The sequence below is a fragment of the Nerophis lumbriciformis genome, linkage group LG08, assembly GCF_033978685.3.
Source record: "Nerophis lumbriciformis linkage group LG08, RoL_Nlum_v2.1, whole genome shotgun sequence".
NCBI lineage: Eukaryota > Metazoa > Chordata > Actinopteri > Syngnathiformes > Syngnathidae > Nerophis > Nerophis lumbriciformis.
In genome coordinates, this window is record NC_084555.2 from 43948495 (window position 1) to 44092673 (window position 144179).

Sequence of the window (144179 nt, forward strand, 5' to 3'; positions counted from 1 at the left end):
GGGCCAGACTGGTAAAAAATAAAATAAATAAATAAATAAGTAAAGACAACTTCAGATTATTTTCTTTGTTTAAAAATAGAACAAGCACATTCTGGAAATGTACAAATCCTAATGTTGTTGGGTTTTTTTTTACACTTACATGTTGCGGTTAATAGTATTCTATCTTTATGTGTTGTTATTTATACTTTCTGAATAAATGATGTGATAATGTTCATCAGCCAACTCGTTGGTGTTAATTTTCAATTTATCAAGATGAAAAAATAATATCAAAAATAAAATTACAAGATTTTGTTTATGTACTTTGATCATTTTCCTCAACTGGTGCAGAAAAAGGATGGATGGATGGTGCACTAACATCATGTGTTTTTTGTTGTTGTTTTTTTTACATATAGCATCATCTACAAATCTTGATTTTGCGACATCTAGTGGACATATTTAGAACAGCAGTTTCTTTCATTCAAAAATTTCTGCTCATTTTTATACTTAGCAAACTCATCCCGCGGGCCGGATAAAACCTTACGTTTGACACCCCTGCATTAGATTAATCTTTTTTTAGATTAAAAAGTATAAATAAAAACATTCTTTAATTTTTCAGTATGTGGCACTCGCTGACTAGCAAACACAATTATTCATAAATAATTAACTATTTAATTTTATATTTATTTTAGTTATTTTGTCTTATCTTTAAGATTTATTTGAATATTTTAACACTTTTTTCTCCTCCCTTTACCTCCCTTCTTTACATAATCCATCTTTCTATTGTTACAAAAGCTATTAGTAGCACACAGAAGGAGAAGGATGAAATAAGCTGGGCTTCTTCCTACTTCTTTTCGCCTGACGTGTTGAAATGTTTGATAATTATGTCAGGAAGAAATCACATGATGACATGAAATAGACAACAATCACATGATAGTCACCATGACAACCAGACTCTCATATTGTTAGCTGCTCCTAGATTGACATCACATTCTAATTCCAAATTCCACACAATAAAATCCAGCTTTAGTCACACAGAGTGAAAAACAAGGACACATCTGGTACTTACAGCCGATGACCAGTTTGGTCCCTTCGCCGAAACTCCACCACAGTGATGCAAGGTTGTGAGGCGCTCGTACAAAACCTCCTTTGGTTTGAGGGAAGTGAAAGTGGAAGATGATGATGACTGGTCCACTGAACAAAGATCACCAAGCAGAACCAGCGTTTTGTTGTGATACAGTACATTTGAAAATGCATGGATAACAATAATATTCTATTTAAATTGAGCACAGTGTTTTCAAAGTCTGACACAGATATGATAGGAAAAGGGAAAAACTGGAGCACATTTTGGAGATTTTCCTGCTCCCCCCAAATCTCTTCATTTTCTTTACTTTCAGGCAACAAAGCTGTGAGAATAATTGTATCTAAGTTATCACAAAACTTTGTGTTGCCATGAGTTCCCGGCGAGCAGACAAAAGCTGTCTTTGATCTTACCAAGCAAAAGGCTTGTAAAACTCCACTGTGTAGGATGGGAAGCGACATGAAGGTGTCGGTTTCTTTGATCTATTGTAATCCACAGGAAGATCTTGTCTTGACCCGAGATCTACAAAGCCGAGAGGAAGCAGGACTTGACGCAAGCTCCAGGCATCTTTTCTTTGAACTGTTTTGTGACCAAGGGCGACGGCTGTTTACGACCCCCTCCCCTTAGAAACAGCTGTTGCCATTTAATCAGGGAAAGTCCAAATAAAAGAGGAGGCGTGCAAGCTTTTGTCAGAGCGTGGGACGACACTGTTCAAGGGTACAGGTCTACGCGTTTCTCCTCATTGAGCTAAATTGAATCATGTCTCTGTTTAATTCCTTGCTTCTTGACTCAGAGATAGAAATAGAAAACTTTTCGGTTATCAGAAAGGACAGGAATAAACATGGTGGGGGTGTTTGTATGTATATTCACCAGGATATAAAATACATAACTCACACTGATCTTAACCACAATGACCTTGAATCTGTGTGGGCGGAAATCAAATTTAAAAACGCTAAGCCGGTACTGATAGGGACTGTTTACAGACCCCCTAATCAGAGTGATTTCTATGGGGCTTTGGAGGAGTGCTTGGCTGGGGCAGACAACATGGAGAAAATTATAACTGGGGATCTGAACACAGATATTCAACGCAGAGAGGCGCCTGTCTTCAGATCCTCCAGCAAGTTTTGTAATCTACAAGGTCTTTCCCAGCTAATAACACTACCTACAAGGGTGTGTGATTCCACCCAATCAACCAGAGATCTCATTCTCACTTCAGACCGGCTTAAAATAAAAAATAGTGGGGTCATGATCTGTGGTCTTAGCGACCACTATCTAACCTTCTGCACCCACAAAATAGCTAAACCCAAAGCCAATGGCCACATAACAGCCCAATTCAGATCCCTTAAAAAATACTCCAGCGATAATTTCAATTTAAAATTAGATGAGTGGGACTGGTCCCCTGTGGTCGCGAGTAACCTGGTCGATGTTGCTTGGGATCGCTTCAAAACATCGTTCCTAAAGATACTAAATGACATGGCTCCCGTGAAAACAGTCAGGATCAAAGCCCGCTCTGAACCATGGACGAATCCGGACCTACTAGCTGCCATAAAAAACAGAGACAGAAAATACTCCGAATACCAAAAGTGTAAAACAGAAGTAGATAAACAACCCAATAATAACAACCTCAAATCACTCCTTTCAACTCTCAAAAAGCAATGCAATAAATTGAGAAATAAGTCAACTAACCTGACTAAATCCTTTAAAAAAAAATACATTAACGACAAAATAGAGGAAAACACAAATAAGCCACGTGAGCTCTGGAAAATTCTCAACAACCAGCTTCCCGGTTGCAGCCAAAAACTTAAAACCAGACTCACCAACATCAGCATCAAGGAGGGTGACTCCCTCATTACAGACAAAATGGAGGTAGCAAGCAGACTTAACGCCTTTTTCACCAGCATAGCCGCAACTCTTGTCAACAAGCTGTCCCACCACTCTGGTCGCTTTGGTGTAGAACACATTAAAGCCTGGGTGTCAAACTCTGGCCCGTCATTGTTTGTCATTCTTGTTTGGTGTGGATTCACAGTGTGGCGTATATTTCTAACAATGTTGAAGTGTAATTTCACTTGGCCCGTGGGCCGTTATCAAATTAAGACTAAAGCTAGCCCGCCGATCATATACAGCGGTGGTGCCGCAGTATATCGCTAATTTTCATATTTGCCGAACCTCTCGGGAGACTCCCAAATTTCAGTGCCCCTCCCGAGAATTGTAAGGTCCCCTTTTCGCCCATTCCAACGAGTGCTGGCCCAGTTACATAATATGTGCGGCTTTGGGCAAGCACACAGAAGTGAATGCAACGCATACTTGATCTTCAGCAATACAGGTTACACTGAGGGTGCCAGTATAAAAAAACGTTAACATTGTTTGAAATATACGCCACACTGTGAATCCACACCAAACAAGAATGACAAACACATTTCCGGAGAACATCCGCACAGTAACACAACATAAACACAACAGAACAAATACCCAGAACCCTTTGCAGCACTAACTCGTCCGGGATGCTACAAGGTGTGTGTGTGTGCGTGTGGTAGCGGGAAGTGGGTCTGGGGGGGGGTATATCGTAGCGTCCCGGAAGAGTTAGTGCTGCAAAGGGTTCTGGGTATTTGTTCTGTTGTGTTAAGGTGCGGATGTTCTCCCAAAATGTGTTTGTCATTCTTGTTTGGTGTGGATTCACAGTGTGGCGTATATTTCTAACAATGTTGAAGTTGCTTATACGGCCACTCTCAGTGTAAACTGTATCGCTAATGATGAAGTAAGCGTTGCATTTACGTGTGTGTGCGTACAGGAGCCGCTCATATCTTGTGACTGGGCGGGCACGTTGTTAGAAGGGATGAAAAGTGGACATGACGTCAGCTCGTAGAGGACGTAAAAAAGCAGTGCCTGTAAGGCACGCCCCCAAGACTGTGGAATACGAGAAATAATGACTGATGAACACCTTCGTTCGATAATGAATGTTGCCTCAGCTCAAAGCCTGAGCCCCGACATTAATGAACTAACATCCAAGAAAAGATGGCAGGTATCTGGCTTGGGCACATCAGATTAGATCAGTGTGTTGAAAACTGAGCCATTTAAAATCCTGATTGATTGTTTTATTCATTATTTTATTTTCAAATTTATTAGCCTGTGGAAAAAGTTAATGTTGATATTTACCTCAGAAGGCTGCAAATAGAAAAGAGGCATTCAATGTTTATTTAAATTGTATTTGATGTGCCATTGATATTTTTTAATTATTATTATTATTATTATTATTATTAGAAACTCGATTTTGCATGTCACTATAAAGTTATATAAGCCTTGCTTGTTCAATATTTAATGCAAAACTTGTTTGGGTCCCTATCAAAAAGGTTAATTTGTTCAACCTTGGCCCGCGGCTTTGTTCGGTTTTAAATTTTGTCCCACTCTGTATTTGAGTTTGACACCCCTGCATTAAAGCCTTCTACAGAAAGCTAGGAGTATCCAACAATGATTTCAAATTAGAAATTGGTCACAGCTGATGAGGTGCTTAAAAAATTGAGCGCGCTCCACCCAAACAAGGCCACCGGCCTTGACAATATCCCCTCCAGATTCCTCAGGGACTCTGCCTCCATCATTGCCCCAATCATCACGCACATAATAAACCTCTCAATTTCACAAGGCCAAGTACCAAAAGATTTTAAGATAGCAAGAGTAACTCCCCTCTTTAAAAAAGAAGGCAAATTGGAACCAAGCAACTACCGATCTGTTTCTATTCTCAGTTCCATTTCGAAAGTAATGGAAGAAATAGTTTATGAACAGGTCGATGGTTACCTTGCCACTAATAAAGTCATGTACAAATTCCAATCCGGCTTCAGAACTAACCACTCCACTGACGCATGCCTTCACTATCTGACCGACCACATCAAACATGAGGTGGACGCGGGCAAATACTGCGGCATGGTCATGCTGGATCTTCAGAAGGCCTTTGACACCGTTGACCACGCTATACTGTTGGATAAGCTCAGAGCAATCGGATTTGACAAAACCTCATCGAGCTGGATGCAATCTTACTTGGAGGGGAGGGAACAGGTGGTAGAAGTGAACGGCACCGTGTGTCACCCCCCCCCCCCCCCCCCTCTCTCTCTCTCAGTGAGCTGTGGAGTCCCCCAAGGCAGTATATTGGGGCCTTTACTGTTCTTAGTATACATAAACGACTTGTCATCGGCATGCGACTGTCAATTGTTCCTGTTTGCGGATGACTCGGCCCTGCTGGTATCAGACAAGGACAAGTCACAGGTGGAGAAAATCCTCAGGTTTGAACTCTGTAGTACTTGCACCTGGCTTGCTGACAACAAGCTATCCATACACTTGGGTAAAACAGAATCCATCCTGTTTGGGTCCCACATCAACCTTAAGAAAGTCAATGACTCCACTATAAAAGTGGGTGACATTGTTATCACCAGGAAAGATGAGGTCACCTACCTAGGTTCCATTCTAGAGGCTAATCTTTCCTGTGATAAAATGGCAACCAAGGTAATCAAAAAGGTCAACCAACGAACGAGATTTCTCTATAGAATCTCCTCTCTGGTCAACAAAAGCACCATGAGGATTCTGGCGGGAACTCTCGTTCAACCCTTTTTCGATTACGCATGCACCTCCTGGTACCCTGGCACCTCCAAAACCCTCAAATCTAGACTCCAAACATCCCAGAACAAGCTAGTCAGGTTACTTCTAGACCTCCACCTCAGATCACACCTCACTCCTACCCACTTCTCCAAAGTGGGCTGGCTCAGGGTGGAGGACAGACTAAAACAACTTGCACTGAGCCTAGTCTATAAAATCCGCTACACCTCCCTGATACCGAAGTACATGTCAAACTACTTCCTTAATGTAAATGACCGCCATAACCACAACACCAGGGGGAGCTCTACTAACCACGTTAAACCCAGATTCCGATCTAACAAAGGTCTTAACTCATTCTCTTTCTATGCCACATCAATGTGGAATGCGCTCCCAACAGGTGTAAAAGAAAGGGCATCTCTATCCTCCTTGAAAACCGCAATAAAAGTACACCTCCAGGCAACTTCAACCCTAAACTAACACCCTCCCCGGATTGTTGTTAATAATCAAATGTAAACAATCAAATGCAGATATTTTTCTTAAGCCTTCTGATCTCTCTCTCTCTCTCTCTCTCTCTCTCTCTCTCTCTCTCTCTCTCTCTCTCTCTCTCTCTCTCTCTCTCTTTCTCTTTCTCTCTCTCTCTCTCTCTCTCTCTCTATGTCCACTATACTTACTGTACATATCCTACCAAGTCAGACCTACACTGTTTCAATATCCATTTCTCTGTTCTCAATTGTTGATGACTGATGATAACAACCAAACCTAACCCCTCTCCACACCCCAAATTGTAAATAATGTAAATAATTCAATGTATACACCCCGATGATTATCTTGTGTGATGACTGTATTATGATGATAGTATATATGATAGTATATATCTGTATCATGAATCAATTTAAGTGGACCCCGACTTAAACAAGTTGAAAAACTTATTCGGGTGTTACCATTTAGTGGTCAATTGTACGGAATATGTACTTCACTGTGCAACCTACTAATAAAAGTCTCAATCAATTGTCTGTTTAATAGATGTCATCGGTGTGTGAACCTGACAAAAGCTATTGACAGTAAATGTCCATAAATGACAATATTGTTTAAATTCACTGATTTAAAGAGTTCAATTCAAACTAAAAGATCAATTAAAGGCTTAAATAAAGTTGTTCACTTCATTTGTTGAATAGAGCATGAACTAAGGAGGTTAATGTGTGTCTTTATTACGAAAGCATTTATTTGACACTAAATTTATGTAACTGAATTTTTTGAAACGTTAGCATGCTAACGTTTTGCTCATTTTGCAACCGTTTACCCCAGTGTCATATAATTTGGTGTATGACGCATGCTAAGTGTTAGAATGCTAACATTTTAGGGTAGTTTTATAGCTATTTTTATATGTTTTAACCTAAATATCATGATTTTTGATACTTGGCGCCATCTTGGAAGTATGCTAACCTATTTTATATTAGCATGCCAGTGTTAGTATGCTACCGTTATTGGCTCGCCTCCTTCGCTAATCTTGAGTGTTTGAACCTACAAATCATTATATTTGATACTCGGTGCCATCTTGGCGGTATGCTAACATCTCTTATATTAGCATGCTAACATTAGTCCGAAGTCCAGACACAGTCTCGGTGCAATGCTGTCAGAGGCCCGATATCAATGCATCACTTCTGTATCAGCATATTTATTTGGGCTGGCAGGCGCCCTCTGGTGGGTAGATGTCACAGTTGCAGCCAGATCACTGTTAGGACAACAAATACACACTCAGTATGTTAACATGCACTAGAAAGCTTATTCTTGTCTTCATTTGGTTGAAAATAGTTTGTTTTTAAAAAAACACGTAAATACCTTATTTAGGTCAATAATGATTTTCATCAAGCGGTCGAACCAATGGCATGATTAGAACTTTTAGGGGGGCTAAAGATTTCCTAAAATATCCCTAAAACCTCCTATATTGTTTGACATTGTTTTTTAAGTTATATTGTTGTTGTCTTCTTTACAAAAAAGTGCCAATAAAATCCAAATAAAGCATTAGTCACATTATCATTATTCATTTAATGACTTAACTTTAATGAATGACTTATTTACAAAACATGTTCATGTATGGTTCGTAGTACATGAAATATGGAGGAGTTGAAAGTGGAGCGTCAATGAGGGGTCTGAGGCAGATGTGCAACACAAACATGGACAGGAAGTGGTCCTGGCCACGCCTCCCTCTCACTTTCACAAAGACAGGTGCGCTCGGAGCTCATTTGCATGAGCGCTCCGCTTGGCCGCACCGCCACGTCTTGATAAATCTGGACTCTTTCCACGCACTGGGCTGGAAAAGTGCATCAAGATGTGGCCTGCACCAGTGCTTCTGCTCGTCCAGTCGGCTCTGCTGATTCAAGGTGAGACAAAGACTCTTTTGAGTCGTCCCTAAAGGGAAAGTGTTGATGTAATCATCGCCGTCTCCTTTCAGGATCTTCCGCCCAGGATTTGTTGACTCAGACGGACAAAATCAAGTATGTCAGTCTTGGTGGGACGGTGACCATCAGCGCCAAAGGGAGTTCAAATATTGGTGCTGATCTCAGTTGGTACCAAGTGAAACCTGGACAGGTTCCTAAACTTCTGATCTATGCTGCATCAAGTCACTTTACTGGAACACCACCTCGATTCAGTGGCACACAATCTGGCTCTGACTACACTCTGACTATCAGTGGTGTTCAGGCAGAAGATGTCGCTGATTACTACTGTTTTGCCTATTTTGGACCTGGAAGGTATACACGGTGATTGAGAGCTGTACAAAAACCTCCTTTGGTTTGAGGGAAGTGAAAGTGGAAGATGATGATGACTGGTCCACTGAACAAAGATCACCAATTAGAACCAGCGTCAATCTGAACAAGTTGATTGACTTGTAAGAAAAAGTTGAAATGAGGGAAGAAGAAGTCACACTAACACTCAGGGCCGGCCCGTCCCGTAAACACTTCATGCCAAAGTTTTCCAAGCCAAGGACCCCCAAACTGAAATAAAGATGGAGTGAGGACCCCCAACTAACACATCTTGTATAAAATTGGGTTTTATGTTAAATTGGTCATTAAAGTAGCTGTAGCTCTTACTCCTAAACTTTACATAAATTAACACCAGAACACAGAACACATGGATTAATTAATACATTAAACTGATTATTGGCTAGGATAGGCTCCAGTCCCCCGCAACCCCTAGAGGGACAAGGGGTAAAAAAGGATAGATGGATGATTATTGCTAATAAGTATTTAAATACATTCAAATTTGTGAAAATTATAAATGTATACTATTATTTATGAAAAGTATACATCTAAAAAATAGTCTATATTGCCAAAAATGTTACGACCCTCCCAGCCTCCGCGAACCCCTTGGTGAAGACCAATGCTCTTTGTGGTTGTTTAGGGCCACACACGATTGATAAAAAGGAATTATTAACTATAATTTAAACTATGGTTAGAAGTCCCAATCCAGAAATATGAATGTGCTTCAGCATTTGTCCTGTTTTGTTGTGATACAGTACATTTGAAAATGCATGGATAACAATAATATTCTATTTGAATTGAGCACAGTGTGTTCAAAGTCTGACACACATATGATAGGAAAAGGGAAAAACTGGAGCACATTTTGGAGATTTTCCTGCTCCCTCCAAAAAAAACTATTTACTTTCATTACTTTCAGGCAATAAAGATCAATTAAAGACTTAAATTAAGTATTTTGCACTCGATTTGTTGATTAGTGCATGAACTAAGTAGGTTTGTTTGTGACTTTATTATGAAACTTTCCTTTTGACACTAAATTTATGTAACTGAATTTTTTTGTTTGAATTTTGTGAACTTAATTTATTTTACCTGACAATTCAATTAAACTTTCATTTCGTTTAATTTCATTATTTATTTTCAATCAACCAATCAATCAATCAATCCATCTATGTTTATTTGTATAACACATTACAACAAGCAAGCGTCTTTTCGTGTCATCCTCGGCACTTTTGGGTCCTAAATGGCTGTCAGAGTGTACCAACTTGTAGGAATACCTCCTCAGACTTCTTCTGTCCAGGTGAGATGCATGATTTATGATCTACAATAAACTTCCAGGGAGCAAGAAGTGTTTTCAAACACTGAATTTTAACAAATTGCATTTTTAAATACACAGATTTGCTCACACATTTTTTTTAAATGAAATTCACATCATAATTTTATGGGGGAAAATCAGTCCACACTTGGTAATAAAGACACAAATGAACCTCCATAGTCAACCAGTCATTGAAATATTTAACCACATTTCACATTTTGTCAAGGACTGAATTTGTTTGTATGATCTTCAAAATGTAAATAAATGTCACTCTATGTGAAGTGAATCTATGGAATATTCTATTAGGAGTCAGCGTCCTCTGCAGTGGACATTTGCTTGCACTCTATTTCTTTTGTCACAGTTACACATTTTGGGGGAAAAACAAACGTCCACTGCAGAGGACGCTGGCTCTCATGAGGATATGAGTTTCACTTTAGGAATTGAATTACTGACATAAATGACATTTGTCAAAGAAATGATAGTAGATTTATTTTGTCTTTTAAACATTATGCTTTTTTTAAATTTATTTAGCATTAAGTTGAAATTACCTTAACCCCCTTTTGGCTTCTATGACTTTTATTTTTAATATTTTAAACATTTTCATAATTTGTAATACATTTTTATCACCATTTTATTTCATTAATTGCTTCATTTTTTTTCTCAATTTAATTTTCATGACCATTTGTTAATACAATTCTAAAAAATATATAATTCATTAAAATAGTTGTTAGTTTGTTTTTGCAAATTCAAAGTTTTTCTTTATATTTATTATTTTTAATGTACTCATATCTTAATTTCTTTATACATTTTTATGACCATTTTATTTCATTGATAGTTTTTTTTTCTCTATTTAATTTTCATGACCATTTGTTCAATCAATCAATCAATCAATCTTTATTTATATAGCCCTAAATCACAAGTGTCTCAAAGGGCTGCACAAGCCACAACGACATCCTCGGTACAAAGCCCACATACGGGCAAGGAAAAACTCACCCCAGTGGGACGTCGATGTGAATGACTATGAGAAACCTTGGAGAAGACCGCATATGTGGGTAACCCCCCCCCCCCTCTAAGGGAGACCGAAAGCAATGGATGTCGAGTGGGTCTGACATAATATTGTGAGAGTCCAGTCCATAGTGGATCCAACATAATAGTAAGAGTCCAGTCCATAGTGGGGCCAGCAGGACACCATCCCGAGCGGAGACGGGTCAGCAGCGCAGAGATGTTCCCAACCGATGCACAGGCGAGCGGTCCACCCCGGGTCCCGACTCTGGACAGCCAGCACTTCATCCATGGCCACCGGATCTGTGCCCCCTCCCCCTCAAGGAAAAGGGGAGCAGAGGAGAAAAGAAAAGAAACGGCAGATCAACTGGTCTAACAGGGGGGCTATTTAAAAGCTAGAGTATACAAATGAGTTTTAAGATGGGACTTAAATGCTTCTACTGAGGTAGCATCTCTAATTGTTACCGGGAGGGCATTCCATAGTACTGGAGCCCGAATAGAAAACGCTCTATAGCCCGCAGACTTTTTTTGGGCTCTGGGAATCACTAATAAGCCGGAGTTCTTTGAACGCAGATTTCTTGCCGGGACATATGGTACAATTGTTAATACAATTCTAAAAAAAATAGCTTATCGTTCATTAAAATTGCTGTTAATTTGTTTTTGCAAATCTAAAGTTGTTCTTTAAATGTATTATTTTTAATTTACTCTTTTTTTTTTTGTATACATTTTTATGAGCATTGTCACAGCACTTTGAGATGTGCTTCACAGGTCAAGTCAGTTCCAAATAAAAGCTAAGATGAAATATTATGAATGTAAAAACAAAGTGTAGTTGAATGCGCTTCTAATGGTCATAGTGAGGTGTGAGTGGGTCCATTTGAGGTCCTGAGAGAAAAAGGCGCTGACTCATCATGACTCATCATTTTATTGAACAATGCTTAAATGTTGAGGTTCTGCGCCAAGTTCTCCGGCATCAAGCAGTAAGAAACAGGAAGCAATAAAAACAAGAACGGGCGTCTCAGCTTCTACTCTGAGCAGCGGCCCGGGTCCATCAGGGTTTGGGTCACGGGGTTCTGACCCTGCATGGTGGCCTCGCAGCTCACCGAGCCGGCCGTTCTCCAGTCGTCGGCGGGGAAGCTCAGGGTGCTGGTCCAGCTGTAGCGGCCGTTGCCGGTGGCCTCGTCCGAGCTGTGTGACACCCCCGAGGTGCTGCTGCTGCCCCCCACCTTCCAGCCCAGGGTCCAGGCCTGAGGCGAGCCTCCGCTGGCCACGCACACCGCCGTGGCACTGCCAGTCTGCAGCTGCTCTTTGGAGGGGGGGAAGATGGTCAGCGTGGGGGGCCGCACCTCACCCGCTAGGAGGGGGGAGGGGGAGGAGAGAGTTAATATGTCACACTTTAAAGCTGTCAATCAACATGACAACACCTCCTGCTAGTGCAAAGATGAGTGAGGAGACTCCGACTGACACATTTATCTTCCAAATAAACTTGAAATAAAACTGTCAGAAAGTTTTGTGTAAATAAATGAGGTGCGCTTAAGTACAAAATGTCAAAAAAATATTCCTGTTTGACATTTTGACATTAAAACTGCATTTGTGTTGAAATTTTGGACTCTTTTTTTATAGTTCATTTTAACTACGCAAGGGAGTATTTTACTGTGATTAGTGGGCCGGACTGGTAATAAATAAATAAATAAATAAAGACAACTTCAGATTTTTTTCTTTGTTTAAAAATAGAACAAGCACATTCTGGAAATGTACAAATCCTAATGTTGTTGGGGTTTTTTTTAAATTTACATGTTGCGGTTAATAGTATTCTCTCTTTATTTGTTGTTATTTATACTTTCTGAATAGATGATGTGATAATGTTCATCAGTCAACTCGTTGGTGTTAATTTTCAATTTATCAAGATGAAAAAATAATATCAAAAATAAAATTACAAGATTTTGTTAATGTAGTTTGATCATTTTCCTCAACTGGTGCACTAACATCATGTGATCTTTTTTTTTTTTTTTTTTTTACATATGTAGCATCTTCTACAAATCTTGATTTTGCAACATCCAGTGGACACATTTAGAACAGCAGTTTCTTTCATTCAAAAATGTCTGCTCATTTTTATACTTAGCAAACTCATCCCGCGGGCCGGATAAAACTTTACGTTTGACACCCCTGCATTAGATTCATCTTTTTTTAGATTAAAAAGTATTAAAAATAAGCATCCTTTGATTTTTCAGTATGTGGCACTCGCTGACTTGCAAACACAAATATTTATAAATCATTAATTATTTAATTTTATATTTATTTTAGTTATTTTATCTTATCTTTAAAATTTATTTGAATATTTTAACACTTTTTTCCTCCTTCCTTTATCTCCCTTCTTTACATAATCCATCTTTTTATTGCTACAAAAGCTATTAGTAGCACACAGAAGGAGAAGGATGAAATAAGCTGGGCTTCTTCCTACTTCTTTTCGCCTGACGTGTTGAAATGTTTGATAATTATGTCAGGAAGAAATCACATGATGACATGAAATAGACAACAATCACATGATAGTCACCATGACAACCAGACTCTCATATTGTTAGCTGCTCCTAGATTGACATCACATTCTAATTCCAAATTCCACACAATAAAATCCAGCTTTTGTCACACAGAGTGAAAAACAAGGACACATCTGGTACTCACAGCCGATGACCAGTTTGGTCCCTTCGCCGAAACTCCATCACAGTGATGCAAGGTTGTGAGGCGCTCGTACAAAAACCTCCTTTGGTTTGAGGGAAGTGAAAGTGGAAGATGATGATGACTGGTCCACTGAACAAAGATCACCAAGCAGAACCAGCGTTTTGTTGTGATACAGTACATTTGAAAATGCATGGATAACAATAATATTCTATTTGAATTGAGCACAGTGTGTTCAAAGTCTGACACAGATATGATAGGAAAAGGGAACAATTGGAGCACATTTTGGGGATTTCCTGCTCCCCCCAAATCTCTTCATTTTCTTTACTTTCAGGCAACAAAGCTGTCAGAATAATTGTATCTAAGTTATCACAAACCTTTGTGTTGCCATGAGTTCCTGAGCTGTCTGTATTCTTACCAAGCAAAAGGCTTGTAAAACTCCACTGTGCAGGATGGGAAGCGACATGAAGGTGTCGGTTTATTTGATCTTTTGTAATCCACAGGAAGATCTTGTCTTGACCCGAGATCTACAAAGCGGAGAGGAAGCAGGACCTGACACAAGCTCCAGGCATCTTTTCTTTGAACTGTTTTGTGACCAAGGGGGACGGCTGTTTATGACCCCCTCCCCTTAGAAACAGCTGTTGCCATGTAATCAGAGAAAGTCCAAATAAAAGAGGAGGCGTGCAAGCTTTCGTCAGAGCGTGGGACGACACAGGACAAGGGTACAGGTCGACGCGTTTCTCCTTGTTGAGCTAAATTGAATCATGTCTCTGTTTAATTCCTTGCTTCTTTGTCTGTTTAATAGATGTCATCGGTGTTTGAACCTGACAAAAGCTATTGACAGTAAATGTCCATAAATGACAATATTGTGTAAATTCACTGATTTAAAGAGTTCAATTCAAACTAAAAGATCAATTAAAGGCTTAAATTAAGTTTTTGCACTTCATTTGTTGAATAGAGCATGAACTAAGGAGGTTAATTTGTGTCTTTATTACAAAATTATTTATTTGACACTGAATTTATGTAACTGAATTTTTTTGAAATGTTAGCATGCTAACGTTTTGCAACCGTTTACCCCAGTGTCATATAACTTGGTGTATGACACATGCTAAGTGTTAGCATACTTGGCACCATCTTGAAAGTTAGCATAGCATGCTAACAATAGCATGCAAACGTTTTAGGGTAGCTTTTTAGCTAATTTTATGTTTTAACCTAATATCATGTTTTTTTATACTTGGCGCCATCTTGGAAGTATGCTAACCTATTTTATATTAGCATGCCAGTGTTAGTATGCTCACGTTTTTGGCTCGCCTCCTTCGCTAATCTTGAGTGTTTGAACCTACAAATCATTATATTTGATACTCGGTGCCATCTTGGAGGTTAAAGTTAAAAGTTAAAGTACCAAAGATTGTCACACACACACTAGGTGTGGCGAGATTATTCTCTGCATTTGACCCATCACCCTTGATCACCCCCTGGGAGGTGAGGGGAGCAGTGGGCAGCAGCGCCCGGGAATCATTTTGGTGATTTAACCCCCAATTCCAACCCTTGATGCTGAGTGCCAAGCAGGGAGGTAATGGGTCCCATTTTTATAGTCTTTGGTATGACTCGGCCGGGGTTTGAACTCACAACCTACCGATCTCAGGGCGGACACTCTAACCACTAGGCCACTGAGTAGTGGTATGCTAACATCTCTTATATTAGCATGCTAACATTAGTCCGAAGTCCAGACACAGTCTCGGTGCAAGGCCCGATATCAATGCATCACTTCTGTATCAGCATATTTATTTTGGCTGGCAGGCGCCCTCTGGTGGGTGGATGTCACAGTTGCAGCCGGATCACTGTTAGGACAACAAATACACACTCAGTATGTTAACATGCACTAAAAAGCTCATTCTTGTCTTCATTTGGTTGAAAATAGTTTGTTTTAAAAAAAAAACATGTGAATACCTTATTTAGGTCAATAATGATTTTCATCAAGCGGTCGAACCAATGGCATGATTAGATCTTTTAGGGGGGCTAAAGATTTCCTAAAATATCCTTAAAACCCCCTATATTGTTTGATATTGTTTTTTAAGTTATATTGTTGTTGTCTTCTTTACAAAAAAGTGCCAATAAAATCAAAATAAATCATTAGTCACATTATCATTATTCATTTAATGACTTAACTTTAATGAATGACTTATTTACAAAACATGTTCATGTATGGTTCGTAGTACATGAAATATGGAGGAGTTGTGGTGAAAGTGGAGCGTCAGTGAAGGGGTCTGAGGCAGATGTGCAACACAAACATGGACAGGAAGTGGTCCTGGCCCCGCCTCCCTCTCACTTTCACAAAGACAGGTGCGCTCGGAGCTCATTTGCATGAGCGCTCCGCTTGGCCGCACCGCCACGTCTTGATAAATCTGGACTCTTTCCACGCACTGGGCTGGAAAAGTGCATCAAGATGTGGCCTGCACCAGTGCTTCTGCTCGTCCAGTCGGCTCTGCTGATTCAAGGTGAGACAAAGACTCTTTTGAGTCGTCCCTAAAGGGAAAGTGTTGATGTAATCATCGCCGTCTCCTTTCAGGATCTTCCGCCCAGGATTCTCAGATCCAGACGGACAAAATCAAGTATGTCAGTCTTGGTGGGACGGTGACCATCAGCGCCAAAGGGAACTCAAACACTGGTGCTGCTCTCAGTTGGTACCAAGTGAAACCAGGACAGGTTCCTAAACTTCTGATCTATGCTGCAACAAGTCGCTTTACTGGAACACCACCTCGATTCAGTGGCACACAATCTGGCTCTGACTACACTCTGACTATCAGTAGTGTTCAGGCAGAAGATGTCGCTGATTACTACTGTTTGGCCTATGTTGGAGGTGGAAGGGATACACGGTGATTGAGAGCTGTACAAAAACCTCCTTTGGTTTGAGGGAAGTGAAAGTGGAAGATGATGATGACTGGTCCACTGAACAAAGATCACCAAGCAGAACCAGCGTCAATCTGAACAAGTTGATTGACTTGTAAGAAAAAGTTCAAATGAGGAAAGCAGAAGTCACACTAACACTCAGGGCCGGCCCGTCCCGTAAACATTCTATATCAGGGGTCTTTAAACTTTTCCAGGCCAAAGACAATAAAGATGGCGTGAGGACGGCCTAGCTTGTATAAAATTCTATAATTATTCAAATGAAATTGTATTAAATAATATTATTATTATAAATTAAAATTATACTGGCCCTAAAGGTACTTTTAAGTCTTATACCTAAAATATACATTAACTAACTCCTAAATCACTCACATTAAACTGAATATTGCGTAAATACTTGCTGAAGGCCACTAAGGGCCACACAAAGACTAGACCAGACCTGGGCAAATTAAGGCCGGGGGCCACATGCGGCCCGTTGAGCTTTTCAATCTGGCCCGCCGGACATTCCCAAATAATTTTTTTAGATCTTTAAGATGGAAAGTGTAGCTGCCATTATGATGTGCAGTCATGTTTTCTAATGACCGTAAGTCTTCAACTATACAAACAAAGTATTTCAATGGTTGGAATCTGCGCTTTGGAATGATATACCAGTTACTATGGTAATCTAATTAGTTACAATGGTAATCTAATTAGTTACTATGGTCATCTAATTTGTTTCTATGTTGATCTACGTCACAGCAGCTCAGACGAGGCACCAAGCAGTGTGGGCGGGAAGCGTTTCCACAGACAAAGTTCTAAAGCTTAGTGATGTATCAGATATATCAGATTGTCGGTGGGTTTATTTTGTACCCTTCGCGTTTATATTTCACTGTTGGTTGCATTTTTGTTGCGTTTCACTTGATTGTAAAATATGTCGATCGAAAGGGGGTGCGACGTTCATATTTTGTCAATATTCAGTGTTTTATCGTTCATAGACATTTTTAAAATTCCATTACGTTTTTTTAAGGCGGTCTGTCGTAACGTTTTTAGCATTCAATCAGACATTATTGTGAGGTTTTGTATTAGTGTTCCTAAAAATAGATATACCGGCTAATAATCTAAATTTAAATAAAAATATATTTTTATCTTTTTTAGATACAGTCAATAAATAATGTGAACATGTATCATAACATGGAAATCTAAGAGAACGTGTTGTGGATGATTGTGGACTGGGAATTTTTTTAATTTTATTTTTTTACACATTTCTATTAAAAAAAAAAGTTTTTCCGATGTATTACATTTTAGACGATTTCTCTTAGTTATTATTTCTCCGGCTGTAGATTAGACCCGCTCACTGGGCACAATGGAGGCGTCAGTGCGACACAGTTCGCGTATCGGTCACGTGACCAAAACAGCTCATGATCGGTCACGTGACTTTCTAAAAGACACAGGGTTTTGCTCGATGAGCTCGACACATGCGCCGATGCATCGGTGTTGCCGGACCCATCACTACTTTCTAGCCTTCCTGAGGTGAAGAGGATGTTGTTGGACCTTTTGTTGAGCTCAGTGCTCCCTGGCCTTTTCCCCCTGCCGACCACTGAGGGACCTGCTTTTGTTTGCTTATTCATGGTGTGCACTTCTGCCCCATCGCTTTTTGTTACACTTTTTGGACTCATTACCTTTTTTAACATTTTGTAAATCAGCCTCGCCTCCCGTCTCTGCATCCTGGGGTCACCTCCTTGATCAAACTCTAACATTAAGTTGAAATTACCTTAACCCGCTTTTGGCTTCTATGACTTTTAATATATTTTAAAAATTTCCATAGTTTTTAATACATTTTTATCACCATTTTATTTCATTAATTGCTTCATTCTTTTTTCTCAATTTAATTTTCATGACCATTTGTTAATACAATTCTAAAAAAAATAGCTTATTGTTCATTGAAATTGTTGTTAATTTGTTTTTGCAAATCTAAAGTTCTTTAAATGTATTTTTAATTTACTCATTTATTTTTGTATACATTTTTATGAGCATTGTCACAGCACTTTGAGATGTGCTTCACAGGTCAAGTCAGTTCCAAATAAAAGCTAAGATGAAATATTATGAATGTAAAAACAAAGTGTAGTTGAATGTGCTTCTAATGGTCATAGTGAGGTGTGAGTGGGTCCATTTGAGGTCCTGAGAGAAAAAGGCGCTGACTCATCATGACCGTGGACATTTTATTGAACAATGCTTAAATGTTGAGGTTCTGCGCCAAGTTCTCCGGCATCAAGCAGTAAGAAACAGGAAGCAATAAAAACAAGAACGGGCGTCTCAGCTTCTACTCTGAGCAGCGGCCCGGGTCCATCAGGGTTTGGGTCACGGGGTTCTGACCCTGCATGGTGGCCTCGCAGCTCACCGAGCCGGCCGTGCTCCAGCGGTCGGCCTTGAGGCTCAGGGTGCTGGTCCAGCTGTAGCGACCGTCGCCGGTGGCCTCGTCCGAGCTGTGTGACACCCCCGAGGTGCTGCTGCTGCCCCCCACCTTCCAGCCCAGGGTCCAGGCCTGAGGCGAGCCTCCGCTGGCCACGCACACCGCCGTGGCACTGCCAGTCTGCAGCTGCTCTTTGGAGGGGGGGAAGATGGTCAGCGTGGGGGGCCGCACGTCACTCACTAGGAGGGGGGAGGGGGAGGAGAGAGTTAATATGTCACACTTTAAAGCTGTCAATCAACATGACAACACCTCCTGCTAGTGCAAAGATGAGTGAGGAGACTCCGACTGACACATTTATCTTCCAAATAAACTTGAAATAAAACTGTCAGAAAGTTTTGTGTAAATAAATGAGGTGCGTTTAAGTCAAAAATGTCAAAAAAATGTTCCTGTTTGACATTCTGACATTAAAACTGCATTTATGTTGAAATTTTGGACTCTTTTTTTAATAGTTTATTTTAACTACGCAAAGGAGTATTTTACTGTGATTAATCACGTATAATCCAACTTTAAAAGTGAGAATAATCTTATTTAAATAATAATCATTTTGACAGCAATAATACAAATACAATTTATTAGTATATTGGATTAGAGCAGGGGTGTCAAACTCATTTTAGTCCGGGGGCCACATGGAGAAAAATCTACTCCCAAGTGGGCCGGACTGGTAAAAAAAAAAAAAATAAATAAATAAATAAGTAAAGACAACTTCAGATTATTTTCTTTGTTTAAAAATAGAACAAGCACATTCTGGAAATGTAAAAATCCTAATGTTGTTGGGGGTTTTTTTACACTTACATGTTGCGGTTAATTGTATTCTATCTTTATTTGTTGTTATTTATACTTTCTGAATAAATGATGTGATAATGTTCATCAGTCAACTCGTTGGTGTTAATTTTCAATTTATCAAGATGAAAAAATAATATCAAAAATAAAAATACAATTTAGTTTATGTAGTTTGATCATTTTCCTCAACTGGTGCACTAACATCATGTGATCTTTTTTTTTTTTTTTTTACATATGTAGCATCTTCTACAAATCTTGATTTTGCGACATCTAGTGGACACATTTAGAACAGCAGTTTCTTTCATTAAAAAATTTCTGCTCATTTTTATACTTAGCAAACTCATCCCGCGGGCCGGATAAAACCTTACGTTTGACACCCCTGCATTAGATTCATCTTTTTTTAGATTAAAAAGTATTAAAAATAAGCATCCTTTGATTTTTCAGTATGTGGCACTCGCTGACTTGCAAACACAAATATTTATAAATCATTAATTATTTAATTTTATATTTATTTTAGTTATTTTATCTTATCTTTAAAATTTATTTGAATATTTTAACACTTTTTTCCTCCTTCCTTTATCTCCCTTCTTTACATAATCCATCTTTTTATTGCTACAAAAGCTATTAGTAGCACACAGAAGGAGAAGGATGAAATAAGCTGGGCTTCTTCCTACTTCTTTTCGCCTGACGTGTTGAAATGTTTGATAATTATGTCAGGAAGAAATCACATGATGACATGAAATAGACAACAATCACATGATAGTCACCATGACAACCAGACTCTCATATTGTTAGCTGCTCCTAGATTGACATCACATTCTAATTCCAAATTCCACACAATAAAATCCAGCTTTTGTCACACAGAGTGAAAAACAAGGACACATCTGGTACTCACAGCCGATGACCAGTTTGGTCCCTTCGCCGAAACTCCACCACAGTGATGCAAGGTTGTGAGGCGCTCGTACAAAAACCTCCTTTGGTTTGAGGGAAGTGAAAGTGGAAGATGATGATGACTGGTCCACTGAACAAAGATCACCAAGCAGAACCAGCGTTTTGTTGTGATACAGTACATTTGAAAATGCATGGATAACAATAATATTCTATTTGAATTGAGCACAGTGTGTTCAAAGTCTGACACAGATATGATAGGAAAAGGGAACAATTGGAGCACATTTTGGGGATTTCCTGCTCCCCCCAAATCTCTTCATTTTCTTTACTTTCAGGCAACAAAGCTGTCAGAATAATTGTATCTAAGTTATCACAAAACTTTGTGTTGCCATGAGTTCCTGAGCTGTCTGTATTCTTACCAAGCAAAAGGCTTGTAAAACTCCACTGTGTAGGATAGGAAGCGATATGAAGGTGTCGGTTTCTTTGATCTATTGTAATCCACAGGAAGATCTTGTCTTGACCCGAGATCTACAAAGCGGAGAGGAAGCAGGACCTGACACAAGCTCCAGGCGTCTTTTCTTTGAACTGTTTTGTGACCAAGGGCGGCGGCTGTTTACGACCCCCTCCCCTTAGAAACAGCTGTTGCCATTTAATCAGGGAAAGTCCAAATAAAAGAGGAGGCGTGCAAGCTTTTGTCAGAGCGTGGGACGACACTGTTCAAGGGTACAGGTCTACGCGTTTCTCCTCATTGAGCTAAATTGAATCCTGTCTCTGTTTAATTCCTTGCTTCTTGACTCAGAGATAGAAATAGAAAACTTTTCGGTTATCAGAAAGGACAGGAATAAACATGGTGGGGGTGTTTGTATGTATATTCACCAGGATATAAAATACATAACTCGCACTGATCTTAACCACAACTGTGTGGGCGGAAATCAAATTTAAAAACGCTAAGCCGGTACTGATAGGGACTGTTTACAGACCCCCTAATCAGAGTGATTTCTATGGGGCTTTGGAGGAGTGCTTGGCTGGGGCAGACAACATGGAGAAAATTATAACTGGGGATCTGAACACAGATATTCAACGCAGAGAGGCGCCTGTCTTCAGATCCTCCAGCAAGTTTTGTAATCTACACGGTCTTTCCCAGCTAATAACACTACCTACAAGGGTGTGTGATTCCACCCAATCAACCAGAGATCTCATTCTCACTTCAGACCGGCTTAAAATAAAAAATAGTGGGGTCATGATCTGTGGTCTTAGCGACCACTATCTAACCTTCTGCACCCACAAAATAGCTAAACCCAAAGCCAATGGCCACATAACAGCCCAATCCAGATCCCTTAAAAAATACTCCAGCGATAATTTCAATTTAAAATTAGATGAGTGGGACTGGTCCCCTGTGGTCGCGAGCAACCTGGTCGATGTTGCTTGGGATCGCTTCAAAACATCGTTCCTAAAAATACTAAATGACATGGCTCCCGTGAAAACAGTCAGGATCAAAGCCCGCTCTGAACCATGGACGAATCCGGACCTACTAGCTGCCATAAAAAACAGAGACAGAAAATACTCCGAATACCAAAAGTGTAAAACAGAAGTAGATAAACAACCCAATAATAACAACCTCAAATCACTCCTTTCAACTCTCAAAAAGCAATGCAATAAATTGAGAAATAAGTCAACTAACCTGACTAAATCCTTTAAAAAAAATTACATTAACGACAAAATAGAGGAAAACACAAATAAGCCACGTGAGCTCTGGAAAATTCTCAACAACCAGCTTCCCGGTTGCAGCCAAAAACTTAAAACCAGGCTCACCAACATCAGCATCAAGGAGGGTGACTCCCTCATTACAGACAAAATGGAGGTAGCAAGCAGACTTAACGCCTTTTTCACCAGCATAGCCGCAACTCTTGTCAACAAGCTGTCCCACCACTCTGGTTGCTTTGGTGTAGAACACATTAAAGCCTTCTACAGAAAGCTAGGAGTATCCAACAATGATTTCAAATTAGAAATTGGTCACAGCTGATGAGGTGCTTAAAAAATTGAGCGCGCTCCACCCAAACAAGGCCACCGGCCTTGACAATATCCCCTCCAGATTCCTCAGGGACTCTGCCTCCATCATTGCCCCAATCATCAAGCACATAATAAACCTCTCAATTTCACAAGGCCAAGTACCAAAAGATTTTAAGATAGCAAGAGTAACTCCCCTCTTTAAAAAAGGAAGCAAATTGGAACCTGGCAACTACCGACCTGTTTCTATTCTCAGTTCCATTTCGAAAGTAATGGAAGAAATAGTTTATGAACAGGTCAATGGTTACCTTGCCACCAATAAACTCATGTACAAATTCCAATCCGACTTCAGAACTAACCACTCCACTGACACATGCCTTCTCTATCTGACCGACCACATCAAACATGAGGTGGACGCGGGCAAATACTGTGGCATGGTCATGCTGGATCTTCAGAAGGCCTTTGACACCGTTGACCACGCTATACTGTTGGATAAGCTCAGAGCAATCGGATTTGACAAAACCTCATCGATCTGGATGCAATCTTACTTGGAGGGGAGGGAACAGGTGGTAGAGGTGAACGGCACCGTGTCCCCCCCCCTCTCGGTGAGCTGTGGAGTCCCCCAAGGCAGTATATTGGGGCCTTTACTGTTCCTAGTATACATAAACGACTTGTCATCGGCATGCGACTGTCAATTGTTCTTGTTTGCGGATGACTCGGCCCTGCTGGTATCAGACAAGGACAAGTCACAGGTGGAGAAAATCCTCAGTGCTGAACTCTGTAGAACTTGCACCTGGCTCGCTGACAACAAGCTATCCATACACTTGGGTAAAACAGAATCCATCCTGTTTGGGTCCCACATCAACCTTCATAAAGTCAATGACTTCACTATAAAAGTGGGTGACATTGTTATCACCAGGAAAGATGAGGTCACCTACCTAGGTTCCATTCTAAAGGCTAATGTTTCCTGTGATAAAATAGCAACCAAGGTAATCAAAAAGGTCAACCAAGGAACGAGATTTCTCTATAGAATCTCCTCTCTGGTCAACAAAAACACCATGAGGATTCTGGCGGGAACTCTCGTTCAACCCTTTTTCGATTACGCATGCACCTCCTGGTACCCTAGCACCTCCAAAACCCTCAAATCTAGACTCCAAACATCCCAGAACAAGCTAGTCAGGTTACTTCTAGACCTCCACCTCAGATCACACCTCACTCCTACCCACTTCTCCAAAGTGGGCTGGCTCAGGGTGGAGGACAGAGTAAAACAACTTGCACTGAGCCTAGTCAATAAAATCCGCTACACCTCCCTGATACCGAAGTACATGTCAAACTACTTCCTTAACCGCCATAACCACAACACCAGGGGGCGCTCTACTAACCACGTTAAACCCAGATTCCGATCTAACAAAGGTCTTAACTCATTCTCTTTCTATGCCACATTAATGTGGAATGCGCTCCCAACAGGTGTAAAAGAAAGAGCATCTCTATCCTCCTTCAAAACCGCAATAAAAGTACACCTCCAGGCAACTTCAACCCTAAGCTAACACCCTCCCCGGATTGTTGTTAATAATCAAATGTAAACAATCAAATGCAGATATTTTTCTTTTGCCTTCTGATCTCTCTCTCTCTCACTATGTCCACTACTTGCTGTACATATCCTACCAAGTCAGACCTACACTGTTTCAATATCCATTCCTCTGTTCTCAATTGTTGATGACTGATGATAACAACCAAGCGTAATGTTGTAACAAATAATATTTCTATTAAATAAGCTTTACTTTGCATTTTAATTAAGGTGGGATTATTTTTTTGTATTTAGAAATAATAGTACCAACTTTCTTTCTTTTTTTTTTTTTCTCCAACATTTGTGGCACTGGCGTGGCGCCCCCTGATGGACGGCGCCCTTAGCATTTGCCTATACGACCTATGCCACGGGCCGGCCCTGGTGCATCCTACTAATAAAAGTATCAATCAATTGTCTGTTTAATAGATGTCATCGGTGTGTGAACCTGACAAAAAGTATTGACAGTAAATGTCCATAAATGACAATATTGTTTAAATTCACTGATTTAAAGAGTTCAATTCAAACTAAAAGATCAATTAAAGGCTTGAATGAAGTTGTTCACTTCATTTGTTGAATAGAGCATGAACTAAGGAGGTTAATTTGTGTCTTTATTACGAAAGCATTTATTTTACACTAAATTTATGTAACTGAATTTTTTGAAACGTTAGCATGCTAACGTTTTGCTCATTTTGCAACCGTTTACCCCAGTGTCATATAACTTGGTGTATGACACATGCTAAGTGTTAGCATGCTAACGTTAGCATTCTTGGCACCATCTTGAATGTTAGCATAGCATGCTAACGATAGCATGCTAACGTTTTAGGGTAGCTTTTTAGCAACTTTTATATGTTTTAACCTAAATATCATGATTTTTGATACTTGGCGCCATCTTGGAAGTATGCTAACCTATTTTATATTAGCATGCCAGTGTTAGTATGCTCACGTTTTTGGCTCGCCTCCTTCGCTAATTTTGAGTGTTTGAACCTACAAATCATTATATTTGATACTCGGTGCCATCTTGGAGGTATGCTAACATCTCTTATATTAGCATGCTAACACTAGTCCGAAGTCCAGACACAGTCTCGGTGCAATGCTGTCAGAGGCCCGATATCAATGCATCACTTCTGTATCAGCATTTTTATTTTGGCTGGCAGGCGCCCTCTGGTGGGTAGATGTCACAGTTGCAGCCAGATCACTGTTAGGACAACAAATACACACTCAGTATGTTAACATGAACTAAAAAGCTCATTCTTGTCTTCATTTGGTTGAAAATAGTTTGTTTTTAAAAAAACATGTCAATACCTTATTTAGGTCAATAATGATTTTCATCAAGCGGTCGAACCAATTGCATGATTAGATCTTTTAGGGGGGCTAAAGATTTCCTAAAATATCCTTAAAACCCCCTATATTGTTTAACATTGTTTTTTAAGTTGTTGTCTTCTTTACAAAAAAGTGCCAATAAAATCATAATAAATCATTAGTCACATTATCGTTATTCATTTAATGACTTAACTTTAATGAATGACTTATTTACAAAACATGTTCATGTATGGTTCGTAGTACATGAAATATGGAGGAGTTGTGGTGAAAGTGGAGCGTCAGTGAAGGGGTCTGAGGCAGATGTGCAACACAAACATGGACAGGAAGTGGTCCTGGCCACGCCTCCCTCTCACTTTCACAAAGACAGGTGCGCTCGGAGCTCATTTGCATGAGCGCTCCGCTTGGCCGCACCGCCACGTCTTGATAAATCTGGACTCTTTCCACGCACTGGGCTGGAAAAGTGCATCAAGATGTGGCCTGCACCAGTGCTTCTGCTCGTCCAGTCGGCTCTGCTGATTCAAGGTGAGACAAAGACTCTTTTGAGTCGTCCCTAAAGGGAAAGTGTTGATGTAATCATCGCCGTCTCCTTTCAGGATCTTCCGCCCAGGATTCTCAGATCCAGACGGACAAAATCAAGTATGTCAGTCTTGGTGGGACGGTGACCATCAGCGCCAAAGGGAACTCAAACACTGGTGCTGCTCTCAGTTGGTACCAAGTGAAACCTGGACAGGTTCCTAAACTTCTGATCTATGCTGCATCAAGTCGCTTTACTGGAACACCACCTCGATTCAGTGGCACACGATCTGGCTCTGACTACACTCTGACTATCACTGGTGTTCAGGCAGAAGATGTCGCTGATTACTACTGTTTTGCCTTTTTTGACGTTGGAAGGTATACACGGTGATTGAGAGCTGTACAAAAACCTCCTCTGGTTTGAGGGAAGTGAAAGTGGAAGATGATGATGACTGGTCCACTGAACAAAGATCACCAAGCAGAACCAGCGTCAATCTGAACAAGTTGATTGACTTGTAAGAAAAAGTTGAAATGAGGGAAGAAGAAGTCACACTAACACTCAGGGCCGGCCCGTCCCGTAAACACTTCATGCCAAAGTTTTCCAAGCCAAGGACCCCCAAACTGAAATAAAGATGGAGTGAGGACCCCCAACTAACACATCTTGTATAAAATTGGGTTTTATATTGAATTGGTCATTAAAGTAGCTGTAGCTCTTACTCCTAAACTTTACATAAATTAACTCCAGAACACAGAACACATGGATTAATTAATACATTAAACTGATTATTGGCTAGGATAGGCTCCAGCCCCCCGCGACCCCTCGAGGGACAAGGGTTGGAAAATGGATATGTGGATGATTATTGCTAATATGTATTTAAATACATTCACATTTGTGAAAATTATAAATTTATACAATTATTTATGAAAAGTATACATCTAAAAAATAGTCTATATTGCCAAAAATGTTACGACCCTCCCAGCCTCCGCGAACCCCTTGGTGAAGACCAATGCTCTTTGTGGTTGTTTAGGGCCACACATCATTGATAAAAAGGAATTATTAACTATAATTTAAACTATAGTTTGAAGTCCCAATCCAGAAATATGAATGTGCTTCAGCATTTGTCCTGTTTTGTTGTGATACAGTACATTTGAAAATGCATGGATAACAATAATATTCTATTTGAATTGAGCACAGTGTGTTCAAAGTCTGACACAGATATGATAGGAAAAGGGAAAAACTGGAGCACATTTTGGGGATTTTCCTGCTCTCTCCAAAAAAACTATTTATTTTCTTCACTTTCAGGCAACAAAGCTTATTGACAGTAAATGTCCATAAATGACAATATTGTGTAAGTTCACTGATTTAAAGAGTCCAATACAAACTAAAAGATAAATTAAAGACTTAAATTAAGTGTTTGCACTTAATTTATTGATTAGAGCATGTACTAAGTAGGTTAATGTGTGTCTTTATTACGAAAGCTTTTATTTGACACTGAATTTATGTAACTGAATTTTTTTGTTTGAATTTTGTGAACTTCATTTTTTTTACCTGACAATTCAATTAAACTTTCATTTCATTTTCAATCAATCAATCAATCAATCAACCAATCAATCAATCAATAAATCAGTCAAGGTGTATTTGTATAGCACATTACAACACCACAATGGTGCCCAAGGTGCTTTACAAGACAAACAAGTTAAAAGCAAGTAAAAACAGGGAAAACGTAAATAATTAAAGCTGCAAGCAGCGTTGGTTGGGCCCGCATATTTGGCTGGTGCTAGTCTTAAGTGTCCCAATACTTTTGTCAAATTGTAGGCCAAAGTGTCCCCATGCTTTTGTCAAGCTCTTGACAAGATGGCGGCGCCCTGATGGCAGCGGCTTGCAGACGCTCTTGGAAGTGTAGAGCGATTTGGCAAAAATACCCGTCAATTCTGTCTATTTCATGGCTGGCTCACAGCGTGGACACTTCGTGATCAGATACGACCGACAGACGATTCTGGATGTGGATAGATCGGGCCGTTATAGGCTGAAAGATGCGGGTACTTTCGACCTCCTCGCTAGCATCGGGATTCTTCGCTGGCTACATCCAGCGGCCTCTAAAGCAGCGGAGTTAAGTGCCAGCGAGGACCGTCAACGGAAGACACGTAAGCGGTGTGAGCGGAAGCAGAAGCGGGGATGCCGAGCGGGGCTAACAACAAAGCGAAAGGCTAATCCTCAAAGAAGCGCTAGTCCGGGTGAGAAGTTAGTTAAAATAGAACTAGCCAGCGCCAGGCTGGATAATACCTGCACACATAGCAACTATTTTAGAACAATACACAACTCAAAAAATGTTTTTTCTGTGTCAGAAGTAGACATGCACTCTACTGAGGTGGCAAGTTATGATGCGTTCGGTTTATCACAACATCAAGCAAACAATCGGAAAATTCCCGTCATATCAATTCCTAGATATGGTCGAAATTATTTAAATTGCACTACACATAATAAACACAACATTATTAATATTGCTACTACGGATAATTTCAACAAAAACTCCTCAAAACAGCCCACTACCTATAATATGGGCTTCTTAAACATAAGATCATTATCTTCCAAAACGTTATTAGTTAATGAGGTCATTAGAGACAATAATCTTGATGTTATTGGTCTCGCCGAGACCTGGCTCAAACCAGACGATTTCTTTGCGCTGGGTGAGGCGTCTCCTCCTGGCTATGCGGGAGCGCATATTGCCCGTCCCATTAAAAGGGGTGGGGGAGTTGCACTCATCCACAATAAAAACTTTAATCTTACCCCGAACCTAAATAATAAATATAACTCGTTTGAGATGCTTACTATGAGGTTTGTCACACCGCTGCCTCTCCACCTGGCTGTTATCTACCGCCCCCCAGGACCCAATTCGGACTTCATCAGTGAATTTTCAGAGTTCGTTGCTGATTTAGTGACGCACGCCGACAATATAATCATAATGGGGGACTTTAATATCCATATGAATACCCCATCGGACCCTCAGTGCATGGCGCTCCAGACTATAATTGATAGCTGTGGTCTTACACAAATAATAAATGAACCTACGCATCGCAACGGAAATACGATAGATCTAGTGCTGGTCAGGGGTGTCACCACCTCCAAAGTTACGATACTCCCGTATACTGAAGTAATGTCCGATCATTACCTTATAAAATTCGAAGTTCTGACTCATTGTCAACAAACTAATAATAATAACTACTATAGCAGCCGCAACATTAATGCTGCCACAACGATGACTCTTGCTGGCCTACTGCCTTCGGTAATGGCACCATTCCCAAATTATGTCGGCTCTATTGATAACCTCACTAACAACTTTAACGACGCCCTGCGCGACACCATTGATAGTATAGCACCGCTAAAGCTTAAAAGAGCCCCTAAAAGGCGCACCCCATGGTTTACAGAAGAAACTAGAGCCCATAAATTATCATGTAGAAAGCTGGAACGCAAATGGCACGCTACTAAACTTGAGGTTTTCCATCAAGCATGGAGTGATAGTTTAATAACTTATAAACACATGCTTACCCTAGCTAAAGCTAAATATTACTCAAATCTCATCCACCTCAACAAAAATGATCCGAAATTTTTGTTTAGTACAGTAGCATTGCTAACCCAACAAGGGACTCCTCCCAGTAGCTCCACCCACTCAGGCGTGTCTTAATGAAATTAAACAATGGATGTCCGCTAACTTCTTGCAACTCAACACTAAGAAAACGGAAATGCTGATTATCGGTCCTGCTAAACACCGACATTTATTTGATAATACCACCTTAACATTTGACAACCAAACAATTACACAAAGCGACTCAGTAAAGAATCTGGGTATTATCTTCGACCCAACTCTCTCCTTTGAGTCACACATTAAGAGTGTTACTAAAACGGCCTTCTTTCATCTCCGTAATATCGCTAAAATTCGTTCCATTTTGTCCACTAGCGACGCTGAGATCATTATTCATGCGTTCGTTACGTCTCGTCTCGATTACTGTAACGTATTATTTTCGGGTCTCCCTATGTCTAGCATTAAAAGACTACAATTGGTACAAAATGCGGCTGCTAGACTTTTGACAAGAACAAGAAAGTTTGATCATATTACGCCTATACTGGCTCACCTGCACTGGCTTCCTGTGCACTTAAGATGCGACTTTAAGGTTTTACTACTTACGTATAAAATACTACACGGTCTAGCTCCAGCCTATCTTGCCGATTGTATTGTACCATATGTCCCGGCAAGAAATCTGCGTTCAAAGAACTCCGGCTTATTAGTGATTCCCAGAGCCCAAAAAAAGTCTGCGGGCTGTAGAGCGTTTTCTATTCGGGCTCCAGCACTATGGAATGCCCTCCCGGTAACAGTTAGAGATGCTACCTCAGTAGAAACATTTAAGTCCCATCTCAAAACTCATTTGTATACTCTAGCCTTTGAATAGCCCCCCTTTTTTAGACCAGTTGATCTGCCGTTTCTTTTCTTTTCTCCTCTGCTCCCCCCTATCCCTTGTGGAAGGGGAGACACACAGATCCGGTGGCCATGGATGGGGTGCTGGCTGTCCGTGGTCGGGACCCGGGGTGGACCGCTCGCCTGTATATCGGTTGGGAACATCTCTGCGCTGCTGACCCGTCTCCGCTCGGGATGGTTTCCTGCTGACCCCACTGTGGACTGGACTCTTACTGTTATGCTGGATCCACTATGGACTGGACTCTCACAATATTATGTTAGACCCACTCGACATCCATTGCATTTGGTCTCCCTAGAGGGGGGGGGGTTACCCACATATGCGGTCCTCTCCAAGGTTTCTCATAGTCATTCACATCGACGTCCCACTGGGGTGAGTTTTTCCTTGCCCTTATGTGGGCTATACCGAGGATGTCGTTGTGGCTTGTGTAGCCCTTTGAGACACTTGTGATTTAGAGCTATATAAATAAACATTGATTGATTGATTGATTGATTGAAGTTTTAGTCCTAAGTGTCCCAATACTTTTGTCCAGTATACGTGTCCCAAAACTTTTGTCCAGTGTTAGTTCTAAGTGACCCAATACTTTTGTCCAGTTGTAGTCCTAAGTGTCCCAATACTTTTGTCCAGTGTAAGCGTCCCAATACTTTTGTCCAGTGGTAGTCCTAAGTGTCCCAATACTTTTGTCAAGTGGTAGTCCTAAGTGTCCCAATACTTTTGTCAAGTTTTAGTCCCAAGTGTCCCAATACTTTTGTCTACTTTTAATCCGAAGTGTTCCAATACTTTTGTCCAGTTTTAGTCCTAAGTGTCCCAATAATTTTGTCCAGTTTTCGTCCTAAGTGTCCCAATACGTTTGTCAAGTGTTAGTCCCAAGTGTCCCAATACTTTTGTCCAGTTTACGTCCCAAGTGTCCCAATACTTTTGTCCAGTTTTAGTCCTAAGTGTCCCAATACTTTTGTCCCGTGGTAGTCCTAAGTTTCCCAATACTTATGTCAAGTTTTAGTCCTAAGTGTCCCAATACTTATGTCCCGTGGTAGTCCTAAGTGTCCCAATACTTTTGTACAGTTTAAGTCCTAAGTGTCCCAAAACTTTTGTCAAGTTTTAGTCCTAAGTGTCCCAATACTTTTGTCCAGTTGTAGTCCTAAGTGTCCCAATATTGTTGTCGAGTGTAAGCGTCCCAAAACCTATGTTCAGTGGCAGTCCTAAGTGTCCCAATACTTTTGTCAAGTTTTAGTCCCAAGTGGCCCAATACTTTTGTCAAGTTTTAGTCCTAAGTGTCCCAATACTTTTGTCCAGTTTTAGTCCTAAGTGTCCCAAAACTTTTGTCCAGTTTTAGTCGTAAGTGTCCCAATACTTTTGTCAAGTTGTAGTCCTAAGTGTCCCAATACTTTTGTCCAGTGTAAGTGTCCCAATACTTTTGTCCAGTGTAAGTGTCCCAATACTTTTGTCCAGTGTTGTGGAGTGTATCCTGTCCTTGGTGCTTGCAGAGATGTGTGTACAGATGAGTGCACGGTCCTGGTTGGGTGGCCAACAGTTCAAATATCAGCCAAGTATGCTGGGGCCAGGCCATTAATGGCCTTAAAAACCAACCCGATTTTGAAATGTATTCTAAAACAGGACTTCTTCACCTTTTGGACCTCGGGGCCCAGGGCCCACTCACATATTAATACTGAATTAGTAATATTATTCTTGATTTTAGTCATATTCAATAATTATATGTAACCTACTTACAGTTTACCACCTTGCCAAATGATAGGAAAGCATGTGTTAATTACAAAGATCATTATCAAGGCTTAGGTCAGGCTGATTACGGAGATAAATACTAATCAAATATACTGCAGTAGAAGGGACTCATAAAAACTGATGACAAGTATGTTTACATACAATTAAGCAGTGCAAAAATAAATACCTTATAATTTAATAGATAATAATAATAGATGTTTTTCTTGTTTACAACGGAGCCTTTGAGAGCCGTGCTATTTCCCTTAGAAGCCCTTAAAAAACATCCAAACACCTCCATTGAGGTTTTATACACATGATGTAAGTATATATGTAATGTAGCAACAGGCACGTTTATAATAACATTTAATGTTTACTCATTTTCATCATTTTAAGCAGACAAATTAATTTCACAAACGCATCACAATGTTGGCTTTTTCTTTCTTCCCCACTGATTATTACTCACTGCAGACTTTATGAGAGCCAACAAACATAATAAAACATCACTTACTGTACAATGTCTGCTGTCATTACAGTTGCTGACTGCTCGGATGTTCATATATCCTCATTTGGGTGAAGAATGACTCACTTGTCGGAATACCTCCTCAGACGTCTTCTGTCCAGGTGAGATGCATGATTTATGATCGACAATAAACTTCCAGGGAGCAGGGAAGCGAGGAAGCAGCAGACCATTCCATGATGTAAACATAGTCACACACGGTAGTGATCACGGCGCCGCTATGAATGGTTCGTCTGCGTTAGCACTTATAATAACAATATCAGCTGGGACAATACCTAACCTGAAGCAGCTGTTTATAGGAGAACAAGGCTGGCATACATGGTGTCCATGACCTCCTTCCTTATTCTGGCAGGTATAATGTCGAGAGGACAGCTAGTGGGGTTTAATTGATTTCTGAAAAGGAGAAATAAAAAATGAATTCCAAGTTCAAAAATATGTTGTAGGGGGGCCAAGCAGGGCAGTAGTTGGAACCTTTGGGATGCATGCCTGACAGACTGGACCTTATTAATGAAGAACTGTTGAAATGCATCACATGTGTGCTCAGATACGTCATTAAAACAGCAGTTATGGGGTTAATACCACAATTGGTATGCTAAATAAAATTCTGGGGTGATGGCTATTGCTGGTGATGATGTTACATTTAGTTCTTTTACTTCATTTGCTGGAAGTAGTCTTGAGTTTCTAAGCAATGAAAATTTCTCCACTGAGTTTTTAAACACTGAATTTTAACAAACTGAATTTTTAAACACACAGATTTGCTCAAACATTTGTTTTTATGAAATTCTCATCATAATTTTATGGGGGAAAAAAATCAGTCCACACTTGGTAATAAAGACACAAATGAACCTCCATAGTCAACCAGTCATTGAAATATTTAATCATGTTTCACATTTTGTCAAGGACTGAATTTGTTTGTATGATCTTCAAAATGATGAATGAATGTCACTCTATGTGAAGTGAATCTGTGGAATATTCTATTGGGAGCCAGCGTCCTCTGCAGTGGACATTTGCTTGCGCTCTATTTCTTTTGTCACCGTTACACATTTTAGGGGGAAAACAAACGTCCACTGCAGAGGACGCTGGCTCTCATGAGGATATGAGTTTCACTTTATTTTTAATATTTTAAACATTTTCATAATTTGTAATACATTTTTATCACCATTTTATTTCATTAATTGCTTCATTTTTTTTCTCAATTTAATTTTCATGACCATTTGTTAATACAATTTAAAAAAATATATAATTCATTAAAATAGTTGTTAGTTTGTTTTTGCAAATTCAAAGTTTTTCTTTATATTTATTATATTTAATGTACTCATATGTTAATTTCTTTATATATTTGTATGACCATTTTATTTCCTTGATAGTTTTTTTTTCTCTATTTAATTTTCATGACAATTTGTTAATACAATTCTAAAAAAAATAGCTTATCGTTCATTAAAATTGCTGTTAATTTGTTTTAGCAAATCAAAAGTTGTTCTTTAAATGTATTATTTTTAATTTACTCATTTATTATTTTTTTTATACATTTTTATGAGCATTGTCACAGCACTTTGAGATGTGCTTCACAGGTCAAGTCAGTTCCAAATAAAAGCTAAGATGAAATATTATGAATGTAAAAACAAAGTGTAGTTGAATGTGCTTCTAATGGTCATAGTGAGGTGTGAGTGGGTTCATTTGAGGTCCTGAGAGAAAAAGGCGCTGACTCATCATGACCGTGGACATTTTATTGAACAATGCTTAAATGTTGAGGTTCTGCGCCAAGTTCTCCGGCATCAAGCAGTAAGAAACAGGAAGCAATAAAAACAAGAACGGGTGTTTCAGCTTCTACTCTGAGCAACGGCCCGGGTCCATCAGGGTTTGGGTCACGGGGTTCTGACCCTGCATGGTGGCCTCGCAGCTCACCGAGCCGGCCGTTCTCCAGTCGTCGGAGGGGAGGCTCAGGGTGCTGGTCCAGCTGTAGCGGCCGTCGCCGGTGGCCTCGTCCGAGCTGTGTGACACCCCCGAGGTGCTGCTGCTGCCCCCCACCTTCCAGCCCAGGGTCCAGGCCTGAGGCGAGCCTCCGCTGGCCACGCACACCGCCGTGGCACTGCCAGTCTGCAGCTGCTCTTTGGAGGGGGGGAAGATGGTCAGCGTGGGGGGCCGCACCTCACTCACTAGGAGGGGGGAGGGGGAGGAGAGAGTTAATATGTCACACTTTAAAGCTGTCAATCAACATGACAACACCTCCTGCTAGTGCAAAGATGAGTGAGGAGACTCCGACTGACACATTTATCTTCCAAATAAACTTGAAATAAAACTGTCAGAAAGTTTTGTGTAAATAAATGAGGTGCGTTTAAGTCAAAAATGTCAAAAAAATGTTCCTGTTTGACATTCTGACATTAAAACTGCATTTGTGTTGAAATATTGGACTCTTTTTTAATAGTTTATTTTAACTATGCAAGGGAGTATTTTACTGTGATTAATCACGAATAATCCAAATTTGAAAGTGAGAATAATCTTAATTAAATAATAATCATTTTGACAGCACTAATAAAAATATAATTTATTAGCATATTGGATTAGAGCAGGGGTGTCAAACTCATTTTAGTCCGGGGGCCACATGGAGAAAAATCTACTCCCAAGTGGGCTGGACTGGTAAAACAAAAAAAATAAATAAAGACAGCTTCAGATTATTTTCTTTGTTTTAAAATAGAACAAGCACATTCTGGAAATGTACGAATCGTAATGTTGTTGCGGGTTTTTTTTACACTTACATGTTGCAGTTAATAGTATTCTATCTTTATTTGTTATTTATACTTTCTGAATAAATGATGTGATAATGTTCATCAGTCAACTCGTTGGTGTTAATTTTCAATTTATTAAGATGAAAAAATATCAAAAATAAAATTACAAGATTTTGTTTATGTAGTTTGATCATTTTCCTCAACTTGTGCACTAACATGTGTTTTTTTTTTTTACATTTGTAGCATCATCTCCAAATGTTGCTTTTGTGACATCTAGTGGACACATTTAGAACAGCAGTTTCTTTCATTCAACAATTTCTGCTCATTTTTATACTTAGCAAACTCATCCCGCGGGCCGGATAAAGCCTTACGTTTGACACCCCTGCATTAGATTAATCTTTTTTTAGATTAAAAAGTATTAAAAAAACGCATCCTTTGATTTTTCAGCATGTGGCACTCGCTGACTTGCAAACACAAATAAAACAATTATTTAATTTTATATTTATTTGATTTATTTTGTCTTATCTTTAAGATTTGTTTGAATATTTTTATACTTTTTTCCTCCTTCCTTTATCTCCCTTCTTTACATAATCCATCTTTCTATTGTTACAAAAGCTATTAGTAGCACACAGAAGGAGAAGGATGAAATAAGCTGGGCTTCTTCCTACTTCTTTTCGCCTGACGTGTTGAAATGTTTGATAATTATGTCAGGAAGAAATCACATGATGACATGAAATAGACAACAATCACATGATAGTCACCATGACAACCAGACTCATATTGTTAGCTGCTCCTAGATTGACATCACATTCTAATTCTAAATTCCACACAATAAAATCCTGCTTTTGTCACACAGAGTGAAAAACAAGGACACATCTGGTACTCACAGCCGATGACCAGTTTGGTCCCTTCGCCGAAACTCCACCACAGTGATGCAAGGTTGTGAGACGCTCGTACAAAAACCTCCTTTGATTTGAGGGAAGTGAAAGTGGAAGATGATGATGACTGGTCCACTGAACAAAGATCACCAAGCAGAACCAGCGTTTTGTTGTGATACAGTACATTTGAAAATGCATGGATAACAATAATATTCTATTTGAATTGAGCACAGTGTGTTCAAAGTCTGACACAGATATGATAGGAAAAGGGAAAAACTGGAGCACATTTTGGGGATTTTTCTGCCCCCCCCCAAATCTCTTCATTTTCTTTACTTTCAGGCAACAAAGCTGTGAGAATAATTGCATCTAAGTTATCACAAAACTTTGTGTTGCCATGAGTTCCTGGCGAGCAGACAAAAGCTGTCTTTGATCTTACAAAGCAAAAGGCTTGTAAAACTCCACTGTGTAGAATGGGAAGCGACATGAAGGTGCGTGTTTCTTTACTCTAATGTAATCCACAGTAAGATCTTGTCTTGACCCGAGATCTACAAAGACGAGAGGAAGCAGGACCTGACGCAAGCTCCAGGCATCTTTTCTTTGAACTGTTTTGTGGCCAAGGGGGACGGCTGTTTACGACCCCCTCCCCTTAGAAACAGCTGTTGCCATGTAATCAGGGAAAGTCCAAATAAAAGAGGAGGCGTGCAAGCTTTCGTCAGAGCGTGGGACGCCTTTCTCCTCGTTGAGCTAAATTGAATCCTGTCTCTGTTTAAGTCCTTGCTTCTTTGTCTGTTTAATAGATGTCATCGGTGTTTGAACCTGACAAAAGCTATTGACAGTGTAGCAGCGAACAGCTGTCTCGTCAGCTGATGCACGAGCTCGCAACCGTGGCTGCTTGGCAACCAACCAAACCCCACTTAATAAAATTATATTTTATCTTAGAGCACATCCGCATCCCTATTCACCTAGGCAACCCCAGGAAATGTATATAATTCGGCCTTATTTCGGCCAGTCGGTTTATATGATCAGCGCCGATCAGTTTACGTTCACGCGCAGGTATAATGCGGCGCGCTCCCGTCTCATCTGCTGGTGCGCAAGCCCGGTAATTAGACAGCTGTGTCAAATCAAGGAGGACAAAAAGACGCCAGCGCAGAGTGGAAAAAGGTTTAGTTCATTACAGATAACCCAGAGTTGTGCCAAAAGTGTACCAAAACCAAAAGCTGAACGGACAGCCGCTAAAATTGCACTTTATTTCTCTTTGTGGGTGTGGCGCACCTGTTGCGCTGGTGAGATGGGGGGTGCGGGGGAGTTGTGTGCATGTAGCGTGCTTAGTCTGGAGGCTAAATACACACGGTGTTTTGTGTAACTGTTGTTTAGTAAGGAAGTGTTGATATTCTTTGCTTAGTTTGATAAATGTTGGAGCAGTTTGCTTCATCAGGAGGGTGAAGTCGCTCAACTTAAAGTGTTGGATTTAACTGTGTTGGATCATTGGCTGCTGGTGAGGGCATAGAAAAAGGGGCATTTTTCTACCAGTAGACAGCATTTAAGATTGAGTGTTTCACTGCTAAATTAATAATATATTTATATTGGATATGGATTTTAAATATGTATCTAAAATAGGTGGTTAATTGGTTAGGTATTTATGTATTTGCATATTGGGTTTTCTGTTGCATTTATCTATTGTGTTTCTGGGTTTAAATGTATTTTATATGTATCTTGGTGCATTTATATTGAGACAATTTGTTTAAAATCCGTGTTAACTTAAAGGGAAAATATTAGTCCATTTTCTTGCACTTGTTTAATAGTTAAGAATTTGATAGCCCAATTTTTAATTGTAAATTATGGGATTGATAATTGATTGATTTTTTACAGCATCTTAATTTTGTGGTGTTTTGTCCTTAAAGGTTTTTCACCTACTAAAGGCTACTAAAGACAGCTAAAGACAGCTAATGACAGCTAAAGAAGCTAAAGTCTACTAAAGTCTACTAACACTGCTAAAGACTGCTAAAAAGACTAAAGAAGAAAAAAGAAGCTGTTTCTTTGTTGGAAAAACTGTTGCAAACTAAAGGAAAATAAAAGGAAAAAAAGTAACTACGGTCTGGTCTTTTGAGTGAAATCCAGAAGCCACATTCAGCATTGGTACATCCCTTCAAGTGTGGGATAAGCACAGCGAAAAAAGGCAAAACACTTGACAGACAGTAAATGTCCATAAATGACAATATTGTGTAAATTCACTGATTTAAAGAGTTCAATTCAAACTATAAGATCAATTAAAGGCTTAAATTAAGTTTTTGCACTTCATTTGTTGAATAGAGCATGAACTAAGGAGGCTAATGTATGTCTTTATTACAAAAGCATTTATTTGACACTGAATTTATGTAACTGAATTTTTTTTGAAACGTTAGCATGCTAACGTTTTGCTCATTTTGCAACCGTTTACCCCAGTGTCATATAACTTGGTATATGACATATGCTAAGTGTTAGCATGCAAATATTAGCATTCTTGGCACCATCTTGAAAGTTAGCATAGCATACTTTTTTTTTTTTTTTTTTTTTTGTGTGTCCTGTCCAGCTTCTCAGGCAAATCATATAGTTGATGTAGATGCCCATGTCGGCTGTTCAGATTACTTTACAAAAGAGAAGTGTAGGATACTTCTCTTGTTGCCTTATTTGTATTTGACTTTATTAAATGTATTTATATTATCATTTAGTGCAGCCGGGCCGGAGCAGGAGGGGATAGAAAGAGAAAAAAAAAAGAAGACAGAGGGGGAAATTGTGGGGACAAGAGGGGGATTTGACAGAGAGACAAAAACAACAACAGCAAACAACAACAACAACAATAGAGCAACATCAGCAAATATGACATGTACAAATATGATGGTAAAAGTAATAGCAAATAAGCAGTTAGCGAAAAATAAAAAATAATACAGAAATGACAATGAGCATTATTACACTACAAATGGATCAATACAAATACCAATAGAAATAGCGCTATTGATAATGAACAATACCAATAATTTACCTTTATTATCAACAATACAGTTGTTTAAATGCAACAATACATATACGTAATGATAACTTGAGATACGAAAGAATGCAGAAAAATGGAGGGAGAGAAAGAGAAGCAACCTACATTAACCTTGTAGATTGTTATAGTCACAATAGGTTAAGCTTTGTCAGTGTGCCATGTGTTACACCCAGTTTACTCTAGGGCAACAACGTTAATATATGTTTGATGAAACGTGATTATGTGCATGAGTGTAAGTATGCATATGTACTTGTATACGTACAGAATGTGTATATGTGTTTGTACAGTGAATGTATATGTACAGAATGTGTATATGTGTTTGTACAATGAATGTATATGTACAGAATGTGTATATGTGTTTGTACAATGAATGTATATGTACAGAATGTGTATATGTGTTTGTACAGTGAATGTATATGTACAGAATGTGTATATGTGTTTGTACAGTGAAGTATGTGTATGTGTATGTTTGTATATTGAATGTGCGTGTGGATGTACGAACATTAGGTAGGTAAATATGTACTGTATTTGTGTATGTATGTGGGAGCGTAGGTACCTATGTACGTATGTGAGCATATGTGAATTTGCATGTACAATACATTCGACTCCCAGAGTGCGTGGGAGCCAGAGCACGGCCCCATCACCCCCGAGAGCCCAACCCACAAACAGGAGGCGTGGTGCCCAGGGAACCAGGGACCACCGCCCCCACGCAGCCAAGCCGGCCAGCGACAGGAACCCCAGAACCCGACCCACCGTACCGCCCACAAGGGCCAGCAGCAGGCCGCAGACAGACGCACCCGGCAGAGGACAGGGCACGAGAAAAGCAGGGGACAGCCAGACCCCAAGCCAGCGAGAGACCACACCCCACACGGGCAGAAAGGCGAGACGCCCCGCCCGAGGGACCCAGAGACTCCCCGCAACCGGACGGGAAGACCGCCCCCGCCCCACCGGCAACCGGGCCCCCACGAGCCCACCCCCCCACCCCCGGAGAGCGCGGCGAGGCCATCCCCCGGCCACCCCACCCAAATCGGCCGCCGCAGGACCACCCAGGCACAGGGCCACGGGAACCACCCACCCCACCCGCAGGGACCCCAACGATGGAGATGGAACAACCAGCAACCGCCCCGCCGAGACCCCCCCCCCGAGGGAGGGGAAGAATTAAAAAATAATATTAATAAAATATATATTAAAAAAATAAATAAAAATAAAATTAATTAATTAATTAAAAAAAAAGAATTAAAAGAAGATCACAGACATGCTGACAAACAAGGTCACTACCCCAGCAACTGGCCGACTCGCAGCACCTCGGAATACCTTGCAGCACCAAGCTACCACAATAGACGCAGGGACTAGGCCCAGCAGGCCCCAACCAAGACGGGCACCCGGAAGGGATGGACAGCGGGACCCAGGATCTCCAGACACGCAGTTCGGATGCAGTAGCCTGAGGCGTCGACCCCCGTCTGACAGGCAGGCCCAGAGCGTACCCCCAGAAATATACATACATATATACATACACATACACACATACATGTATACATACCCAAACATACACATATATACATATACATACACATATGTACACATACACATATATATACATACATACATACACACACATATACATACATATACACAGTTCGTCAGCCCCGACAGCCATCACGCGCGCACGCTGCCACCAGTCACAACATCAGCCACACCCCTGCACCAGACCCAGCAGCCACGGGCGCCCACACCACAAACAAACGGCAGCAGAAACAGCAGCCGCAATAACCCCAGACAGCCAGCACCAGCCAATCAAATCAAAGCGATAAAAAAAAAAACTGCGACCAGCAACCACACGCCACCAGGACCACGGAGACCAGCCGGCGCCAGCCCGCCAGTCAGCCCGAACGCCAACACGCAAACAAGAGACACCAACACCCCCCCCTAACCAAAAGGCCCCCCACCCCAACCCAAACCCGCACAAACACCCCACCGCCCAAACAACCGAGACACAGCATCCAGACCAGACACGGGGGCTGCGCCGCCACCACACCAAGTCACCAACAGAGACCCCACAGCGCAAGGTCGGGCCACACGGGCACGGACCCCACCCAACAGGAAGTGAGACCCGTGCGACGCCACACACAAATAAATAATAAGATTTAAAAAAAAAAAAAAATTAAAAAATAAAATAAAATAAAACTCCTCTCTGAGCTGCCACCTTAACGTGGTAGAGGAGTTTGCGTGTCCCAATGATCCTAGGAGCTATGTTGTCCGGGGGCTTTATGCCCCCTGGTAGGGTCTCCCAAGGCAAACTGGTCCTAGGTGAGGGATCAGACAAAGAGCAGCTCGAAGAGCTCGAAGATCTCTATGAGAAACACTGACAAGGAACCCAGATTTCCCTCGCCCGGACGCGGGTCACCGGGGCCCCCCTCTGGAGCCAGGCCCGGAGGTGGGGCACGATGGCGAGCGCCTGGTGGCCGGGCCTGCCCCCATGGGGCCCGGCCGGGCACAGCCCGAAGAGGCAACGTGGGTCCCCCCTCCAATGGGCTCACCACCCATAGCAGGGGTCATAGAGGTCGGGTGCGATGTGAGCTGGGCGGCAGCCGAAGGCAGGGCACTTGGCGGTCCGATCCTCGGCTACAGAAGCTAGCTCTTGGGACGTGGAACGTCACCTCGCTGGGGGGGAAGGAGCCTGAGCTAGTGCGCGAGGTGGAGAAGTTCCGGCTAGATATAGTCGGACTCACTTCGACGCACAGCAAGGGCTCTGGAACCAGTTCTCTCGAGAGGGGCTGGACTCTCTTCCACTCTGGCGTTGCCGGCAGTGAGAGGCGACGGGCTGGGGTGGCAATTCTTGTTTCCCCCCGGCTCAGAGCCTGCACATTGGAGTTCAACCCGGTGGACGAGAGGGTAGCTTCCCTCCGCCTTCGGGTGGGGGAACGGGTCCTGACTCTGGTTTGCGCTTATGCGCCAAACCGCAGCTCAGAGTACCCACCCTTTTTGGATTCACTCGAGGGAGTACTTGAGAGTGCGCCCCCGGGTGATTCCCTCGTTCTCCTGGGAGACTTCAATGCTCATGTTGGCAGCGACAGTGAAACCTGGAGAGGCGTGATTGGGAAGAATGGCCGCCCGGATCTGAATCCGAGTGGTGTTTTGTTATTGGACTTTTGTGCTCGTCACAGATTGTCAATAACAAACACCATGTTCAAACATAAGGGTGTCCATATGTGCACTTGGCACCAGGACACCCTAGGCCGCAGTTCCATGATCGACTTTGTAGTTGTGTCATCGGATTTGCGGCCTCATGTTTTGGACACTCGGGTGAAGAGAGGGGCGGAGCTTTCTACCGATCACCACCTGGTGGTGAGTTGGCTGCGATGGTGGGGGAGGATGCCGGACAGACCTGGCAGGCCCAAACGCATTGTGAGGGTTTGCTGGGAACGTCTGGCAGAGTCTCCTGTCAGAGAGAGTTTCAATTCCCACCTCCGGAAGAACTTTGAACATGTCACGAGGGAGGTGCTGGACATTGAGTCCGAATGGACCATGTTCCGCGCCTCTATTGTCGAGGCGGCTGATTGGAGCTGTGGCCGCAAGGTAGTTGGTGCTTGTCGTGGCGGTAATCCTAGAACCCGTTGGTGGAAACCGGCGGTGAGGGATGCCGTCAAGCTGAAGAAGGAGTCCTATCGGGTTCTTTTGGCTCATAGGACTCCTGAGGCAGCGGACAAGTACCGACAGGCCAAGCGGTGTGCGGCTTCAGCGGTCGCAGAGGCAAAAACTCGGACATGGGAGGAGTTCGGTGAGGCCATGGAAAACGACTTCCGGACGGCTTCGAAGCAATTCTGGTCCACCATCCGCCGCCTCAGGAAGGGGAAGCAGTGCACTATCAACACCGTGTATGGTGAGGATGGTGTTCTGCTGACCTCGACTGCGGATGTTGTGGATCGGTGGAGGGAATACTTCGAAGACCTCCTCAATCCCACCAACACGTCTTCCTATCAGGAAGCAGTGCCTGGGGAGTCTGTGGTGGGCTCTCCTATTTCTGGGGCTAAGGTTGCTGAGGTAGTTAAAAAGCTCCTCGGTGGCAAGGCCCCGGGGGTAGATGAGATCCGCCCGGAGTTCCTTAAGGCTCTGGATGCTGTGGGGCTGTCTTGGTTGACAAGACTCTGCAGCATCGCGTGGACATCGGGGGCGGTACCTCTGGATTGGCAGACCGGGGTGGTGGTTCCTCTCTTTAAGAAGGGGAACCGGAGGGTGTGTTCTAACTATCGTGGGATCACACTCCTCAGCCTTCCCGGTAAGGTCTATTCAGGTGTACTGGAGAGGAGGCTACGCCGGATAGTCGAACCTCGGATTCAGGAGGAACAGTGTGGTTTTCGTCCTGGTCGTGGAACTGTGGACCAGCTCTATACTCTCGGCAGGGTCCTTGAGGGTGCATGGGAGTTTGCCCAACCAGTCTACATGTGTTTTGTGGACTTGGAGAAGGCATTCGACCGTGTCCCTCGGTAAGTCCTGTGGGGAGTGCTCAGAGAGTACGGGGTATCGGACTGTCTGATTGTGGCAGTCCGCTCCCTGTATGATCAGTGCCAGAGCTTGGTCCGCATTGCCGGTAGTAAGTCGGACACGTTTCCAGTGAGGGTTGGACTCCGCCAAGGCTGCCCTTTGTCACCGATTCTGTTCATAACTTTTATGGACAGAATTTCTAGGCGCAGTCAAGGCGTTGAGGGGATCTGGTTTGGTGGCTGCAGGATTAGGTCTCTGCTTTTTGCAGATGATGTGGTCCTGATGGCTTCATCTGGCCAGGATCTTCAGCTCTCACTGGATCGGTTCGCAGCTGAGTGTGAAGCGACTGGAATGAGAATCAGCACCTCCAAGTCCGAGTCCATGGTTCTCGCCCGGAAAAGGGTGGAGTGCCATCTCCGGGTTGGGGAGGAGATCTTGCCCCAAGTGGAGGAGTTCAAGTACCTCGGAGTCTTGTTCACGAGTGGGGGAAGAGTGGATCGTGAGATCGACAGGCGGATCGGTGCGGCGTCTTCAGTAATGCGGACGCTGTATCGATCCGTTGTGGTGAAGAAGGAGCTGAGCCGTAAGGCAAAGCTCTCAATTTACCGGTCGATCTACGTTCCCATCCTCACCTGTGGTCATGAGCTTTGGGTTATGACCGAAAGGACAAGATCACGGGTACAAGCGGCCGAAATGAGTTTCCTCCGCCGGGTGGCGGGGCTCTCCCTTAGAGATAGGGTGAGAAGCTCTGCCATCCGGGAGGAGCTCAAAGTAAAGCCGCTGCTCCTCCACATCGAGAGGAGCCAGATGAGGTGGTTCGGGCATCTGGTCAGGATGCCACCCGAACGCCTCCCTAGGGAGGTGTTTAGGGCACGTCCCACCGGTAGGAGGCCGCGGGGAAGACCCAGGACACGTTGGGAAGACTATGTCTCCCGGCTGGCCTGGGAACGCCTCGGGGTCCCACAGGAAGAGCTGGACGAAGTGGCTGGGGAGAGGGAAGTCTGGGCTTCCCTGCTTAAGCTGCTGCCCCCGCGACCCGACCTCGGATAAGCGGAAGAAGATGGATGGATGGATGGATGAATAAAATAAAAATAAGTAAATAATAAAAATAAAAATAATAAATACATTAAAAATAAAAAATATATATAACAATAATAAATGAACAAAAGCCTGGCAGGCCACCAGACCGCAGTCCCCGCCGGCCGACGAGGCAATGAGGGGTGCGCCGAACCCCAAACCCCCATGCATGTGTACAAGGCCCCCAGAGTGTCTACTGTGTAGTTAAAATTAGGAGGTCAGCCGTTACAGCCGACCTCCAGTCCCTATTGATGTGTGTACTGTAGCGTGAGTGAGATATGTATGCTTGTGGGAACTAATAATGCGATTAAAATTGGGGGACATCAAGGTCATGGTGGGTCCCAACCAAGCCAAGCCCCCCAAATCCTAAGTGTCTAATATACAGCTAAGATTGAGGGATGGACGAGCAGGGGACAAGACAGGAGGACTGGAGCCCCATTGGAGGCATCCTCAACCCCCCGCCATGCCTCCCCGCAGGACAATCCCCAAAGTCCTATATATGTGTGACTGTGTGCGCTATAAGTAGGAGGAGTAGAGGGCCCGGACAACCCCCCAGTCCACGCGGCCGACAACCAGGAACTATGGCCCACACCAGACCACTTTAACGTGACGCCACGCGAGCCCTCCCCCCGCCAAACAAAGCCATCCCCCGCCAAACAAAGCCATCCCCCGCCCGCCCCAACCCAACCCTGCAGAGCCCATACCGGCAACCAAACGCAGAAAAACCACACAGCCCCCACGCCCAATGCAAACACCGCATCCCGGCCATCCACACAGCAACGTGCCCATACGAGTCCCGGCCAGGGGAAGGAGCCCCCCAACGGGGCAAGAAGCCAATGCATCCCGTCCGCCCGCCAGCCCCCAAACCAGCCGGCAAGCCAACGCCAGCCAGCCCCACAACCCCACAAGCGCACAGACACCAGCCACAGTCCCCCAACCACTCCAACCCAACACAGCGATGCCAACCGCTGGTATCACCGCAGCAACCATCACCACCACTGCCCGTCCGCAGCGTAAACACCCGCGGCCGTCGAAACCAAAACAAAAAAGCGACCGACCCCGTAAACCACAACAACGCACACCCCCGGCTACCACCGAGGCCACCAACCCACCTACCCCAACTCATCCACAGCCAGGCCAATTGAGCCACCGGACATCCACACCAATGCACACACCTACACATTCATATACACATACATATATGCATATACATACACATACACACATATACACACGCATGCATATACATATAAACATACACATCCACACATATATACACATTAATACACCCACGCACATATACATAAGCCCACATATACACAAACACATACATACACAACACACAAAAAAAAAAAAAAAAAAAAAAAAAATTTAATAAAATAAAAAATTTAAAAAAAAAATAGAAAGAAAATTTAAAAAAAATAAAATAAAATAAAAATAAACCTTTTAAATAAAATAAAATAAATAAAAATAAACAAGAGGCCTGGTCGCCAACAGTGCCCAACGCCACCAAACCCCGCAGCCCTTCCCGCACGTCCAGGCCCCCCCCGCCCACCACCCACCAGGCATCCCATCCGGCAAAAAGCCATAAGGGCCCAGCCCTGCGCCCACAGCCGGCATGCCACGGCACCTCAGCAGACCCGGCGCCGCGATCAGCAATGCACACCGGGGCAGCGACACATACATATGTACCTACATACATACACACAGATTTCACCATACATATATACAAACGTACACACACCCACATACACGCGTACCCATATATAATTTAACAGAATAAGTTAAATATATTAAATAGAAAAAAAGTTAGCATAGCATACTAACGGTAACATGCTAACATTTTAGGGTAGTTTTTTAGCAACTTTTATATGTTTTAACCTAAATATCATGATTTTTGATAATTGTATGCTAACCTATTTTATATTAGCATGCCAGTGTTAGCATGCTACCATTTTTGGCTAGCCTCCTTCGCTAATCTTGAGTGTTTGAACCTACAAATCATTATATTTGATACTCGGTGCCATCTTGGAGATATGCTAACATCTCTTATATTAGCATGCTAACATTAGTCTGAAGTCCAGACACAGTCTCGGTGCAATGCTGTCGGAGGCCCGATATCAATGCATCACTTCTGTATCAGCATATTTATTTTGGCTGGCAGGCGCCCTCTGGTGGGTAGATGTCACAGTTGCAGCCGGATCACTGTTAGGACAACAAATACACACTCAGTATGTTAACATGCACTAAAAAGCTCATTCTTGTCTTCATTTGGTTGAAAATAGTTTGGTTTTTTTTAAAAACATGTGAATACCTTATTTAGGTCAATAATGATTTTCATCAAACGGTCGAACCAATGGCATGATTAGAACTTTTATGGGGGCTAAAGATTTCCTAAAATATCCTTAAAACCCCCTCTATGGTTTGACATTGTTTTTTTTAAGTTATATTGTTGTTGTCTTCTTTACAAAAAAGTGCCAATAAAATCAAAATAAATCATTAGTCACATTATCATTATTCATTTAATGACTTAACTTTAATGAATGACTTATTTACAAAACATGTTCATGTATGGTTCGTAGTACATGAAATATGGAGGAGTTGAAAGTGGAGCGTCAATGAAGGGGTCTGAGGCAGATGTGCAACACAAACATGGACAGGAAGTGGTCCTGGCCACGCCTCCCTCTCACTTTCACAAAGACAGGTGCGCTCGGAGCTCATTTGCATGAGCGCTCCGCTTGGCCGCACCGCCACGTCTTGATAAATCTGGACTCTTTCCACGCACTGGGCTGGAAAAGTGCATCAAGATGTGGCCTACACCAGTGCTTCTGCTCGTCCAGTCGGCTCTGCTGATTCAAGGTGAGACAAAGACTCTTTTGAGTCGTCCCTAAAGGGAAAGTGTTGAAGTAATCATCGCCGTCTCCTTTCAGGATCTTCCGCCCAGGATTCTCAGATCCAGACGGACAAAATCAAGTATGTCAGTCTTGGTGGGACGGTGACCATCAGCGCCAAAGGGAACTCAAACACTGGTTCTTATCTCAGTTGGTACCAAGTGAAACCTGGACAGGTTCCTAAACCTCTGATCTATTATGCATCACGTCTTTCTTCTGGAACACCACCTCGATTCAGTGGCACACAATCTGGCTCTGACTACACTCTGACTATCACTGGTGTTCAGGCAGAAGATGTCGCTGATTACTACTGTTTTGCCTATTTTGGAGATGGAAGGTATACACGGTGATTGAGAGCTGTACAAAAACCTCCTTTGGTTTGAGGGAAGTGAAAGTGGAAGATGATGATGACTGGTCCACTGAACAAAGATCACCAAGCAGAACCAGCGTCAATCTGAACAAGTTGATTGACTTGTAAGAAAAAGTTGAAATGAGGGAAGAAGAAGTCACACTAACACTCAGGGCCGGCCCGTCCCGTAAACACTTCATGCCAAAGTTTTCCAAGCCAAGGACCCCCAAACTGAAATAAAGATGGAGTGAGGACCCCCAACTAACACATCTTGTATAAAATTGTGTTTTATATTAAGTTGGTCATTAAAGTAGCTGTAGCTCTTACTCCTAAACTTTGCATAAATTAACTCCAGAACACAGAACACATGGATTAATTAATACATTAAACTGATTATTGGCTAGGATAGGCTCCAGCCCCCCGCGATACCTCGAGGGACAAAGGGTAGAAAATGGTTATGTGGATGGTTAATGCTAATATGTATTTAAATACATTCACATTTGTGAAAATTATAAAATTATAAAATTATTTATGAAAAGTATATATTCAAAAACTAGTCTATATTGCCAAAAATGTTACGACCCTCCCAGCCTCCGCGAACCCCTTGGTGAAGACCAATGCTCTTTGTGGTTGTTTAGGGCCACACACGATTGATAAAAAGGAATTATTAACTATAATTTAAACTATAGTTTGAAGTCCCAATCCAGAAATATGAATGTGCTTCAGCATTTGTCCTGTTTTGTTGTGATACAGTACATTTGAAAATGCATGGATAACAATAATATTCTATTTTAATTGAGCACAGTGTGTTCAAAGTCTGACACAGATATGATAGGAAAAGGGAAAAACTGGAGCACATTTTGGGGATTGTCCTGCTCCCCCCAAAAAAACTATTTATTTTCTCCACTTTCAGGCAACAAAGCTCTTTGACAGTAAATGTCTATAAATGACAATATTGTGTAAGTTCACTGATTTAAAGAGTTCAATACAAACTAAAAGATCAATTAAAGACTTAAATTAAGTGTTTGCACTTAATTTATTGATTAGCGCATGTATTAAGTAGGTTAATTTGTGTCTTTATTACGAAAGCTTTTATTTGACACCGAATTTATGTAACTGAATTTTTTTGTTTGAATTTTGTGAACATCATTTTTTTTACCTGACAATTCAATTAAACTTTCATTTCATTTCATTTCATGATTTAATTTCAATCAATCAATCAATCAATCAATCAATCAATCAACCAATCAATCAATCAATAAATCAGTCAAGGTGTATTTGTATAGCACATTACAACACCACAATGGTGCCCAAGGTGCTTTACAAGACAAACAAGTTAAAAGCAAGTAAAAACAGGGAAAACATAAATAATTAAAGCTGCAAGCAGCGTTGGTCGGGCCCGCATATTTGGCTGGTGCTAGTCCTAAGTGTCCCAATACTTTTGTCAAGTTTTAGTCCTAAGTGTCCCAATACTTTTGTCAGGTGTTAGTCCTAAGTGTCCCAATACTTTTGTCCAGTTGTAGTCCTAAGTGTCCCAATACTTTTGTCCAGTGTAAGCGTCCCAATACTTTTGTCCAGTGGTAGTCCTAAGTGTCCCAATAATTTTGTTAAGTGGTAGTCCTAAGTGTCCCAATACTTTTGTCAAGTTTTAGTCCCAAGTGTCCCAATACTTTTGTCTACTTTTAATCCGAAGTGTTCCAATACGTTTGTCCAGTTTTAGTCCTAAGTGTCCCAATACTTTTGTCAATTTGTAGTCCTAAGTGTCCCAATAATTTTGTCCAGTGGTAGTCCTAAGTGTCCCAATAATTTTGTCCAGTGGTAGTCCTAAGTGTCCAAATACGTTTGTCCAGTTGTAGTCCTAAGTGTCCCAATACTTTTGTCTAGTGGTAATCCGAAGTGTCCCAATACTTTAGTCCAGTTTTAGTCCTAAGTGTCCCAATACTTTTGTCCAGTTTTCGTCCTAAGTGTCCCAATATGTTTGTCAAGTGTTAGTCCCAAGTGTCCCAATACTTTTGTCCAGTTTACGTCCCAAGTGTCCCAATACTTTTGTCCAGTTTTAGTCCCAAGTGTCCCAATACTTTTGTCCCGTGGTAGTCCTAAGTTTCCCAATACTTATGTCAAGTTTTAGTCCTAAGTGTCCCAATACTTATGTCAAGTTTTAACCCTAAGTGTCCCAATACTTTTGTCCCGTGGTAGTCCTAAGTGTCCCAATACTTTTGTCCAGTTTAAGTCCTAAGTGTCCCAAAACGTTTGTCCAGTTTTAGTCCTAAGTGTCCCAATACTTTTGTCCAGTTGTAGTCTTAAGTGTCCCAATACTTTTGTCCAGTGTAAGCGTCCCAATACCTTTGTCCAGTGGTAGTCCTAAGTGTCCCAATACTTTTGTCAAGTTTTAGTCCCAAGTGTCCCAATACTTTTGTCTACTTTTAATCCGAAGTGTTCCAATACTTTTGTCCAGTTTTAGTCCTAAGTGCCCCATACTTTTGTCAAGTTGTAGTCCTAAGTGTCCTTATAATTTTGTCCAGTGGTAGTCCTAAGTGTCCCAATACTTTTGTTCAGTTGTAGTCCTAAGTGTCCCAATACTTTTGTCTAGTGGTAATCCAAAGTGTCCCAATACTTTAGTCCAGTTTTAGTCCTGAGTGTCCCAATACTTTTGTCCAGTTTTCGTCCTTAGTGTCCCAATACGTTTGTCAAGTGTTAGTCCCAAGTGTCCCAATACTTTTGTCCAGTTTACGTCCCAAGTGTCCCAATACTTTTGTCTACTTTTAATCCGAAGTGTTCCAATACTTTTGTCCAGTTTTAGTCCTAAGTGTCCCAATACTTTTGTCAAGTTGTAGTCCTAAGTGTCCCAATAATTTTGTCCAGTGGTAGTCCTAAGTGTCCCAATAATTTTGTCCAGTGGTAGTCCTAAGTGTCCAAATACGTTTGTCCAGTTGTAGTTCTAAGTGTCCCAATACTTTTGTCTAGTGGTAATCCGAAGTGTCCCAATACTTTAGTCCAGTTTTAGTCCTAAGTGTCCCAATACTTTTGTCCAGTTTTCGTCCTAAGTGTCCCAATATGTTTGTCAAGTGTTAGTCCCAAGTGTCCCAATACTTTTGTCCAGTTTACATCCCAAGTGTCCCAATACTTTTGTCCAGTTTTAGGCCTAAGTGTCCCAATACTTTTGTCCCGTGGTAGTCCTAAGTTTCCCAATACTTATGTCAAGTTTTAGTCCTAAGTGTCCCAATACTTATATTAAGTTTTAACCCAAAGTGTCCCAATACTTTTGTCCCGTGGTAGTCCTAAGTGTCCCAATACTTTTGTCCAGTTTAAGTCCTAAGTGTCCCAAAAATGTTGTCCAGTTTTAGTCCTAAGTGTCCCAATACTTTTGTCCAGTTGTAGTCTTAAGTGTCCCAATACTTTTGTCCAGTGTAAGCGTCCCAATACTTTTGTCCAGTGGTAGTCCTAAGTGTCCCAATACTTTTGTCAAGTTTTAGTCCCAAGTGTCCCAATACTTTTGTCTACTTTTAATCCGAAGTGTTCCAATACTTTTGTCCAGTTTTAGTCCTAAGTGCCCCAATACTTTCGTCAAGTTGTAGTCCTAAGTGTCCCAATAATTTTGTCCAGTGGTAGTCCTAAGTGTCCCAATACTTTTGTCTAGTGGTAATCCAAAGTGTCCCAATACTTTAGTCCAGTTTTAGTCCTAAGTGTCCCAATACTTTTGTCCAGTTTTCGTCCTTAGTGTCCCAATACGTTTGTCAAGTGTTAGTCCCAAGTGTCCCAATACTTTTGTCCAGTTTACGTCCCAAGTGTCCCAATACTTTTGTCCAGTTTTAGTCCTAAGTGTCCCAATACTTTTGTCCCGTGGTAGTCCTAAATTTCCCAATACTTATATAAAGTTTTAGTCCTAAGTGTCCCAATACTTATGTCAAGTTTTAACCTTAAGTGTCCCAATACTTTTGTACCGTGGTAGTCCTAAGTGTCCCAATACTTTTGTCCAGTTTAAGTCCTAAGTGTCCCAATACTTTTGTCCAGTTGTAGTCCTAGGTGTCCCAATATTGTTGTCGAGTGTAAGCGTCCCAAAACCTATGTTCAGTGGCAGTCCTAAGTGTCCCAATACTTTTGTCAAGTTTTAGTCCCAAGTGGCCCAATACTTTTGTCAAGTTTTAGTCCTAAGTGTCCCAATACTTTTGTCCAGTTTTAGTCCTAAGTGTCCCAAAACTTTTGTCCAGTTTTAGTCCTCAGTGTCCCAATACTTTTGTCCAGTTGTAGTCCTAAGTGTCCCAATACTGTTGTCGAGTGTAAGCGTCTCAATACTTTTGTCCAGTGGCAGTCCTAAGTGTCCCAATACTTTTGTCAAGTTTTATTCCCAAGTGGCCCAATACTTTTGTCAAGTTTTAGTCCTAAGTGTCCCAATATTTTTGTTCAGTTTCAGTCCTAAGCGTCCCAAAACTTTTGTCCAGTTTTAGTCGTAAGTGTCCCAATACTTTTGTCAAGTTGTAGTCCTAAGTGTCCCAATACTTTTGTCCAGTGTAAGTGTCCCAATACTTTTGTCCAGTGTTGTGGAGTGTATCCTGTCCTTGGTGCTTGCAGAGATGTGTGTACAGATGAGTGCACGGTCCTGGTTGGGTGGCCAACAGTTCAAATATCAGCCAAGTATGCTGGGGCCAGGCCTTAAAAACCAACCCGATTTTGAAATGTATTCTAAAACAGGACTTCTTCACCTTTTGGGCCTCGGGGCCCAGGGCCCACTCACATATTAATACTGAATTAGTAATATTACTCTTGATTTTAGTCATATTCAATAATTATATTTAACCTACTTACAGTTTACCACCTTGCCAAATGATAGGAAAGCATGTGTTAATTACAAAGATCATTATCAAGGCTTAGGTCAGGCTGATTACGGAAATAAATACTAATCAAATATACTGCAGTAGAAGGGACTCATAAAAACTGATGACAAGTATGTTTACATACAATTAAGCAGTGCTACAATAAATACCTCATAACTTAATAGATAATAATAATAGATGTTTTTCTTGTTTACAACGGAGCCTTTGGGAGCCGTGCAATTTCCCTTAGAAGCCCTTAAAAAACATCCAAACACCTCCATTGAGGTTTTATACACATGATGTAAGTATATATGTAATGTAGCAACAGGCACGTTTATAATAACATTTAATAATTACTCATTTTGATCTTTTTAAGCAGACAAATTAATTTCACAAACGCATCACAACGTTGGCTTTTTCTTTCTTCCCCACTGATTATTACTCACTGCAGACTTTATGAGAGCCAACAAACATAATAAAACATCACTTACTGTACAATGTCTGCTGTCATTACAGTTGCTGACTGCTCGGATGTTCATATATCCTCATTTGGGTGAACAATGACTCACTTGTCGGAATACCTCCTCAGACGTCTTCTGTCCAGGTGAGATGCATGATTTATGATCGACAATAAACTTCCAGGGAGCAGGGAAGCGAGGAAGCAGCAGACCACTCCATGATGTAAACATAGTCACACACGGTAGTGATCACGGCGCCGCTATGAATGGTTCGTCTGCGTTAGCACTTATAATAACAATATCAGCTGGGACAATACCTAACCTGAAGCAGCTGTTTATAGGAGAACAAGGCTGGCATAAATGGTGTCCATGACCTCCTTCCTTATTCTGGCAGGTATAATGTCTAGAGGACAGCTAGTGGGGTTTAATTGATTTCTGAAAAGAAGAAATAAAAAATGAATTCCAAGTTCAAAAATATGTTGTGGGGGGCCAAGCAGGGCAGTAGTTGGAACCTTTGGGATGCATGCCTGACAGACTGGACCTTATTAATGAAGAACTGTTGAAAGGCATCACACGTGTGCTCAGATACGTCATTAAAACAGCAGTTATGGGGTTAATACCACAATTGGTATGCTAAATAAAACTCTGGGGTGATGGCTATTGCTGGTGATGATGTTAGATTTAGTTCTTTTACTTCATTTGCTGGAAGTGGTCTTGAGTTTCTAAGCAATGAATATTTCTCCATTGAGTTTTTAAACACTGAATTTTAACAAACTGAATTTTTAAACACACAGATTTGCTCAAACATTTGTTTTTATGACATTTTCATCATTATTTTATGGGGGGAAAAAATCAGTCCACACTTGGTAATAAAGACAGAAATGAACCTCCATAGTCAACCAGTCATTGAAATATTTAACCATGTTTCACATTTTGTCAAGGACTGAATTTGTTTGTATGATCTTCAAAATGTAAATAAATGTCACTCTATGTGAAGTGAATCTGTGGAATATTCTATTAGGAGCCAGCGTCCTCTGCAGTGGACATTTGCTTGCGCTCTATTTCTTTTGTCACCGTTACACATTTTGGGGGGAAACAAATGTCCACTGCAGAGGACGCTGGCTCTCATGAGGATATGAGTTTCACTTTAGGAATTGAATTACTGACATAAATTACATTTGTCAAAGAAATGATAGTAGATTTATTTTGTCTTTTAAACATTATGCTTTTTTTAAATTTATTTAGCATTAAGTTGACATTACCTTAACCCCCTTTTGGCTTGTATGACTTTTATTTTTAATATTTTAAACATTTTCATAATTTGTAATACATTTTTATCACCATTTTATTTCATTAATTGCTTCATTTTTTTTCTCAATTTAATTTTCATGACCATTTGTTAATACAATTCTAAAAAATATATAATTCATTAAAATAGTTGTTAATTTGTTTTTGCAAATTCAAAGTTTTTCTTTATATTTATTATTTTTAATGTACTCATATCTTAATTTCTTTATACATTTTTATGACCATTTTATTTCATTGATAGTTTTTTTTTCTCTATTTGATGTTCATGACCATTTGTTAATACAATTCTAAAAAAAAAAATAGCTTATCGTTCATTAAAATTGTTGTCAATTTGTTTTTGCAAATCTAAAGTTTTTCTTTAAATGTATTATTTTTAATTTACTCATTTATTTATTTTTGTATACATTTTTATGAGCATTGTCACAGCACTTTGAGATGTGCTTCACAGGTCAAGTCAGTTCCAAATAAAAGCTAAGATGAAATATTATGAATGTAAAAACAAAGTGTACCGGTAGTTGAATGTGCTTCTAATGGTCATAGTGAGGTGTGAGTGGGTCCATTTGAGGTCCTGAGAGAAAAAGGCGCTGACTCATCATGACCGTGGACATTTTATTGAACAATGCTTAAATGTTGAGGTTCTGCGCCAAGTTCTCCGGCATCAAGCAGTAAGAAACAGGAAGCAATAAAAACAAGAACGGGCGTCTCAGCTTCTACTCTGAGCAGCGGCCCGGGTCCATCAGGGTTTGGGTCACGGGGTTCTGACCCTGCAGGGTGGCCTCGCAGCTCACCGAGCCGGCCGTGCTCCAGCGGTCGGCCTTGAGGCTCAGGGTGCTGGTCCAGCTGTAGCGGCCGTCGCCGGTGGCCTCGTCCGAGCTGTGTGACACCCCCGAGGTGCTGCTGCTGCCCCCCACCTTCCAGCCCAGGGTCCAGGCCTGAGGCGAGCCTCCGCTGGCCACGCACACCGCCGTGGCACTGCCAGTCTGCAGCTGCTCTTTGGAGGGGGGGAAGATGGTCAGCGTGGGGGGCCGCACCTCACCCGCTAGGAGGGGGGAGGGGGAGGAGAGAGTTAATATGTCACACTTTAAAGCTGTCAATCAACATGACAACACCTCCTGCTAGTGCAAAGATGAGTGAGGAGACTCCGACTGACACATTTATCTTCCAAATAAACTTGAAATAAAACTGTCAGAAAGTTTTGTGTAAATAAATGAGGTGCGTTTAAGTCAAAAATGTCAAAAAATGTTCCTGTTTGACATTCTGACATTAAAACTGCATTTGTGTTGAAATTTTGGACTCTTTTTTAATAGTTTATTTTAAATACGCAAGGGAGTATTTTACTGTGATTAATCACGAATAATCCAAATTTTAAAGTGAGAATAATCTTATTTAAATGATAATCATTTTGACAGCACTAATACAAAATATAATTTATTAGCATATTGGATTAGAGCATGGGTGTCAAACTCATTTTAGATCGGTGGCCACAATAAGAAAAATCTACTTCCAAGTAAAATACATAAATTTATAAAGACAACTTCAGATTATTTTCTTTGTTTAAAAATAGAACAAGCACATTCTGGAAATTTACAAATCATAATGTTGTTTTTCTTTTTTTTTACACTTACATGTTGCTATCTTTATTTGTTGTTATTTATACTTTCTGAATAAATGATGTGATAATGTTCATCGGTCAACTTGTTGGTGTTAATTTTCAATCTATCAAGATGAAAAAATAATATCAAAAATATAATTACAAGATTTTGTTTATGTAGTTTGATCATTTTCCTCAACTGGTGCACTAACATCATGTGGTTTTTTTTGTTGTTTTTTTACATATGTAGCATCATCTACAAATCTTGATTTTGCGACATCTAGTGGACACATTTAGATTAGCAGTTTCTTTCATTCAAAAATTTCTGCTCATTTTTATACTTAGCAAACTCATCCCGCGGGCCGGATAAAACCTTACGTTTGACACCCCTGCATTAAATTAATCTTTTTTTAGATTAAAAAGTATTAAAAATAAGCATCCTTTGATTTTTCAGTATGTGGCACTCGCTGACTTGCAAACACAAATATTTATAAATCATTAATTATTTAATTTTATATTTATTTTGGTTATTTTATCTTATCTTTAAGATTTATTTGAATATTTTAACACTTTTTTCCTCCTTCCTTTATCTCCCTTCTTTACATAATACATCTTTCTATTGTTACAAAAGCTATTAGTAGCACACAGAAGGAGAAGGATGAAATAAGAAGGGCTTCTTCCTACTTCTTTTCGCCTGATGTGTTGAAATGTTTGATAATTATGTCAGAAAGAAATCACATGATGACATGAAATAGACAACAATCACATGATAGTCACCATGACAACCAGACTCTCATATTGTTAGCTGCTCCTAGATTGACATCACATTCTAATTCCAAATTCCACACAATAAAATCCTGCTTTTGTCACACAGAGTGAAAAACAAGGACACATTTGGTACTCACAGCCGATGACCAGTTTGGTCCCTTCGCCGAAACTCCACCACAGTGATGCAAGGTTGTGAGGCGCTCGTACAAAAACCTCCTTTGGTTTGAGGGAAGTGAAAGTGGAAGATGATGATGACTGGTCCACTGAACAAAGATCACCAAGCAGAACCAGCGTTTTGTTGTGATACAGTACATTTGAAAATGCATGGATAACAATAATATTCTATTTGAATTGAGCACAGTGTGTTCAAAGTCTGACACAGATATGATAGGAAAAGGAAAAAACTGGAGCACATTTTGGGGATTTTCCTGCTCCCCCCAAATCTCTTCATTTTCATATCTAAATTAGGCCGACCATATTGTGAAATCCCAAAAAGAGGACACATATATGCGTGCCAAGGCCGGGACTAGGTGAAAATTTGCCAATGATACTCGAACTTGCTTTATAAATAATATATTTATTTAAATAAAGCATTTTTTCTCCTCTGTTGACAGCAGTGTTGGCGCTAGCAATTTTCAATCAAGTCATAAAAATGGTAAATTTTTGGGATCCCACTTTTTTGTAAGCGTTTTGAAAACAAATGACAAATGTATGCATTATCCTGTTATATCTCACATTCTATATTATGTTTTGGAAAAAGGTTGTCATAAACGTTACTTTATTCACAAAAACAATAATACAAAAGAAAACAAATGTGTATACATATGTAAATGTATTCAGTTATAAACATTCATTCACTTTCTTCTTTCCTTCATGGATCTAAACTTTACCGCTGCTGGTAGTTTTTCTATGTTTTTATTTAATATGTTGTAGGTGTATTTATTTCAGTATAAAAATGTAAAAAGTGTTTTGCCTGGGTGATGAAATGATGATAATGGTGTGTCAGGGCATACATACATTTTATATTTAACGCTTAAATCTCTGGAGTCTACATCAACTTCACATCTATCCCTCATTTCAAAATGTTTTAGTTTTTTTAATGTTGTTTTTTGTTTGTTTGTTTTCCGCCCTTTTTTGTCAAACAAAACTATGTTTTTTATGGCAAACACACAAAATATGCAAAATCTTCCACCAAAAATATTTTTCAAAGTGGAATATTTGATGTGAAGTAATGGGAACCTTGGATAGGTCAATAATTCATAATAACATTGATTTTGATTCAATATTATGTTTTGAGCAATGACAGTTTGAAAGAAAAAAAAACAGCTTTGTTTTATTAGTCAACATTGCAACTTTTTCTAAATTACATTTCACCTGTAAGCTTTTTTATTTCACTTTTGTTATGTTTTTGTTTATTTTAATAGTATTTTTAGAATGTGCCGTGGGCCTTTAAAACATTAGCTGTGGGCCGCAAATGGTAAAAAAAAAAAAAAAAAAATCTGCGTCCTTTCGAATTTCAATGCGTTTAAAAGACACAAAAAGTGTGTTAACGCCAACACTGCTTGACAGTATAATAAAATAAGTCACACTTATATTCTGTAACATTCACAGTTTTGGAAAAAATGTGCAGAGGTAGAAATATTCAAAATAACCTCTAAATTGTAATTTCCCCTCGGGGATTAATACAGTACTTCTGATTCTGATTGTATTTATATATATATATATATATATATATATATATATATATATATATATATATATATATATATATATATATATATGAGGTGGGGGGGTGGGGTGTAGCGGGGGTGTATATTGTAGCGTCCCGGAAGAGTTAGTGCTGCAAGGGGTTCTGGGTATTAGTTCTGTTGTGAATATGTTGTGTTACGGTGCGGATGTTCTCCCGAAATGTGTTTGTCTTTCTTGTTTGGTGTGGGTTCACAGTGTGACACATATTTGTAACAGTGTTAAAGTTGTTTATACGGCCACCCTCAGTGTGACCTGTATGGGTGTTGACCAAGTATGAATTGCATTCACTTGTGTGTGTGGGGAGCCATAAATAACGTGTGGCCGGGCCGGGCCGGCACACAAATTCAGTGCCTTTAAGGCACGCCCCCAATATAGTTGTCTTTGTGGGAATTGGGAGAAAATCGGGAGAAATTCAGGAGAATGGTTGCCCCGGGAGATTTTCGGGAGGGGCATTGAAATTTGGGAGTTTCCCGGGAAAATCGGGAGGGTTGGCAAGTATGTCAATCAATCCACTCCCTCGCTCTCTCTGTCTCTGCCCCTCTCTCACGAATGCAGCTGCGTGAGCACACCTTCACAATTTGTTTTGTTTTTAACCCCTTCTTAACCCTGGACGTACATTGAAAATACACGCAACACTGACTCAAAATGCCGGACTAGTGGTTAGAGTGTCCGTCCTGAGATCGGTAGGTTGGGAGTTCAAATCCCGGCCGAGTCATACCAAAGACTATAAAAATGGGACCCATTACCTCCCTGCTTGGCACTCAGCATCAAGGGTTGGAATTGGGGGTTAAATCACCAAAATGATTCCCGGGCGCAGCCACCGCTGCTGCCCACTGCTCCCCTCACCTCCCAGGGGGTGATCAAGGGTGATGGGTCAAATGCAGAGAATAATTTCGCCACACCTAGTGTGTGTGTGACAATCATTGGTACTTTAACTTTAACTTTATTTAAGAAACCCCGCCCGGACAGCCCGGATAGCCCCGCAAAAGAGGACATGTCCGGGGAAAACAGGACGTATGGTCAGTCTAGGTATATGACACATGCTAAGTGTTAGCATGCTAACGTTAGCATTCTTGGCACCATCTTGAAAGTTAGCATAGCATACTAACGTTTTAGGGTAGCTTTTTAGCTAATTTTATATGTTTAAACCTAAATATCATGATTTTTGATACTTGGCGCCATCATGGTGTCACGACTTGGTCCTTGGATTTTGTTTTTCCTGAAGGCAACGGAAAGTTGGCTAGGGCGAGACGGGAATGTGAGTACATATTTTATTTAATATATCAAAAAAGAATAAACAAAAAGCACGCACAATGGTGGAGGTATAAAACTTGGCTAATGAAAACTAAACTTGCACATAGGCAGAAACTGTGAACAATGGAACAAAAACACTAACTGTGGCATTAATAAACAAAAACTTACTTTGCATGGACTATGAAGTGCGCAGAGGTAAACAGAGTGTGACAGGGGTATGAATGTGGGTGTCGCCAGAAAGACAAACTGAAAACAATGAACTTAAATACTACAGACATGATTAGTGAAAACAGGTGCGTGACTCAAAACGTGAAACAGGTAAGTGACGTGACAGGTGAAAACTAATGGTTGCTATTGTGACAAAACAAACAAAAGTGGACAAAAAGTCCAAAAACAAAACATGATCAAACAGACATGACACATGGAAGTATGTTAACCGATTTTATATTAGCATGCCAGTGTTAGTATGCTCACGTTTTTGGCTCGCCTCCTTTGCTAATTTTGAGTGTTTCAACCTACCAATTGGACCCCGACTTAAACAAGTTGAAAAACTTATTCGGGTGTTACTATTCAGTGGTCAATTGTACAGAATATGTACTGTACTTTGCAATCTACTAATAAAAGTCTCAATCAATCAATCAAATCATTATAGTTGATACTCGGTGCCATCTTGGAGATATGTTAACATCTCTTATATTAGCATGCTAACATTAGTCCGAAGTCTAGACACAGGCTCGGTGCAATGCTATCGGAGGCCCGATATCAATGCATCACTTTCTGTATCAGCATTTTTATTTTGGCTGGCAGGCGCCCTCTGGTGGGTAGATGTCACAGTTGCAGCCGGATCACTGTTAGGACAACAAATACACAGTCAGTATGTTAACATGCACTAAAAAGCTCATTCTTGTCTTCATTTGGTTGAAAATAGTTTGTTTTAAAAAAAACATGTAAATACCTTATTTAGGTCAATAATGATTTTCATCAAGCGGTCGAACCAATGGCATGATTAGAACTTTTAGGGGGGCTAAAGATTTCCTAAAATATCCTTAAAACCCCCTATAATGTTTGACATTGTTTTTTTAAGTTATATTGTTGTTGTCTTCTTTACAAAAAAATGCAAATAAAATCAAAATAAATCATTAGTCACATTATCATTATTCATTTAATGACTTAACTTTAATGAATGACTTATTTACAAAACATGTTCATGTATGGTTCGTAGTACATGAAATATGGAGGAGTTGTGGTGAAAGTGGAGCGTCAGTGAAGGGGTCTGAGGCAGATGTGCAACACAAACATGGACAGGAAGTGGTCCTGGCCACGCCTCCCTCTCACTTTCACAAAGACAGGTGTGCTCGGAGCTCATTTGCATGAGCGCTCCGCTTGGCCGCACCGCGACGTCTTGATAAATCTGGACTCTTTCCACGCACTGGGCTGGAAAAGTGCATCAAGATGTGGCCTGCACCAGTGCTTCTGCTCGTCCAGTCGGCTCTGCTGATTCAAGGTGAGACAAAGACTCTTTTGAGTCGTCCCTAAAGGGAAAGTGTTGATGTAATCATCGCCGTCTCCTTTCAGGATCTTCCGCCCAGGATTCTCAGATCCAGACGGACAAAATCAAGTATGTCAGTCTTGGTGGGACTTTGACCATCAGCGCCAAAGGGAACTCAAACACTGGTGCTACTCTCAGTTGGTACCAAGTGAAACCTGGACAGGTTCCTAAACTTCTGATCTATGGTGCAACAAGTCGCTTTACTGGAACACCACCTCGATTCAGTGGCACACGATCTGGCTCTGACTACACTCTGACTATCACTGGTGTTCAGGCAGAAGATGTCGCTGATTACTACTGTTTTGCCTATTTTGGAGATGGAAGGTATACACGGTGATTGAGAGCTGTACAAAAACCTCGTTTGGTTTGAGGGAAGTGAAAGTGGAAGATGATGATGACTGGTCCACTGAACAAAGATCACCAAGCAGAACCAGCGTCAATCTGAACAAGTTGATTGACTTGTAAGAAAAAGTTGAAATGAGGGAAGAAGAAGTCACACTAACACTCAGGGCCGGCCCGTCCCGTAAACACTTCATGCCAAAGTTTTCCAAGCCAAGGACCCCCAAACTGAAATAAAGATGGAGTGAGGACCCCCAACTAACACATCTTGTATAAAATTGGGTTTTATATTAAATTGGTAATTAAAGTAGCTGTAGCTCTTACTCCTACACTTTGCATAAATTAACTCCAGAACACAGAACACATGGATTAATTAATACATTAAACTGATTATTGGCTAGGATAGGCTCCAGCCCCCCGCGACCCCTAGAGGGACAAGGGGTAGAAAATGGATATGTGGATGGTTAATGCTAATATGTATTTAAATACATTCACATTTGTGAAAATTATAAATTTATACAATTATTTATGAAAAGTATACATCTAAAAAATAGTCTATATTGCCAAAAATGTTACGACCCTCCCAGCCTCCGCGAACCCCTTGGTGAAGACCAATGCTCTTTGTGGTTGTTTAGGGCCACACACGATTGATAAAAAGGAATTATTGACTATAATTTAAACTATAGTTTGAAGTCCCAATCCAGAAATATGAATGTGCTTCAGCATTTGTCCTGTTTTGTTGTGATACAGTACATTTGAAAATGCATGGATAACAATAATATTCTATTTGAATTGAGCACAGTGTGTTCAAAGTCTGACACAGATATGATAGGAAACGTGAAAAACTGGAGCACATTTTGGGGATTTTCCTGCTCCCCCCAAAAAAACTATTTCTTTACTTCACTTTCAGGCAACAAAGCTTATTGACAGTAAATGTCTATAAATGACAATATTGTGTCAGTTCTAGAGATGCGCGGATAGGCAATCATTTCATCCGCAACCGCATCAGAAAGTCGTCAACCATCCGCCATCCACCCGTCCTAACATTTAATCAGAACCGCACCCGCCCGCACCTGCCCGTTGTTATATATCTAATATAGACGATGCAAGGCATTAGTGAGGTTATAAAGCTTTTGCCTGTTAAAGAAAGGAGACTGATCCAATGCAGCACAGACATTCGCGTGCCACGCTGTCAAGGCCCAGACGCACACCAGTGCGCAATCATATGGGAGCCGTGCTGAGCGCACCTCCAAGCGCGTCTCGCTGCCGGCGACGGCCGGGTATGGGCCCGACGCTCCAGCGCCATCCATTTTCAGGGCTAGTTCATTCGGCAGGTGGGTTGTTACACACTCCTTAGCGGGTTCCGACTTCCATGGCCACCGTCCTGCTGTCTATATCAACCAGGGTGAGCCCCACCCCTTTCGTGAGCGCACTGCGCGCGGAGTGACCCCTGTTACGCGCCCCCGGCAACGAGGGCGGCGGGCAGGTAAGCTGCGCGGGCGGAGCGCGCGGAGTGACCCCTGTTACGAGCCCCCGGCCACCGGGGTGGCGGGCAGGTAAGCTGCTTACCTGCTGCGCGTGACGCCGGCCGCGGCGAAGGTGGACGAGGCGGGGTGTCGGTGCGGTGGGCGCGGTGGTGACCCTGGACGTGCGTCGGGCCCTTCTCGCGGATTGCCTCAGCTACGGCTCCCGGTGGGGCCCTCTCGGGGGAAGGGGCCTCGGTCCTGGACCCCGGCGAGGCGTCCCTTCTCCGCTCCGTAAAAGTGTACATTTCTTTTTTTTTTCTTCTTCTGTTGTGGCATATGCAGCAGGTGCCTGCTCGTTTTTCGTATGTGGGTAACAACATTTAACTATGTATATATATTTCCGAATTGGTTTAACTGCCACCCGCCTGAATCTATTTAAAATCTAATTTTTTTTTATTTCAACCGCCCGACCCGACCCGCGGATAAAATCAAATTTTTTTTTATTTCAACCTCCCGATCCGCGGATAATCCGCGGACTCCGCGGTTGTGTCCGCAAACCGCGCATCTCTAGTAAGTTCACTGATTTAAAGAGTTCAATACAAACTAAAAGATCAATTAAAGACTTAAATTAAGTGTTTGCACTTCGTTTATTGATTAGAGCATGTACTAAGTAGGTTACTTTGTGTCTTTATTACGAAAGCTTTTATTTGACACTGAATTTATGTAACTGAATTTTTTTGTTTGAATTATGTGAACATCATTTTTTTTACCTGACAATTCAATTAAACTTTAATTTCATTTCACTTCATAATTTAATTTCAATCAATCAATCAATCAATCAACCAATCAATCAACCAATAAATCAGTCAAGGTGTATTTGTATAGCACATTACAACACCACAATGGTGCCCAAGGTGCTTTACAAGACAAACAAGTTAAAAGCAAGTAAAAACAGGGAAAACATAAATAATTAAAGCTGCAAGCAGCGTTGATCGGGCTCGCATATTTGGCTAGTGCTAGTCCTAAGTGTCCCAATATTTTTGTCAAATTTTAGGCCAAAGTGTCCCCATGCTTTTGTCAAGTTTTAGTCCTAGGTGTCCCAATACTTTTGTCCAGTATAAGTGTCCCAATACTTTTGTCCAGTATTAGTCCTAAGTGACCCAATACTTTTGTCCAGTTGTAGTCCTAAGTGTCCCAATACTTTTGTCCAGTGTAAGCGTCCCAATACTTTTGTCCAGTGGTAGTCCTAAGTGTCCCAATACTTTTGTCAAGTTTTAGTCCCAAGTGTCCCAATACTTTTGTCTACTTTTAATCCGAAGTGCCCCAATACTTTTGTCAAGTTGTAGTCCTAAGTGTCCCAATAATTTTGTCCAGTGGTAGTCCTAAGTGTCCCAATACTTTTGTTCAGTTGTAGTCCTAAGTGTCCCAATACTTTTGTCTAGTGGTAATCCAAAGTGTCCCAATACTTTAGTCCAGTTTTAGTCCTAAGTGTCCCAATACTTTTGTCCAGTTTTCGTCCTAAGTGTCCCAATACGTTTGTCAAGTGTTAGTCCCAAGTGTCCCAATACTTTTGTCCAGTTTACATCCCAAGTGTCCCAATACTTTTGTCCAGTTTTAGTCCTAAGTGTCCCAATACTTTTGTCCCGTGGTAGTCCTAAGTTTCCCAATACTTATGTCAAGTTTTAGTCCTAAGTGTCCCAATACTTTTGTCCTGTGGTAGTCCTAAGTGTCCCAATACTTTTGTCCAGTTTAAGTCCTAAGTGTCCCAAAACTTTTGTCCAGTTGTAGTCCTAAGTGTCCCAATATTGTTGTCGAGTGTAAGCGTCCCAATACCTATGTTCAGTGGCAGTCCTAAGTGTCCCAATACTTTTGTCAAGTTATAGTCCCAAGTGGCCCAATACTTTTGTCAAGTTTGAGTCCTAAGTGTCCCAATACTTTTGTCCAGTTTTAGTCCTAAGTGTCCCAAAAATTTTGTCCAGTTTTAGTCGTAAGTGTCCCAATACTTTTGTCAATTTGTAGTCCTAAGTGTCCCAATACTTTTGTCTAGTGTAAGTGTCCCGATACTTTTGTCCAGTGGTAGTCCTAAGTGTCCCAATACTTTTGTCAAGTTGTAGTCCTAAGTGTCCCAATAATTTTGTCTAGTGGTAGTCCTAAGTGTCCCAATACTTTTGTTCAGTTGTAGTCCTAAGTGTCCCAATACTTTTGTCTAGTGGTAATCCAAAGTGTCCCAATACTTTAGTCCAGTTTTAGTCCTAAGTGTCCCAATACTTTTGTCCAGTTTTCGTCCTAAGTGTCCCAATACTTTTGTCAAGTTATAGTCCCAAGTGGCCCAATACTTTTGTCAAGTTTGAGTCCTAAGTGTCCCAATACTTTTGTCCAGTTTTAGTCCTAAGTGTCCCAAAAATTTTGTCCAGTTTTAGTCGTAAGTGTCCCAATACTTTTGTCAATTTGTAGTCCTAAGTGTCCCAATACTTTTGTCTAGTGTAAGTGTCCCAATACTTTTGTCCAGTGGTAGTCCTAAGTGTCCCAATACTTTTGTCAAGTTGTAGTCCTAAGTGTCCCAGTACTTTTGTCCAGGGTAAGTGTCCCAATACTTTTGTCCAGTGTAAATGTCCCAATACTTTTGTCAAGTTTTAGTCCCAAGTGGCCCAATACTTTTGTCAAGTTTTAGTCCTAAGTGTCCCAATACTTTAGTCCAGTTTTAGTCCTAAGTGTCCCAAAACGTTTGTCCAGTTTTAGTCCTAAGTGTCCCGATACTTTTGTCATGTTGTAGTCCCAAGTGTCCCAATACTTTTGTCCAGTGTAAGTGTCCCAATACTTTTGTCTACTTTTAGTCCAAAGTGTCCCAATACTTTTGTTCAGTGGTAGTCCTATGTGTCCCAATACTTTTGTCAAGTTGTAGTCCTAAGTGTCCCAATACTTTTGTCCAGTGTAAGTGTCCCAATACTTTTGTCCAGTTTTCGTCCTACGTTTCCCAATACTTTTGTCCAGTGGTAGTCATAAGTGTCCCAATACTTTTGTCTACTTTTAATCCGAAGTGTACCAATACTTTTGTCCAGTTTTAGTCCTAAGTGTCCCAATACTTTTGTCAAGTTGTAGTCCTAAGTGTCCCAATAATTTTGTCCAGTGGTAGTCCTAAGTGTCCCAATACTTTTGTCCAGTTGTAGTCCTAAGTGTCCCAATACTTTTGTCTAGTGATAATCCGAAGTGTCCCAATACTTTAGTCCAGTTTTAGTCCTAAGTGTCCCAATACTTTTGTCTAGTGGTAATCCGAAGTGTCCCAATACTTTAGTCCAGTTTTAGTCCTAAGTGTCCCAAAACTTTTGTCCAGTTTTCATCCTATGTGTCCCAATACTTTTGTCCAGTTTACGTCCCAAGTGTCCCAATACTTCTGTCCAGTTTTAGTCCTAAGTGTCCCAATACTTTTGTCCCGTGGTAGTCCTAAGTTTCCCAATACTTATGTCAAATGTTAGTCCTAAGTGTCCCAATACTTATGTCAAGTTTTAACCCTAAGTGTCCCAATACTTTTGTCCTGTGGTAGTCCTAAGTGTCCCAAAACGTTTGTCCAGTTTTAGTCCTAAGTGTCCCAATACCTTTGTCCAGTTGTGGTCCTAAGTGTCCCAATATTGTTGTCGAGTGTATGCGTCCCAAAACCTATGTTCAGTGGCAGTCCTAAGTGTCCCAATACTTTTGTCAAGTTTTAGTCCTAAGTGTCCCAATACTTTTGTCCAGTGTAAGTGTCCCAATACTTTTGTCCAGTTTTCGTCCTACGTTTCCCAATACTTTTGTCCAGTGGTAGTCAAAAGTGTCCCAATACTTTTGTCTACTTTTAATCCGAAGTGTACCAAAACTTTTGTCCAGTTTTAGTCCTAAGTGTCCCAATACTTTTGTCAAGTTGTAGTCCTAAGTGTCCCAATAATTTTGTCCAGTGGTAGTCCTAAGTGTCCCAATACCTTTGTCCAGTTGTAGTCCTAAGTGTCCCAATGTTTTTGTCTAGTGATAATCCGAAGTGTCCCAATACTTTAGTCCAGTTTTAGTCCTAAGTGTCCCAATACTTTTGTCTAGTGGTAATCCGAAGTGTCCCAATACTTTAGTCCAGTTTTAGTCCTAAGTGTCCCAAAACGTTTGTCCAGTTTTCATCCTAAGTGTCCCAATACTTTTGTCCAGTTTACGTCCCAAGTGTCCCAATACTTCTGTCCAGTTTTAGTCCTAAGTGTCCCAATACTTTTGTCCCGTGGTAGTCCTAAGTTTCCCAATACTTTTGTCCAGTTTAAGTCCTAAGTGTCCCAAAACTTTTGTCCAGTTTTAGTCCTAAGTGTCCCAATACTTATGTCAAGTTTTAACCCTAAGTGTCCCAATACTTTTGTCCCGTGGTAGTCCTAAGTGTCCCTATACTTTTGTCCAGTTTAAGTCCTAAGTGTCCCAAAACTTTTGTCCAGTTTTAGTCCTAAGTGTCCCAATACCTTTGTCCAGTTGTGGTCCTAAGTGTCCCAATATTGTTGTCGAGTGTAAGCGTCCCAAAACCTATGTTCAGTGGCAGTCCTAAGTGTCCCAATACTTTTGTCAAGTTTTAGTCCTAAGTGTCACAATACTTTTGTTCAGTTTTAGTCCTAAGTGTCCCAAAACTTTTGTCCAGTTTTAGTCGTAAGTGTCCCAATACTTTTGTCAAGTTGTAGTCCTAAGTGTCCCAATACGTTTGTCCAGTGTAAGTGTCCCAATACTTTTGTCCAGTTTTTGTCCTACGTTTCCCAATACTTTTGTCCAGTGGTAGTCATAAGTGTCCCAATACTTTTGTCTACTTTTAATCCGAAGTGTACCAATACTTTTGTCCAGTTTTAGTCGTAAGTGTCCCAATACTTTTGTCAAGTTGTAGTCCTAAGTGTCCCAATACTTTTGTCCAGTGTAAGTGTCCCAATACTTTTGTCCAGTGTTGTGGAGTGTATCCTGTCCTTGGTGCTTGCAGAGATGTGTGTACAGATGAGTGCACGGTCCTGGTTGGGTGGCCAACAGTTCAAATATCAGCCAAGTATGCTGGGGCCAGGCCATTAATGGCCTTAAAAACCAACCCGATTTTGAAATGTATTCTAAAACAGGACTTCTTCACCTTTTGGACCTCGGGGCCCAGGGCCCACTTACATATTAATACTGAATTAGTAATATTACTCTTGATTTTAGTCATATTCAGTAATTATATTTAACCTACTTACAGTTTACCACCTTGCCAAATGATAGGAAAGCATGTGTTAATTACAAAGATCATTATCAAGGCTTAGGTCAGGCTGATTACAGAGATAAATACTAATCAAATATACTGCAGTAGAAGGGACTCATAAAAACTGATGACAAGTATGTTTACATACAATTAAGCAGTGCTACAATAAATACCTTATAACTTAATAGATAATAATATTAGATGTTTTTCTTGTTTACAACGGAGCCTTTGGGAGCCGTGCAATTTCCCTTAGAAGCCCTTAAAAAACATCCAAACACCTCCATTGAGGTTTTATACACATGATGTAAGTATATATGTAATGTAGCAACAGGCACGTTTATAATAACATTTAATGTTTACTCATTTTGATCATTTTAAGCAGACAAATTAATTTCACAAATGCATCACAACGTTGGCTTTTTCTTTCTTCCCCACTGATTATTACTCACTGCAGACTTTATGAGAGCCAACAAACATAATAAAACATCACTTACTGTACAATGTCTGCTGTCATTACAGTTGCTGACTGCTCCAATGTTCATATATCCTCATTTGGGTGAAGAATGACTCACTTGTCGGAATACCTCCTCAGACGTCTTCTGTCGAATGAGATGCATGATTTATGATCGACAATAAACTTCCAGGGAGCAGGGAAGCGAGGAAGCAGCAGACCACTCCATGATGTAAACATAGTCACACACGGTAGTGATCACGGCGCCGCTATGAATGGTTCGTCTGCGTTAGCACTTATAATAACAATATCAGCTGGGACAATACCTAACCTGAAGCAGCTGTTTATAGGAGAACAAGGCTGGCATAAATGGTGTCCATGACCTCCTTCCTTATTCTGGCAGGTATAATGTCTAGAGGACAGCTAGTGGGGTTTAATTGATTTCTGAAAGGAAGAAATAAAAAATGAATTCCAAGTTCAAAAATATGTTGTGGGGGGCCAAGCAGGGCAGTAGTTGGAACCTTTGGGATGCATGCCTGACAGACTGGACCTTATTAATGAAGAACTGTTGAAAGGCATCACACGTGTGCTCAGATACGTCATTAAAACAGCAGTTATGGGGTTAATACCACAATTGGTATGCTAAATAAAACTCTGGGGTGATGGCTATTGCTGGTGATGATGTTAGATTTAGTTCTTTTACTTCATTTGCTGGAAGTGGTCTTGAGTTTCTAAGCAATGAATATTTCTCCATTGAGTTTTTAAACACTGAATTTTAACAAACTGAATTTTTAAACACACAGATTTGCTTAAACATTTGTTTTTATGACATTTTCATCATTATTTTATGGGGGGAAAAAATCAGTCCACACTTGGTAATAAAGACCGAAATGAACCTCCATAGTCAACCAGTCATTGAAATATTTAACCATGTTTCACATTTTGTCAAGGACTGAATTTGTTTGTATGATCTTCAAAATGTAAATAAATGTCACTCTATGTGAAGTGAATCTGTGGAATATTCTATTAGGAGCCAGCGTCCTCTGCAGTGGACATTTGCTCTATTTCTTTTGTCACCGTTACACATTTTGGGGGGGAAACAAATGTCCACTGCAGAGGACGCTGGCTCTCATGAGGATATGAGTTTCACTTTAGGAATTGAATTACTGACATAAATTACATTCGTCAAAGAAATGATTGTAGATTTATTTTGTCTTTTAAACATTATGCTTTTTTTAAATTTATTTAGCATTAAATTGAAATTACCTTAACCCCCTTTTGGCTTCTATGACTTTTATTTTTAAAATTTTAAACATTTTCATAATTTGTAATACATTTTTATCACCATTTTATTTCATTAATTGCTTCATTTTTTTTTCTCAATTTAATTTTCATGACCATTTGTTAATACATTTCTAAAAAATATATAATTCATTAAAATAGTTGTTAGTATGTTTTTGCAAATCTAAAGTTTTTTTACAAATATTATTTTTAATTTACTCATTTATTAATTTTTTTAATACATTTTTATGACAATTTTATTTCATTAATAGTTTTTTTTTTCTCTATTTAATTTTCATGACCATTTGTTAATACAATTCTAAAAAAAAAAATAGCTTATTGTTCATTAAAATTGTTGTTAATTTGTTTTTGCAAATCTAAAGTTCTTTAAATGTATTTTTAATTTACTCATTTATTTTTGTATACATTTTCATGAGCATTGTCACAGCACTTTGAGATGTGCTTCACAGGTCAAGTCAGTTCCAAATAAAAGCTAAGATGAAATATTATGAATGTAAAAACAAAGTGTAGTTGAATGTGCTTCTAATGGTCATAGTGAGGTGTGAGTGGGTCCATTTGAGGTCCTGAGAGAAAAAGGCGCTGACTCATCATGACCGTGGACATTTTATTGAACAATGCTTAAATGTTGAGGTTCTGCGCCAAGTTCTCCGGCATCAAGCAGTAAGAAACAGGAAGCAATAAAAACAAGAACGGGCGTCTCAGTTTCTACTCTGAGCAGCGGCCCGGGTCCATCAGGGTTTGGGTCACGGGGTTCTGACCCTGCATGGTGGCCTCGCAGCTCACCAAGCCGGCCGTGCTCCAGTCGTCGGCGGGGAGGCTCAGGGTGCTGGTCCAGCTGTAGCGGCCGTCGCCGGTGGCCTCGTCCGAGCTGTGTGACACCCCCGAGGTGCTGCTGCTGCCCCCCACCTTCCAGCCCAGGGTCCAGGCCTGAGGCGAGCCTCCGCTGGCCACGCACACCGCCGTGGCACTGCCAGTCTGCAGCTGCTCTTTGGAGGGGGGGAAGATGGTCAGCGTGGGGGGCCGCACCTCACCCGCTAGGAGGGGGCACGGGGAGGAGAGAGTTAATATGTCACACTTTAAAGCTGTCAATCAACATGACAACACCTCCTGCTAGTGCAAAGATGAGTGAGGAGACTCCGACTGACACATTTATCTTCCAAATAAACTTGAAATAAAACTGTCAGAAAGTTTTGTGTAAATAAATGAGGTGCGCTTAAGTCAAAAATGTCAAAAAATGTTCCTGTTTGACATTCTGACATTAAAACTGCATTTGTGTTGAAATTTTTGACTCTTTTTTATAAATTATTTTAAATACGCAAGGGAGTATTTTACTGTGATTAATCACGAATAATCCAAATTGAAAAGTGAGAATAATCTTATTTGAATAATAATCATTTTGACAGCACTAATACAAATATAATTTACTAGTATATTGGATTAGAGCAGGGGTGTCAAACTCATTTTAGATCGGCGGCCACAATAAGAAAAATCTACTTCCAAGTAAAATAAATAAATTTATAAAGACAACTTCAGATTATTTTCTTTGTTTAAAAATAGAAAAAGCACATTCTGGAAATTTACAAATCATAATGTTGTTGTTCTTTTTTTTTACACTTACATGTTGCTATCTTTATTTGTTGTTATTTATACTTTCTGAATAAATTATGTGATAATGTTCATCGGTCAACTCGTTGGTGTTAATTTTCAATCCATCAAGATGAAAAAATAATATCAAAAATATAATTACAAGATTTTGTTTATGTGGTTTGATCATTTTCTTCAACTGGTGCACTAACATTATGTGTTTTTTTTTGTTTTGTTTTGTTTTTTGTTTTTTTTACATACAAATCTACAAATCTTGATTTTGCGACATCTAGTGGACACATTTAGAAAAAATTTTTTATTTTGTTTTACATACAAATCTACAAATCTTGATTGTGCGACATCTAGTGGAAACATTTAGAACAGCAGTTTCTTTCATTCAAAAAATTCTGCTAATTTTTATACTTAGCAAACTCATCCCGCGGGCCGGATAAAACCTTACGTTTGACACCCCTGCATTAGATTCATCTTTTTTTAGATTAAAAAGTATTAAAAATAAGCATCCTTTGATTTTTCAGTATGTGGCACTCGCTGACTTGCAAACACAAATATTTATAAATCATTAATTATTTAATTTTATATTTATTTTAGTTATTTTATCTTATCTTTAAGATTTATTTGAATATTTTAACACTTTTTTCCTCCTTCCTTTATCTCCCTTCTTTACATCATCCATCTTTTTATTGCTACAAAAGCTATTAGTAGCACACAGAAGGAGAAGGATGAAATAAGCTGGGCTTCTTCCTACTTCTTTTCGCCTGACGTGTTGAAATGTTTGATAATTATGTCAGGAAGAAATCACATGATGACATGAAATAGACAACAATCACATGATAGTCACCATGACAACCAGACTCTCATATTGTTAGCTGCTCCTAGATTGACATCACATTCTAATTCCAAATTCCACACAATAAAATCCTGCTTTTGTCACACAGAGTGAAAAACAAGGACACATCTGGTACTCACAGCCGATGACCAGTTTGGTCCCTTCGCCGAAACTCCACCACAGTGATGCAAGGTTGTGAGGCGCTCGTACAAAAACCTCCTTTGGTTTGAGGGAAGTGAAAGTGGAAGATGATGATGACTGGTCCACTGAACAAAGATCACCAAGCAGAACCAGCGTTTTGTTGTGATACAGTACATTTGAAAATGCATGGATAACAATAATATTCTATTTGAATTGAGCACAGTGTGTTCAAAGTCTGACACAGATATGATAGGAAAAGGGAAAAACTGGAGCACATTTTGGGGATTTTCCTGCTCCCCCCAAATCTCTTCATTTTCATATCTAAATTAGGCCGACCATATTGTGAAATCCCAAAAAGAGGACACATATATGCGTGCCAAGGCCGGGATTAGGTGAAAATTTGCCAATGATACTCGAACTTGCTTTATAAATAATATATTTATTTATCCATCCATCCATCCATCCATCTTCTTCCGCTTATCCGAGGTCGGGTCGCGGGGGCAGCAGCCTAAGCAGGGAAGCCGAGACTTCCCTCTCCCCAGCCTCTTCGTCCAGCTCCTCCCGGGGGATCCCGAGGCGTTCCCAGGCCAGCCGGGAGACATAGTCTTCCCAACGTGTCCTGGGTCTTCCCCGTGGCCTCCTACCGGTCGGACGTGCCCTAAACAACTCCCTAGGGAGGTGCTCGGTGGCATCACAGTGTGTTCAAAGTCTGACACAGACATGATAGGAAAAGGGAAAAACTGGAGCACATTTTGGGGATTTTTCTGCTCCCCCCAAATCTCTTCATTTTCTTTACTTTCAGGCAACAAAGCTGTGAGAATAATTGCATCTAAGTTATCACAAAACTTTGTGTTGCCATGATTTCCCGGCGAGCAGACAAAAGCTGTCTTTGATCTTACAAAGCAAAAGGCTTGTAAAACTCCACTGTGTAGAATGGGAAGCGACATGAAGGTGCGGGTTTCTTTAATCTAATGTAATCCACAGAAAGATCTTGTCTTGACCCGAGATCTACAAAGACAAGAGGAAGCAGGACCTGACGCAAGCTCCAGGCATCTTTTCTTTGAACTGTTTTGTGACCAAGGGGGACGGCTGTTTACGACCCCCTCCCTTTAGAAACAGCTGTTGCCATGTAATCAGGGAAAGTCCAAATAAAAGAGGAGGCGTGCAAGCTTTCATCAGAGCGTGGGACGACACTGTACAAGGGTACAGGTCGACGCGTTTCTCCTCGTTGAGCTAAATTGAATCCTGTCTCTGTTTAATTCCTTGCTTCTTTGTCTGTTTAATAGATGTCATCGGTGTTTGAACCTGACAAAAGCTATTGACAGTGTAGCAGCGAACAGCTGTCTCGTCAGCTGATGCACGAGCTCGCAACCGTGGCTGCTTAGCAACCAACCAAACCCCTTTAATAAAATTATATTTTATCTTAGAGCACATCCGCATCCCTATTCACCTAGGCAACCCCAGGAAATGTATATAATTCGGCCTTATTTCGGCCAGTCGGCTTATATGATCAGAGCCGATCAGTTTACGTTCACGCACAGGTATAACGCGGCGCACTCCCGTCTCATCTGCTGGTGCGCGAGCCCGGTAATTAGACAGCTGTGTCAAATCAAGGAGGACAAAAGACGCCACCGCAGAGTGGAAAAAGGTCTAGTTCATTACAGATAACTCAGAGTTGTGCCAAAAGTGTACCAAAACCAAAAGCTGAACGGACAGCCGCTAAGATTGCACTTTATTTCTCTTTGTGGGTGTGGCGCACTTGTTGCGCTTGTGAGATGGGGAGTGCGGGGGAGTTGTGTGCATGTAGCGTGCTTAGTCTGGAGGCTAAATACACACAGTGTTTTGTGTAACTGTTGTTTAGTAAGGAAGTGTTGATATTCTTTGCTTAGTTTGATAAATGTTGGAGCAGTTTGCTTCATCAGGAGGGTGAAGTCGCTTAACTTAAAGTGTTGGATTTAACTGTGTTGGATCATTGGCTGCTGGTGAGGGCATAGAAAAAGGGGCATTTTTCTACCAGTAGACAGCGTTTAAGATTGAGTGTTTCACTGCTAAATTAATAATATATTTATATTGGATATGGATTTTAAATATGTATCTAAAATAGGTGGTTAATTGGTTAGGTATTTATGTATTTGCATATTGGGTTTTCTGCTGCATTTATCTATTGTGTTTCTGGTGTTTAAATGTATTTTATATGTATCTTGGTGCATTTATGTTTAGACAATTTATTTAAAATCTGTTTTAACTTAAAGGGAAAATATTAGTCCATTTTCTTGCACTTGTTTAATAGTTAAGAATTTGATAGCCTAATTTTTAATTGTAAATTATGGGATTGATAATTGATTGATTTTTTACAGCATCTTAATTTTGAGGTGTTTTGTCCTTAAAGGTTTTTCACCTACTAAAGGCTACTAAAGACAGCTAATGACAGCTAAAGAAACTAAAGTCTACTAAAGTCTACTAACACTGCTAAAGACTGCTAAAAAGACTAAAGAAGAAAAAAGAAGCTGTTTCTTTGTTGGAAAAACTGTTGCAAATTAAAGGAAAATAAAAGGGGAAAAAAAGTAACTACGGTCTGGTCTTTTGAGTGAAATCCAGAAGCCACATTCAGCATTGGTACATCCCTTCAAGTGTGGGATAAGCACAGCGAAAAAAGGCAAAACACTTAACAGACAGTAAATGTCCATAAATGACAATATTGTGTAAATTCACTGATTTAAAGAGTTCAATTCAAACTAAAAGATCAATTAAATACTTAAATTAAGTTTTTGCACTTCATTTGTTGAATAGAGCATGAACTAAGGAGGCTAATTTGTGTCTTTATTACAAAAACATTTATTTGACACTGAATTTATGTAACTGAATTTTTTTGAAACGTTAGCATGCTAACGTTTTGCTCATTTTGTAACCGTTTACCCCAGTGTCATATAACTTGGTATATGACACATGCTAAGTGTTAGCATGCTAACGTTAGCATTCTTGGCACCATCTTGAAAGTTAGCATAGCATGCTAACGATAGCATGCTAACATTTTAGGGTAGTTTTATAGCTATTTTTATATGTTTTAACCTAAATATCATGATTTTTGATACTTGGCGCCATCTTGGAAGTATGCTAACCTATTTTATATTAGCATGCCAGTGTTAGTATGCTACCGTTTTTGGCTCGCCTCCTTCGCTAATCTTGAGTGTTAGAGCCATTTACTCTTTCTATCCGTCAAAGTCATGACGTCACTAAAGGGGTTGGCTTAAGGCCAAGTGCCAGTCTACTTAGGGAGGGGCTGGGATCTTGCTCAGGTGTTGCTGAGTGGAGGCGCAACAGTTTTTGACTGTGCCAGGCTATGATTTGTTTGCTCCCGTTTATTTTTCGGTTTTGTTACAAAGTAAGTTTGATTTATGTGGCTGTATGTTAATAAATATTTTTGTTAAACATGGACACAATTCTGGACATCAATTATTAGCCAGCCGCACACGTCTAAACTGGCTTCAGTTTTATTCGGCAACCAGTAGCAGTAATAGTTTAGGACTTTACCGCTACACTTAGTCAAAAACTGCCTCATCGGAACGCGAGTTGTTTATTAGGAAGCAACAAGCTACGAGGCTCGTTTTGGAAGAGGAACGCACGGGCCGCTGTCAGCGTTTGTTTGGTGATCGGCGGCGGAGGAAACGGATCGGCGAAGCGGCGGAGACCTTCTGCAATCAAGCTCTGCATCGACAGCTACGAGTCCCACTGGAGAGCTACAGGGTCGCTCATTGGGGACAGCAGCCAGCAGCAGCAGCAGCAGATCATCCCACCGAGCCAAGCAGCGCGCGTGCGTGCAGTGCGTGGAGGAGGACGCGGAGCAGCGTTGAGCCCGTCCTACACCTGTGTGGTATGTTTTAGCGGCGCGCCGACATAAACAAAAGCAAAACGGCCATTATTAAAATGTGTGCACACAAATATTGAAAAAATCCAATGCATTGGTGACTATTTGACTTGACTTGTGCGCGGGTTGAAAAACTTTGACTTTTCCAAATGGAGGAGGAGGGAGCACAGATGTGCGCTGACGAACATAAACAGCCACAGGAGGACAATGTGGCTGAACGTGACAATGTTGGGCAAGGGGTTGAAGGGAAAAAACGTGTGGTAAAAATGACACCCAAAGCTCTAGGTCACAAAATTGAAAGTTTGCAGGGGGAAAGAAAATCAAAGTTGCAAAGACTATCAACGCTGAAAGAGGGGGTCATTGCCCTGTTAAATGACGAAACACGTTCACATGAGCTAAGGGAGGAATTTAGCAGGTTTATGGGTTTTTATCATGAAACCAGAAAAGTGCACAAAACTTTGTTGTCTCTGTTACCAGATGATGAGTGTACTAAACATGAGACATGGTACAAAGCAAAAATGTTGAATTTTGATGGTTTTATTGACAAGGTTGACAGGTTGATGTATTCTCAAAATGATGATGATGACAATGATGATGATGATGAAGTTATAAATGATGGTTCTGCTGTTGATGGTGTTGAAAATGAAAGTGTACAACCCCACGACAGCATTTCAAATGTGCAATCCAATGTCTTATCAAAGCTCAATAATTCCGTATCCTCAAACAAAAGCAAAAGGTCTTCCACTTCTTCTGCTCGCATAATAGCAGAGGCAGATAAGGCAGCACTTATTGCCCGTGCTATTGCTCTAAAAGACATTCATGCATTGGAGGCGCAGGCAGCAGCTCTAAAGAGGAGACACGATGAGCAGGCAGCAGCTCTAAAGAGAGAACAGGAGGAACAAGCAGAGGCCATAAGGAGGAAAAAGGAGCAAATGGAGTTGGATGCTAAAATAGCATCCCACAATGCTAAATTGTCTGTCCTCCAGGAAGCCAGTGTTTCTGGCAGGAGCAAAAAGTCTGATGGAATGGAGTCCTATTATAGACAAGAGACACAACTGAGAAAAGTGCCTGTAGAACAGCTTCAGCAGTCTGTTAAAGCTGCTCCTTCAGAGCTTCACACAGCCAAGAAGGCCCCAAACAAGGTTCATTCACACCCTCAACCAAACAAACCACTTTGCTCATCAACTTTGGATCCTGTGGAAAACCAATCAAGGCAACGTTTACCTCAAGCAGCTCAATCATTTCAAGGCAATAACACAATACCTGGTGAATTCCACACTGTATTACAAAGGCAAAATGAAATGATGGCACTCCTGGTTCAAGCACAAACCTCCCAATTACTTCCACAAAGACATATTCCGTTTTTTGAAGGTGACCCATTGCAGTTTCAGGCTTTCATAAAAGCATTTGAGCATTGTGTGGAGGAAAAAACCAATGATTGTGGTGACTGCTTATACTATCTGGAGCAGTTTACCAAAGGACAGTCGAGAGATTTGGTGCGCAGTTGCCTCTATATGCCTACAGAGAGGGGCTATGCTACAGCAAAACACCTACTAAGGGAACACTTTGGAAATCCTTCAAAAATAACAGCAGCCTACCTGGACAAAATCATGGTTTGGCCAAACATCAAATCTGAAGATGTAAAAAATCTCCAAGCTTATGCACTGTACTTGCGAGAATGCTCCAATGCGATGGAAGAGCTGCAATACTTGGATGAGCTCAATATGCCAGCTAGCATGAAGATGCTCATACAAAAGCTTCCTTACAAATTAAGGGACCAGTGGAGAGGAAAAGCAGCTGACATTGTTGACCAACAAAAGCGACGCGCTTGTTTCATAGACATTGTGAAATTTATTGAACATCAGGTCAGAATTGCTTCAGATCCTGTCTTTGGCGACATTCAGGACATTCCTCTGAATAAAACAATAACCAAACCCAAGCCTATACATCAAAGCAAATCACAGTTCAGAAGGAACAGTTTCGCAACTCATGTGGCAGTTGCCACTGAACCAAAACCGGATCCACACCTGAATAAGTTTATGAACACCTCCAAGACAAACTCTATTTCCTGTCTTTACTGTAAAAGTGAACATGCATTGGAGCACTGTCAGATATTGGGAAAGAAGGCGCACGGCGAAAAGCTTGACTTTTTAAAAGAAAAAGGCCTGTGTTTTGGTTGCCTGTGCACAGGGCACCTTAGCAAGAGTTGCAACAGGCGCATCACTTGCTCTTTCTGCAACAAGACTCATCCCGAAGTGCTACATATTGACAGGAGGCATCTGGAAAATGGAGAAAATAGCCAACTACCAAAGGTAAAAGCAGAGACTTGCACTACATCATCAACTTGTGGCCATACAGGGGCTGGCAAATATGGAATTTTACCTATCCTGCCCGTTCAAGTGAAGTGCTCAAAGGGCAGCAAGATAGTCCAGACATATGCTTTCCTAGATCCAGGAAGCACAGGGACATTCTGTTCTGAACAGCTAGTGAACAGGCTGAACACAGAAGGCCAAAGAACAAAAATCCACTTGCGCACCATGGGGCACAGTAAGGCGGTCCCGAGCAGCATCGTAAATGGCCTGGAAATCTCTGAGCTTACAGGTAGTAAGTTTTTTGAGCTTCCTGGTGTGTTCACTCAAAAACAGATGCCTGTGTACACTAACAATCTGATTAGTGAAGCAGAACTCGATAAGTGGCCTTATCTCCAAGGCATCAAAATTCCTCGAATAATTGCCAACGTGGACCTGTTAATTGGTACCAACGCCTCCAAGTTAATGGAACCATGGGAGGTGATTAACAGCCACGGAGACGGACCCTATGCTGTCAGAACCCTATTGGGGTGGGTAATTAATGGGCCATTACAAGGCAATGACACGCATAATGCGAGCCCCACAGTTACTGTTAATCGCACAATCGTCAACAGGTTGGAGGAACTGCTTATAAACCAGTACATGCATGATTTCAATGAGCAGGGTCCTAAAGATCAAGAGGAGATGTCAAGAGAGGAAATGAAGTACATGGAACTTGTGGAAAGCTCTGTTCAGCTCCAAGACGGACATTACCAAATGAAGTTGCCCTTCAAATCAGAAAATACTTCCTTGCCAAATAACATCTGTGTTGCTAAGCAACGTATCCGTGGCCTGGAAAGGAGACTACAGAGGAATGCAGATTTCCACAGTGAGTACACAAGCTTCCTCACTGACGTCATTAATAAAGGCTATGCGGAACAAGTGCCACAACACCAGTTAAAACCACGTGAAGGAGGTGTGTGGTATATACCGCACCATGGTGTATACCACCCTAGGAAGGGCAAGCTGCGGGTGGTGTTTGACTGTGGAGCAGAGTTTAAAGGGGTCTCACTCAACAGTCAACTCCTACAAGGCCCTAACCTAACCAACTCCTTAGTAGGAGTCCTTCTACGGTTCAGACAAGAATTTGTGGCAGTAATGGCAGACATAGAGGCCATGTTCCACCAAGTCAAGGTGGCAGAAGAGCACAGGGATTTTTTGAGATTCCTGTGGTGGCCTGAAGGGGACTTGAAGCAAGATCTTGTGGAACGTCGCATGTGTGTTCATTTGTTCGGAGCAGTTTCGTCACCCAGCTGCTCGTGCTTTGCTCTTAGAAAGACCGCTAACGACAACAAGCACAGCTTTCCAGAAGAGGTTATCGACACCATTAACAGGAACTTCTACATGGATGACCTGCTGAAAAGCCTTCCCTCTGATGAGGTTGCTGTCGGCTTGATCTCTGAGCTCAGGTCTGTCTGCCAGAAAGGAGGTTTCAATCTCACAAAATGGATCAGCAATAGCCGGAAGGTGCTTCAAAGCATCCCAGAAGAACACAAATCAAAAACCCTGCATGAACTAGATCTGGACAGAGACAAGTTGCCAATGGAAAGAGCTTTAGGTCTTCAGTGGTGCATTGAGACAGACACCTTTACCTTCAAGTTAAGTGTCAAGGAGAAGCCCCGCACAAAGCGCGGCATGCTGTCCATAATCAGTTCTGTCTATGATCCGCTAGGATTCCTAGCACCACTCATACTCCTTGCTAAGCTGTTGTTGCAGGAGTTATGCAGACAGAAGTGTGATTGGGATGACCCGATACCTCAAGCCTTCCAGCACAAGTGGAACAAATGGCTAGCAGACCTTGAGAAAGTGGCAGATTTCAAGATCCATCGTTGTATCCAGCCCAAGAACTTCGGAGGTATTGCAACGGCCCAATTGCATCACTTCTCAGATGCTAGTGAAGATGCCTATGGTACTGTCACATACCTCAAAATGGAAAACACACAGAAAGTAGTTCATGTTGCTTTCTTGTTTGGAAAGGCCCGAGTGGCTCCGCTGAAGCCTGTCACCATACCTCGCCTGGAACTCACAGCGGCCATCGTCGCTGTTAGAGTGGACAAAATGCTCCAGGCAGAGCTGCAGCTTCCTCTGGAAAAATCTGTATTTTGGACAGATAGCACATCAGTTCTAAAGTACATAAAAAACGAAGATAAGAGGTTCAAGACATTTGTTGCAAACAGGGTGACAACAATAAGGGACCACACAGATGTGTCACAGTGGCGATACATCTCCACAACAAAAAACCCTGCCGACGATGCTTCAAGAGGATTGAAGGCAGAAGATCTGGTCAAACAGAGATGGATTGGAAGCCCAATGTTTCTATGGGAGCCTAAGGAAAACTGGCCAGAAGGGCCCATAGACATCAATGTTTCTGCTGAGGACCCAGAAGTTAAACGCAATCTCACAGTGAATGCAACTGTTGTTAATGATGTGAACGCTACTCATCAACTAATAACTTATTTCTCTGACTGGCAAAGATTGAAGGTTGCAGTTGCCTGGATCCTTAAGCTAAAAAAGGTCTTGCTAAACATGAGTCGGAAAAGAAGACAGCTACAGTCTACACGTACTGTTGGTAATGGATCACTAGTAATGGATGTGCATAAGGAAATGCAGGCTGTGAGAGCTTCACTGGGAAGCCAGAAGTTGTCTCTTGATGATCTCTCAGAAGCAGAGATATCAATAATTTCTTTTTGTCAGCAAGAAAGATTCCACAGCGAAATCACTTCATTAACCTCTGGGAAACCAGTACAAAAGAGCAGCTCCATCTACAAGCTAGATGCAATTCTAGATGGGGGTCTTCTGAGAGTTGGGGGTCGACTAAACAAAGCAGCTATGCCCGAAGATGTAAGGCATCCCCTCATCTTATCTAAAGACCAACACATCTCCAGCCTTATTCTCCGGCATTTCCACCAACTACTTGGTCATGGAGGAAGGAATCATATACTTTCAACTGTAAGGAAAAGGTTTTGGATCACAAACGCCAATTCCGCGGTGAGAAAGGTCACCACAAAGTGCAGATTCTGCAGACAATACAGAGGAAAGACTGGTGAACAAAAAATGGCGGACCTGCCCACAGAGAGAGTCACTCCAGATCTCCCCCCATTCACAAACGTGGGCGTGGACTATTTTGGCCCCATCAACGTGAAAAGAGGGCGCAGCATCGTAAAGCGTTATGGAGTAATATTCACTTGCATCGCAAGTAGAGCTGTTCATCTGGAAGTGGCTTACTCCCTCGATACAAGCTCATGCATTAACGCTATCAGAAGATTCGTCTGTAGAAGAGGACAAGTTTCCCACATGAGATCCGACAACGGTACCAACTTTGTGGGAACAGAAAGGGAGCTAAGAGAGGCCTTGGCTTCCTTTGATCAAGCCCTTATCGAAAGATCTCTCGCACAAAAGGGAATCAAATGGAGTTTCAACCCACCGACTGCTTCTCATTATGGTGGCATATGGGAGCGCATCATCAGAATGATCAGAAAGATCTTAAGTGCCGTGCTTCGCCAACAAACACTGGACGATGAAGGCTTTCAAACTGTGTTGTGCGAAGTTGAAGCTATGCTAAATGATCGCCCCATCACAAGACCATCGGATGACCCAAATGACCTTGAGGCTCTGACGCCAAATCACTTACTCCTTATGAAAGGAAAACCAGTTCTTCCACCAGGTCTGTTTACAAAGATGGATCTGTATGCAAAAAGAAGATGGAGACAGAGTCAATACATCGCTGACCTTTTTTGGAAAAGGTGGATTCACGAGTATTTACCGTTGCTACAAGAGCGACAAAAATGGACAAATGAAAAAAGATGTTTCACACCAGGAGATATTGTTACAATAGTGGATGCTTCAGCACCAAGAGGAAGTTGGATCCTTGGAAGAATACTGGAAACATTTCCTGATAGGAAAGGCCTTGTACGTTCAGTTCGTCTGCAAACCAAAACGAGCATAATAGAAAGACCCGTAACAAAGATATGCCTTCTATGTGAAGGTATGGAGTAAAATAACTGCATTATTGCAAAAGGGAACCTGAAAACCTAAGAAAGAGGGTTTGTTTTGGTATTATGGCTCTATTTTTAGTTTATTTATTTGTAATTAAATTGCTCTGTTCGTCACGCCAGTAGCAATTAGGGGCTGGTGTGTTAGAGCCATTTACTCTTTCTATCCGTCAAAGTCATGACGTCACTAAAGGGGTTGGCTTAAGGCCAAGTGCCAGTCTACTTAGGGAGGGGCTGGGATCTTGCTCAGGTGTTGCTGAGTGGAGGCGCAACAGTTTTTGACTGTGCCAGGCTATGATTTGTTTGCTCCCGTTTATTTTTCGGTTTTGTTACAAAGTAAGTTTGATTTATGTGGCTGTATGTTAATAAATATTTTTGTTAAACATGGACACAATTCTGGACATCAATTATTAGCCAGCCGCACACGTCTAAACTAGCTTCAGTTTTATTCGGCAACCAGTAGCAGTAATAGTTTAGGACTTTACCGCTACATTGAGTGTTTGAACCTACAAATCATTATATTTGATACTCGGTGCCATCTTGGAGGGATGCTAACATCTCTTATATTAGCATGCTAACATTAGTCCGAAGTCCAGACACAATCTCGGTGCAATGCTATCGGAGGCCCGATATCAATGCATCACTTCTGTATCAGCATTTTTGTTTTGGCTGGCAGGCGCCCTCTGGTGGGTAGATGTCACAGTTGCAGCCGGATCACTGTTAGGACAACAAATACACACTCAGTATGTTAACATGCACTAAAAAACTCATTCTTGTCTTCATTTGGTTGAAAATACCTTATTTAGGTCAATAATGATTTTCATCAAGCGGTCGAACCAATGGCATGATTAGATCTTTTTGGGGGGCTAAAGATTTCTAAAAATATCCTTAACACCCCCTATATTGTTTGACATTGTTTTTTAAGTTATATTGTTGTTGTCTTCTTTACAAAAGAGTGCCAATAAAATCAAAATAAATCCTTAGTCATATTATCATTATTCATTTAATGACTTAACTTTAATGAATGACTTATTTACAAAACATGTTCATGTATGGTTCGTAGTACATGAAATATGGAGGAGTTGTGGTGAAAGTGGAGCGTCAGTGAAGCGGTCTGAGGCAGATGTGCAACACAAACATGGACAGGAAGTGGTCCTGGCCACGCCTCCCTCTCACTTTCACAAAGACAGGTGCGCTCGGAGCTCATTTGCATGAGCGCTCCGCTTGGCCGCACCGCCACGTCTTGATAAATCTGGACTCTTTCCACGCACTGGGCTGGAAAAGTGCATCAAGATGTGGCCTGCACCAGTGCTTCTGCTCGTCCAGTCGGCTCTGCTGATTCAAGGTGAGACAAAGACTCTTTTGAGTCGTCCCTAAAGGGAAAGTGTTGATGTAATCATCGCCGTCTCCTTTCAGGATCTTCCGCCCAGGATTCTCAGATCCAGATGGACAAAATCAAGTATGTCAGTCTTGGTGGGACGGTGACCATCAGCGCCAAAGGGAACTCAAACACTGGTGCTGGTCTCAGTTGGTACCAAGTGAAACCTGGACAAGTTCCTAAACTTCTGATCTATGGTGCATCAAGTCGCTTTACTGGAACACCACCTCGATTCAGTGGCACACGATCTGGCTCTGACTACACTCTGACTATCACTGGTGTTCAGGCAGAAGATGTCGCTGATTACTACTGTTTTGCCTTTTTGGGAGGTGTAAGGTATACACGGTGATTGAGAGCTGTACAAAAACCTCCTTTGGTTTGAGGGAAGTGAAAGTGGAAGATGATGATGACTGGTCCACTGAACAAAGATCACCAAGCAGAACCAGCGTCAATCTGAACAAGTTGATTGACTTGTAAGAAAAAGTTGAAATGAGGGAAGAAGAAGTCACACTAACACTCAGGGCCGGCCCGTCCCGTAAACACTTCATGCCAAAGTTTTCTAAGCCAAGGACCCCCAAACTGAAATAAAGATGGATTGAGGACCCCCAACTAACACATCTTGTGAAAAATTGGGTTTTATATTATATTGGTCCTTAAAGTAGCTCTTACTCCTAAACTTTACATAAATTCACTCCAGAACACAGAACACATGAAATAATACATTAAACTGATTATTGGCTAGGATAGGCTCCAGCCCCCCGCGACCCCTAGAGCAGGGGTGTCAAACTCAAATACAGAGTGGACCAAAATTTAAAACTGAACAAAGCCGCGGGCCAAGGTTGAACAAATTAACCTTTTAATAGGGACCCAAACAAGTTTTGCATTGAATATTGAACAAGCAGGGCTTATATAACTTTATAGTGACATGCAAAATCGAGCTTCAGAAAATAATAAGAAATTCAAAAATATCAATGGCATATCAAATAAAATTTAAATAAAAATTGAATGCCTCTTTTCTATTTGCAGCCTTCTGAGGAAAATATCAAAATAAACTTTTTCCACAGGCTAATAATAATGAATTTGAAAATAAAATAACAATAATGAATGAATCAAACATTCAACCCTTGAAGTAGCAAGAGAAAGTGCATGAATAAAACGTTTATTATTGCTCAGTTTGCTACACTGATTTGCTTTAACACTGAATATGGAACAAGCAACGCTTATATTACTTAATAGTGCAAAATCAACTTTAAAAAAACAAACAAACAAAAATCAATGGTATATTAAATAAAATTTAAATACAAAATGGAATGCCTCTTTTCTATTTGCAGCCTTCTGGGGTAAATATCAACATTAACTTTTTCCACAGGCTGATAAATTTGAAAATAAAATAACAATGAATAAATCAACCATTCAGGCCTTTTTACTGCTCAGTTTGCGACACACTGATCTAATCTGATGTGCCCAAGCCAGATACCTGCCATCTTTTCTGGGATGCTAGTTCATTAATGTCGGGGCTCAGGTTGGCGGGGTTGGTGGTAGCGGCGGGTGTATATTGTAGCGTCCCGGAGGTATTAGTGCTGCAAGGGGTTCTGGGTATTTGTTCTGTTGTGTTTATGTTGTGTTTATGTTGTGTTACGGTGCGGATGTTCTCCCGAAATGTGTTTGTCATTCTTGTTTGGTGTGGGTTCACAGTGTGGCGCATATTTATAACAGTGTTAAAGTTGTTTATACGGCCACCCTCAGTGTGACCTGTATGGCTGTTGATCAAGTATGCGTTGCATTCACTTGTGTGTGTGTGTGTGTGTGTGTAAAAGTCGCATATATCATGTGAAAGGGGCCAGCACGCTGTTTGTAAGGAGGAAAAGCAGACGTGACGACAGGTTGTAGAGGACGCTAAAGGCAGTGCCTTTAAGGCACACCCCAATATTGTTGTCCGGGTGGAAATCAGGAAAAATTCGGGAGAATGGTTGCCCCGGGAGACTTTCGAGAGGGGCACTGAAAATCGGGAGGGTTGGCAAGTATGAGTATTAGCGGTGAATGCGGTGTATAATACCGACGGGCCAGCTCTAGTGTTAATTTGATATTGCCTCAAGGGCCAAATGAAATAACACAGCGGGCCAAATTTAGCCCGCGGGCCAAAGTTTGACACCCATGCCCTAGAGGGACAAGGGGTAGAAAAAGGATAGATGGGTGATTATTGCTAATATGTATTTAATTACATTCACATTTGTGAAAATTATAAATTTATACTATTATTTATGAAAAGTATACATCTAAAAAATAGTCTTAATTGCCAAAAATGTTACGACCCTCCCAGCCTCCGCGAACCCCTTGGTGAAGACCAATGCTCTTTGTGGTTGTTTAGGGCCACACACGATTGATTAAAAGGAATTATTAACTATAATTTAAACTATAGTTTGAAGTCCCAATCCAGAAATATGAATGTGCTTCAGCATTTGTCCTGTTTTGTTGTGATACAGTACATTTGAAAATGCATGGATAACAATAATATTCTATTTGAATTGAGCACAGTGTGTTCAAAGTCTGACACAGATATGATAGGAAAAGGGAAAAACTGGAGCACATTTTGGGGATTTTCCTGCTCCCTCCAAAAAAACTCTTTACTTTCATTACTTTCAGGCAATAAAGATAAATTAAATACTTAAATTAAGTATTTTGCAGTCAATTTGTCGATTAGAGCATGAACTAAGCAGGTTTGTTTGTGACTTTATTATGAAACTTTCCTTTTGACACCAAATTTATGTAACTGAATTTTTTTGTTTGAATTTTGTGAACGTATTTTTTTTTTACCTGACAATTCAATTAAACTTTCATTTCGTTTAATTTCATTATTTATTTTCAATCAACCAATCAATCAATCAATCAATCAATCTATGTTTATTTGTATAACACATTACAACAAGCAAGCATCTTTTCGTGTCATCCTCGTCACTTTTGGGTCCTAAATGGCTGTCAAAGTGTCCCAACTTGTCGGAATACCTCCTCAGACTTCTTCTGTCCAGGTGAGATGCATGATTTATGATCTACAATAAACTTCCAGGGAGCAGGAAGTGTTTTCAAACACTGAATTTTAACAAATTAAACTTTTAAATACACAGATTTGCTCAAACATTTAAAAAAAAAAATGAAATTCACATCATAATTTTATGGGGGAAAATCAGTCTACACTTGGTAATAAAGACACAAATGAACCTCCATAGTCAACCAGTCATTGAAATATTTAACCATGTTTCACATTTTGTCAAGGACTGAATTTGATCTTCAAAATGATGAATAAATGTCACTCTATGTGAAGTGAATCTATGGAATATTCTATTGGGAGCCAGCGTCCTCTGCAGTGGACATTTGCTTGCGCTCTATTTCTTTTGACATAGTTACACATTTTAGGGAAAAACAAACGTCCACTGCAGAGGACGCTGGCTCTCATGAGGATATGAGTTTCATTTTAGGAATTGAATTACTGACATTATTGACATTCGTCAAAGAAATGATAGTAGATTTATTTTGTCTTTTAAACATCATGCTTTTTTTTTTTTATTTAGCATTAAGTTGAAATTACCTTAACTCGCTTTTGGCTTCTATGACTTTTAATATGATATTTTAAACATTTCCATAGTTTTTAATAAATTTTTATCACCATTTTATTTCATTAACTGCTTCATTCTTTTTTGTCAATTTAATTATCATGACCATTTGTTAATACAATTTTAAAAATATATATAATTCATTAAAATAGTTGTTAGTTTGTTTTTTGCAAATCTAAAGTTTTTTTTTACATATATTATTTTTAATTTACTCATTTATTAATTTTTTAATACATTTTTATGACCATTCTATTTCATTAATAGTTGTTTTTGTTTCTCTATTTAATTTTCATGACCATTTGTTAATACAATTATAAAAAAAATAGCTTTTTGTTCATTAAAATTGTTGTCAATTTGTTTTTGCAAATCTAAAGTTTTTCTTTAAATGTATTACTTTTAATTTACTCATTTATTAATTTTTGTATACATTTTTATGAGCATTGTCACAGCACTTTGAGATGTGCTTCACAGGTCAAGTCAGTTCCAAATAAAAGCTAAGATGAAATATTATGAATGTAAAAACAAAGTGTAGTTGAATGTGCTTCTAATGGTCATAGTGAGGTGTGAGTGGGTCCATTTGAGGTCCTGAGAGAAAAAGGCGCTGACTCATCATGACCGTGGACATTTTATTGAACAATGCTTAAATGTTGAGGTTCTGCGCCAAGTTCTCCGGCATCAAGCAGTAAGAAACAGGAGGCAATAAAAACAAAAACGGGCGTCTCAGCTTCTACTCTGAGCAGCGGCCCGGGTCCATCAGGGTTTGGGTCACGGGGTTCTGACCCTGCAGGGTGGCCTCGCAGCTCACCGAGCCGGCCGTGCTCCAGTGGACGGCCTTGAGGCTCAGGGTGCTGGTCCAGCTGTAGCGGCCGTCGCCGGTGGCCTCGTCCGAGCTGTGTGACACCCCCGAGGTGCTGCTGCTGCCCCCCACCTTCCAGCCCAGGGTCCAGGCCTGAGGCGAGCCTCCGCTGGCCACGCACACCGCCGTGGCACTGCCAGTCTGCAGCTGCTCTTTGGAGGGGGGGAAGATGGTCAGCGTGGGGGGCCGCACCTCACTCACTAGGAGGGGGGAGGGGGAGGAGAGAGTTAATATGTCACACTTTAAAGCTGTCAATCAACATGACAACATCTCCTGCTAGTGCAAAGATGAGTGAGGAGACTCCGACTGACAAATAAACTTGAAATAAAACTGTCAGAAAGTTTTGTGTAAATAAATGAGGTGCGTTTAAGTCAAAAATGTCAAAAAAAAATGTTCCTGTTTGACATTCTGACATTAAAACTGCATTTGTGTTGAAATATTGGACTCTTTTTTTAATAGTTTATTTTAACTACGCAAGGGAGTATTTTACTGTGATTAATCACGAATAATCCAAATTTGAAGGTGAGAATAATCTTAATTAAATAATAATCATTTTGACAGCACTAATAAAAATATAATTTATTAGCATATTGGATTAGAGCAGGGGTGTCAAACTCATTTTAGTCCGGGGGCCACATGAAGAAAAATCTACTCCCAAGTGGGCCGGACTGGTAAAACAAAACAAAAATAAATAAAAATAAAGACAACTTCAGATTATTTTCTTTGTTTAAAAATAGAACAAGCACATTCTGGAAATGTACAAATCATAATGTTGTTGCGTTGTTTTTTACACTTACATGTTGCGGTTAATAGTATTCTCTCTTTATTTGTTGTTATTTATACTTTCTGAATAAATGATGTGATAATGTTCATCAGTCAACTCGTTTTTGTTAATTTTCAATTTATCAAGATGAAAAAATAATATCAAAAATAAAATTACAAGATTTTGTTTATGTAGTTTGATCATTTTCCTCAACTGGTGCACTAACATCACGTGATTTAAAAAAAATTTTTTTTACATATGTAGCATCATCTACAAATCTTGCTATTGTGACATCTAGTGGACACATTTAGAACAGCAGTTTCTTTCATTCAAAAATTTCTGCTCATTTTTATACTTAGCAAACTCATCCCGCGGGCCGGATAAAACCTTACGTTTGACACCCCTGCATTAGATTCATCGTTAATATTAACAATTATGAAAAAAGCATCCTTTGATTTTTCAGTATGTGGCACTCGTTGACTTGCAAACACAAATAAATCAATAATTATTTTATTTTATATTTATTTGAGTTATTTTATCTTATCTTTAAGATTTATTTGAATATTTTTACACTTTTTTCTCCTTCTTTTATCTCCCTTCTTTACATAATCCATCTTTCTATTGTTACAAAAGCTATTAGTAGCACACAGAAGGAGAAGGATGAAATAAGCTGGGCTTCTTCCTACTTCTTTTCGCCTGACGTGTTGAAATGTTTGATAATTATGTCGGAAAGAAATCACATGATGACATGAATTAGACAACAATCACATGATAGTCACCATGACAACCAGACTCTCATATTGTTAGCTGCTCCTAGATTGACATCACATTCTAATTCCAAATTCCACACAATAAAATCCTGCTTTTGTCACACAGAGTGAAAAACAAGGACACATCTGGTACTCACAGTCGATCAGTTTGGTCCCTTCGCCGAAACTCCACCACAGTGATGCAAGGTTGTGAGGCGCTCGTACAAAAACCTCCTTTGGTTTGAGGGAAGTGAAAGTGGAAGATGATGATGACTGGTCCACTGAACAAAGATCACCAAGCAGAACCAGCGTTTTGTTGTGATACAGTACATTTGAAAATGCATGGATAACAATAATATTCTATTTGAATTGAGCACAGTGTGTTCAAAGTCTGACACAGACATGATAGGAAAAGGGAAAAACTGCTCCCCCCCAAATCTCTTCATTTTCCTTACTTTCAGGCAACAAAGCTTATTGACAGTAAATGTCCATAAATGACAATATTGTGTAAGTTAGGATAGGATAGAACTTCATTGTCATTGCACAAATACAACAAAACTTTTTAGCACAAACCAGTTCAAGATTAGACAAACAGTGTACAGGGTTACAGAACAGGAACGCTGATGGGTCGCCACAAGGCGCACCGTGAAAGATAAGAAAAAGGTAAAACGCTGGGGAAGAAGATGAGTGAAAAAAATACAATCTAGACTGGGCTCCGAAGGGGGCCTAGTCTGGAGTGGGAAAATACCTCCATGCAATGCACACATAAACATGCTACATATAATCACGACAACTCGCAACAGAAGGCGGGGGAGTTGGGGCCCTGGAGGTCGACTGCTGCTATAAAGCGCTGCCAGCCGTCCATCACCCCGAAGGGGAATCAAGCGGTGGTGAAGGCGTGGGGTGGGGTTGGGTTGTGTGTGTGTGTGTGTATATGCCCATTGTCTTGGGTGTGTTGATGTTGATGTAGTGTCCATAGGCCTGGGGCAGTTCTGCATGCAAGCAAAAGTTCGACTCCAGGTGTCGTTGAGGAGGGAGGGAGGTCAAAAGCGTCCATCATTGAAGAGTCCTCGGGGGGATGTTTTCAGAACAGCCTGCTCCTGTTGTTGCATCAAGGCCATTGGAGGGAGTCAAATCGTAGATTAGGATTTTGTTTTTCCGCGAACAGACATTACAATGGCTTGTCTGTTCTATTCCATGACGGCCCTCATATCCAATTTTTCCCTTTCAACCAGCTTTTCCATGATGTCATCCATCTTGCGATTCAGTTCAGAAATCGCCCCAGACTGTGATCCTACAGTCCGGCCCAATCCTTCCATTGGAACGAACAGCCTTTGGGCTCCTTGAGTGGATGCCATCGTCTTACGAATTTGACGATACACCAGAGCACTGCCCAGCCCAATCTGCAGGTGCCCCGCGATCACGGTTCCAAATAGGTTGATGTCTTCCACGTCCTCGATGGAAAGAACTGAGAGGCACATGATTCTCTATTCATCCCAGGAATCTCTCACGTACCCCGCAGCAATGGTTCCATCAAGGCAGCCAGGCTCCCCAGAACCTCTCTTTCTTGTCGAATAGATTTTGTCAATTGAGTCGAGAGTCCAGCTGATCATTTCCATGTCTAATGATTAGATTTGGAGGACAGCGCAAAGAAAGAGGCTTCAAAAAAGTGTAGACAGGACAAAACAAAGAGAGAAAGCAGGGAGAAGAAGGGAGCGGAAAAAATGTGACCGCCCTCAACAGAGGCAAGACAGGAAAGCAGTTCACTGATTTAAAGAGTTCAATTCAAACTAAAAGATCAATTAAAGACATAAATTAAGTTTTTGCACTTCATTTGTTGAATAGAGCATGAACTAAGGAGGTTAATTTGTGTCTGTATTACAAAAGCATTTATTTGACAATTAATTTATGTAACTACAGTATATTTTTATGAAACGTTAGCATGCTAACGTTTTGCTCATTTTGCAACCGTTTACCCCAGTGTCATATAACTTGGTATATGACACATGCTAAGTGTTAGCATGCTAACGTTAGCATTCTTGGCACCATCTTGAAAGTTAGCATAGCATGCTAACGATAGCATGCTAACGTTTTAGGGCAGCTTTTTAGCAACTTTTATATGTTTTAACCTAAATATCATGATTTTTGATAATTGCGCCATCTTGGGAGTATGCTAACCTATTTTATATTAGCATGCCGGTGTTAGCATGCTACCATTTTTGGCTAGCCTCCTTCGCTAATCTTGAGTGTTTGAACCTACAAATCATTATATTTGATACTCGGTGCCATCTTGGAGGTATGCTAACATCTCTTATATTAGCATGCTAACATTAGTCTGAAGTCCAGACACGGTCTCGGTGCAATGCTATCGGAGGCCCGATATCAATGCATCACTTTCTGTATCAGCATTTTTATTTTGGCTGGCAGGCGCCCTCTGGTGGGTAGATGTCACAGTTGCAGCCGGATCACTGTTAGGACAACAAATACACACTCAGTATGTTAACATGCACTAAAAAGCTAATTCTTGTCTTCATTTGGTTGGAAATAGTTTGTTTTAAAAAAAACATGTGAATACCTTATTTAGGTCAATAATGATTTTCATCAAGGGGTCGAACCAATGGCATTATTAGATCTTTTAGGGGGGCTAAAGATTTCCTAAAATATCCTTAAAACCCCCTATATTATTTGACATTGTTTTTTTAAGTTATATTGTTGTCGTCTTCTTTACAAAAAAGTGCCAATAAAATCAAAATAAATCATTAGTCACATTATCATTATTCATTTAATGACTTAACTTTAATGAATGACTTATTTACAAAACATGTTCATGTATGGTTCGTAGTACATGAAATATGGAGGAGTTGTGGTGAAAGTGGAGCGTCAGTGAAGGGGTCTGAGGCAGATGTGCAACACAAACATGGACAGGAAGTGGTCCTGGCCACGCCTCCCTCTCACTTTCACAAAGACAGGTGCGGTCGTAGCTCATTTGCATGAGCGCTCCGCTTGGCCGCACCGCCACGTCTTGATAAATCTGGACTCTTTCCACGCACTGGGCTGGAAAAGTGCATCAAGATGTGGCCTGCACCAGTCCTTCTGCTCGTCCAGTCGGCTCTGCTGATTCAAGGTGAGACAAAGACTCTTTTGAGTCGTCCCTAAAGGGAAAGTGTTGATGTAATCATCGCCGTCTCCTTTCAGGATCTTCCGCCCAGGATTTGTTGACCCAGACGGACAAAATCAAGTATGTCAGTCTTGGTGGGACGGTGACCATCAGCGCCAAAGGGAGTTCAAATATTGGTGTTGATCTCAGTTGGTACCAAGTGAAACCTGGACAGGTTCCTAAACTTCTGATCTATCAGGCATCACAACTTTCTTCTGGAACACCACCTCGATTCAGTGGCACACAATCTGGCTCTGACTACACTCTGACTATCAGTGGTGTTCAGGCAGAAGATGTCGCTGATTACTACTGTTTGGCCTTTTTTGGAGCTGGAAGGTATACACGGTGATTGAGAGCTGTACAAAAACCTCCTTTGGTTTGAGGGAAGTGAAAGTGGAAGATGATGATGACTGGTCCACTGAACAAAGATCACCAAGCAGAACCAGCGTCAATCTGAACAAGTTGATTGACTTGTAAGAAAAAGTTGAAATGAGGGAAGAAGAAGTCACACTAACACTCAGGGCCGGCCCGTCCCGTAAACACTTCATGCCAAAGTTTTCCAAGGCAAGGACCCCCAAACTGAAATATAAGATGGAGTGAGGACCCCCAACTAACACATCTTGTATAAAATTGGGTTTTATATTAAATTGGTCCTTAAAGTAGCTGAACTTTACATAAATTAACTCCAGAACACAAAACACATGGATTAATTAATACATTAAACTGATTATTGGCTAGGATAGGCTCCAGCCCCCCACGACCTCTAGAGGGACAAGGGGTAGAAAATGGATAGATGGATGATTATTGCTAATTTGTATTTAAATACATTCAAATTTGTGAAAATTATAAATTCATACAATTATTTATGAAAAGTATATATTCAAAAAATAGTCTATATTGCCAAAAATGTTACGACCCTCCCAGCCTCCGTGAACCCCTTGGTGAAGACCAATGCTCTTTGTGGTTGTTTAGGGCCACACACACATCATTGATAAAAAGGAATTATTAACTATAATTTAAACTATAGTTTGAAGTCCCAATCCAGAAATATAAATGTGCTTCAGCATTTGTCCTGTTTTGTTGTGATACAGTACATTTGAAAATGCATGGATAATAGAGATGCGCGGTTTGTGGACACAACCGCGGAGTCCGCGGATAATCCGCGGGTCAGGCGGGTGAAATTTAAAAAAATTAGATTTTAAATAGATGCGGGCGGTTGGCGGTTGAACCAATTCGGAAATATATATACATAGTTAAATGTTGTTACCCACATACGAAAAACGAGCAGCACTCTTTGAAACAGTCAATTATTCATCAGGCACCGCGTCCCAGCAACAAGTGGCGCAAGTGAGCGCTCCTTCAACGCCGCAGGGCGCATTTTAGAGGCCAGGCGCTCTCGCATGAATCCTGGCACTGTAGATGCCATTTTATTCCTGCATAGTGCTAACAAAAAAAAAAGTAAGTAGACATACGGTTGGATATGTTAAACGAATTAGTCTACGTTACCTATAGGCTATACCAAATAAGCCCATGTCTAACCTATATTGAGTTCGGTCAGCTAAATAATTTTGATGGTTACGTGTTGTTTGGGCGCACTACAATGCAAAGGAATTAAGGCAATTGCGTTGTTTATTGTGTTTTTTTTCTATTCGAGATATACTACTATGTGTGAATAATTATTTGGCCTCGCTTTCAAGTGAAGCGCATCTCCGATTGGCGACAATGTAAGGATATTTAGCCTGCTTTGTTTGTCGCGACCGTCTATTTTCATTATAATTCAAGTTTGATGATAAAGTGCAGTCTGATGGGTTTGATTTCCCCCCTTCAGCTATTTGCCTTGGCCAATAAGTTGCAGGTAATTTGTTATTATTATTTATTTAATTTATTTTTGTTTAAATAGAGATGACATGCATATGTTATTGTATAATTTAAGTTTGTGCGCGTGATTGACAGCCTAAGGCTTATGAGGCACATTTTTTATTTATTTTTTTATTTCAACTTAAAAACCTATGAGCCTATGCCTACAACATAGGCTATGTGTTCATCTTTATTTTCCTGCCTGTCGTTGACAATGGAGATTGTCTGATATTTTGTCATGGCTGCAGATCAATCAATAAAAGTTCATCTTTGTCGCGAAATTGTTCACTGCTTCACTGTGCACCCCGCCCTCGTCCCTATTTGAGCATTATAACGTTAACAAGTTAATATTCATTGAAATAAATTCAGAACATTTTTTTTACCTAACGAAAATATAGGCCTAGTCTTTCTAAAACATTTTTTTAACTTCTTAAAAGCCTCGTTCTGCTTTCTGCAACTGCGCACACAAAGTGTGAGGAACGCACTCCTGATCTGAGGGCATTGGCAACAATAGTCAACACTTTCTTAATGGAAATGACAATAATATTATAATAATGATAAATAATATTATCACGCATTAATGTCTCTTAGCCACTAATGCTTGGCCAAGAGATATTAATTTGTGTGTGATGATACCGGGTAGAAGAAGACGGCACTGAGACAGGGAGAGCGTTTAGCCTGGGGCGTATTTATTCAAAAGGGAATTATATATATCTCTATATAAATATATATATTTATATAATAATAATAATAATATATATGTATAATTCATACAATATATTAGCCAATATATTATATGATATTGTAATATATATATATATATATATATATATATATATATATATATATATATATATATATATATATATATATATATTAGCTATGTATGTAACCAAACAGGAAATGGGTTTCAGACTATGTGTGGAATTTAACTGGAGGGTTTTACCGTAAGTGTTGGAGGTGCGTGTTGAGAGGAGCGGTGCTGTCAGACAAGGGCGAGGCAGGCAGGGTTTGTCCAGGGGCGGAAGCGTGGTCGGGAGGCAGGAGGAGGATCTCTGGTGGCGGTTGTTTAAGTAGTCGTCCCTCTCATCAGTGTGTTGATTGAAGATGGAACTGCAGCAGTTTGAGTGACGCGCGCGCGAGCGCGCTTGGAGGTGCGCTCAGCGCGGCTCCCAGATGATTGCGCACTGGTGTGCGTCTGGGCCGTGACAGCGTGGCACGCATTGAATGTCTCTGCTGCATTGGATCAGTCTCCTTTCTTTAACAGGCAAAAGCTTTATAACCTCACTAATGCCTTGCATCGTCTGTATTAGATATATAACAACGGGCGGGTGCGGGCGGGTGTGGTTTTGATAAAATGTTGGTTCGGGTGGATGGCGGATGGTTGACGACTTTTGTGATGCGGTTGCGAATGAAATAATTGCCTATCCGCGCATCTCTAATGGATAACAATAATATTCTATTTGAATTGAGCACAGTGTGTTCAAAGTCTGACACAGATATGATAGGAAAAGGGAAAAACTGGAGCACATTTTGGGGATTTTCCTGCTCCCTCCAAAAAAACTCTTTACTTTCATTACTTTCAGGCAATAAAGATCAATTAAATACTTAAATTAAGTATTTTGCACTCGATTTGTCGATTAGAGCATGAACTAAGCAGGTTTGTTTGTGACTTTATTATGAAACTTTCCTTTTGACACTAAATTTATGTAACTGAATTTTTTTGTTTGAATTTTGTGAACATATTTTTTTTTTTACCTGACAATTCAATTAAACTTTCATTTCGTTTAATTTCATTATTTATTTTCAGTCAACCAATCAATCAATCAATCAATCAATCTATGTTTATTTGTATAACACATTACAACAAGCAAGCATCTTTTCGTGTCATCCTCGCCACTTTTGGGTCCTAAATGGCTGTCAGAGTGTACCAACTTGTCGGAATACCTCCTCAGACTTCTTCTGTCCAGGTGAGATGCATGATTTATGATCTACAATAAACTTCCAGGGAGCAGGAAGTGTTTTCAAACACTGAATTTTAACAAATTGCATTTTTAAATACACAGATTTGCTCACACATTTTTTTTTAAATGAAATTCACATCCTAATTTTATGGGGGGAAATCAGTCCACACTTGGTAATAAAGACACAAATGAACCTCCATAGTCAACCAGTCATTGAAATATTTAACCATGTTTCACATTTTGTCAAGGACTGAATTTGTTTGTATGATCTTCAAAATGTAAATAAATGTCACTCTATGTGAAGTGAATCTGTGGAATATTCTATTAGGAGCCAGCGTCCTCTGCAGTGGACATTTGCTTGCGCTCTATTTCTTTTGTCACCGTTACACATTTTGGGGGGGAAACAAATGTCCACTGCAGAGGACGCTGGCTCTCATGAGGATATGAGTTTCACTTTAGGAATTGAATTACTGACATAAATTACATTCGTCAAAGAAATGATAGTAGATTTATTTTGTCTTTTAAACATTATGCTTTTTTAAAATTTATTTAGCATTAAATTGAAATTACCTTAACCCCCTTTTGGCTTCTATGACTTTTATTTTTAATATTTTAAACATTTTCATAATTTGTAATACATTTTTATCACCATTTTATTTCATTAATTGCTTCATTTTTTTTTTCTCAATTTAATTTTCATGACCATTTGTTAATACATTTCTAAAAAAATATAATTCATTAAAATAGTTGTTAGTTTGTTTTTGCAAATCTAAAGTTTTTTTTACATTTATTATTTTTAATTTACTCATTTATTAATTGTTTAATACATTTTTATGACCATTTTATTTCATTAATAGTTTTTTTTTCTCTATTTAATTTTCATGACCATTTGTTAATACACTTCTAAAAAAAAATAGCTTATCGTTCATTAAAATTGTTGTCAATTTGTTTTTGCAAATCTAAAGTTTTTCTTTAAATGTATTATTTTTAATTTACTCATTTATTTATTTTTGTATACATTTTTATGAGCATTGTCACAGCACTTTGAGATGTGCTTCACAGGTCAAGTCAGTTCCAAATAAAAGCTAAGATGAAATATTATGAATGTAAAAACAAAATGTAGTTGAATGTGCTTCTAATGGTCATAGTGAGGTGTGAGTGGGTCCATTTGAGGTCCTGAGAGAAAAAGGCGCTGACTCATCATGACCGTGGACATTTTATTGAACAATGCTTAAATGTTGAAGTTCTGCGCCAAGTTCTCCGGCATCAAGCAGTAAGAAACAGGGAGAAATAAAAACAAGAACGGGCGTCTCAGCTTCTACTCTGAGCAGCGGCCCGGGTCCATCAGGGTTTGGGTCACGGGGTTCTGACCCTGCAAGGTGGCCTCGCAGCTCACCGAGCCGGCCGTGCTCCAGCGGTCGGCCTTGAGGCTCAGGGTGCTGGTCCAGCTGTAGCGGCCGTCGCCGGTGGCCTCGTCCGAGCTGTGTGACACCCCCGAGGTGCTGCTGCTGCCCCCCACCTTCCAGCCCAGGGTCCAGGCCTGAGGCGAGCCTCCGCTGGCCACGCACACCGCCGTGGCACTGCCAGTCTGCAGCTGCTCTTTGGAGGGGGGGAAGATGGTCAGCGTGGGGGGCCGCACCTCACTCACTAGGAGGGGGGAGGGGGAGGAGAGAGTTAATATGTCACACATTAAAGCTGTCAATCAACATGACAACACCTCCTGCTAGTGCAAAGATGAGTGAGGAGACTCCGACTGACACATTTATCTTCCAAATAAACTTGAAATAAAACTGTCAGAAAGTTTTGTGTAAATAAATGAGGTGCGTTTAAGTCAAAAATGTCAAAAAAAAATTCCTGTTTGACATTCTGACATTAAAACTGCATTTATGTTGAAATTTTGGACTCTTTTTTAATAGTTTATTTTAACTACGCAAGCGAGTATTTTACTGTGATTAATCACGAATAATCCAAATTTGAAAGTGAGAATAATCTTATTTAAATAATAATCAATTCGACAGCACTAATAAAAATATAATTTATTAGCATATTGGATTAGAGCAGGGGTGTCAAACTCATTTTAGTCTGGGGGCCACATGGAGAAAAATCTACTCCCAAGTGGGCCGGAATGGTAAAACAAACAAAAAAATAAATAAAGACAACTTCAGATTATTTTTTTTGTTTGCTCAGGACACAACGGACATGACGAGGTTGGTACTAGGTGGGGATTGAACCAGGGACCCTCGGGTTGCGCACGGCCACTCTTCCACTGCGCCACACCGTCCCTATTAGAGATGCGCGGTTTGCGGACACAACCGCGGAGTCCGCGGATTATCCGCGGATCGGGCGGATGAAATTTAAAAAAAATAAGATTTTATCCGCTCGCGGGTCGGGTCGGGCGGATTAATTAGATTTTTTTTTTTTTTTTTTTTTTTTTTTTTTTTTTTTTGCGGGTGGCAGTTAAACCAATTGGGAAATATATATACATAGTTAAATGTTGTTACCCACATACGAAAAACGAGCAGGCACCTGCAGCATATGCCACAACAGAAGAAAAAAAAAAAAAGAGATGGACACTTTTACGGAGCGGAGGGACGCCTCGCCGGGGTCCGGGACCGAGGTTCCTTCCCCCGAGAGGGCCCCACCGGGAGCCGTAGCTGAGGCGATCCGCGAGAAGGGCCCGACGCACGTCCAGGGTCACTACCGCGCCCACCGCACCGACACCCCGCCTCGTCCGCTTTCGCCGCGGCCGGCGTCACGCGCAGCAGGTAAGCAGCTTACCTGCCCGCCACCCCCGTGGCCGGGGGCTCGTAACATGGGTCACTCCGCGCGCTCCGCCCGCGCAGCTTACCTGCTTGCTCGCAAAATGATTATTAGCATTCAGACAGGTTAAAATGTTGCTAAAACCATCACTTTTCTATCAGTCACAGTGACTTTTCAAAACAAAAATATTACAGCAAAAATCATATGGGTTGATTGACATGTTTATTCTGTAAGCTAACTTCAATAGTTTGAAATTATTTTGACAGTTAATGCCAGTTATCCTGTCAACCTTTCACAAGACTTCAATTTGTTAATTGAAAGTATAAATAGTATAAACACTTTTAACAGTATGTCGTGCTGTGAAATACAGCCGACAGGATGGCGCACCAAACACAAAGCAAGGCCATGCTGCAGGAGAACAAAGGACTTCTTTCATTTAAGGTTTGTGATAAACCATCAAACTCATTCGTTAAAAGGACTCTATAGTAATATAAAGCGAATTTTTCTGGACATTATCATGCAAGAAAAGTTTATTTTTGGGATCGCGATCACCGCGTAATGATTTTTAAAGGTTGCATTACATTATTAACTGTCCCATGTGATCAGCCAGTGCGATTGGAAGTCCATGCTCAATTATTGCCTCCGTAAATAAAACTTCGGCATTTATCACATCCAAAGAATCTGTTTGGGCGACGAAAAACGTTGAAAGTTTTCCACTTGTATGCTAGCAACGGCATTAGACTTGTGTTTTTTTGTCCCAACGTGGTCTTTTACATCGCTAATTCCTCCGTGTCCGATCGAAAAATCTTGTCTGCACAAGGTGCAATTCGCGTAGTTTTCACCCTTTTTTTTTTTTTTTAATTAATATTAGATATATAACAACGGGCGGATGGCGGGCGGATGCAGTTCTGATCAAACGTTACATCGGGTGGATGGCGGATGGTTGACGACTTTCTGCCGCGGTTGCGGATGAAATAAATTGCCTATCCGCGCATCTCTAGTCCCTATATATTTATTTATATTTATTTGATTTATTTTTATTTTTAAATCTTTAAGATTTGTTTGAATATTTTTATACTTTTTTTCTCCTTCCTTTATCTCCCTTCTTTACATAATCCATCTTTCTATTGTTACAAAAGCTATTAGTAGCACACAGAAGGAGAAGGATGAAATAAGCTGAGCTTCTTCCTACTTCTTTTCGCCTGACGTGTTGAAATGTTTGATAATTATGTCAGAAAGAAATCACATGATGACATGAAATAGACAACAATCACATGATAGTCACCATGACAACCAGACTCTCATATTGTTAGCTGCTCCTAGATTGACATCACATTCTAATTCCAAATTCCACACAATAAAATCCTGCTTTTGTCACACAGAGTGAAAAACAAGGACACATCCGGTACTCACAGTCGATCAGTTTGGTCCCTTCGCCGAAACTCCACCACAGTGATGCAAGGTTGTGAGGCGCTCGTACAAAAACCTCCTTTGGTTTGAGGGAAGTGAAAGTGGAAGATGATGATGACTGGTCCACTGAACAAAGATCACCAAGCAGAACCAGCGTTTTGTTGTGATACAGTACATTTGAAAATGCATGGATAACAATAATATTCTACTTGAATTGAGCACAATGTGTTCAAAGTCTGACACAGACATGATAGGAAAAGGGAAAAACTGGAGCACATTTTGGGGATTTTCCTGCTCCCCCCAAATCTCTTCATTTTCTTTACTTTCAGGCAACAAAGCTTATTGACAGTATATGTCCATAAATGACAATATTGTGTAAGTTAGGATAGGATAGGACTTTATTGTCATTGCACAAGTACAACGAAACTTTGTTTTCAGCACAAACCCGTTCAAGATTAGACAAACAAACAGTGTACAGGGTTACAGAACAGGAACGCTGATGGGTCACCACAAGGCGCACCGTGAAAGATAAGAAAAAGGTAAAACGCTGGGGAAGACGATGAGTGAAAAAAATACAATCTAGACTGGGCTCCGAAGGGGGCCTAGTCTGGAGTGGGAAAATACCTCCATGCAATGCACACATAAACATGTTACATATAATCACGACAACTCGCAACAGAGGGCGGGGGAGTTGGGGCCCTGGAGGTCGACTGCTGCTATAAAGCGCTGCCAGCCGTCCATCACCCCGAAGGGGAAACAAGCGGTGGTGAAGGCGTGGAGTGGGGTTGGGTGTGTGTGTGTGTATATGCCCATTGTCTTGGGTGTGTTGATGTAGTGTCCATAGGCCTGGGGCAGTTCTGCATGCAAGCAAATGTTCGACTCCAGGTGTCGTTGAAGAGGGAGGGAGGTCAAAAGCGTCCATCATTGAGGAGTCCTCGGGGAGATGTTTTCAGAACAGCCTGCTCCTGTTGTTGCATCAAGGCCATTCGAGGGAGTCAAATCGTAGATTAAGATTTTGTTTTTCCGCGAATAGACATTACAATGGCTTGTCTGTTCTATGTATCCAATTTTTCCCTTTCAACCAGCTTTTCCATGATGTCATCCATCTTGCGATACAGTTCAGTAATCGCTCCAGACTGTGATCCCACAGCCCGGCCCAATCCTTCCATTGCGACGAACAGCCTTTGGGCTCCTTGAGTGGATGCCATCGTCTTACGAATTTGACGATACACCAGAGCAATGCCCAGCCCAATCTGCAGGTGCCCCGCGATCACGGTTCCAAATAGGTAGATGTCTTCCACGTCCTCGATGGAAAGAACTGAGAGGCACATGATTCTCTATTCATCCCAGGAATCTCTCACGTACCCCGCAGCAATGGTTCCATCAGGGCAGCCAGGCTCCCCAGAACCTCTTTTCCTTGTCGAAAAGATTTTGTCAATTGAGTCGAGAGTCCAGCTGATCATTTTCATGTCTAATGTTTAGATTTGGAGGACAGCGCAAAGAAAGAGGCTTCAAAAAAGTGTAGACAGGACAAAACAAAGAGAGAAAGCAGGGAGAAGAAGGGAGCGGAAAAAATGTGACCGCCCTCAACAGAGGCAAGACAGAAAAGCAGTTCACTGATTTAAAGAGTTCAATTCAAAATAAAAGATCAATTAAAGACATAAATTAAGTTTTTGCACTTCATTTGTTGAATAGAGCATGAACTAAGAAGGTTAATTTGTGTCTTTATTACAAAAGCATTTATTTGACAATTAATTTATGTAACTACAGTATATTTTTTTGAAAACGTTAGCATGCTAACGTTTTGCTCATTTTGCAACCGTTTACCCCAGTGTCATATAACTTGGTATATGACACATGCTAAGTGTTAGCATGCTAACGTTAGCATTCTTGGCACCATCTTGAAAGTTAGCATAGCATGCTAACGATAGTATGCTAACGTTTTAGGGTAGATTTTTAGCAACTTTTATATGTTTTAACCTAAATATCATGAATTTTGATAATTGGCGCCATCTTGGAAGTATGCTAACCTATTTTATATTAGCATGCCAGTGTTAGTATGCTACCGTTATTGGCTCGCCTCCTTCGCTAATTTTGAGTGTTTGAACCTACAAATCATTATATTTGATACTCGGTGCCATCTTGGAGGTATGCTAACATCTCTTATATTAGCATGCTAACATTAGTCCGAAGTCCAGACACAGTCTCGGTGCAATGCTATCGGAGGCCCGATATCAATGCATCACTTTCTGTATCAGCATTTTTATTTTGGCTGGCAGGCGCCCTCTGGTGGGTAGATGTCACAGTTGCAGCCGGATCACTGTTAGGACAACAAATACACACTCAGTATGTTAACATGCACTAAAAAGCTCATTCTTGTCTTCATTTGGTTGAAAATAGTTTGTTTTATTAGGTCCATCGGTGCTAAATATTATAAACATATCACTTTCCTCTGGCACTGTTCCCCTAGCATTCAAGAAAGCGGTTATTCATCCTCTGCTCAAAAGACCTAACCTTGATCCTGACCTCATAGTAAACTACCTACCGGTGTCCCACCTTCCCTTTATTTCGAAAATCCTCGAAAAGATTGTCGCACAGCAGCTAAATGAACACTTAGTGTCTAACAATCTCTGTGAACCTTTTCAATCCGGTTTCAGGGCAAATCACTCTACGGAGACAGCCCTCGCAAAAATGACTAATGATCTACTGCTAACGATGGATTCTGATGCGTCATCTATGTTGCTGCTTCTTGATCTTAGCGCTGCTTTTGATACCGTCGATCATAATATTTTATTAGAGCGTATCAAAACACGTATTGGTATGTCAGACTTAGCTTTGTCGTGGTTTAACTCTTATCTTACTGACAGGATGCAATGCGTCTCCCATAATAATGTGACCTCGGACTATGTTAAGGTAACGTGCGGAGTTCCTCAGGGTTCGGTTCTTGGCCCTGCACTCTTCAGTATGTACATGCTGCCGCTAGGCGACATCATACGCAAATACGGTGTTAGCTTTCATTGTTATGCTGATGACACCCAACTCTACATGCCCCTAAAGCTGACCAACACGCCGGATTGTAGTCAGCTGGAGGCGTGTCTTAATGAAATTAAACAATGGATGTCCGCTAACTTCTTGCAACTCAACGCCAAGAAAACGGAAATGCTGATTATCGGTCCTGCTAAACACCGACATTTATTTAATAATACCACCTTAACATTTGACAACCAAACAATTACACAAGGCGAATCAGTAAAGAATCTGGGTATTATCTTCCACCCAACTCTCTCCTTAGAATCACACATTAAGAGTGTTACTAAAACGGCCTTTTTTCATCTCCGTAATATCGCTAAAATTCGTTCTATTTTATCCACTAGCGACGCTGAGATCATTATTCATGCGTTCGTTACGTCTCGTCTCGACTACTGTAACGTATTATTTTCGGGTCTCCCTATGTCTAGCATAAAAAGACTACAATTGGTACAAAATGCGGCTGCTAGACTTTTGACAAGAACAAGAAAGTTTGATCATATTACGCCTATACTGTATATACCTTATATACATATATACATAAATATATACCTATACTGGTTTACCTGCACTGGCTTCCTGTGCACTTAAGATGTGACTTTAAGGTTTTACTACTTACGTATAAAATACTACACGGTCTAGCTCCGTCCTATCTTGTCGATTGTATTGTACCATATGTCCCGGCAAGAAATCTGCGTTCAAAGAACTCCGGCTTATTAGTGATTCCCAGAGGCCAAAAAAAGTCTGCGGGCTATAGAGCGTTTTCTATTCGGGCTCCAGTACTATGGAATGCCCTCCCGGTAACAATTAGAGATGCTACCTCAGTAGAAGCATTTAAGTCCCATCTTAAAACTCATTTGTATACTCTAGCCTTTAAATAGCCCCCCTTTTAGACCAGTTGATCTGCCGTTTCTTTTCTTTTCTCCTCTGCTCCCCTATTCCTTGTGGAGGGGGGGGGGCACATGTCCGGTGGCCATGGATAAAGTGCTGGCTGTCCAGAGTCGGGACCCGGGGTGGACCGCTCGCCTGTGCATTGGCTGGAACATCTCTGCGCTGCTGACCCGTCTCCGCTCGGGATGGTGTCCTGCTGGCCCCACTATGGACTGGACTCTTACTATTATGTTGGATCCACTATGGACTGGACTCTCACAATATTATGTCAGACCCACTCGACATCCATTGCTTTTGGTCTCCCCTAGAGGGGGGGGGGGTTACCCACATATGCGGTCCTCTCCAAGGTTTCTCATAGTCATTCACATCGACGTCCCACTGGGTTGAGTTTTTCCTTGCCCTTATGTGGGCTTTGTACCGAGGATGTCGTTGTGGCTTGTGCAGCCCTTTGAGACACTTGTGATTTAGGGCTATATAAATAAACATTGATTGATTGATTGATTGATTAAAAAGAAACATGAAAATACCTTATTTAGGTCAATAATGATTTTCATCAAGCGGTCGAACCAATGGCATGATTAAAACTTTTATGGGGGCTAAATATTTCCTAAAATATCCTTAAAACCCCCTATATTGTTTGACATTGTTTTTTTTAAGTTATATTGTTGTTGTCTTCTTTACAAAAAAGTGCCAATAGAATCAAAATAAATCATTAGTCACATTATCATTATTCATTTAATGACTTAACTTTAATGAATGACTTATTTACAAAACATGTTCATGTATGGTTCGTAGTACATGAAATATGGAGGAGTTGTGGTGAAAGTGGAGCGTCAGTGAAGGGGTCTGAGGCAGATGTGCAACACAAACATGGACAGGAAGTGGTCCTGGCCACGCCTCCCTCTCACTTTCACAAAGACAGGTGCGCTCGGAGCTCATTTGCATGAGCGCTCCGCTTGGCCGCACCGCCACGTCTTGATAAATCTGGACTCTTTCCACGCACTGGGCTGGAAAAGTGCATCAAGATGTGGCCTGCACCAGTGCTTCTGCTCGTCCAGTCGGCTCTGCTGATTCAAGGTGAGACAAAGACTCTTTTGAGTCGTCCCTAAAGGGAAAGTGTTGATGTAATCATCGCCGTCTCCTTTCAGGATCTTCCGCCCAGGATTCTCAGATCCAGACGGACAAAATCAAGGATGTCAGTCTTGGTGGGACGGTGACCATCAGCGCCAAAGGGAACTCAAACACTGGTTCTTATTTCAGTTGGTACCAAGTGAAACCTGGACAGGTTCCTAAACTTCTGATCTATGCTGCATCAAGTCGCTTTACTGGAACACCACCTCGATTCAGTGGCACACGATCTGGCTCTGACTACACTCTGACTATCAGTGGTGTTCAGGCAGAAGATGTCGCTGATTACTACGGTTTGGACTATGTTGGAGATGGAAGGTATACACGGTGATTGAGAGCTGTACAAAAACCTCCTTTGGTTTGAGGGAAGTGAAAGTGGAAGATGATGATGACTGGTCCACTGAACAAAGATCACCAAGCAGAACCAGCGTCAATCTGAACAAGTTGATTGACTTGAAAGAAAAAGTTGAAATGAGGAAAGAAGAAGTCACACTAACACTCAGGGCCGGCCCGTCCCGTAAACATTCTATACCAGGGGTCTTTAAACATTTCCAGGCCAAAGACAATAAAGATGGCGTGAGGACGGCCTAGCTTGTATAAAATTCTATATATACATTAATTAACTCCTAAGTCACTCACATTAAACTGAATATTGCGTAAATACTTGCTGAAGGCCACTAAGGGCCACACAAAGACTAGACCAGACCTGGGCAAATTAAGATTGAGCTTTTCAATCTGGCCCACCGGACATTCCCAAATAATTGTTTTAGATCTTTAAGATGGAAAGTGTAGCTGCCATTATGATGTGCAGTCATGTTTTCTAATGACCGTAAGTCTTCAACTATACAAAGTATTTCAATGGTTGGAATCTGCGCTTTGGGATGATATACCAGTTACTATGGTAATCTAATTAGTTACAATGGTAATCTAATTAGTTACTATGGTCATCTAATTTGTTTCTATGGTAATCTACGTCACAGCAGCTCAGACGAGGCACCAAGCAGTGTGGGCGGGAAGCGTTTCCACAGACAAGGAAGGAGATTTTCACAACAAAGTTCTAAAGCTTAGTGATGTATCAGATATATCAAGATTGTCGGTGGGTTTATTTTGTACCCTTCGCATTTATATTTCACTGTTGGTTGCATTTTTGTTGCGTTTCACTTGATTGTAAAATATGTCGATCGAAAGGGGGTGTGACGTTCATATTTTGTCAATATTCAGTGTTTTATCGTTCATAGACATTTTTAAAATTCCATTACGTTTTTTTAAGGCGGTCTGTCATAACGTTTTTAGCATTCAATCAGACATTATTGTGAGGTTTTGTATTAGTGTTCCTAAAAATAGATATACCGGCCCCCAGACACATTTTGTCTCTCTAAATGTGGCCCCCGAGTCAAAATAATTGCCCAGGCCTGGACTTGACCATGCTAATGCTAATAAGTGTCCTATTATATGAGTAGGGACTCTTATTTATTCGTTCACTTAGCAGGCTGAAAGGTGCCAAGTTTGCTTTACAAACCCCGTGTCCATATGAGTTGGGAAATTGTGTTAGATGTAAATATAAACGGAATACAATAATTTGTTCATCCTTTTCAACCCATATTCAATTGAATGCACTACAAAGACAAGATATTTGATGTTCAAACTCATAAACTTTATTTTTTTTTTGCAAATAATAATTAACTTAGAATTTCATGGCTGCAACACGTGCCAAAGTAGTTGGGAAAAGGGCATGTTCACCACTGTGTTACATGGCCTTTTCTTTTAACAACACTCAGTAAACGTTTGGGAACTGAGGAGACACATTTTTTAAGCTTCTCAGGTGGAATTCTTTCCCATTCTTGCTTGATGTACAGCTTAAGTTGTTAAACAGGTCTCCGTTGTGGTATTTTAGGCTTCATAATGCGCCACACATTTTCAATGGGAGACAGGTCTGGACTACAGGCAGGCCAGTCTAGTACCCGCACTCTTTTACTATGAAGCCACGTTGATGTAACACGTGGCTTGGCATTGTCTTGCTGAAATAAGCAGGGGCGTCCATGGTAACGTTGCTTGGATGGCAACATATGTTGCTCCAAAACCTGTATGTACCTTTCAGCATTAATGGCGCCTTCACAGATGTGTAAGTTACCCATGTCTTGAGCACTAATACACCCCCATACCATCACACATGCTGGCTTTTCAACTTTGCGCCTATAACAATCCGGATGGTTCTTTTCCTCTTTGGTCCGAAGGACACGACGTCCACAGTTTCCAAAAACAATTTGAAATGTGGACTCGTCAGACCACAGAACAATTTTCCACTTTGTATCAGTCTTTGATGAGCTCAGGCCCAGCGAAGCTGACGGCGTTTCTGGGTGTTGTTGATAAACGATTTTCGCCTTGCATAGGAGAGTTTTAACTTGCACTTACAGATGTAGCGACCAACTCTAGTTACTGACAGTGGGTTTCTGAAGTGTTCCTGAGCCCATGTGGTGATATCCTTTACACACTGATGTCGCTTGTTGATGCAGTACAGCCTGAGGGATCGAAGGTCATGGGCTTAGCTGCTTACGTGCAGTGATTTCTCCAGATTCTCTGAACCCTTTGATGATATTACAGACCGTAGATGGTGAAATCCCTAAATTCCTTGCAATAGCTGGTTGAGAAAGGTTTTTCTTAAACTGTTCAACAATTTGCTCACGCATTTGTTGACAAAGTGGTGACCCTCGCCCCATCCTTGTTTGTGAATGACTGAGCATTTCATGGAATCTACTTTTATACCCAATCATGGCACCCACCTGTTCCCAATTTGCCTGTTCCAAATAAGTGTTTGATGAGCATTCCTCAACTTTATCAGTATTTATTGCCACCTTTCCCAACTTCTTTGTCACGTGTTGCTGGCATCAAATTCTAAAGTTAAGGATTATTTGCAAAAAAAAAAAAAAGATTATCAGTTTGAACATCAAATATGTTGTCTTTGTAGTATATTCAACTGAATATGGGTTGAAAATGATTTGCAAATCATTGTATTCCGTTTATATTTACTTCTAACACAATTTTCCAACTCATATGGAAACATGGTGTTGCGTTTTGTCATTTCCCTGCCTTCTCTTTTTTGTTGTCTGTTTTTTCTTTAGTCAATTAGTCCCCGGCGAGGCACACCTGCAACAAATCTCTACCCAGTAGTATTTAAGCTCGTCACCGACAGCTGGTCCCTGCCAATTATTGTCTCCTGCACCTCCCACGTGCATGTGCCTGATTCACTTCGTCCTGCCTGGTATGTTGTCTCTCCTTATTATTGAAATTCCTCACCTCTTTGTATTTGCTTTCTAGCCTTCCTGAGGTGAAGAGGATGTTGTTGGACCTTTTGTTGAGCTCAGTGCGCCCTGGCCTTTTCCCCCTGCCGACCACTGAGGGACCTGCTTTTGTTTGCTTATTCCTGGTGTGCACTTTTGCCCCATCGCTTTTTGTTACACTTTTTGGACTCATTACATTTTTTAACATTTTGTAAATCAGCCTCGCCTCCCCTCTCTGCATCCTGGGGTCACCTCCTTGATCAAACTCTAACATTAAGTTGAAATTACCTTAACCCGCTTTTGGCTTCTATGACTTTTAATATATTTTAAAAATTTCCATAGTTTTTAATACATTTTTATCACCATTTTATTTCATTAATTGTTTCATTCTTTTTTCTCTATTTAATTTTCATGACCATTTGTTAATACAATTCTAAAAAAAATAGCTTATCGTTCATTAAAATTGCTGTTAATTTATTTTTGCAAATCTAAAGTTGTTCTTTAAATGTATTTTTAATTTACTCATTAATTTTTGTATACATTTTTATGAGCATTGTCACAGCACTTTGAGATGTGCTTCACAGGTCAAGTCAGTTCCAAATAAAAGCAAAGATGAAATATTATGAATGTAAAAACAAAGTGTAGTTGAATGTGCTTCTAATGGTCATAGTGAGGTGTGAGTGGGTCCATTTGAGGTCCTGAGAGAAAAAGGCGCTGACTCATCATGACCGTGGACATTTTATTGAACAATGCTTAAATGTTGAGGTTCTGCGCCAAGTTCTCCGGCATCAAGCAGTAAGAAACAGGAAGCAATAAAAACAAGAACGGGCGTCTCAGCTTCTACTCTGAGCAGCGGCCCGGGTCCATCAGGGTTTGGGTCACGGGGTTCTGACCCTCCATGGTGGCCTCGCAGCTCACCGAGCCGGCCGTGCTCCAGTCGTCGGCGGGGAGGCTCAGGGTGCTGGTCCAGCTGTAGCGGCCGTCGCCGGTGGCCTCGTCCGAGCTGTGTGACACCCCCGAGGTGCTGCTGCTGCCCCCCACATTCCAGCCCAGGGTCCAGGCCTGAGGCGAGCCTCCGCTGGCCACGCACACCGCCGTGGCACTGCCAGTCTGCAGCTGCTCTTTGGAGGGGGGGAAGATGGTCAGTGTGGGGGGCCGCACCTCATCCGCTAGGAGGGGGGAGGGGGAGGAGAGAGTTAATATGTCACACTTTAAAGCTGTCAATCAACATGACAACACCTCCTGCTAGTGCAAAGATGAGTGAGGAGACTCCGACTGACACATTTATCTTCCAAATATACTTAAAATAAAACTGTCAGAAAGTTTTGTGTAAATAAATGAGGTGCGTTTAAGTCAAAAATGTCAAAAAATGTTCCTGTTTGACATTCTGACATTAAAACTGCATTTATGTTGAAATTTTGGACTCTTTTTTTAATAGTTTATTTTAACTACGCAAGGGAGTATTTTACTGTGATTAATCACGAATAATCCAACTTTAAAAGTGAGGATGATCTTATTTAAATAATAATCATTTTGACAGCACTAAAAAATATATAATTTATTAGCATATTGGATTAGAGCAGGGGTGTCAAACTCATTTTAGTCCGGGGGCCACATGGAGAAAAATCTACTCCCAAGTGGGCCGGACTGGTATAAAAATAAAAAATAAATAAAGACAACTTCAGATTATTTTCTTTGTTTTAAAATAGAACGAACACATTCTGGAAATGTACAAATCCTAATGTTGTTGGGGGTTTTTTTACACTTACATGTTGCGGTTAAAAGTATTCTACCTTTATTTGTTATTTATACTTTCTGAATAAATGATGTGATAATGTTCATCAGTCAACTCGTTGGTGTTAATTTTCAATTTATCAAGATGAAAAAATAATATCAAAAATAAAATTACAAGATTTTGTTAATGTAGTTTGATCATTTTCCTCAACTGGTGCACTAACTTTTTTTTTTTTTTTTTTTTTTTTACATATGTAGCATCATCTACAAATCTTGATTTTGCGACATCTAGTGGACACATTTAGAACAGCAGTTTCTTTCATTCAAAAATTTCTGCTCATTTTTATACTTAGCAAACTCATCCCCCAGGCCGGATAAAACCTTACGTTTGACACCCCTGCATTAGATTCATCTTTTTTTAGATTAAAAAGTATTAAAAATAAGCATCCTTTGATTTTTCAGTATGTGGCACTCGCTGACTTGCAAACACAAATATTTATAAATCATTAATTATTTAATTTTATATTTATTTTAGTTATTTTATCTTATCTTTAAGATTTATTTGAATATTTTAACACTTTTTTCCTCCTTCCTTTATCTCCCTTCTTTACATAATCCATCTTTCTATTGTTACAAAAGCTAGCACACAGAAGGAGAAGGATGAAATAAGCTGGGCTTCTTCCTACTTCTTTTCGTCTGACGTGTTGAAATGTTTGATAATTATGTCAGGAAGAAATCACATGATGACATGAAATAGACAACAATCACATGATAGTCACCATGACAACCAGACTCTCATATTGTTAGCTGCTCCTAGATTGACATCACATTCTAATTCCAAATTCCACACAATAAAATCCTGCTTTTGTCACACAGAGTGAAAAACAAGGACACATCTGGTACTCACAGCCGATGACCAGTTTGGTCCCTTCGCCGAAACTCCACCACAGTGATGCAAGGTTGTGAGGCGCTCGTACAAAAATCTCCTTTGGTTTGAGGGAAGTGAAAGTGGAAGATGATGATGACTGGTCCACTGAACAAAGATCACCAAGCAGAACCAGCGTTTTGTTGTGATACAGTACATTTGAAAATGCATGGATAACAATAATATTCTATTTGAATTGAGCACAGTGTGTTCAAAGTCTGACACAGATATGATAGGAAAAGGGAAAAACTGGAGCACATTTTGGGGATTTTTCTGCTCCCCCCAAATCTCTTCATTTTCTTTACTTTCAGGCAACAAAGCTGTGAGAATAATTGCATCTAAGTTATCAAAAAACGTTGTGTTGCCATGAGTTCCCGGCGAGCAGACAAAATGTCTTTGATCTTACCAAGCAAAAGGCTTGTAAAACTCCACTGTGTAGGATGGGAAGCGACATGAAGGTGTCGGTTTCTTTGATCTATTGTAATCCACAGGAAGATCTTGTCTTGACCCGAGATCTACAAAGCCGAGAGGAAGCAGGACTTGACGCAAGCTCCAGGCATCTTTTATTTGAACTGTTTTGTGACCAAGGGCGACGGCTATTTACGACCCCCTCCCCTTAGAAACAGCTGTTGCCATTTAATCAGGGAAAGTCCAAATAAAAGAGGAGGCGTGCAAGCTTTTGTCAGAGCGTGGGACGACACTGTTCAAGGGTACAGGTCTACGCGTTTCTCCTCATTGAGCTAAATTGAATCATGTCTCTGTTTAATTCCTTGCTTCTTGACTCAGAGATAGAAATAGAAAACTTTTCGGTTATCAGAAAGGACAGGAATAAACATGGTGGGGGTGTTTGTATGTATATTCACCAGGATATAAAATACATAACTCGCACTGATCTTAACCACAATGACCTTGAATCTGTGTGGGCGGAAATCAAATTTAAAAACGCTAAGCCGGTACTGATAGGGACTGTTTACAGACCCCCTAATCAGAGTGATTTCTATGGGGCTTTGGAGGAGTGCTTGGCTGGGGCAGACAACATGGAGAAAATTATAACTGGGGATCTGAACACAGATATTCAACGCAGAGAGGCGCCTGTCTTCAGATCCTCCAGCAAGTTTTGTAATCTACAAGGTCTTTCCCAGCTAATAACACTACCTACAAGGGTGTGTGATTCCACCCAATCAACCAGAGATCTCATTCTCACTTCAGACCGGCTTAAAATAAAAAATAGTGGGGTCATGATCTGTGGTCTTAGCGACCACTATCTAACCTTCTGCACCCACAAAATAGCTAAACCCAAAGCCAATGGCCACATAACAGCCCAATCCAGATCCCTTAAAAAATACTCCAGCGATAATTTCAATTTAAAATTAGATGAGTGGGACTGGTCCCCTGTGGTCGCGAGTAACCTGGTCGATGTTGCTTGGGATCGCTTCAAAACATCGTTCCTAAAGATACTAAATGACATGGCTCCCGTGAAAACAGTCAGGATCAAAGCCCGCTCTGAACCATGGACGAATCCGGACCTACTAGCTGCCATAAAAAACAGAGACAGAAAATACTCCGAATACCAAAAGTGTAAAACAGAAGTAGATAAACAACCCAATAATAACAACCTCAAATCACTCCTTTCAACTCTCAAAAAGCAATGCAATAAATTGAGAAATAAGTCAACTAACCTGACTAAATCCTTTTAAAAAAATTACATTAACGACAAAATAGAGGAAAACACAAATAAGCCACGTGAGCTCTGGAAAATTCTCAACAACCAGCTTCCCGGTTGCAGCCAAAAACTTAAAACCAGACTCACCAACATCAGCATCAAGGAGGGTGACTCCCTCATTACAGACAAAATGGAGGTAGCAAGCAGACTTAACGCCTTTTTCACCAGCATAGCCGCAACTCTTGTCAACAAGCTGTCCCACCACTCTGGTCGCTTTGGTGTAGAACACATTAAAGCCTGGGTGTCAAACTCTGGCCCGTCATTGTTTGTCATTCTTGTTTGGTGTGGATTCACAGTGTGGCGTATATTTCTAACAATGTTGAAGTGTAATTTCACTTGGCCCGTGGGCCGATATTAAATTAAGACTAAAGCTAGCCCGCCGATCATATACAGTGGTGGTGCCACGGTATATCGCTAATTTTCATACTTGCCGAACCTCTCGGGAGACTCCCAAATTTCAGTGCCCCTCCCGAGAATTGTAAGGTCCCCTTTTCGCCCAGTCCAACAAGTGCTGGCCCAGTTACATAATAAGTGCGGCTTTGGGCAAGCACACAGAAGTGAATGCAACGCATACTTGATCTTCAGCAATACAGGTTACACTGAGGGTGCCAGTATAAAAAAACGTTAACATTGTTTGAAATATACGCCACACTGTGAATCCACACCAAACAAGAATGACAAACACATTTCCGGAGAACATCCGCACAGTAACACAACATAAACACAACAGAACAAATACCCAGAACCCTTTGCAGCACTAACTCGTCCGGGATGCTACAAGGTGTGTGTGTGTGCGTGTGGTAGCGGGAAGTGGGTCTGGGGGGGGGGGGGGTATATCGTAGCGTCCCGGAAGAGTTAGTGCTGCAAAGGGTTCTGGGTATTTGTTCTGTTGTGTTAAGGTGCGGATGTTCTCCCAAAATGTGTTTGTCATTCTTGTTTGGTGTGGATTCACAGTGTGGCGTATATTTCTAACAATGTTGAAGTTGCTTATACGGCCACTCTCAGTGTAAACTGTATCGCTAATGATGAAGTAAGCGTTGCATTTACGTGTGTGTGCGTACAGGAGCCGCTCATATCTTGTGACTGGGCGGGCACGTTGTTAGAAGGAATGAAAAGTGGACATGACGTCAGCTCGTAGAGGACGTAAAAAAGCAGTGCCTGTAAGGCACGCGCCCAAGACTGTGGAATACGAGAAATAATGACTGATGAACACCTTCGTTTGATAATGAATGTTGCCTCAGCTCAAAGCCTGAGCCCCGACATTAATGAACTAACATCCAAGAAAAGATGGCAGGTATCTGGCTTGGGCACATCAGATTAGATCAGTGTGTTGAAAACTGAGCCATTTAAAATCCTGAATGATTGTTTTATTCATTATTTTATTTTCAAATTTATTAGCCTGTGGAAAAAGTTAATGTTGATATTTACCTCAGAAGGCTGCAAATAGAAAAGAGGCATTCAATGTTTATTTAAATTGTATTTGATGTGCCATTGATATTTTTTAATTATTATTATTATTATTATTATTAGAAACTCGATTTTGCATGTCACTATAAAGTTATATAAGCCTTGCTTGTTCAATATTTAATGCAAAACTTGTTTGGGTCCCTATCAAAAAGGTTAATTTGTTCAACCTTGGCCCGCGGCTTTGTTCGGTTTTAAATTTTGGCCCACTCTGTATTTGAGTTTGACACCCCTGCATTAAAGCCTTCTACAGAAAGCTAGGAGTATCCAACAATGATTTCAAATTAGAAATTGGTCACAGCTGATGAGGTGCTTAAAAAATTGAGCGCGCTCCACCCAAACAAGGCCACCGGCCTTGACAATATCCCCTCCAGATTCCTCAGGGACTCTGCCTCCATCATTGCCCCAATCATCAAGCACATAATAAACCTCTCAATTTCACAAGGCCAAGTACCAAAAGATTTTAAGATAGCAAGAGTAACTCCCCTCTTTAAAAAAGGAAGCAAATTGGAACCTGGCAACTACCGATCTGTTTCTATTCTCAGTTCCATTTCGAAAGTAATGGAAAAAATAGTTTATGAACAGGTCGATGGTTACCTTGCCACCAATAAACTCATGTACAAAATCCAATCCGGCTTCAGAACTAACCACTCCACTGACACATGCCTTCTCTATCTGACCGACCACGTCAAACATGAGGTGGACGCGGGCAAATACTGTGGCATGATCATGCTGGATCTTCAGAAGGCCTTTGACACCGTTGACCACGCTATACTGTTGGATAAGCTCAGAGCAATCGGATTTGAGAAAACCTCATCGAGCTGGATGCAATCTTACTTGGAGGGGAGGGAACAGGTGGTAGAGGTGAACGGCACCGTGTGTTCCCCCCCCCCCCCCCCTCTCGGTGAGCTGTGGAGTCCCCCAAGGTAGTATATTGGGGCCTTTACTGTTCTTAGTATACATAAACGACTTGTCATCGGCATGCGACTGTGAATTGTTCTTGTTTGCGGATGACTCGGCCCTGCTGGTATCAGACAAGGACAAGTCACAGGTGGAGAAAATCCTCAGTGCTGAACTCTGTAGAACTTGCACCTGGCTTGCTGACAACAAGCTATCCATACACTTGGGTAAAACAGAATCCATCCTGTTTGGGTCCCACATCAACCTTAAGAAAGTCAATGACTTCACTATAAAAGTGGGTGACTTGTTATCACCAGGAAAGATGAGGTCACCTACCTAGGTTCCATTCTAGAGGCTAATCTTTCCTGTGATAAAATGGCAACCAAGGTAATCAAAAAGGTCAACCAACCAACGAGATTTCTCTATAGAATCTCCTCTCTGGTCAACAAAAGCACCATGAGGGTTCTGGCGGGAACTTTCGTTCAACCCTTTTTCGATTACGCATGCACCTCCTAGTACCCTAGCACCTCCAAAACCCTCAAATCTAGACTCCAAACATCCCAGAACAAGCTAGTCAGGTTACTTCTAGACCTCCACCTCAGATCACACCTCACTCCTACCCACTTCTCCAAAGTGGGCTGGCTCAGGGTGGAGGACAGAGTAAAACAACTTGCACTGAGCCTAGTCTATAAAATCCGCTACACCTCCCTGATACCGAAGTACATGTCAAACTACTTCCTTAACGTAAATGACCGCCATAACCACAACACCAGGGGGAGCTCTACTAACCACGTTAAACCCAGATTCCGATCTAACAAAGGTCTTAACTCACTCTCTTTCTATGCCACATCAATGTGGAATGCGCTCCCAACAGGTGTAAAAGAAAGGGCGTCTCTATCCTCCTTCAAAACCGCAATAAAAGTACACCTCCTGGCAACTTCAACCCTAAACTAACACCCTCCCCGGATTGTTAATAATCAAATGTAAACAATCAAATGCAGATATTTTTCTTATGCCTTCTGATCTCTCTCTCTCTCTCTATGTCCACTACTTGCTGTACATATCCTACCAAGTCAGACCTACACTGTTTCAATATCCATTTCCCTGTTCTCAATTGTTGATGACTGATGATAACAACCAAACCTAACCCCCCCCCCCCCCCCCCCTCCACACCCCGAATTGTAAATAATGTAAATAATTCAATGTATACACCCCGATGATTATCTTGTGTGATGACTGTATTATGATGATAGTATATATGATAGTATATATCTGTATCATGAATCAATTTAAGTGGACCCCGACTTAAACAAGTTGAAAAACTTATTCGGGTGTTACCATTTAGTGGTCAATTGTACGGAATATGTACTTCACTGTGCAACCTACTAATAAAAGTCTCAATCAATTGTCTGTTTAATAGATGTCATATAGATGACAATATTGTTTAAATTCACTGATTTAAAGAGTTTAATTCAAACTAAAAGATCAATTAAAGGCTTAAATTAAGTTTTTCCACTTCATTTGATGAATAGAACATGAACTAAGGAGGTTAATTTGTGTCTTTATTATGAAAGCATTTATTTGACACTAAATTTATGTAACTGAATTTTTTGAAACGTTAGCATGCTAACGTTTTGCTCATTTTGCAACCGTTTTCCCCAGTGTCATATAACTTGGTGTATGACACATGCTAAGTGTTAGCATGCTAATGTTAGCATTCTTGGCACCATCTTGAAAGTTAGCATAGCATGCTAACGGTAACATGCTAACATTTTAGGGTAGCTTTTTAGCAACTTTTATATGTTTTAATCTAAATATCATGATTTTTGATACTTGGCGCCATCTTGGAAGTATGCTAACCTATTTTATATTAGCATGCCAGTGTTAGTATGCTACCGTTATTGGCTCGCCTCCTTCGCTAATTTTGAGTGTTTGAACCTACAAATCATTATATTTGATACTCGGTGCCATCTTGGAGGTATGCTAACATCTCTTATATTAGCATGCTAACATTAGTCCGAAGTCCAGACACAGTCTCGGTGCAATGCTATCGGAGGCCCGATATCAATGCATCACTTCCAGTGTTGGGACTAACGCGTTACAAAGTAACGCGTTACTGTAACGCGTTACTGTAACGCCGTTAGTTTCGGCGGTAACTAGTAATCTAACGCGTTATTTTTTATATTCAGTAACTCAGTTACCGTTACTACATGATGCGTTACTGCGTTATTTTACGTTACTTTTTATGTAGTATAAAGTGTGTTTTATCGGAGCGCTGCTGTGTCATCGTTCTGATTCTTCTTGTGTCACAAGCCGGAGAAGAGAGAGAGACATGCGCTCTGTGTGGGTGTGTGTGAGTGTGGGGGGGGGCGTGTCTGATCATGGCGGAGCCAGAAGTCGAGTTTGCTAACATGGAGATATTTTCACTACTTTTCTTTTGTCGACCACAAAGAAAAGAACATTTTAGTTAAATGGAAATTGTGCTTTGGATCAAAGATCCCATGTACTGCCCAAAACAGCAATTCAAATATGCTGAAACAAGCTACATAAGTAACATGCTTTGACGAAGCTAGTAAAGCGAGATAGAGACTCCGATGCCACTTCACCTCCACCACCACCATTTAAGGATTAACTCTGCCTCTGCCTCATCAATCACCGCTGAAGGTACACACACTCTGTCAATCAATGTTCCCTCTAATTGTTCATGTGTGAGCAAACGCAAAAACTCCCTGAGCATTGAGTGGAGCCCATGTGAGCAACATCAGACATGCACACTGTGCCTACACCAGCAGCACACCTGTCCCAAACCTGACTAAATAACAAGTTTAATCTCCATCCATCCATCCATTTTCTACCGCTTGTCCCTTTCGGGGTCGCTGGAGCCTATCTCAGCTGCATTCGGGCGGAAGGCAGTGTACACCCTGGACAAGTCCCCAACTAATCACAGGGCCAACACAGATAGACAGACAACATTCTCTTATTATTATAATCAAATGACAGCAGTCATTTCCATTTCTAATATAAGTGTTTAGGCCCACTTACAATGACAATAACAACAAATATTGTTTTTCATGAACTGTGTACTTGTATTGTTTGTCTGGGTGGAGGTCCTGCTTTGGAAATAATTTGTACCCCTTTCAGACATTGCATTTAGTTCCCATTAAAACATTCACATGTTGCACAATGAGATGTAAGCAGGGGATCATGTGTACATTCCTGCAACTTCCTGTTTGTAAAAAATATATTTTTATTAGTATTTATTTAATATACTAACAGCATTTAATGATTAATATTTATAAATTAAGATTCCTAATAAATGACACTAGAATAAGCACACATTTGATTGGTAAATCATAGTGTAACGACCTGGAATTACACTTCATGTGTGGTGTTGGAGTTGTCCGACTTTTTGTGTGGCCGTAAACGCATCACTGGCTAAGTGCCATATGTGCAAGTGTTTGTGCATGTGAGAAAGAGCGAGCGGCTGCTGTTGATATAACAAAGTTGCTTTTGGTCTGGTTTGTACTGCAGAAAATGACCACTTTTGCTAGATATCTTTTTTTTTACTAATGTTTTGGTGATGTGTTTATGGCCGACAATAAAGAGTTTTGCTCGGTAAAGTGATGGATGGAATTCATGTCCTCAAAGCGTCTCGACAGACGTTACAATATTTGACCAATGATGACGAAAACGGTTTTCTCTGTCGTGTCCGTGTCGTGTCGAAAATTGTTTTGCGCTTATTTTTTTATTTGATTTTGTGCGTGGCATAGATTTGCCGTGCGCAGAGGACGCTTGAGCAGTGCGCAATTGCACAGGCGCGCTCCTGAGAGGGAACGTTGCTGTCAATTCTCTTATATACTCTTTCATTCTAGACTTCTAGAGTGTTTGATTATCACATCACTTTAAATGTATAGACTATAAAGTTCACAAACATAAAGAGGGATCCTAGTGGGCCAGGCCAATCTTTCCTTATCTCTAAACTAAAACTGGGGAAATGTGTAGAGGCTTCAGACATGATTTTGTATCAGAATTACTTGAGGAAGAAAATGCCTGGTTAGGCTTTGTGTATGTAGTGTGTGCCTTTCTTGCTTTACATCTATGCTGTTATTATGCTGTTTGTTACTTATGTACGTTATGTTGCAGCTATTTAAAATAGTTTTGTCAATTTGTTCTGGCCAGAAACAAATTGGTCTTTGTAACATAACTTTGTCTTTGTGTGTTGTATGTAGACCACATTGCCTAGCAGAGTTCAGTGATGCAAATGCATGTCAAGTTGATCAACAGATTGTATTATTCTCCAGTGCAATAACAGTACTGAAATGAAGGCTAAAAGGGCATTAATGGGAGCTTTAAAAAAGAAGAAAAAGAAAAAAAGAAGTAACTAAATAGTTACTTTTCACAGTGACGCATTACTTTTTGGTGTAAGTAACTGAGTTAGTAACTGAGTTACTTTTTAAATGAAGTAACTAGTAACTGTAACTAGTTACTACTTTTCAGTAACTAACCCAACACTGATCACGTCTGTATCAGCATTTTTGTTTTGGCTGGCAGGCGCCCTCTGGTGGGTAGATGTCACAGTTGCAGCTGGATCACTGTTAGGACAACAAATACACACTCAGTATGTTAACATGCACTAAAAAGCTCATTCTTGTCTTCATTTGGTTGAAAATAGTTTGTTTTTAAAAAAACATGTGAATACCTTATTTAGGTCAATAATGATTTTCATCAAGCGGTCGAACCAATGGCATGATTAGATCTTTTAGGGGGGCTATAGATTTCCTAAAATATCCTTAAAACCCCCTATATTGTTTGATATTGTTTTTTAAGTTATATTGTTGTTGTCTTCTTTACAAAAAAGTGCCAATAAAATCAAAATAAATCATTAGTCACATTATCATTATTCATTTAATGACTTAACTTTAATGAATTACTTATTTACAAAACATGTTCATGTATGGTTCGTAGTACATGAAATATGGAGGAGTTGTGGTGAAAGTGGAGCGTCAGTGAAGGGGTCTGAGGCAGATGTGCAACACAAACATGGACAGGAAGTGGTCCTGGCCACGCCTCCCTCTCACTTTCACAAAGACAGGTGCGCTCGGAGCTCATTTGCATGAGCGCTCCGCTTGGCCGCACCGCCACGTCTTGATAAATCTGGACTCTTTCCACGCACTGGGCTGGAAAAGTGCATCAAGATGTGGCCTGCACCAGTGCTTCTGCTCGTCCAGTCGGCTCTGCTGATTCAAGGTGAGACAAAGACTCTTTTGAGTCGTCCCTAAAGGGAAAGTGTTGATGTAATCATCGCCGTCTCCTTTCAGGATCTTCCGCCCAGGATTTGTTGACCCAGACAGACAAAATCAAGTATGTCAGTCTTGGTGGGACGGTGACCATCAGCGCCAAAGGGAGTTCAAATATTGATGATGATCTCAGTTGGTACCAAGTGAAACCTGGACAGGTTCCTAAACCTCTGATCTATTATGCATCACATCCTTCTTCTGGAACACCACCTCGATTCAGTGGCACACGATCTGGCTCTGACTACACTCTGACTATCACTGGTGTTCAGGCAGAAGATGTCGCTGATTACTACTGTTTTGCCCGTTTTGGAGGTGGAAGGTATACACGGTGATTGAGAGCTGTACAAAAACCTCCTTTGGTTTGAGGGAAGTGAAAGTGGAAGATGATGATGACTGGTCCACTGAACAAAGATCACCAAGCAGAACCAGCGTCAATCTGAACAAGTTGATTGACTTGTAAGAAAAAGTTGAAATGAGGGAAGAAGAAGTTACACTAACACTCAGGGCCGGCCCGTCCCGTAAACACTTCATGCCAAAGTTTTCTAAGCCAAGGACCCCCAAACTGAAATAAAGATGCAGTGAGGACCCCCAACTAACACATCTTGTATAAAATTAGGTTTTATATTAAATTGGTCCTTAAAGTAGCTGTAGCTCTTACTCCTAAACTTTACCTAAATTAACTCCAGAACACAGAACACATGGATTAATTAATACATTAAACTGATTATTGGCTAGGATAGGCTCCAGCCTCCCGCGACCCCTAGAGGGACAAGGGGTAGAAAATGGATATGTGGATGATTATTGCTAATATGTATTTAGATACATTCACATTTGTGAAAATTATAAATTTATACAATTATTTATGAAAAGTATACATCTAAAAAATGGTCTATATTGACAAAAATGTTACGACCCTCCCAGCCTCCGCGAACCCCTTGGTGAAGACCAATGCTCTTTGTGGTTGTTTAGGGCCACACACGATTGATAAAAAGGAATTATTAACTATAATTTAAACAATAGTTTGAAGTCCCAATCCAGAAATATGAATGTGCTTCAGCATTTGTCCTGTTTTGTTGTGATACAGTACTTTGAAAATGCATGGATAACAATAATATTCTATTTGAATTGAGCACAGTGTGTTCAAAGTCTGACACAGATATGATAGGAAACGTGAAAAACTGGAGCACATTTTGGGGATTGTCCTGCTCCCCCCCAAAAAATTATTTATTTTCTTCACTTTCAGGCAACAAAGCTTATTGACAGTAAATGTCCATAAATGACAATATTGTGTAAGTTCACTGATTTAAAGAGTTCAATACAAACTAAAAGATCAATTAAAGACTTAAATTAGGTGTTTGCACTTAATTTATTGATTAGAGCATGTACTAAGTAGGTTAATTTGTGTCTTTAATACGAAAGCTTTTATTTGACACTGAATTTATGTAACTGAATTTTTTTGTTTGAATTTTGTGAACATCATTTTTTTTACCTGACAATTCAATTAAACTTTCATTTCATTTCATTTCATAATTTAATTTCAATCAATCAATCAATCAATCAATCAATCAGTCAAGGTGTATTTGTATAGCACATTACAACACCACAATGGTGCCCAAAGTGCTTTACAAGACAAACAAGTTAAAAGCAAGTAAAAACAGGGAAAACATAAATAATTAAAGCTGCAAGCAGCGTTGGTCGGGCACGCATATTTTGCTGGTGCTAGTCCTAAGTGTCCCAATACTTTTGTCAAATTGTAGGCCAAAGTGTCCCCATGCTTTTGTCAAGTTTTAGTCCTAAGTGTCCCAATACTTTTGTCCAGTGTTAGTCCTACGTGTCCCAATACTTTTGTCCAGTTGTAGTCCTAAGTGTCCCAATACTTTTGTCCAGTGTAAGCGTCCCAATACTTTTGTCCAGTGGTAGTCCTAAGTGTCCCAATACTTTTGTCAAGTTTTAGTCCCAAGTGTCCCAATAGTTTTGTCTACTTTTAATCCGAAGTGTTCCAATACTTTTGTCCAGTTTTAGTCCTAAGTGTCCCAATGCTTTTGTCAAGTTGTAGTCCTAAGTGTCCCAATAATTTTGTCCAGTGGTCAGAATCAGAATCAGAATCAGAATCAGCTTTATTGTCATTACGCAAGGTAACGAGATTGAGGCCATTCCATACAGTGCGATGTGTGCATGCTAGAAAAACAATGTGCAAATATATAAAAATATAAAAAATGTAGAAGTGCAATGAATATGGTGTGAAATGAATATATACATGAAAAAAACAGGGTGGTAGTCCTAAGTGTCCCAATACTTTTGTCCAGTTGTAGTCCTAAGTGTCCCAATACTTTTGTCTATTGGTAATCCGAAGTGTCCCAATACTTTAGTCCAGTTTTAGTCCTAAGTGTCCCAATACTTTTGTCCAGTTTTCGTCCTAAGTGTCCCAATACGTTTGTCAAGTGTTAGTCCCAAGTGTCCCAATTTTTTTGTCCAGTTTTAGTCCTAAGTGTCCCAATACTTTTGTCCCGTGGTAGTCCTAAGTTTCCCAATACTTATGTCAAGTTTTAGTCCTAAGTGTCCCAATACTTATGTCAAGTTTTAACCCTCAGTGTCCCAATACTTTTGTCCCGTGGTAGTCCTAAGTGTCCCAATGCTTTTGTCCAGTTTAAGTCCTAAGTGTCCCAAAACTGTTGTCCAGTTTTAGTCCTAAGTGTCCCAATACTTTTGTCCAGTTGTAGTCCTATGTGTCCCAATATTGTTGTCGAGTGTAAGCGTCCCAAAACCTATGCTCAGTAGCAGTCCTAAGTGTCCCAATACTTTTGTCCAGTTTTAGTCCCAAGTGTCCCAATACTTTTGTCAAGTTTTAGTCCTAAGTGTCCCAATACTTTTGTCCAGTTTTAGTCCTAAGTGTCCCAAAACTTTTGTCCAGGTTTAGTCCTAAGTGTCCCAATACTTTTGTCCAGTTGTAGTCCTAAGTGTCCCAATACTGTTGTCGAGTGTAAGCGTCCCAATACTTTTGTCCAGTGTAAGTGTCCCAATACTTTTGTCCTGTGGCAGTCCTAAGTGTCCCAATACTTTTGTCAAGTTTTATTCCCAAGTGTCCCAATACTTTTGTCAAGTTTTAGTCCTAAGTGTCCCAATACTTTTGTCCAGTGTAAGTGTCCCAATACTTTTGTCCAGTGTTGTGGAGTGTATCCTGTCCTTGGTGCTTGCAGAGATGTGTGTACAGATGAGTGCACGGTCCTGGTTGGGTGGCCAACAGTTCAAATATCAGCCAAGTATGCTGGGGCCAGGCCATTAATGGCCTTAAAAACCAACCCGATTTTGAAATGTATTCTAAAACAGGACTTCTTCACCTTTTGGACCTCGGGGGCCCAGGGCCCACTCACATATTAATACTGAATTAGTAATATTACTCTTGATTTTAGTCATATTCAATAATTATATTTAACCTACTTACAGTTTACCACCTTGCCAAATGATAGGAAAGCATGTGTTAATTACAAAGATCATTATCAAGGCTTAGGTCAGGCTGATTACGGAGATAAATGCTAATCAAATATACTGCAGTAGAAGGGACTCATAAAAACTGATGACAAGTATGTTTACATACAATTAAGCAGTGCTACAATAAATACCTTATAACTTAATAGATAATAATAATATATGTTTTTCTTGTTTACAACGGAGCCTTTGGGAGCCGTGCAATTTCCCTTAGAAGCCCTTAAAAAACATCCAAACACCTCCATTGAGGTTTAATACACATGATGTAAGTATATATGTAATGTAGCAACAGGCACGTTTATAATAACATTTAATGTTTACTCATTTTGATCTTTTTAAGCAGACAAATTAATTTCACAAACGCATCACAACGTTGGCTTTTTCTTTCTTCCCCACTGATTATTACTCACTGCAGACTTTATGAGAGCCAACAAACATAATAAAACATCACTTACTGTACAATGTCTGCTGTCATTACAGTTGCTGACTGCTCGGATGTTCATACATCCTCATTTGGGTGAAGAATGACTCACTTGTCGGAATACCTCCTCAGACGTCTTCTGTCCAGGTGAGATGCATGATTTATGATCGACAATAAAGTTCCAGGGAGCAGGGAAGCGAGGAAGCAGCAGACCACTCCATGATGTAAACATAGTCACACACGGTAGTGATCACGGCGTCGCTATGAATGGTTCGTCTGCGTTAGCACTTATAATAACAATATCAGCTGGGACAATACCTAACCTGAAGCAGCTGTTTATAGGAGAACAAGGCTGGCATAAATGGTGTCCATGACCTCCTTCCTTATTCTGGCAGGTATAATGTCTAGAGGACAGCTAGTGGGGTTTAATTGATTTCTGAAAAGGAGAAATAAAAAATGAATTTCAAGTTCAAAAATATGTTGTAGGGGGGCCAAGCAGGGCAGTAGTTGGAACCTTTGGGATGCATGCCTGACAGACTGGACCTTATTAATGAAGAACTGTTGAAATGCATCACATGTGTGCTCAGATACGTCATTAAAACAGCAGTTATGGGGTTAATACCACAATTGTTATGCTAAATAAAACTCTGGGGTGATGGCTATTGCTGGTGATGATGTTAGATTTAGTTCTTTTACTTCATTTGCTGGAAGTAGTCTTGAGTTTCTAAGCAATGAATATGTTATGACTGCGTGGCATTGTGATGCCGGAGGTCGTCTTTTCAAGATGCAGAGGGGTCTCAGGAAGCGGCTTGCAGGTGAGAATAAATGATTTATTCTGATTGCAGAACAAAATGCTGCACGGTGCACCACGGCACGGAAAACAAGAGGGTAGCAAAGATGCTAATATCAAAAATGTAAACTATGAGCGAAACTAGGAGCGTAACTTGTTGCGTAGGAGCAAACCAAACCAACAGACCGAGTGAGGCCAGCACGTAAACTAAATAGCCCTCTGATTAGTGCCCGGGCAACAGGTGCGCGTCCGGGACACTAACCAGAGGCAGGTGACTATAATCTGCCGTCATGGCAACAGAAACAAACTCAAGAAGTGCTGAAAACACAAGTGACTTGAAAACAAAAACAAAAATATGATCCGGGCAGCGGATCATAACAGTACCCCCCCCCCCCTTAAGGGACAGATTCCAGATGTCCCCTGGCAAAACTAAAACCCCCCCGACTATAACAAAGTTCAAGAGTCAAGGGAGGGTGGAGGGAGGATTTGGCGGAGGGTCGCCAGGCCACGTGTCCCCGAATCCACCGGGGACGAGTCAGGTGGCGGCGGCGAATGGAACGCCGCTGCCGGAGGCGAGGCGGGCGACCACGGAAAGGCCACATTCGTGGCTGCCGAGAAGGTGGGCGTGAGTGGCGCCAGAAGTTCAGCAGCCGGAGAGTTCTGCGACTACGTCTCGGGTGTCGCTGCTGTTTGCGCCACTGGCGTCCATACACAAACCTCCGAGAGCGCCGCTTGCGCAGCCAGACCACTCGAGGTCGCTGAGACGACGATGAGGGCGAGAGAGCAGACGTCGCCGTGGAAGCAGGAGGAGTCGTCGTCGCCGTGGAAACAGGAGGAGTCGTTGCCGTGGAAGCAGGAAGCGTCGTCGCCGTGGAAGCAGGAAGCGTCGTCGCCGTGGAAGCAGGATGCGTCGTCGCCGTGGAAGCAGGAAGCGTCGTCGCCGTGGAAACAGGAAGCGTCGTCGCCGTGGAAACAGGAAGCGTCGTCGCCGTGGAAACAGGAAGCGTCGTCGCCGTGGAAACAGGAAGCGTCGTCGCTGTCGGCGTGGGCGGAGCAGGCGGCTCGTCTGTCGGCGTGGGCGGAGCCAGAGGCGGAGCAGGCGGCTCGTCTTTCGGCATGGGCGGAGCCAGAGGCGGAGCAGGCGGCTCGTCTGTCGGCGTGGGCGGAGCCAGAGGCAGAGCAGGCGGCTCGTCTGTCGCCGTGGGCGGAGCCAGAGGCGGAGAAGGCGGCTCGTCTGTCGGCGTGGGCGGAGCCAGAGGCGGAGCAGGCGGCTCATCTGCCGGCGTGGGCGGAGCCAGAGGCGGAGCAGGCGGCTCGTCTGCCGGCGTGGGCGGAGCAGGCGTCCGGGCTGTCGACGTGGGCGGGGCAGGCGGCTCGTCTGCCGGCGTGGGCGGAGCAGGTGCTGGTGTGGGAACCAGACTTGGAACAGGTGCTGGTGTGGGAACCAGACTTGGAGCAGGTACTGGGCGTGACTTTGGCGGAGGTGGCCTGGCCGGGGGTTGCGGCTTAGCACGCCGAAGGACTGGTGGTGGCGGCCGGGCAGGAGGTTGCGGCTTGGCTGGGCGCAGCTGTGCCCGCCCACTAGCAAAGCACCCAGTACTAGCCCCCCCCTCAAGAAGCGGATCCCAGACGCGTCTTGTGCAGTCTGGAACAGTCTTTAGGGGTGGGAGGGAGGAGGTGAGGAGGGGGGTAGGCTCCTCCCCTTTTGATTGTCCAAATTCTCTATTCTGCTCTTCAATAGCATGCGGAGTGTCCTTTGCCGCTTGGGTTTGTTCCTCAAGTCTTAGTTCAATCAGTACCTTCCGGTACCACTCATCCACCCAAGCAGGACTGTACTTCTCGAGGGGTGTCTCGGAAGATGACTGGGCTGGAACAGGAAGTGGAGAAGGCAGAGCAGCACGTGGCACAGCAGACAGAGGAGTGGGTGGAGCTTGAGCCTTAGGGGGTGGGGCCAAAGTAATTGGGGGCTGAGCTTGAAAGTCAGAAGGTGAGTGGGACTGACTAGACCTAGAATTTAAAAAAATGTCCTGATAATGCTTAATTTTAGAATTAAAGTCATTTGTAAATGGCTGACAGAAAGAATTAACAGAATGCAAAAAAATTTCTTTTTCTATGACGTCATCAAAAGTGGACGAAGGGGTGTCCTCGGGGGGCGACAACGGAATGACGTCATAGCTGCAATCCCAGTGATTGACAGGCCAGTCGGAGGAATCTTTGAAAATATGGTCATTATAATTACCAAATATTTGAGGAGAATCCTGGGCTGCTTGTAGCTGGCTGTGCTCCGGAGATAAAGTTGTGGGATAGGTGCGTCTTTGCCGCGAGCCGAAGTCTTGGTTGACTTTCGCTTTCGCTGACGCGTACGGGCTGGCTGTGAGCGGACATCCCCGGGCCAGATGGAGTCGATAAGGACCAACGAACCGTCAGGCCCCCACAAAAGGTCTTCGCGCTCCAAAGGGGAATACTGGAGAGTCTCTCTCTCCATCGCCTTTAAGACCAGCCACGTACCGTAGCCGGAATCCTCCACACCCTCTTCGAAAAGACTGTCTGCTGTTGGTTTTCTGTTATGACTGCGTGGCATTGTGATGCCGGAGGTCGTCTTTTCAAGATGCAGAGGGGTCTCAGGAAGCGGCTTGCAGGTGAGAATAAATGATTTATTCTGATTGCAGAACAAAATGCTGCGCGGTGCACCACGGCACGGAAAACAAGAGGGTAGCAAAGATGCTAATATCAAAAATGTAAACTATGAGCGAAACTAGGAGCGTAACTTGTTGCGTAGGAGCAAACCAAACCAACAGACCGAGTGAGGCCAGCGCGTAAACTAAATAGCCCTCTGATTAGTGCCCGGGCAACAGGTGCGCGTCCGGGACACTAACCAGAGGCAGGTGACTATAATCTGCCGTCATGGCAACAGAAACAAACTCAAGAAGTGCTGAAAACACAAGTGACTTGAAAACAAAAACAAAAATATGATCCGGGCAGCGGATCATAACAGAATATTTCTCCATTGAGTTTTTAAACACTGAATTTTAACAAATTACATTTTTAAACACACAGTTTTGCTCAAACATTTTTAAAATAAAATTCTCATCATAATTTTATGGGAAAAAATCAGTCCACACTTGGTAATAAAGACACAAATGAACCTCCATAGTCAACCAGTCATTGAAATATTTAACCATGTTTCACATTTTGTCAAGGACTGAATTTGTTTCTATGATCTTCAAAATGATGATTCACTTCACTCTATGTGAAGTGAATCGATGGAATATTCTATTGGGAGCCAGCGTCCTCTGCAGTGGACATTTGCTTGCGCTCTATTTCTTTTGTCACCGTTACACATTTTGGGGGGAAAACAAATGTCCACTGCAGAGGACGCTGGCTCTCATGAGGATATGAGTTACACTTTAGGAATTGAATTACTGACATAAATTACATTTGTCAAAGAAATGATAGTAGATTTATTTTGTCTTTTAAACATGCTTTTTTTTTTTTTTTCATCTTTAGCTTTAAGTTGAAATGACCTTAACCCCCTTTTGGCTTCTATGACTTTTAATTTGATATTTTAAACATTTTAATAATTTTTAATACATTTTTATCACCATTTTATGTAATTAATTGCTTCATTTTTTTAATCTCAATTTAATTTTCATGACCATTTGTTAATACAATTCTAAAAAACAATATCATTCATTAAAATAGTTCTTAATTTGGTTTTTGCAAATCTAAAGTATTTCTTTACATTTATAATTTTCAATGTAGTCATCTATTAATTTTTTATACATTTTTATGACCATTTTATTTCATTAATAGTTTTTTTTTTCTCTATTTAATTTTCATGATTTTTTGTAATTCTAAAAAAAAATAGCTTTTCGTTCATTAAAATAGTTGTCAATTTGTTTTTGCAAATCTAGAGTTTTTCTTTAAATGTATTGTTTTTAATTTACTCATTTATTTATTTTTGTATACATTTTTATGAGCATTGTCACAGCACTTTGAGATGTGCTTCACAGGTCAAGTCAGTTCCAAATAAAAGCTAAGATGAAATATTATGAATGTAAAAACAAAGTGTAGTTGAATGTGCTTCTAATGGTCATAGTGAGGTGTGAGTGGGTCCATTTGAGGTCCTGAGAGAAAAAGGCGCTGACTCATCATGACCGTGGACATTTTATTGAACAATGCTTAAATGTTGAGGTTCTGCGCCAAGTTCTCCGGCATCAAGCAGTAAGAAATAGGAAGCAATAAAAACAAGAACGGGCGTCTCAGCTTCTACTCTGAGCAGCGGCCCGGGTCCATCAGGGTTTGGGTCACGGGGTTCTGACCCTGCATGGTGGCCTCGCAGCTCACCGAGCCGGCCGTTCTCCAGCGGTCGGCCTTGAGGCTCAGGGTGCTGGTCCAGCTGTAGCGGCCGTCGCCGGTGGCCTCGTTCGAGCTGTGTGACACCCCCGAGGTGCTGCTGCTGCCCCCCACCTTCCAGCCCAGGGTCCAGGCCTGAGGCGAGCCTCCGCTGGCCACGCACACCGCCGTGGCACTGCCAGTCTGCAGCTGCTCTTTGGAGGGGGGGAAGATGGTCAGCGTGGGGGGCCGCACCTCACCCGCTAGGAGGGGGCAGGGGGAGGAGAGAGTTAATATGTCACACTTTAAAGCTGTCAATCAACATGACAACACCTCCTGCTAGTGCAAAGATGAGTGAGGAGACTCCGACTGACACATTTATCTTCCAAATAAACTTGAAATAAAACTGTCAGAAAGTTTTGTGTAAATAAATGAGGTGCGTTTAAGTCAAAAATGTCAAAAAAATGTTCCTGTTTGACATTCTGACATTAAAACTGGATTTGTGTTAACATTTTGGACTCTTTGTTTTATAGTTTATTTTAACTACGCAAGGGAGTATTTTACTGTGATTAATCACGAATAATCCAAATTTAAAAGTGAGAATAATCTTATTTAAATAATAATCATTTTGACAGCACCAATAAAAAATCATTTATTAGCATATCCGATTAGAGCAGGGGTGTCAAACTCATTTTAGATTGGGGGCCACATGGAGAAAAATCTACTCCCAAGTGGGCCGGACTGGTAAAACAAAAAAAACAAAAACAAAAAATAAAGACAGCTTCAGATTATTTTCTTTGTTTTAAAATAGAACAAGCACATTCTGGAAATGTACGAATCATAATGTTGTTGCGGGGTTTTTTTACACTTACATGTTGCAGTTAATAGTATTCTCTCTTTATTTGTTGTTATTTATACTTTCTGAATAAATGATGTGATAATGTTCATCAGTCAACTCGTTGGTGTTAGATTTCAATTTATCAAGATGAAAAAATAATATCAAAAATAAAATTACAAGATTTTGTTTATGTAGTTTGATCATTTTCCTCAACTGGTGCACTAACATCATGTGTTTTTTTTTTACATATGTAGCATCATCTCCAAATGTTGCTATTGTGATATCTAGTGGACACATTTAGAACAGCAGTTTCTTTCATTCAACAATTTCAACTCATTTTTATACTTAGCAAACTCATCCCGCGGGCCGGATAAAACCTTACGTTTGACACCCCTGCATTAGATTCATCTTTTTTTAGATTAAAAAGTATTAAAAAAAACGCATCATTTGATTTTTCAGCATGTGGCACTCACTGACTTGCAAACACAAATAAAACATTAATTATTTAATTTTATATTTATTTGATTTATTTTGTCTTATCTTTAAGATTTGTTTGAATATTTTTATACTTTTTTCCTCCTTCCTTTATCTCCCTTCTTTACATAATCCATCTTTCTATTGTTACAAAAGCTATTAGTAGCACACAGAAGGAGAAGAATGGAATAAGCTGGGCTTCTTCCTACTTCTTTTCGCCTGACGTGTTGAAATGTTTGATAATTATGTCAGAAAGAAATCACATGATGACATGAAATAGACAACAATCACATGATAGTCACCATGACAACCAGACTCTCATATTGTTAGCTGCTCCTAGATTGACATCACATTCTAATTCCAAATTCCACACAATAAAATCCAGCTTTTGTCACACAGAGTGAAAAACAAGGACACATCTGGTACTCACAGCCGATGACCAGTTTGGTCCCTTCGCCGAAACTCCACCACAGTGATGCAAGGTTGTGAGGCGCTCGTACAAAAACCTCCTTTGGTTTGAGGGAAGTGAAAGTGGAAGATGATGATGACTGGTCCACTGAACAAAGATCACCAAGCAGAACCAGCGTTTTGTTGTGATACAGTACATTTGAAAATGCATGGATAACAATAATATTCTATTTAAATTGAGCACAGTGTGTTCAAAGTCTGACACAGATATGATAGGAAAAGGGAAAAACTGGAGCACATTTTGGGGATTTTTATGCTCCCCCCAAATCTCTTCATTTTCTTTTCTTTCAGGCAACAAAGCTTATTGACAGTAAATGTCCATAAATGACAATATTGTGTAAGTTAGGATAGGATAGGACTTTATTGTCATTGCACAAGTACAACAAAACTTTTTAGCACAAACCCGTTCAAGATTAGACAAACAAACAGTGTACAGGGTTACAGAACAGGAACGCTGATGGGTCACCACAAGGCGCCCCGTGAAAGATAAGAAAAAGGTAAAACGCTGGGGAAGAAGATGAGTGAAAAAAATACAATCTAGACTGGGCTCCGAAGGGGGCCTAGTCTGGAGTGGGAAAATACCTCAATGCAATGCACACATAAACATGTTACATTTAATCACGACAACTCGCAACAGAGGGCGGGGGAGTTGGGGCCCTGGAGGTCGACTGCTGCTATAAAGCGCTGCCAGCCGTCCATCACCCCGAAGGGGAATCAAGGGGTGGTGAAGGCGTGGGGTGGGGTTGGGTGTGTGTGTGTGTATATGCCCATTGTCTTGGGTGTGTTGATGTAGTGTCCGTAGGCCTGGGGCAGTTCTGCATGCAAGCAAAAGTTCGACTCCAGGTGTCGTTGAGGAGGGAGGGAGGTCAAAAGCGTCCATCATTGAGGAGTCCTCGGGGGGATGTTTTCAGAACAGCCTGCTCCTGTTGTTGCATCAAGGCCATTCGAGGGAGTCAAATCGTAGATTAGGATTTTGTTTTTCCGCGAACAGACATTATAATGGCTTGTCTGCCCTCATATCCAATTTTTCCCTTTCAACCAGCTTTTCCATGATGTCATCCATCTTGCGATTCAGTTCAGAAATCGCCCCAGACTGTGATCCCACAGCCCGGCCCAATCCTTCCATTGGGACGAACAGCCTTTGGGCTCCTTGAGTGGATGCCATCGTCTTACGAATTTGACGATACACCAGAGCAATGCCCAGCCCAATCTGCAGGTGCCCCGCGATCACGGTTCCAAATAGGTAGATGTCTTCCACGTCCTCGATGGAAAGGACTGAGAGGCATATGATTCTCTATTCATCCCAGGAATCTCTCACGTACCCCGCTGCAATGGTTCCATCAGGGCAGCCAGGCTCCCCAGAACCTCTTTTCCTTGTCGAAAAGATGTTGTCAATTGAGTCGAGAGTCCAGCTGATCATTTCCATGTCTAATGTTTAGATTTGGAGGACAGCGCAAAGAAAGAGGCTTCAAAAAAGTGTAGACAGGACAAAACAAAGAAAGAAAGCAGGGAGAAGAAGGGAGCGGAAAAAATTTGACCGCCCTCAACAGAGGCAAGACAGAAAAGCAGTTCACTGATTTAAAGAGTTCAATTCAAACTAAAAGATCAATTAAAGACATACATTAAGTTTTTGCACTTCATTTGTTGAATAGAGCATAAACTAAGAAGGTTAATTTGTGTCTTTATTACAAAAGCATTTATTTGACAATTAATTTATGTAACTATATTATTTTGAAACGTTAGCATGCTAATGTTTTGCTCATTTTGCAACCGTTTACCCCAGTGTCATATAACTTGGTATACAAACGGTAGGATGCTAACACTGGCATGCTAATATAAAATAGGTTAGCATACTTTCAAGATGACGCTAAGTATCAAAAATCATGATATTTAGGTTAAAACATATAAAAATAGCTATAAAACTACCCTAAAAAGTGAGCATGCTAATGTTAGCATTCTTGGCACCATCTTGAAAGTTAGCATAGCATGCTAACGATAGCATGCTAACATTTTAGGGTAGTTTTATAGCTATTTTTATATGTTTTAACCTAAATATCATGATTTTTGATACTTGGCGCCATTTTGGAAGTATGCTAACCTATTTTATATTAGCATGCCAGTGTTAGCATCCTACCGTTTTTGGCTCGCCTCCTTCGCTAATCTTGGGTGTTTGAACCTACAAATCATTATATTTGATACTCGGTGCCATCTTGGAGGTATGCTAACATCTCTTATATTAGCATGCTAACATTAGTCCGAAGTCCAGACACAGTCTCGGTGCAATGCTGTCGGAGGGCCAATATCAATGCATCACTTCTGTATCAGCATATTTATTTTGGCTGGCAGGCGCCCTCTGGTGGGTAGATGTCACAGTTGCAGTCGGATCACTGTTAGGACAACAAATACACACTCAGTATGTTAACATGCACTAAAAAGCTCATTCTTGTCTTCATTTGGTTGAAAATAGTTTGTTTTAAAAAAAAAACATGTGAATACCTTATTTAGGTCAATAATGATTTTCATCAAGCGGTCGAACCAATGGCATGATTAGATCTTTTTGGGGGGCTAAAGATTTCCTAAAATATCCTTAAAACCCCCTATATTGTTTGACATTGTTTTTTTTAAGTTATATTGTTGTTGTCTTCTTTACAAAAAAGTGCCAATAAAATCAAAATAAATCATTATTCACATTATCATTATTCATTTAATGACTTAACTTTAATGAATGACTTATTTACAAAACATGTTCATGTATGGTTCGTAGTACATGAAATATGGAGGAGTTGTGGTGAAAGTGGAGCGTCAGTGAAGGGGTCTGAGGCAGATGTGCAACACAAACATGGACAGGAAGTGGTCCTGGCCACGCCTCCCTCTCACTTTCACAAAGACAGGTGCGCTCGGAGCTCATTTGCATGAGCGCTCCGCTTGGCCGCACCGCCACGTCTTGATAAATCTGGACTCTTTCCACGCACTGGGCTGGAAAAGTGCATCAAGATGTGGCCTGCACCAGTGCTTCTGCTCGTCCAGTCGGCTCTGCTGATTCAAGGTGAGACAAAGACTCTTTTGAGTCGTCCCTAAAGGGAAAGTGTTGATGTAATCATCGCCGTCTCCTTTCAGGATCTTCCGCCCAGGATTCTCAGATCCAGACGGCCAAAATCAAGTATGTCAGTCTTGGTGGGACGGTGACCATCAGCGCCAAATGGAGTTCAAATACTGGTCCTTATCTCAGTTGGTACCAAGTGAAACCTGGACAGGTTCCTAAACTTCTGATCTATGATGCATCACAACTTTTTTCTGGAACACCACCTCGATTCAGTGGCACACGATCTGGCTCTGACTACACTCTGACTATCAGTGGTGTTCAGGCAGAAGATGTCGCTGATTACTACTGTTTTGCCTATTTTGGAGGTGGATTAAAGTATACACAGTGATTGAGAGCTGTACAAAAACCTCCTTTGGTTTGAGGGAAGTGAAAGTGGAAGATGATGATGACTGGTCCACTGAACAAAGATCACCAAGCAGAACCAGCGTCAATCTGAACAAGTTGATTGACTTGTAAGAAAAAGTTGAAATGAGGGAAGAAGAAGTCACACTAACACTCAGGGCCGGCCCGTCACGTAAACACTTCATGCCAAAGTTTTCCAAGCCAAGGACCCCCAAACTGAAATAAAGATGGAGTGAGGACCCCCAACTAACACATCTTGTATAAAATTGGGTTTTATATTAAATTGGTCCTTAAAGTAGCTGAACTTTACCTAAATTAACTCCAGAACACAAAACACATGGATTAATTAATACATTGAACTGATTATTGGCTAGGATAGGCTCCAGCCCCCCGCGACACCTAGAGGGACAAGGGGTAGAAAATGGATATGTGGATGATTATTGCTAATATGTATTTAAATACATTCACATTTGTGAAAATTATAAATGTATACAATTATTTATGAAAAGTATATATTAAAAAAATAGTCTATATTGCCAAAAATGTTACGACCCTCCCAGCCTCCGCGAACCCCTTGGTGAAGACCAATGCTCTTTGTGGTTGTTTAGGGCCACACACGATTGATAAAAAGGAATTATTAACTATAATTTAAACTATGGTTAGAAGTCCCAATCCAGAAATATGAATGTGCTTCAGCATTTGTCCTGTTTTGTTGTGATACTGTCATGTTTGTGTAATCATGTTTTGTTTTAAGTCATGTTTTGTTTAGTTTCTGTCTTTTCACTCCCTTGTCTTGTCACCATAGTTACCCATTAGTTTCACCTGTCATGTCACGCACCTGTTTTGAGTCACGCACCTGTTGTTAATCATGTCTGTGTTATTTAAGCTTTTGATTTTCTGTTGTTCGTCCTGGAGTCATAGCCTTTCTCACCCTGCTATCCTCGCATTTATGCCCCCTGTCACACTCTGTCCATGTCTGCGCACTTCATGTCCATGCCAAGTAAGTTTGTTTATTATTGCCACAGTTAGTGTTTTTTATTGTTCATAGTTTTTTGCCCCCGTGCAAGTCTTTTGTTTTCATTAGTCAAGTTTTGTACCTCCGCCCCTGTGCGCGCTTTTTGTTTGATCCTTTCTTTATAGTTATATTATTAAATATGTATTTACCTTCAAGCCATGTCCGATCCAAATCCTTTTGCATCTTGGGAAAACAAAAACTCCACAGTCCAAGTCTTGACATTATGACTCCAGCTAATCGCTTTCCCGCAAAGAATTTGGTCGAAGAAGGAAGTTGGGAGTCGTTAGGAGCCATGGCGGAGCGAGACCTGACGTGGGGGCCAAATGGGAAGCTTATTCCCATTAGTTCCATTTGGTCCGAGGACGAGGCTGCGTCACCGCAATCCCGGAAGCGCCGCTCCAGACCGAGGACGTCAGGGAAGGCGAGCAGACCGCACGCAGCGCTCCCGCAGGCTCCTCCCACTCCGGGCAGAAGCAGGCTGCTGCCAGCTCCGCAGCTCCAAAATGACGTCACAGACCAGGATTTTTTTTTTCAACTCTTTTTCTTTTGATCACTCACCTCCAGCAAAAGACTCCAATCCCATTACCATGATTCAACACTACCAAAATATGATTTTGAACATCAGGTCTAGTCAGTCACAGCCATCCCAATTTCATGCCCCGCCCCCCAAGACTCATGCCCCGCCCCCCAAGACTCAAGTCCCGCCCCCGTCACAATTTTTTTCTTTTTTTCCGCCCACACAACCCCAGGTGGGGGATAAAGAAAAATGTTGTGGCCAAAATAAAGGGAAAATTTCTGCCCTCCTCCGCCCACCCCTACAGAGAGTTCCAGACCGCAGGGAGCGCGTCTGGTATCCGCCCCTTGAGGGGGGGGCTGGGGTCGGGAGCTGTGTTGGTGGGGTGGCACGGCATCACCATGCCAAGCCACAGCCTCCAGCACGGCCGCCACCACCAGTCTTCCGACCTGTCAAGCCACAGCCTCCAGCACGACCGCCCTCACCAGTCTACCGACCCGCCAAGCCACAGCCTCCAGCACGGCCACCACCACCGGTCTTTCACCATGCCAAGCCGCAACCCCCAGCTAGACCACCTCCACCTGCACCAGTAGCTCCACGACGCCAAGCTCCGGTACCAGCTCCACGACGCCAAGCTCCGGTACCAGCTCCACGACGCCAAGCTCCGGTACCAGCTCCACGACGCCAAGTTCCGGTACCAGATCCACGACGCCAAGTTCCGGTACCAGATCCACGACGCCAAGTTCCGGTACCAGCTCCACGACGCCAAGTTCCGGTACCAGCTCCACGACGCCAAGCTCCGGTACCAGCTCCACGACGCCAAGCTCCGGTACCAGCTCAACAAGTCCAAGACCAAGACCCTCCACGCCAAGACCAAGACCCTCCACGCCAAGACCAAGACCCTCCACGCCAAGACCAAGACACGCCACGCCAAGACCAAGACACGCCACGCCAAGACCAAGACACGCCAAGCCAAGACCAAGACCCGCCAAACCAAGACCAAGACCAAGACTCGCCATGTCAAGACCAAGACTCGCCATGTCAAGACCAAGACTCGCCATGTCAAGACCAAGACTCGCCATGTCAAGACCAAGACTCGCCATGCCAAGACCAAGACTCGCCATGCCAAGACCAAGACTCGCCATGCCAAGACCAAGACTCGCCATGCCAAGACCAAGACTCGCCATGCCAAGACCAAGACTCGCCATGCCAAGACCAAGACTCGCCATGCCAAGACCAAGACTCGCCATGCCAAGACCAAGACTCGCCATGCCAAGACCAAGACTCGCCATGCCAAGACCAAGACACGCCATGCCAAGACCAAGACACGCCATGCCAAGACCAAGACACGCCATGCCAAGACCAAGACACGCCATGCCAAGACCAAGACACGCCATGCCAAGACCAAGACACGCCATGCCAAGACCAAGACACGCCATGCCAAGACCAAGACACGCCATGCCAAGACCAAGACACGCCATGCCAAGACCAAGACACGCCATGCCAAGACCAAGACACGCCATGCCAAGACCAAGACTCGCCATGCCAAGACCAAGACTCGCCATGCCAAGACCAAGACTCGCCATGCCAAGACCAAGACTCGCCATGCCAAGACCAAGACTCGCCATGCCAAGACCAAGACTCACACCAAGACCAAGACCCACGCCGAGCTTCGCCGCTGGACGCGTCACGCCGAGCTTCGCCGCCTGACTTGCCACGCCGAGCTGCCACGCCTGCCAAGTTGACGACGCGCCTGCCTCCTCGTCGGCCACGGATATGGCCGCTACCTGGTCGCCCGCCACGCCAAGTGCGCCCACCTCCCAGTCGGCCACGAATGTGGCCAATCCCTGGGCGCCCGCCTCGCCTGCTGCAGCGGCGTTCCACTCGCCGCCGCCACCTAACTCTGCCCCGGTGGATACGGGGACACGTGGTCTGGCGACCCACCGCCATGTCCCCCTCCCGCCCTCCCATGACTCTTGTTAATTTTTATGGACATCTGGTATCTGTCCTTAAGGGAGGGGCTCTGTCATGTTTGTGTAATCATGTTTTGTTTTAAGTCATGTTTTGTTTAGTTTCTGTCTTTTCACTCCCTTGTCTTGTCACCATAGTTACCCATTAGTTTCACCTGTCATGTCACGCACCTGTTTTGAGTCACGCACCTGTTGTTAATCATGTCTGTGTTATTTAAGCTTTTGATTTTCTGTTGTTCGTCCTGGAGTCATAGCCTTTCTCACCCTGCTATCCTCGCATTTATGCCCCCTGTCACACTCTGTCCATGTCTGCGCACTTCATGTCCATGCCAAGTAAGTTTGTTTATTATTGCCACAGTTAGTGTTTTTTATTGTTCATAGTTTTTTGCCCCCGTGCAAGTCTTTTGTTTTCATTAGTCAAGTTTTGTACCTCCGCCCCTGTGCGCGCTTTTTGTTTGATCCTTTCTTTATAGTTATATTATTAAATATGTATTTACCTTCAAGCCATGTCCTATCCAAATCCTTTTGCATCTTGGGAAAACAAAAACTCCACAGTCCAAGTCTTGACAGATACAGTACATTTGAAAATGCATGGATAACAATAATATTCTATTTGAATTGAGCACAGTGTGTTCAAAGTCTGACACACCTATGATAGGAAAAGGGAAAAACTGGAGCACATTTTGGGGATTTTCCTGCTCCCTCCAAAAAAACTCTTTACTTTCATTACTTTCAGGCACTAAAGATCAATTAAAGACTTAAATTAAGTATTTTGCACTCGATTTGTTGATTAGAGCATGAACTAAGCAGGTTTGTTTGTGACTTTATTATGAAACTTTCCTTTTGACACTAAATTTATGTAACTGAATTTTTTTTGTTTGAATTTTGTGAACTTATTTTTTTTTACCTGACAATTCAATTAAACTTTCATTTCGTTTAATTTCATTATTTATTTTCAATCAACCAATCAATCAATCAATCAATCCATCTATGTTTATTTGTATAACACATTACAACAAGCAAGCGTCTTTTTGTGTCATCCTCGCCACTTTTTGGTCCTAAATGGCTGTCAGAGTGTACCAACTTGTCGGAATACCTCCTCAGACTTCTTCTGTCCAGGTGAGATGCATCATTTATGATCTACAATAAACTTCCAGGGAGCAGGAAGTGTTTTCAAACACTGAATTTTAACAAATTGCATTTTTAAATACACAGATTTGCTCACACATTTTTTTTTTAATGAAAGTCACATCCTAATTTTATGGGGGAAAATCAGTCCACACTTGGTAATAAAGACACAAATGAACCTCCATAGTCAACCAGTCATTGAAATATTTAACCATGTTTCACATTTTGTCAAGGACTGAATTTGTTTGTATGATCTTCAAAATGATGAATAAATGTCACTCTATGTGAAGTGAATCTATGGAATATTCTATTGGGAGCCAGCGTCCTCTGCAGTGGACATTTGCGTGCACTCTATTTCTTTTGTCACAGTTACACATTTTGGGGGGAAAACAAACGTCCACTGCAGAGGACGCTGGCTCTCATGAGGATATGAGTTTCACTTTAGGAATTGAATTACTGACATAAATGACATTTGTCAAAGAAATGATAGTAGAATTATTTTGTCTTTTAATCATTATGCTTTTTTAAAATGTATTTAGCATTAAGTTGAAATTACCTTAACCCCCTTTTGGCTTCTATGACTTTTATTTTTAATATTATAAACATTTTCATAATTTGTAATACATTTTTATCACCATTTTATTTCATTAATTGCTTCATTTTGTTTCTCAATTTAATTTTCATGACCATTTGTTAATACAATTCTAAAAAAAATATAATTCATTAAAATAGTTGTTAGTTTGTTTTTGCAAATTCAAAGTTTTTCTTTATATTTATTATTTTTAATTTACTCATGTTAATTTCTTTAGATATTTTTATGACCATTTTATTTCATTGATAGATTTTTTTTCTCTATTTAATTTTCATGACCATTTGTTAATACAATTCTAAAAAAAATATAATTCATTAAAATAGTTGTTAGTTTGTTTTTGCAAATTCAAAGTTTTTCTTTATATTTATTATTTTTAATTTACTCATATGTTAATTTCTTTAGATATTTTTATGACCATTTTATTTCATTGATAGATTTTTTTTCTCTATTTAATTTTCATGACCATTTGTTAATATAATTCTAAAAAAAAATTGCTTTTTGTTCATTAAAATTGCTGTTAATTTGTTTTTGCAAATCTAAAGTTGTTCTTTAAATTTATTATTTTTAATTTACTCATTTATTAATTTTTGTATACATTTTTATGAGCATTGTCACAGCACTTTGAGATGTGCTTCACAGGTCAAGTCAGTTCCAAATAAAAGCTAAGATGAAATATTATGAATGTAAAAACAAAGTGTAGTTGAATGTGCTTCTAATGGTCATAGTGAGGTGTGAGTGGGTCCATTTGAGGTCCTGAGAGAAAAAGGCGCTGACTCATCATGACCGTGGACATTTTATTGAACAATGCTTAAATGTTGAGGTTCTGCGCCAAGTTCTCCGGCATCAAGCAGTAAGAAACAGGAAGCAATAAAAACAAGAATGGGCGTCTCAGCTTCTACTCTGAGCAGCGGCCCGGGTCCATCAGGGTTTGGGTCACGGGGTTCTGACCCTGCAAGGTGGCCTCGCAGCTCACCGAGCCGGCCGTTCTCCAGCGGTCGGCCTTGAGGCTCAGGGTGCTGGTCCAGCTGTAGCGGCCGTCGCCGGTGGCCTCGTCCGAGCTGTGTGACACCCCCGAGGTGCTGCTGCTGCCCCCCACCTTCCAGCCCAGGGTCCAGGCCTGAGGGGAGCCTCCGCTGGCCACGCACACCGCCGTGGCACTGCCAGTCTGCAGCTGCTCTTTGGAGGGGGGGAAGATGGTCAGCATGGGGGGCCGCACGTCACTCACTAGGAGGGGGGAGGGGGAGGAGAGAGTTAATATGTCACACATTAAAGCTGTCAATCAACATGACAACACCTCCTGCTAGTGCAAAGATGAGTGAGGAGACTCCGACTGACACATTTATCTTCCAAATAAACTTGAAATAAAACTGTCAGAAAGTTTTGTGTAAATAAATGAGGTGCCTTTAAGTCAAAAATGTCAAAAAAATGTTCCTGTTTGACATTCTGACATTAAAACTGCATTTGTGTTGAAATTTTGGACTCTTTTTTTATAGTTTATTTTAACTACGCAAGGGAGTATTTTACTGTGATTAATCACGAATAATCCAAATTTGAAAGTGAGAATAATCTTATTTAAATAATAATCGTTTTGACAGCACTAATAAAAATATAATTTATTAGCATATTGGATTAGAGCAGGGGTGTCAAACTCATTTTAGTCCGGGGGCCACATGGAGAAAAATCTACTCCCAAGTGGGCCGGACTGGTAAAACAAAAAAAAATAAAAATAAATAAAGACAACTTCAGATTATTTTCTTTGTTTTAAAATAGAACAAGCACATTCTGGAAATGTACAAATCCTAATGTTGTTGCGGGGTTTTTTTTACACTTACATGTTGCAGTTAATAGTATTCTATCTTTATTTGTTGTTATTTATACTTTCTGAATAAATGATGTGATAATGTTCATCAACCAACTTGTTGGTGTTAATTTTCAATCTATCAAGATGAAAAAATAATATCAAAAATAAATTTGCAAGATTTTGATTATGTACTTTGATCATTTTCCTCAACTGGTGCACTAACATCATGTGTTTTTTTTTTGGTTTTTTTACATATGTAGCATCATCTACAAATCTTGCTATTGTGACATCTAGTGGACATATTTAGAACAGCAGTTTCTTTCATTCACAAATTTCAGCTTATTTTTATACTTAGCAAACTCATCCCGCGGGCCGGATAAAACCTTACGTTTGACACCCCTGCATTAGATTAATCTTTTTTTAGATTAAAAAGTATAAAAAAAACATCCTTTGATTTTTCAGTATGTGGCACTCGCTGACTAGCAAACACAAATATTCATAAATAATTAACTATTTAATTTTATATTTATTTTAGTTATTTTGTCTTATCTTTAAGATTTATTTGAATATTTTAACACTTTTTTCTCCTTCCTTTATCTCCCTTCTTTACATAATCTATCTTTCTATTGTTACAAAAGCTATTAGTAGCACACAGAAGGAGAAGGATGAAATAAGCTGGGCTTCTTCCTACTTCTTTTCGCCTGACGTGTTGAAATGTTTGATAATTATGTCAGAAAGAAATCACACGATGACATGAAATAGACAACAATCACATGATAGTCACCATGACAACCAGACTCTCATATTGTTAGCTGCTCCTAGATTGACATCACATTCTAATTCCAAATTCCACACAATAAAATCCAGCTTTTGTCACACAGAGTGAAAAACAAGGACACATCTGGTACTCACAGCCGATGACCAGTTTGGTCCCTTCGCCGAAACTCCACCACAGTGATGCAAGGTTGTGAGGCGCTCGTACAAAAACCTCCTTTGGTTTGAGGGAAGTGAAAGTGGAAGATGATGATGACTGGTCCACTGAACAAAGATCA

The 144179-nt window shown here is 41.1% G+C and overlaps 20 gene segments (V, D, J or C); 9 read left to right on the forward strand and 11 right to left on the reverse strand.

The window, feature by feature from the left end:
* The window catches only part of LOC133611195 (Ig lambda chain C region-like), a 5714-nt gene extending 914 nt beyond the window's left edge, over window positions 1-4800 (reverse strand). Inside the window, 2 exon segments of the C gene segment in view lie at window positions 1046-1170; window positions 4775-4800. Coding sequence covers window positions 1046-1170; window positions 4775-4800 — 151 coding nt within the window.
* Window positions 4801-7967: 3167 nt separating this feature from the next.
* Window positions 7968-8529, forward strand: LOC133611196 (Ig kappa chain V region 3547-like). The segment is given in 3 exon segments: window positions 7968-8019; window positions 8091-8388; window positions 8436-8529. Coding segments are annotated over 3 exon segments (444 nt in total).
* A 3103-nt stretch (window positions 8530-11632) lies between these two features.
* On the reverse strand, window positions 11633-25689 carry LOC133611197 (Ig lambda chain C region-like). The segment is given in 3 exon segments: window positions 11633-12059; window positions 20413-20538; window positions 25653-25689. Coding segments are annotated over 3 exon segments (492 nt in total).
* Window positions 15823-16261, forward strand: LOC133612011 (Ig kappa chain V-V region MOPC 21-like). The segment is given in 2 exon segments: window positions 15823-15879; window positions 15951-16261. Coding segments are annotated over 2 exon segments (363 nt in total).
* Window positions 18473-19031, reverse strand: LOC133612012 (Ig lambda-3 chain C region-like). The segment is given in 2 exon segments: window positions 18473-18916; window positions 19028-19031. Coding segments are annotated over 2 exon segments (333 nt in total).
* Window positions 25690-25764: 75 nt separating the features above from the next.
* On the forward strand, window positions 25765-26438 carry LOC133611832 (Ig kappa chain V region 3547-like). The segment is given in 2 exon segments: window positions 25765-25821; window positions 25893-26438. Coding segments are annotated over 2 exon segments (363 nt in total).
* A 7792-nt stretch (window positions 26439-34230) lies between these two features.
* Window positions 34231-47433, reverse strand: LOC133611198 (Ig lambda-3 chain C region-like). The segment is given in 3 exon segments: window positions 34231-34722; window positions 36132-36257; window positions 47397-47433. Coding segments are annotated over 3 exon segments (540 nt in total).
* Window positions 47434-47508: 75 nt separating this feature from the next.
* LOC133611831 (Ig kappa chain V region 120-like) lies at window positions 47509-48182 on the forward strand. The segment is given in 2 exon segments: window positions 47509-47565; window positions 47637-48182. Coding segments are annotated over 2 exon segments (363 nt in total).
* Window positions 48183-55118: 6936 nt separating this feature from the next.
* On the reverse strand, window positions 55119-61257 carry LOC133611199 (Ig lambda-3 chain C region-like). The segment is given in 3 exon segments: window positions 55119-55562; window positions 57020-57145; window positions 61221-61257. Coding segments are annotated over 3 exon segments (492 nt in total).
* Window positions 61258-61337: 80 nt separating this feature from the next.
* LOC133611200 (Ig kappa chain V region 3547-like) lies at window positions 61338-61899 on the forward strand. The segment is given in 3 exon segments: window positions 61338-61389; window positions 61461-61758; window positions 61806-61899. Coding segments are annotated over 3 exon segments (444 nt in total).
* Window positions 61900-70794: 8895 nt separating this feature from the next.
* On the reverse strand, window positions 70795-73498 carry LOC133611201 (Ig kappa-b4 chain C region-like). The segment is given in 3 exon segments: window positions 70795-71238; window positions 72776-72901; window positions 73444-73498. Coding segments are annotated over 3 exon segments (510 nt in total).
* Window positions 73499-88579: 15081 nt separating this feature from the next.
* On the reverse strand, window positions 88580-93327 carry LOC133611202 (Ig kappa-b4 chain C region-like). The segment is given in 3 exon segments: window positions 88580-89023; window positions 90494-90616; window positions 93291-93327. Coding segments are annotated over 3 exon segments (489 nt in total).
* An 80-nt stretch (window positions 93328-93407) lies between these two features.
* Window positions 93408-93969, forward strand: LOC133611834 (Ig kappa chain V region 3547-like). The segment is given in 3 exon segments: window positions 93408-93459; window positions 93531-93828; window positions 93876-93969. Coding segments are annotated over 3 exon segments (444 nt in total).
* Window positions 93970-98516: 4547 nt separating this feature from the next.
* On the reverse strand, window positions 98517-101732 carry LOC133611203 (Ig lambda-3 chain C region-like). The segment is given in 3 exon segments: window positions 98517-98960; window positions 101487-101609; window positions 101693-101732. Coding segments are annotated over 3 exon segments (492 nt in total).
* A 4689-nt stretch (window positions 101733-106421) lies between these two features.
* On the forward strand, window positions 106422-107120 carry LOC133611205 (immunoglobulin kappa variable 1-39-like). The segment is given in 3 exon segments: window positions 106422-106478; window positions 106550-106847; window positions 106895-107120. Coding segments are annotated over 3 exon segments (576 nt in total).
* A 3412-nt stretch (window positions 107121-110532) lies between these two features.
* On the reverse strand, window positions 110533-121668 carry LOC133611206 (Ig lambda chain C region-like). The segment is given in 3 exon segments: window positions 110533-110976; window positions 112449-112574; window positions 121632-121668. Coding segments are annotated over 3 exon segments (492 nt in total).
* Window positions 121669-121748: 80 nt separating this feature from the next.
* LOC133611836 (Ig kappa chain V region 3547-like) lies at window positions 121749-122310 on the forward strand. The segment is given in 3 exon segments: window positions 121749-121800; window positions 121872-122169; window positions 122217-122310. Coding segments are annotated over 3 exon segments (444 nt in total).
* An 8391-nt stretch (window positions 122311-130701) lies between these two features.
* On the reverse strand, window positions 130702-135576 carry LOC133611207 (Ig lambda-3 chain C region-like). The segment is given in 3 exon segments: window positions 130702-131145; window positions 132625-132750; window positions 135540-135576. Coding segments are annotated over 3 exon segments (492 nt in total).
* An 80-nt stretch (window positions 135577-135656) lies between these two features.
* On the forward strand, window positions 135657-136093 carry LOC133611208 (Ig kappa chain V region 120-like). The segment is given in 2 exon segments: window positions 135657-135708; window positions 135780-136093. Coding segments are annotated over 2 exon segments (366 nt in total).
* A 6013-nt stretch (window positions 136094-142106) lies between these two features.
* Window positions 142107-144179, reverse strand: part of LOC133611209 (Ig lambda-3 chain C region-like) — a 5370-nt gene continuing 3297 nt past the window's right edge. The window contains 2 exon segments of the C gene segment in view: window positions 142107-142550; window positions 144040-144165. Of these exon segments, the coding sequence occupies window positions 142222-142550; window positions 144040-144165 (455 nt within the window).